Source organism: Podarcis pityusensis (assembly GCF_964106645.2).
Source record: "Podarcis pityusensis genome assembly, chromosome: 3".
Classification (NCBI taxonomy): domain Eukaryota; kingdom Metazoa; phylum Chordata; class Lepidosauria; order Squamata; family Lacertidae; genus Podarcis; species Podarcis pityusensis.
Window position 1 is genome coordinate 40051773 of NC_138026.1, and position 126281 is coordinate 40178053.

At 40.9% G+C, this 126281-nt stretch overlaps 2 protein-coding genes and 1 long non-coding RNA gene across 5 annotated transcripts; 2 read left to right on the forward strand and 1 right to left on the reverse strand.

The window, feature by feature from the left end:
- The first annotated feature begins 7694 nt into the window (after positions 1-7694).
- Positions 7695-16017, forward strand: LOC308473402 (nuclear receptor subfamily 0 group B member 1-like). Its single transcript, XM_080998878.1, has 3 exons — positions 7695-7804; positions 13897-14191; positions 15330-16017. The coding sequence occupies exons 1-3, from the start codon at positions 7799-7801 to the stop codon at positions 15581-15583; spliced, it is 555 nt and encodes a 184-aa protein (XP_080855004.1). The 5' UTR covers positions 7695-7798; the 3' UTR covers positions 15584-16017.
- Positions 16018-21526: 5509 nt separating this feature from the next.
- On the forward strand, positions 21527-61602 carry BCKDHB (branched chain keto acid dehydrogenase E1 subunit beta). 3 transcript variants are annotated; one of them, XM_080998867.1, is made up of 11 exons: positions 21527-21685; positions 24293-24370; positions 24822-24890; positions 27186-27319; positions 28089-28244; positions 29644-29752; positions 34833-34930; positions 35763-35873; positions 40986-41072; positions 57761-57909; positions 60071-61602. In XM_080998867.1, the coding sequence occupies exons 1-10, from the start codon at positions 21541-21543 to the stop codon at positions 57899-57901; spliced, it is 1128 nt and encodes a 375-aa protein (XP_080854993.1). In that variant the 5' UTR covers positions 21527-21540; the 3' UTR covers positions 57902-57909; positions 60071-61602. The 3 variants fall into 3 exon arrangements, with proteins under 3 accessions (XP_080854993.1, XP_080854995.1, XP_080854994.1); XM_080998868.1 differs by lacking the exon at positions 21527-21685 and adding an exon at positions 22049-22070; XM_080998869.1 differs by lacking the exons at positions 57761-57909; positions 60071-61602 and adding an exon at positions 45020-46159.
- Positions 61603-113043: 51441 nt separating this feature from the next.
- On the reverse strand, positions 113044-118134 carry LOC308474789. Its single transcript, XR_013984964.1, has 3 exons — positions 118089-118134; positions 114031-114128; positions 113044-113484 (listed from the first exon to the last, which is right to left on the reverse strand). It is a non-coding gene; the product is annotated as an uncharacterized lncRNA (long non-coding RNA).
- Positions 118135-126281: the final 8147 nt, after the last annotated feature.

The following is a 126281-nucleotide window of genomic DNA, read 5'->3' on the forward strand; positions in this document are numbered from 1 at the left end:
ATGTCTAACTCTGTTCAGTTGTGAAAGAGAGTACAGTCTGGATCCCACTGCTACTTTGTTGATGTACAGCTGGGATGGGGAAACTTTTCTCTCTCTCAAGAGCTGTACAGCCGTACCTTGATTGTTGAATGGAATCCGTTCCGGAAGTACGTTCGACTTCCAAAAACGTTCAACAACCAAGGCATGGCTTCCGATTGGCTGCAGGAGCTTCCTGCACGCAATCGGAAACTACAGAAGTCGCGTCGGACGTTTGGGTTCCAAAGAACGTTCGCAAACCAGAACACTTCCAGGTTTGCGGCGTTCGGGAACCAAAACGTTCGAGTTGCAAGGGGTCTGGGATCCAAGGAACAACTATATTGCTTTGAGAGTAAGGCTGGAATAATGATGATGATGATGATACTAGGCAGGGCATTCCTTTTCTTTTTGTCACCTCCTCTCTCTCTCTCTCTCTCTCTCTCCTCTGTTCCCTGCCCCTTGTCACTAACCCATGATTTTTATCCTGCAAACAGCCATCAGCATAAATACTATTAGTTCTTTCTTGTTTAGTTCCTCCCAAATAGTTAAAAAAGCTAACGCTGTTGTGAAAAGAGCTAACAGCACGGTTTGCTGTTTGACATCTGCTATTTCTACAAATACCTAATTCCAAAACTGTAGTGTAACAGGACACGACCAGCCCATAGGTATATATCAGGAGTGGGGATCCTTTGACCTTCCAGATGCAACTCTCATCAGCCACAGCAGGTATAGCCGATGGTCAGAGATGATGGGAGATGTAGTTCAGTAGCACCTGGAGGGCCAAAGATTCCCCACACCTGGTATACAGGTATCTTGCTGGCTGCAATTTCTCCAAGGTTTCTTGACTCCCAATTGTTTAAGAATAGCAGCAATAAAATAACACTTCAGCCCTGTCTTCCTGAATTGTGCTGTGGAAATGAAGCAACAATAATGAGTGGATTTTTGTGAGTTCTGTTCAGTTAAGGTATCCAAAACAAATCCCTGGATTCCTGGATTCAGAATTATTTCATTCTAAGTACATGTCTTTTGTCCCAGGCAAGATTCCCCACATCTCCCCATCCTTGTTAACAGAACACTGAAAAAAGAAAAAGCTTTGGTGACAGGAAGGCTGCAGCTTTTCTTCCCAGAGAGCACATAATTGTGGCAGCAACAGCCTTTCCACCCTCTTCAGCCAGCAAAGGTGTGTTTCTGCAACTTGCTCACTTACAAGAGGGTAATTAAAAATAGAGAAGCAGGGGAAGGATTGAGCAATTTAGCATTCTGCATCCAGCTGAGGGCAGCCTCATGCCGCTTGGGACACTGTTAAGGCCCAGAAATCTATCAGTAAGCAAAGTATCACTCTTTGCAGAGTCAGGGGACTGCCCTTGTCGCCTGTAATTTCTGGGACTGCCTCAGCTGCTCAACTGGTTTATTTAATCACCAGCTCATTAGCATCACCCCTCTCAGTTACAAAACCACTATCTTTATAAGCTTGACACCTTAGATGGTCTTTGGCAGCGGTGTAGCCAGCCGCTTGGGTGCCGGGTGTGGCGCTCATGTCCTGTAGCTGGACGCAGGGTGAGCCACCCATGGGGACTGGGTGCACTGCGTGGAGCTTCTCCGCCGCCTCCCCCTCAGCTGTAGGGAGAGGCGGAGGGCAGGCGCAAGTCCCACACTGCCGTTTCAGGCAGCGCCGAGCCTGCAGGCGCTCAAGTCACCATGTCACTCCCAGGAGAGACGCGTGGTACGGGCACACTGCAGGCCCTGCGGTGACTGCCGGCCCCCGCAGTGTGGCGCCCGGTGCCAGCCATGTTTCGTTGCATTTGTTGACTGAACTAAAAAGTTTCATGAGCCCATTTTTTTTTAAAAAAAACCCTTAGCTTTTGTCATTTTGTCACACCCCCCTCAGGGGTGACACCTGGGGTGGCCGGCACCCACTGCACCCCCCTTCCTCTGCCACTGTTCTCTGATCATTGTTTGTGATTTTTATCCCTGAGATATGCTTGGAGATGCTGACTTCACTCTGCCTCTGCTTTGATCCAAAGTGAGTTCTGCTCTGTTCTGAAGTTTTCATTCATAAGGGGCTCATCCTATATGAATTTGAGTGGTTCAGGACAGACAAAAGAAAGTACTTCTGTGCCTAGTGTGATAGGAATTTTATGGTTTTAGATATATGGCAACGTTCATAATCACACGTACATAGATCAACACAGGAAGACCAATCTGGAACCATTTTGATTCCTAAACTGACCAAATCCTGGAAAAGCCTCCCCATTGTCTCTTTCCTCACAAATCCTGTCTCAAGGATATGTCTGTTTGAATAAGGTGTGAGCCTGTGACCTGGCCCAGGAAATAAGTATTTTACCACTACAAAAGAATGGCCAGGCTCCCCAGGAAATCCAATCAAGTAACCTGCTAGACAGGAGATAAACAACAACAGGAGAAAAACAATATTTAAATTTCTGTGATGTAGGGGGATGTATCTGAGGGGTGGTCTTAGGTTACACCCCTTCTGTGATGTATGCATAATGTTTCTGGGGGTGGTCCTGATCTAGAGAATGGGAATTTCAAAAGTCTTTATAAGCCCTTGCACAGCATTTTTGTGGGTCCTCTTCCTCTCCTGTGTGTGAGGGGAGCACCCTGTTGCAACAGATTAATAAAGATCAAGCTTACTAGCTGCTTTGCTTCTCAATATTCTCTGGTTGGCCTCTGTTATTTTCTCCTACCAATAGGGAACCTATGTAAGGACTCTATATGGGCTCTTGGATACCCCATAAGGGAAAAGGGCATATTTTTATTTACAACACTAGCCAGGGCTGGGTCCAGGTTTCTGGGGGCCCTTGGCTCCTCCCCTTTCTCCTGAGGCCACACTCCTCCCTCTTAGCCTCAGCCTTTTAAACTAAAACAATTTTTTGACTAAAGAAAAAATTGTCAAAGACAAACACAACGTTTAGTATTTCACTAGTTGCCTTTTATTTTGTTTTATTTGTCTCCACAGTATAACTTGGAGATAACTCAACCTGCTATCTTAGACACACTTACCTGGGAGTAAGCCCCACTGAACTCATTGGGGCTTCCTTCTGAATAGACACGTGTATCGTACTGCACTGACAGAGGCAAAGCTGAAGACAGGCACACAATTTAGAGGTAAACAGAAAATGTAAAACCACCAGAATAATTTTCACCTCCTCTCTTGCAATTAGGAAGGGTTGCAGCAAAGTTTTGTTGCAACAAAGAATAAAAGTTACTTGTGACACCTCAGATACAATCAGATTAGATTAATGCAGTACTCTGTCACCCCCTTCAGTGTTTCAACATGTCTGTAACATTACACAGTTTATAGATTCTATGTCTGAGTGAATTCCTGTCAGTGACAAAATTCAATCTGCAATATACCTATTTAATCTCATGAAGTTTAATTCTGGGTGGACTTGTGTTAGGACTGTGCTCTACCAGAGTACATTTCTGCATTTTAGGGGCTGCGCTCCTGACCATTGAGGTTACATCAACTACAACTACCAATGACAACACATCTCATACCCTGCAACATTTCTCCGATGAAAATAAGGGTATCCTATTCAACAGCAACAACAACACCTCACCCATCTGACTGGGTTACTCCATCCACTCTGGGCAGCTTCCAACATATAAATAATAATATTAAAACATTAAACATGAAAGAAAAACTTCCCTATACAAGGCTGCCTTCAGATGTCTTCTGATGGTTGTATAGTTACTTATCTCCTTGGCTTTGGAGTTGTATAACGCCATACCCTCCAACATTTATCTGATGAAAACAGAGATGTCCTAAGGAAAAGTCAGACATTCTGGGATCAAATCAGAAGCCGGGATCATTTCTGTGAATCCCTGGAAAATAGGGATACTTGGAGGGTCTGACATCTATCATGACAGCATCTTAGATTGGTAGGCAGGGACGTGGGTGGTGCTGTGGTCTAAACCACTGAGCCTCTGGGGCTTGCCAATCAGAAGGTCAGCGGTCTGAATCCCCGCAATGGGGTGAGCTCCCCTTGCTCTGTCCCAACTCCTGCCAATCTAGCATTTTGAAAGCATACCAGTGAGAGTAGATAAATAGGCACTGCTGCGGTGGGAAGGTAAATGGCGTTTCAGTGCACTCTGGTTTCTGTTCTGTTGCGCAAGAAGCAGTTTAGTCATGCTGGTCACATGATCCAGAAAGCTGTCTGTGGACAAATGCCGGCTCCCTTGAACTGAAGCAAGATGAGCACCGCAACCCCATAGTTGAATTACCATCCAGGAATTCTTTACTTTTTTGTAATGCTTCAATAATTCTATTCCCACATATGTCTACTCAGAGGTAGGCCTCACTGAACTCCACAGGGCTTGTTCCCTGATCCTGGTATGAGTGTATAGGATTGCAGACTAAACTAGTTAGTCTTAAAGGAGCTACACAGAACTGTTAGCAAGAGACCTAGTAGGAAACAATATGCGTCTGAATACTAGTTGCTGCAAATTACAGAAGGCAAAACATTCTTGCACTCAGTGGTTGCCTGCAGGCTTCCCATAGACATCTGGTTGTTCCATGTGAGAGAAGTATGCTGGACTAGATGGGGCGTTGGTCTGATGATCCAGGAGGGCTCTTCCTATGCTCTTATATATCCTCATAGTGAAGTCTGTCTCCAAAGGGGCACCCTCTGTACACAGAAGGGAACTATCAGGAGCTTGAGAGAATCCCAAGGTTGTTGGGAACACAGCTCAATGAGGACTGAATATGCTAAGTGGAGATGCAATGCAGACTTACAGTTGCATGGGGGATGGGAACCAAACCTGGGAGCATATAACAGAGAGTCCTCAGAGAACCTTTCACCCTGTAACATTTTGTTCCAGCTGTCAACTGTCTATCATAATTAGGGAGATTCTCACAACCAGTTAGGAGGCTGAGCAATGGTTCAATGGAAGGCTTTCCCACCATCTGGCCATCCGGGGAATTAACTCTCTGTGCACTTAGATGCATATGTGTAGAGCATCTCCAGTTATTGCTATAATCCAGGGATGGCAAATGTGTGGTCCTCCAGATGCTGCAATTCATCAGCCACAGTCAGCGAGGAAATGATCTGGAACCATGTGATTTGCTGTCTGCTGGTGAAGTCAGCATCAGAAAGTTAGGAATTAATTATTAGGAATTAAAGCTGTCTGGAGATTGTACAACTGTCTGCAGCAAAACCTCTCCCTCTCTCAATTCTCTGCTACGCTCCTGTCTCATTCGTGCTTTGCTTCTGCTACCTGCTGGCCAGTTTTACAACTGTGGTTGGTGAGCTCCTGCTGTAAAACTGGATTTCCTAGAAAATAATTTGCATCGCCTAGAGCTGCTTTTGGAGAAATCAATGATGTTTTTTCCTTACCTGCATTGGCAAGTGCTGCAGCCTACCATTCAACTATTTGTTCCTTGGGTGAAATATGCTGATATATAGACTAATTTCCCTAGTAAGCATTGCCAAGTGGATCATAGCACCACTACAACTGGAAGGACTTGATATAATAAGAGACCTCCCACCATGAACTGTGTTGACCCTGGGCTCCCTCAGAAGATGGTGGACTCTCCTTCATTGAAGGTTTTTAAGCAGAAGTTGGACGGCCATCTGTCATTGATGCTTTAGCTGAGATTCCTGCATTGCAGGGGATTGGACTAGATAACCCTCTGGGTCAAACTGGGCAAGGTAAACAAAATAACGAACAGACAGGAAGTTGTAAGAAATAAATGGAGAATGGTGCTAGGACATGCACTCATCCAAGAACACCCTTCCCCTCTCCATAAGGCTACATTAGTCCAAAGGTAAAGGTAAAGGTAAAGGTAAAGGTAAAGGGACCCCTGACCATTAAGTCCAGTCGTGGCTGACTCTAGGGTTTTGGCACTCATCTCGCTTTATTGGCCGGGTCTTGTGGCTTCCGGGTCATGTGGCCAGCATGACTAAGCCTCTTCTGGCGAACCAGAGCAGCGCACAGAAATGCCGTTCACCTTCCCGCCTATTTATCTACCTGCACTCTGACATGCTTTTGAACTGCTAGGTTGGCAAGAGCAGGGACCAAGCAATGGGAGCTCACCCCGTTGAGGGGATTCAAACCGCCAACCTTCTGATCAGCAAGTCCTAGGCTCTGTGGTTTAACCCACAGTGCCACCCGCGTCCCACATTAGTCCAAAGCAGCATTTAAACCCCAGATTTTCAATCATGGGATAACTAACAAGCGCCAACGGAACCCCATTTCCACCCTATGCTCTCAGGAACCAGATTCACACTTTGCTGAACCCATGGAGCAAGGAATGGCTGAGAGGGATGCTGTAGCCTTGCTCGTAAAGGATAGTAACAGGGAGACTTCAATCCTCACGCAGAAGGCACAGAACTCTGGTCCCTGATGGGTTCCACTTACTTCCGCAAAGGTACACCTTTCTCTTCCCTCCTTCTCTTCATTCTTAGCATGTGTCTGTGGCAGATCACTATGCCTACTCTCCAGGCTTTGGGTAGTTAGGGATCCTTTGAGAACAAGCTGTGCATGTAATGTATGATCTGATGCCCGCTGATTGCTGTCTGAAGCAGCACCCATATCTGTCATCTCCTTTATTTCATGTTTTGTTTCAATCTTTCTTGATTCCTGCGGTGTGTAAACTTCTTAATTGGGCATAAAGTTAAGGGTGGAAAGACTTATTCATAACAGAGGCATGTTTTGACTCCCGTAAAAGATCCCCAATCCCTCTCAGAAGTATATGGAAGGTAATGGGCAGGTCGGTTCAGACACACACCTGGTAGCAATTGCCTCAGCGTGAAACAATGGAAGCAATGGGCCTGAGGGAAACTGAGCCATTGGGAGCCACTGAGAGAGGAAGCAGGTGTTTTGCAGCTCTCATGAGCCTGAAGTGCAGAGGGTTTGTTTAGAGCTTCCTTTTATGTTTGGGGTTTCTCAATAACAGTATCACAGAATATATCCAAGGTGTGTGGTGGAAATGGCTTCAGGTAGGCCATATCAATGGGACGCGGGAGGCACTGTGAGTTAAACCACAGAGCCTAGGACTTGCCGATCAGAAGGTCGGTGGTTCGAATCCCCGCGACAGGGTGAGCTCCCGTTGCTCGGTCCCTGCTCCTGCCAACCTAGCAGTTTGAAAGCACCTCAAAGTGCAAGTAGATAAATAGGTACCGCTCCGGCGGGAAGGTAAACGGCGTTTACGTGCGCTACTCTGGTTCGCCAGAAGCGGCTTAGTCTTGCTGGCCACATGACCCAGAAACTGTACGCCAGCTCCCTCGGCCAATAAAGCGAGATGAGCGCCGCAACCCCAGAGTCGGCCACGACTGGACCTAATGGTCAGGGGTCCCTTTACCTTTACCTAGGCCATATCAATGCTGTTGGTAATGCAAATAAACTTCAGCAGCTTTGATTAACAGAAGACCCCCTGGCTTCTCATATGTACTTCCAACAATTATGTGACGCTTAGGGCTTACCAACATCACAATGATGGTTTTTAAAGCTCAGCAAGTGTTGCATTTGCCATTTTCTCTCTACCACCAGCAATGCCTGTCTGCTTGCACTCCAGTTAAATATTAAACATTCCACACTCAGGTTATCTGCATCCCTTATCACTTGTTTCCTAGCTGATAATGTTTAATCACTCAAGTGTTGTAGTAAATCCATAAAGTTTATAGATAACATGGTTTTGTGTCCTTGGATTGTTTTACAGTTTTCTACAGGTCACTGGATTCAACCTTGAGGCTTGTCAGCTGACCAGAAGGATGGTTCATAGCCATTTGTACTTAGAAGATGGCAGATTGAGACTTACTCAATGGGAGTAAGTACTATACTCCCATGTACTATAGACCTGAGGTGTCTGTCATATTCTAACCTGCAAATATACAGCAATATAACAAACTACCTTTCCTTAACCCCAAGATGGGTGTGTGTGACTGCAACTTTTTATAATGTTGATTTATAGGTGGGCTTTGTTTGTTTATTTAAGCCCATTAGCACAACATTTTGGATACTTAGGGGTTTGGGTCTCATTTGATTCCCTGGGTCTAAGGTTTGAACCATACTTGTGGACACCATGGTGCTTTCAGACACCCTCCTGGCAAATGTTCCTAATGCTTTTTTCTAAAAAAAAATGTTTAAGGTCACTCTCATTTCCCTACTCATATTGAAATACTGCCCCCCAATGAGGCCAAACTTAGATTCACACACATTTTTTTTTAAAATTGGGAGCTTCCAGTGCTTTTTTTCAGGGGGGGGGGCGCAGGGGGAAACATTCCCATGCGTCCCCCCAGGAAAACAGCACTGGATGCTCCCTTTTTGAAAAACAAAACAAAACAACAACCTTGAGGGTTCTTTGCTTTTTCTTTGGTTGGAAAGATTGTCTGGGTTATGAGGGGGGAAGTTGGCCTGCTTTTCTTTCCTGTGTTTTATTTGTTTTGGGGAGCATAGACATTTTGCCTTCTTTGAGGGAGGGGAGTTCTGAACATTACTAGCCTTTCTTCTGTGAAACTTGATTCACAAGTGTGCCCCCAGCCTAAAAAAAAAAAAAGGTTCAACGACCCTGGTCTCAGTTCTCCACAGGTGACATGGCAAGTTGCCTAGAAGGAAGAGTTCCAGAAGTCATATGCTGATGCCTTATCATGACCAATAAAAACTTAGCCTTTCCTGGAGTTTTTGACTCTCTGCCACACTGTAGCAACAAGGTCCCAGAGTTTAAACCTTTACTGTGGAGTTTTTAAACAACAGAATAGTAGTAGTAGTAGTAGTAGTAGTAGTAGTAGTAGTAGTAATAATAATAATAATATAATTTATTTATACCCCACCCATATGGCTGGGTTTCCCCAGCCAGAATAGGATTCTTATGCTACCTGGGGCAGAAAGCAGAGCCGTAGCTTTTTCCCCTGAACACCTGAAATATGTGTATCTTATGCTCAATATTTTAGAAGCGGGACCTAAGAACTGCCATGCTATTTTAAGCAGACATACATACTTCTATGCTCCACTGAGACTAATTCCCAGGTAACAGGACACAGGATTGATGCCTTAATAGTCCTGCTTGTGTGAGCTGGGGACCGGCTTGTCAGTCCATCAGTTCATCTAAGACTGAGTACCATTCCCTCCCATGGATGGATCAGTGGCAGAAACACAGACATATCGCTTTCATCGTTAGATGTCCTTTGTCACTCCTGCTGAGCTCTCCATTTACCTTTTCGTGGTTACTTAGTGGCTTGTAAATCCAAGTGTTAAATTAATGTGATGAGAAAAGCTTTACATGTAGCAAGATCCAGAAGACATTGTAATTTATGGCTGCAGTCTTGAAGTTGAAATGCCGTTGTTTGTTGGCTAATCATTCTAATCTCAAACGCTACAAAAACCAGGGTGTATCCCTGATTCACCAGTTCAGTGCATTAACCACTAGGCTGAGGGCAAAAACATTGCTAATCCCACTTTCAGAGGATCTAAAACGTAGCCTGCGATTTCAACATGTGTTTAATTTGAGGCTCATAGGGACTTAGAACCTATTAAAGCAGGTGTGTTTCTTCTCCTTATTTGGAGAGCAGCAAACTATCATCCCAGATCTGTTCTCACCCCAGCATTTGCAACTTGGTTGGAGAGCAGAGCATGTGCACTCCAAGTATAGCTGGAGACTGTCTCTGCACATTGTTAATATTGTACATCTTAGGACAAGGACAAAAATGTGAATTGCAAAAGGGAATGAATAATGAAAACAGGAGTCTGGTGTTCTGCGTGCTGGCTGAGTCTCTCTCTCTACAAAATCTATCACCAGCTGCATCCCTTTCATTGCAACAACAAACAAATGCTGTAGGTAGGGGCACACAGACATCTGTGGTCGAGCATTATTGCCTCCTGTGGCTCAGGGGGCTTCCTGCTGAGGTTCGGTCAGACAAGCAAAGGGCTTGGGCAGCTCCTTGAACCAAAGCTCCTGGGTTTCTGTGGTTTTCCCAGAGTTCCTTGAAGCCTTAACAAAACAGTGCGGGTGGGTTGCTTTGTGCTGTGTGAGCTATCCATATCCAGAACTTGACCCAAGAGAGAGATGGCATTGTGAGGAGGAGTTGAAAATGAGGCAGCAATATGATGCAGTGGCATCAATGTCACAAGCAGGTAGGGATTAGGTGAGGTGATAAAGCTCACCAATTGTGATTCAGTTCCAAAACAGGGACAGTGTGTCTAGCCCTAATCCTATGGCGACAGAAGGATGCTATGAAATGCTAGATGGGGCTAATATGTTAATCGGGATTAATAAGAATTCCCACGGCCTAGACAAAGCAAAAATTGGGTATCGGCATTAGCCACAACCATCTCTCTCTCTTTTTAAATAATATTTATTACTTTTATAGATTACAAAAAGAGAAAGAAAAAAGAAAAAAGAAAAAACAGAATAAAAAAAACAGAGGAGAAAAACAAAAAGAAAAAAACAATACAATACAATATATAAACAATACAAAACACAACCTAAACTTAAAACTAAACACATTAAACTAAACTAAACAAACCCCACTCCCTAACCTTAACCCTGAATGGAACAAAACAAAAACAATTTAAAAACATACCTCATCTCTTTTCCATACTCTATCTTTCATTCCCTTATTTCCTCGACCTCCTCTCACCTCCCTTTTTGTTTTCCACTTCTATTAATTGTTTCAGCAAATCCTTTCCATCTTTCTCCATTTTCTGTGATATTGTAAATAACGTATTTTTTAACCTTATTTTCCATTAAAACTAAAATACTTAGGTGTGCTTAACTCCTTATAACATTTCTGTTAAGCCCATAAAAAATAAAAAATCATTCCACCATTTTTCTATCACTCATTAATTTTACCATAAGTCTATATATAAACTTTAGATTTTTCAATCTTCTTCCACCATCTCCTGTCCCAGGTTTCGGATTCTGCCAGTCCTTTCCGTCAATTCCATAAAGTCCATCAACCTGGTGATCTTATGTCCGAGGCTCTTAACTCTTTTCCAAGTCCCTTCTGCAGGTCTTCTTCATTTTCTTTAATGCTAAAGAGCAAATCTCGGGGAAACTCCAACCTGTCAATCCTTTTCTTCCTTCTGAACAGATCAACTAAATTTCCATAGTTAAAGCTACAGTCCATAAAGTATTTCCGGGTATATTTCAAAATTCCTCCAATTCCAAAGGTCCCCAAAACTTCAATCTCCTCCAGGCCCGAGTCCATGTCCCAAAAATCAGTTAATCCCTGCATAGAGGGCTCTTTCCAACTTTGCTTCTTTAGTCCAAGCCGGGATTCATTCCTCGGAGTCTGACTTTTCCTAGATTCAATCATAGAAGGCCTCAACTTATAATCCTCAATTTGCTTCTGTAAAACCACAGATCTCACTTGTATTATTTTATGTTCAGCAACAGCAGCATTCTCCTTCTCCTCCTTCTCCTCCACCATTTGTCCTGCCAAAGTGGGTTCCTGAACCAAGTCCTGAATTATTTCTGTATTGGTGTTCGCTTTTTGACTCAAGTTGGTCACTTTCTGTTCCAAATTATCAACTTTGAAAGTCATGTCATCCATCTTCTTGTGAAGCTGTCCCAGCGAACAGCTTATCTTACATAAAACAGTCACAATGGCCTCTCCTGTCAACATTTTTAAATATTCCAAGGTCGCTCTCTGGTTCTCAGAATCCTTATCTGCAACTGGAAATCCCCCAGTTATACTCCTGTAACAGTTTCAAAAGCTCCCTCTAGAGGGAAACAGTCTCCACTTGTATCAGTTCTTTCAGGCACAACTCAAGCATTGAAGAGACATTTTCAGTTACTTTTCCTCTTTTTTAAACGCAGAAAAGGACAATGGAAACAGTATCTTACTCTTATTTAGTTAGCTGTCAAATCCGTTCTGTCAAAAGCACTCTCTCCAAACATCATCTGGCAGCCCGTTCCCAGGTTCAGAGCAGTGGTAATTTGATCTTTTCACTCTCTCCTGCAGGCTCACTGGATCCAAAATTTTCCCCTCTTCTCCTGCTTCCAAGGGGGGTTTTGTATTTTAAACCGGTAGAAATTTGATCCTTTGCCAAAAGCTTTCAAAGGCTTTAACTTGTAACGTCTTTGCTTCAGTCTATTTACAAAAACGGGAGGCGGACTTCCTGTTTATAACCTTCCCGTTTCAGTGCCGAATTAAAGTATTTAAAAATCCAATTTTCCATTTTACTCACGAGTAGTTGTTTAAAATCCAATTGTCCACAGGAAAAAGTCAGCACTCTCCGGCAACAGCAATGCGGCTTCACTCCATGAAAGAAGCAGTCGATTCAAAGCACCGCGCCACTCACCCCACGTCGCTCCGGATCCCCAAAACAGGGTTTCCCCGCGAGTAGGGGAGGCGCAAAAGGTGCCAGCCGAATCCCAGGTTCACAAGCTTCTCCCGCTTGTGATTTCAATGGGTCTCCACCTTCGCCGTGGCGGTCAGACCCTGTTTTTCACGGAGCAAGTTCCTCCCGATCGGAGGAATTCAGCCATTGCTGGAGGCGCCTCCCCGGAAGTCTAGCCACAACCATCTCAGGCTGATTTTTGCCTGTGCGTTATAGAGAGAAGTGAGAGAGCTGTGTTGATGGCTTTCACTGAGCAGATCTCATCTGTGGATGAGTGCATTTTCCTGAAAGATTAATTCCAGACAAAAGGCCTTAAGAGAACAGTTTCTGCTTGCCTATACATCTCACCTACCACACTTCTGATGTGCTGCTATGGGGAGTAGGGAAAACCGCCCACTTCCATGCAGCAGAACCAGGTGTAGAAATGGCGAGACGCTCAACTTAAAATTCTCCCATTGCAGTAACTAGCGTGTTCCCACTGCTGTGTTCATGGAATCTTCCGGAGCATGCATTGACACTGCTTCTTCTTCCCAGTGTCCATCTGTTCAGGGAATGAGAAGAGGAGCTGTAGTAAGATGAACTGATTTTCTGTGCATGTGGGATCATTGCAGGACATGTTGGTTCCAGAAAACAACAAGACAGTTTATTTTTATTAATTATTCGTTTGCAATTATATCCCACTTTTTGTCCAAGGAGCTTAAATGGCAGTTTCCCAGCCATCCCTGTTTTATCTGCACCACAACCCAGTGAGATAGGTTAAACTAAAAGGCCCAGGGTCGCCCAGTGAGTTCTGTGGAGGAGCGGGAATAGAACCTACTGCCCAAATTTCTTACTATAATGGCAGACTGCAAGCCAGCAGGCTCACTCTTAAGACAGGGCCATGGCTGTGACCTTATAATACAAAGTGACTGCAATAATAGCCATTGTTTTCACATATGAAGTGCATGGTGTTGGGGCATGGAGACAATTGCCCTTATGCTGAGGTGATTCGTGATCATAAACATCACGCTCGCTTCCCCCTCCCCCCCTTGCTCATTCATTCAGACCATTTCTGCCCTGTCAGGGTTTGTTTAGCCACACCTTGGTTGGCTGTGGATGAAAACAGTCAGGAGCAAATAAAGTTCAAGGCAACTGCTGCTGGGGTCACTATTTACTGTTTGGCTTCCTGTGTATAAAAACCATGCCATGCCTACCTTGTTGTCAGGAATACTCGTTTCTGTTTTCTCATTGTATTTCCGCATTGATCAGTTCTCCAAACGGCAGAAGATCCCAGGCTGAGCACTCTCTTAGGAAGCTGTTATGGCTGCTCGAGGGCCGTTTGAGATGGGTGGCAAATGTTGCAGCGGCTCAGTTTCTCCCCAGAGCATCCTCTACCAAATCCTTAACAATGAAGAGCGATGGAAGACTGAAGGGAACCCCCCGTGTTTCCCCCTTCCCTTTCCGTTTCCAAATATTGGCTGCCCCTGTGAGGTAAACCGAAGAGTCATCCTGAAAATACCGGGCATCACCTGCAACAGAGCATCGGAAGTGCTTCTGAAAACTATCATGTTCATAAGAAAGCTGCCTTCTTTTTTCCAGTTGCCCCTGGAGGACCAGATCCTCTTGATACGACAGGGCTGGGCACCCCTCTTCCTACTGGGTCTGGCTCAAGAACGGGTGGATTTTGAACTCTTAGAGACCTCAGTCCCCAGCCTCTTGAAAGCAGTCCTCCTTAATCAGTCTCCGGCAGGTGAATACAAACTGGAGAACTCTCCTTTGGGAGCATCACTAGCAGAAGTTCAGAAGATTAAGGATTTCCTGGGAAAGGTCTGGAACGCAGACATTTGTGCAAAAGAATATGCCTATCTTAAAGGAATTGTTCTATTTAATCCTGGTAAGTCTCGTCCAGGTATTTTCAAAGGCTGCAGTCCTGCCCTCAGTTCCTTGAGCATTGCTCCTATTAATACCCAAGGGACTTAACAGCTTGACTTGACTTACTTAATGACAGGATTGCACCCTAAAACTGCACAGTTCAGGGTGCAGAAATAAATTTAAAAGTTGCTTAAGAGGAAGGAATTTTTAATTGGGTTTTTACATGTTTTCAAAAATCCATTTTTAAACCTTTCTGACTTTCAAACTACAATATACTGGAATTTTATTTTTTTTAAAAGTATGTATTATATATAATACACATGCAGGTGTTGTGGGTGTATGGGAGCTAAAATATCCAAGTTTACTTTACCGCTTAAAACTTTAGGCTCTAGTCTAATGTGAGGGAGATGTATGCAGGGGCAATACTGGACAATGCACAATGTAAATGTGATATTACATTACTATAAGTCAGGGGTGGGGAATCTGTGGTCTTCCTGATGTGGATTGCAACTCACATCAGCCCCATCCAATTTAGACAATTGTAAGGGACGATGGGAGCTGTAGTCCAACAATTTATGAAGGGACACAGGTTCCTGTTTCCAGCTGGAAGCGCTGCTGCAATGTAGGGAGCCAATTACTACAAAAATGTGGAATGAGTAACAGACCCTTCAAAAGAGATCTTAAGAGGATGGAGTCATTAGTGACAAGAGGATGGGGCACTAAATATAATTAAAGGTTCATTCATGAAACATTACCGTGGGCTTTTGAGTAAACGCCTAACTGCAGTGGTAACCAGTTGAAAAACTTTATGGCATTCTGTATTTAGAAAGAAGTTGTCATCTGCTCGATTTCGTTCACCTTATTTATTTTTAAGCCAGCTTTTTGGAGTCAATCCCTCACAAGGCTGTTTTCAATACTGTGTATCAAAACATGAGTTATAGAAATCAAAATATCTAACCTATAAAACAAACAGCAGGAATCCAAAATGAGGGACTAAAAAAGAAAAACACTGAACCCAGCATAAGATAAAAATGGACCACACTCCCAGCGAACATGCAATAAATTGCATTGCCATAGCTCTTCACACTTTCCTGCTCTCAGAACCAACACAACGAGAAGATGCATTTATTTCCCTTATTCCCTTATTTCTAATTTTACAGACCTCCACGACTTAAAATGCCACCATTATGTCCAGGCCCTTCAACAGGAAGCTCAGCATACTCTGATAGAGTTTGTCTCAATGACTCATAGCAGAAGCAGGAGGAGATATGCTTGGATGATGGAATCGCTTGGTTTTCTGAGGACCTTCAGTCCAGATACCATTGGAGAACTCTTCTTCAAACCCATCTTGGGTGATGTTGACTTAAACACCTTACTTCTGGAAACACTTTACACCAAACAGGACCTTATTTGACATCTGATGAGACATTACAGAAGACCAGGACTATCATCAAAAGGGGCAAGTTCCCCAGAACAATAGGAAACCTTGCTTTCTGTGCACTGGAATCTGTCTCCACCCCTGTGGAGAACCCCACCACACTGTAGGACTCTCCTCTGTTTTGCCTATTTCCTGTTTCTTTGGTGATCTGCATTAATATATATATTTCACCAGTCATCCATATGCTATGGAGGCCAGCATTCTATTGCCCTTTTACCGATAATCTCCACTAGATAATGACTTTCCTCCCTCTTATTGTTGCATTACACTTGTTTTTATTAACGCTTTGCCACCCATGTATTTCCAGACATTTAATGGTTCAGCACAGGACAAAACAGCCCAGACGTCACTATGATGTAAAATAAAGTATGTTTTATTTAAGTTTGTTCTTAATATAAGCAGTGATGCTTGCATTTGCTGTTAATTTTGAAATTAGGTGGCTCAGTTAATTTTGTTACCAATACTTTTGATACTATGACAGTTATGGTCAAACTTGGCCTTCCAGCTGTTTTGGGACTACAAGTCACATCATCTCTGACCACTGGTCCTGTTACCTAGGGATGATGGGAGTTGTAGTCCCAAAAGAGCTGGAGGGCCAAGTTTGGCCATGCCTGCTAAATGGTATATCCTGTGCAATGTATGGATTTTTGTCACTTTACAAATGTGGCTGTGTGAGCTTTGAGTCCCCCCTCCCACCCAAGCCTAAGCCAATTACTCTATAAAGCACCTTTCTCCAGTTAACACATAATAGATGGCTCACAGGTCAACACATGCATTCTTTAGACAAGTCTAGGGCCTCCATCTTCTGAAGTATCTCAGGCTTCCCCCAGAACCACTGCCACAGTCTCTCACCTGGTGCCACAACTGGTGTTGGCTCAGGTTCCCAGCGACCCTGCCCTCACTTAGCTGTAGCTCTCTCTTAAAGGCTGTTTCCAGAGTCTTTTCCTTGCATTCTTTTTTCCAGCTCTCAACCTGTGACCTCTATGTTTGTGAGCATGGGTATGCAAGTCCTTGCTGAACATCATTAGGTTTTAAGTTGTTTCTACATGCCGGTTTGTCTTTTAATTGCTAATTAAGTAGGCTTTATGACAGTACATTCAGGTCTTCGATGTCTTGAAAGGGATGTTGCTGCAACTTTACAATGCATTTAGTATAACCTGAGCTTTATGTGTGCACTTTGAATTCCACCTCTATATAATTTGCCCTTTATTTTTCACATACCAACACCGGTATGCAAGTTTTTGGTTAACGCTACCTTGTCTTTGTTCACACATTTAAAAAATGCAGCTTGATGGTTGCAAAATTGCTGGCTGTTTTCTTTTAATGCATTCTAATCGAGATAAGACTGGATTTAAATATTCAGGAAAGCTAAATGCATATTGAAACAAATGGTCAGTGTATACTACTCCACCAAAAACAGGGAGGACTTGTCCACTCCACTAGTAACAACACAAAAGCATGTAGTAGTCGTAGTAGCAACAGCAACAACAACAACAACAACAACAACAACAATAACAATAATAATTTTATTATTCGTACTCTGCCCATCTGACTGAGGTGCCCCAACCACTCTGAGCAGCTTCCAACAATATAAAAGCATAATAAAACATCAAACACCTAAAACTTCCCTATATAGGGCTGCCTTCAGACGTCTTCTAAAAGTTGTAGTTACAGTGGTACCTCAGGTTAAGTACTTAATTCGTTCCGGAGGTCCATTCTTAACCTGAAACTGTTCTTAACCTGAAGCACCACTTTAGCTAATGGGGCCTCCTGCTGCCGCCATGCCGCTAGAGCACGATTTCTGTTCTCACCCTGAAGCAAAGTTCTTAACCCGAGGTACTATTTCTGGGTTAGCGGAGTCTGTAACCTGAAGCGTATGTAACCCGAGGTACCACTGTATTTACCTTCTTGAAATCTGATGGGAAGGAGGGTGCCACTACTGAGAAGGCCCTCTGTCTGGTTCCCTGTAACTTTACTTCTTGCAGTGAAGTTTACTATTCCACTCGTAATAGTTAGATGTATAACACACTCCTATGTATGTTTATGTGGAAGTAAGACCCAATGAATTTGTCTGAAGGATTGCAACCTGGATGCATCATTTTCAGGATGGCTCAGTACGGAATATCATTATGCCGGAATACCAATCAGTAAAGGAAGCAAGCGGGAATCCTTCAATGCATAAGCAGCTGGGGAATGGTTAGAGCAGAAGGGAGGGAGTCCAACAGCAGATGGAGCCAAAACCAATGACAGGAAGAGCCAAGTACTTGTAGTTTTGCCTCCTTTGTCCCCACCAGGTATGTGGGGTTAGGACGGCAGTCTTAGAAAGCAACCTTGCAGCTTTTACTTCCTCTCACACACTCTCTTCTTATGAAAATTAACATAATTTGATTCTCATTCCGCAAGGATGAAGAACAAGTGGAACCAGGCTTTCCAAGGGTGGAGAAACAAGCAACTAAATAGTGGTGCTCAATTTGACCTTTCTGTGAAGAGAACAGGAGTTGTTTGCTGCAAATTTCAACCAGAAATCCATTCAGTAGAGAAAACGTAGAATACACATGGGTTGGGAAGTTTGGAAGAAAAGCAGGGTGGGCTTAAAGCTTTAGAAGGAACTGTCAAGTATTTCCTAGAAATTCTTCAGGGGATGGAAAGCAATGGTACAAAATCAAATGCAAGCTTTGGTCTGCTGCTGCAGGGTTACAATTAAATCCAAGGTAATGAACCTATTAAGGAACATTTATTTAAAAACTATTCAAGATCTTGAACTTAAACATAAAAAACTGGTTCAGCTAGAATATATGCCAAGCTAGAGCAGCATAGATGGGAACTGGACGCTGTGGAATCTCATTATGTGGCCAAGTCACTCCACTTTGTGAAACCAAAGTTCAGTGCTCTAAACTCTTAGCAAATGCATTAAAGAGGGAAGAAAAAGAAGCAATCACATGTGTTCTGTTTGAGATAAACTAACGGCTCAGAAACCTAGGATGGTAAAAATAATAAACAAATGATTCTGATGCTATTACTTGAACCTATATCAGTCAAAGTAACTGTTACATAGGGCTTTTTTCCAGGGGGAACTCAATTCCGGCACCTCTCAGGTTGGTGCCATTGGCATTCTAAGAGAAAAGGGGAGGCATTCATGGTGAGTTCTGGCGCCTCTTTTTCTAGAAAAATAGCACTGCTGTTACAGAACAATATGAATCAATATTTGGATAATCTGCATTTGAAACCACTTAAAGAAGAACACACAAAGTTATCAAATACAGCATTTATACTGAAGAAGAAATCAGTTATCAACATTGGCAAGCTAAAGCATGGCAACACACCAGGCCCAGACTGCTTTGGCAGTCTTTTTTATAACAGGGTTGCCATATTTCAAAAAGTGAAAATCTGGACACAAAAGTTGAGGATTTTCCTGGACATTAAACCCTTTCCCACCTGGATGCTGTTTACAAATTCAAGAGTGCCTAATACCTTATTTGAATATTTTGTTTAATACTATCCGGAATGGGGGAAGAATCTCAGATACTTGGAATATCCCATGTGCGATCTGAAGGAAGTGGGATCCTATCACCTGATCAAGATTTCCTTTTTTCACTCATGCTCTTCACCAGAGTTCCTCAAACACGACCCTCCAGATGTTTTTGGCTTACAACTCCCATGATCCTTAGCTATCAGGACCAGTGGTCAAGGATGATGGGAATTGTAGTCTCAAAACATCTGGAGGGCTGAGTTTGAGGAAGTCTGCTCTTCACAATCCCCCTGGAGCCCTGGGCTGTAGCATTAAGATATAATTCCTTCATTAAAGGATAGCAGGGAGAGGGCAAACAACATATGTGGACAATATTATTTGTATGACACGTAATCCCAAAGGGACAATCCCTGCATTGAGGACTGAATTATCAGTTTTTGAGAAAGTATAGCTGGACTATGTTCTAACTGGGATAAATCGTTTTTGTATTGTAATGTGAATTCAAATACACAACTGGAACTTTAAAAAGTTAACATCTTGATACGTTGTAAAGATTTCCATTACTTAAGGATGCAGATCCCTTGAAATTTAAATACATCACATTATTTGAATTTTATTCCTTTAGTCAAAAAGATTATGTGTAATTTGGGCAGATGGAGGTAGCTTAATATATCTATTTTGGGCTGAATTGCATCAGTAAATATGATGATAGTTCCTACATTCCTACATCTGTTCCAAGTGCTTCCTCTCTCTCTCTCCATCCTACCTCTCTTAAGAATTGGCGAAGAATGATTAAAAATTTTGTATTTCAGATGAAGAGAACAAGATTAGCTCTGAAAAATTGTTGTAGGAGGCCAGATGAAGGAGGATGGGGACGTCCACATTTGATGCTATATTGCAAAGCATTTCAAATAAGATAACACTGTTTTATTATTGACAAAGTTGACAAAAATGGATTTTACATGGACAGAAGTGATGGGTATTGCCATTTTACAAATGGACTCCTACAGTGCTGCATTAAATTCATAATCCATATACTCTGCCCTATCCTATTCCTACAGCTGCTTCTATCATCCCTGATCATTGGTAATTGAAGCTGAGGGGGGCTTAGAGTTCAGCCACACCTGGAGGCCTACAGGCTCCCCATCCTTGCTTTAGTGTGCCCTAGTACATCGCTAGATAACTAAAGCAAGGTTTCTACTTATTGCTGTTCCTTATTTTTCTGTGCCATCTTGTGGGTTGTCAGAGAATTGCAACATGAACGATGCACTTTACAGACCACATTGCAATGGGCATTCAAGCGAAACTCAGAAGATGTAAATAAGATGCTGTAACGTTAGTGGCTGGTGCCCATCGAGACTGGTAGGGTGGAAGGCAGGGAGACCAACTGTAGGTAGAACCAGAGACAACGAATTCTAATTTTGTCCCCCTCCTCTTCCTTGCTGAGTTCTACATATGCAACCCTGGAACTAAGAAGGGGGAAGCTGACAGGCAGCGCCACCCTATGAACTGGTTGCGAGGCAGGCAAGTGGAGGATGGCAGAGGGCAGACTACGGTTGAGGGAAATTGTTTGGTCCTGTTCATGGCGGTGTGGCTGTGGATTGAAGGAGTACAGAGTGCATCATGGGCCACCCCTGTGCTGCTCTTGTCCGACACCCACCTTGTTTCAGCAGACACAATGATTCCATGGATGGAATGTTCTGCAGGTGTCCCTCTCATGGTGGTGCCATATTTGGTGTTCTAAGGATATATCAGGGCTTCCATCAACTCACCTTGACATATGGAAAATATTTGCATTTTTCATTAATTCAAATAAGCATGCTTAAGAAACGATTAAGGTGAGTCTCGATTCAGGTGCTGCAATTTGATGACAGCATCGTTTTGTATGCAACGCATATGCTCTATCACTCACCCTTCCACCTTGCCCTAGCAGGTGATTTCTAACGTGTTTGACAACTAGCAAATAAATGAATGAATGCAATCTCCCTCAAGAAATAAGACCTGACCTGAGAAAGTTTATAAACTTTGCTTCTATCTTTATTTGGGTGTGTGTGTCCTGAATGTGTCCATGGTTGTTGTTGTTTTTATCCTTGCAGGTGAGGGAGAGCACAAAATGGCAGGAAGTGCCGTTTCCGTACAACTCTGCAGTTTCAAAAGTCAAATCGCTGCCGAGATTCCCTTTATATCACACGCGAACCTCCCAATTTCCTCTTAGCACCTAATCCACACCAATACTTTGCGCATGCGTCTTACAACGCCAATTCCCCCCACCTTCCAGAGCAGTGTCTCGCTCGGTATTTTTAAACACAACCCCACCGCCCCAGCAGGGAGGGTTCTGATTGGCCCGTCCCCCGCTCGCAAAGCTGCCAATGAGAATGTCCGGTGCGGTCCCCGCCTGCGCTTCTCAGGGTCGGCGTAGCGAGACCACGGGCGCGCGCGCGCGCGTTCCTCGTCAGCAGCCGACATGGCGCTCGCTGGGCTCGCGCTGCGCGGCGCTGCTGCGGCGGCGTCGAGACCTCGGCCGCGGCTACGTTTCGCGACGGGGCCTCTGAGCCGCAGGCACGCGGCGCATTTCACTTTCCAGCCGGACCCAGAGCCCACCCAGTATGGTGAGAGCTTCCGTCCTCCTCACTCGCTCCTGAGTAGAAGCGAGCCGCCCTCGCTTTCCCGTCCACGCGCCCGGCGGACTGAGGCGGCGCAAAGCTGAGGCGGTAGAATGGACTGCACCATTTAAGGAGGGGGGAAAAGAAAAAAAGATATTTTCACACACCCCACCGGATGCCGTTACTCAAAAACCGCGCACCAGGCGCTAGGCCCTTTTTCTAAGTCCCGCGCCTTTTATTTCTGAAGAATCTTTTACGTGCAGCCGAATTTTAAAAAGGCACCTTCCACCCCCCCTCGTCCCCTTAAAGTGGTGCAGTCCGTTCTCCCTTCTCATTCCCGCTTGGTTCCGCTGTCCTATGGAGACTCAGCCTCATGTTGCTGCTGGGGAGGGTGAAGGCTTGGAGCTAGAGGGCGATCGCTTTGTGAATGGGGGGCAGAAATAAATCAAACTTGTTTACTCTCTCCCCCCCCCCTTGGGTGGTGGTGCTCGCGTTATTAAAATTCAGGTTGCCCACCTCATTGTGGTACTGCAGAGCAGCAAGGCAGCCAGGTGCCAAAGAGGACAGAAGGACACTGGCAGTTTTTTTAGCAGTTATGGCAGAAATTGAGAGGCTTGCACCCAGCTGGTAGTTTGCTGTAGTTCTTTGCATCTGGTCACATTCACCTAATGTTGGAGTAGGGTTTTTCTCCTTCATCCCCTTGAACGTGGAACTCCCAAAACAAGGCGTCCTGTAAATATTGATTCTAGGGAGTGAGAGATGTTACTGACAAACACACACTCCTGTGGGTAGGAGTGACAGTAAAAATCATGAAAACCGCCTGCCATACACACAGGCGTACAGTGGTACCTCAGTTTACGAACAGTCCTGTTTACAAACTATTAGGTTTACGAACTCCACAAAAGCGGAAGTAGTGTCCTAGTTTGCAAATTTTATCTTGGACTACGAATGGAAGCCGAACAGTGAAAGGGCACCGGTGGAGGGAGGCCTCATTAGGGAAAGCGCACCTCAGTTTAAGAACGGTTTTGGTTTAAGAACAGACTTCCGGAACGGATTAAGTTCGTAAACCGAGGTACCACTGTATATGTGAACGATGGTACTACTAGAACTCTGTGACACCAGCCTTGCCATGATTTATCTGTACAGAAGATTTTTAAAACTCAAAAGTTTACATACGCTGAAATGAATTCTTGGAGATGTGACCTGTGCTACTTTATAGTTCGTACATGAGGTCACTTCGTGAAGAGAAATTGCGTCAGTCAGACTTCAGAACTATAATGATTTTGTACTTTAGGGTGCAGAGATAGACAGTTACACCTGTTAAGTAATTCCACTTCCTTGCTTCCTAAATACCATTGAACAGCTGGTGGTGGAAGAATGCTAAAAGGATAGCCTATTATGAGTGCATCCAAAAAAGTGTGTGTGTGTGTGTTTGTGTGTATATATATATATATATATATATATGTTACATAATGTCTACATTCACATGAACAAAGGCAAACAATTGGGTACTAGAAGAGCTGTTGTAGGGCATGGTATCTACATATAGTACTTCAGTGCAGAAAAATGACCCCAGTGATTTCTGCTATAAATTATGCTGATGGCCTATTATCTTCATTGGTTTGCTAGTTTATTGTAAGTCTCGGTACTGACCCCTATGTGATATAACTATGCTGTGCACAAGGCTTGACTACTTCTGTGTATGGCTAGGTGAGAACATTAGGGGTGGAGACATTTCATTATTCCAAATACCTGCTTTATCTGTTTCTTATATTTCAATAAGAAACAGGAATAGCTCATTTCAATTCTGTACAATATTTTCCCCAGTATTTTTTCTAGTTGATAATAATAGGATTTACAATTCGGTTTTCCATAAGGTCCCAGAGTGGAGTATATACATTTTAATGTTACAATTAAAATAATTAGATAAAATTTCAATTGAAATAGTGCAAAACCAGTTCAAACCAGCAACATCCAAATATTACAGTACCGCAGAGGGGAATTAGCACTATGTATTATTCAGTCATCCTCCATTCCCCATCTTAAGCTGTTACTGAAAAGTACAATGATTAAAAAACATAATCCTATCCATGTTTACTCAGATTTAATTTTACCTATTTAATTAATTGTAGCTTACTCCAATGTAAGTGGGGTTAGGATTGCAACCTTAGTATGTAGGCAAAGGTATTCAACAAAACTGAGCCCCCCAAAGATTATTCATGGTGAATGTGTCTTAAAATTTCATTATTCAGCTTTTGGATTAAATAGCAAAAGCAGAATAGCAGAAGCTATTTAATGTACAAGAAAGACAATTAACTATTGATGAGTGGTGAACATTTCATACTTGATGTGTTTCATTTGACCTTATGAAGTGCTCAACTACAATCAATAGCACAGAAAGTGATAGCTAACAAGAAATCTTAACCCTTATTGCATGGACCCTTTATGAAGTTATAGGTAGTGAAATGAACTGTGAATAGCTGAAGGCACTGGGGTCATGGAAAATCTTGTAGATTGGAAATATATCATGCTGTCTCTGTGGATTGGAACCCAATATTTCAGGTATTTGTATTTAACCATTGTCTTGTCTAACTTATTGGTCTCTTTGCACAGGCCAGACACAGAAAATGAACCTTTTCCAGTCCATTACAAGTGCCTTGGATAATGCCTTGTCGAAAGATCCAACAGCAGGTATAGTTTTATATCTAAAATTATGTCTATGGAGATTCTTTTGTTAGAACCCCTTTTTATTGAATACACACTCTTAAACTAAATCTGAATTAAGGTAAAACTTGTATGTAAATACGAATTAATTTGAGATTTATGTAGCACAAGAGCATAGTAGAATTCTAAAAAAATTAAGCAGTGACTTTGATCTGTTAGAAACTATTCAGAACCACGATATGGTAATAAGTTTGATAGGACCAGCCATAATCTCACAAAGTGAGCAATAGGCCTGGTGGTAGCTATACATCCTGCTACTGTGCAGCCAGAGTTTTGATTATATTGAATAATATAATGCAAAATATGCAAAGGGTCAGGTTGAACTTGAGATTCCTTTTAATTACTAATCATTATTAACTAAGAATCATTTTGTATTCTTGAGCAATTATTTACTTAATTCCTTGTTGTACACTTGCAGTAATATTTGGTGAAGATGTATCCTTTGGGGGAGTCTTTAGGTGCACTCTTGGCTTGAGAGACAAATATGGTGAGTTTACAACTTATATGATTCATTTGCCAGATCGTTGTTTCTCTTCCTGTTCACATTAACTATTATATCAACTATATATACCGTATTTTTCGCTCTATAAGACGCACTTTTCCCCTCCTAAAAAGTAAGGGGAAATGTGTGTGCGTCTTATGGAGCGAATGCAGGCTGCGCAGCTATCCCTGAAGCCAGGAGAGCGAGAGGGATTGGTGCGCACTAATCCTTCTCGCTCTCCTGGCTTCAGGGATAGCCACGAAAAGCCTACTGAGTGCAGCGCCCCTTCCATTTCTCCTCCCGCTTCGCTTGAGAGGCGCTGCACAGAGAGGGAGAGAATTTTTTTTTTCTTGTTCTCCTCCTCTAAAACTAGGTGCGTCTTATGGTCGGGTGCGTCTTATAGAGCGAAAAATACGGTGTGTGTGTGTGTGTGTGTGTATATATATATATATATATATATAATATATATAGAGAGAGAGAGAGAGGTTATATGTTTGATTCCACTTGAGAAATTGTTATTTCCTTCTTGTAAAGGTGATCAGAGCAGCCAATGCAGGCAGCTATTTCCAAAGTTTAAAAATGGGCTAACAGCACAGTCCTATAATGTCTATTTAGAAATAAGCCTGGTGGAGGTAAGAAGGATTTACTTCTAGGAAAGTGGGTCCTGTATAGAATTACAGCCTAGTTCACCTTGGTTTTGAAGGTTAATAAAACTGAATGATTTTTAGGCTCTTTGACAGTTATGCAGGATGTGCAGAACTATTAATATTCTGCACCAAGGAATCCCATATTTAGCATTTTAAAACATAGCAAATTTTCATTTAATGTCAAGCTTTGTTAGAACAGTGCATTCATTTGTGCTAGATTGTGCTTCTGACACGAGATGGTTTTATTTGGGGTCTGTGGTATTTGCTGATAGAGCTCAGCAATTCAATTTGCCCAACAAGGGGCAAAGACTGCAGTTGCAAGAAGCAACATTTTACATGTTGATGTATCAAGAACTACTATAACATTTTGCAAATGAAACAAGTAGGTTAAGATTTGTTATTAATGACGTCTGACGTGGGGTGGTTTTTTATGTTGTGGTATGTGGGGAAATAGAGATCTGCACACTTCTATTTTAAACTGGCTTTAGATCTACCAGTGAAATGCACTGTGTGGGAAACTTACTCTGGTTGCTGCTAGTGAGAACATGGCTAGTAGTGTGCATTCCACTCCACTTTTGGCAGGGGCTTCTGGGACAGCACATCTCCTTTCACACTGTTAGAGCCCAGTGGAACCTCTCCCAATCCTAACCCCTGCCAGCAACATGGATTAGTGGTTAGGGTTGCTCTGATCACAAATATATTGCAACTGCAACATTAATAAACAGTTACTAGTGTAGGTGTTACTTTCCTTACCCTTACACAAGTTTCTTTGTCTGCATATTAGTAGTATATATTGTAACAATGGCCCCTTTTAACAGTAGGTATATTTGTAGCTATGCTTGCATAAAGCAAAAGTGATTCATATGGTAACATTTCATAAATATATTGAACTATGTTTTTAGGTGTCCACTTACACATGATACATTAAATGTTTATAGATGAGTAAATTTAGCTTGGGTTTGATAAGAAACCACACCAAATAAAATATTGAACATATTTCAAAACAAACAAAAGTTACTGGAGAAAAGCTCTGTGACTTCAGACTTTCCCATCATTGTTCTCTGACATCACTACTTCTGACAGTACAGTGGTGCACCGCAAGACGAATGCCTCGCAAGACGGAAAACCCGCTAGACGAAAGGGTTTTCCGTTTTGGAGGTGCTTCGCAAAACGAATTTCCTATGGGCTTGCTTCGCAAGACGAAAATGTCTTGCGAGTTCCTGCGGGATTTTTTCCCTCCCCCCCTTTTCCCCAAGCCGCTAAGCCACTTATCAGCTGATCCTAAGCCGCTAAGCCGCTTAACAGCTGATCCGCTAAGCCGCTTATCAGCTGATCCGCTAATCCGCTAATCCGCTAAACCGCTTATCAGCTGATCCGCTAAACCCGCTAAGCCGCTAATAGCGCTAATCCGCTAAGCCGCTAATGGGCTTGCTTCGCAAGATGAAAAAACCGCAAGACGAAGAGACTCGCGGAACGGATTCTTTTCGTCTTGCGAGGCACCACTGTAGCTTTTAGTAAAAAAAGTTATTGTCACTTTGTAGGCTCCTGAATTCCACTAAGTAGCTTGTACTCTGAGAAGTATCTTTTGCATCTGCGCATCTACCCTATATTCTTATTTTAAAAGGTTTATTAAGAGAAACTCTTATTTTTGTAGGTAAAGACAGAGTGTTCAATACTCCTTTATGCGAACAAGGAATTGTAGGATTTGGCATTGGAGTTGCAGTAACTGGTGCTACAGCCATTGCAGAAATTCAGTTTGCTGACTATATCTACCCTGCCTTTGATCAGGTTGGTGCATAATCTAAGATGCTGAAAATAAGAATAACAGTTTATTGTTATTTTTCCTTAAAGTAATGAAAAGCTGAACAGAAATGGGATTGGACATGAGGGAGGCTGAAGCAGAATGTCAATATGACTGCACTAGGTGGGGATGCTGATAAGGTTTTGGCACTTTGCATGTTACATGAAGCACCAAAATTGTATGTGTGAATGCAGTGGTGCCTGTGCTTGCTCTTCATCCTTCTAACATGCAAGAAGAAGAAGAAAATTTACAGCTCTCCTGTGGGCAGATAGTACGCTTGTATCTCCTTAGAGGGGAAATGTATGAGTCCCCTTGCAGACATTTCAAAAAGTGGTGGAAATTAGAGGTGTGAATGCAATTTTGGTGCTACTTCTTGCTGCTGCTTGTAATGTGAGGCAGCCCTCAGTGAAAAAGTATTGGAGCTAGGCTAAAAACTGAACATTTGTATTTAGCTTTGACTTTGGCTGTTGCATACTTGATAAAATGTACTTTGTTACAGAAATAATAAAGAGCAACACATAAGAGTAATTTGTAGGAATCAGATACTAGAAATCTGTGTTACATCTGTAGCTGGCTCAAGGAAGTGTGTTGCAAAGCAAAGAAAATGATGTAAAAATTTATTAGCATTTGGTTTTAAGATTTGGGGTGTCTGTTCCTGCTTAATATTGTACAATGGAACATGAACGATCAAAATGCATAGTATGTGTGTGCCTGCGTACATTCAAGATTAATTAAATAAATGTATCTTCCCCTCAGATTGTTAATGAGGCGGCAAAGTATCGGTATCGCTCTGGAAATCTCTTTGATTGTGGAAGCCTCACTATAAGAGCCCCTTGGGGTTGTGTGGGTCATGGTGCATTATATCACTCTCAAAGCCCTGAAGCATTTTTTGCTCATTGTCCAGGACTAAAGGTATGGTAATTGGATAAATGGATTTTATTATAATTGGTGTGGATTTACCATTATGGTTAACTATTCCTCATGGGAGGCTCTCTGTGACTTAAGCAATTGTCATGTTACCTTGTGAATGAATCTGGTGATGTTTGCAGATGGACTCTGTAGATTCCCTTTTCTGTTAACATGTTTTGACATGTTAACTAATTTTTCACATGGTTCCTTTATGTATAAGGATCACTACTAATGTGGTAGCAGAGTACTGTGAGGACTTCACCACCCCAAAATTAAATGCTAAAATTAAATTAAAACCAAACATTTGAATTGAGCTTGAGTCTTCATTGAAGAACGAAGTGCTACGCTATCAAATATGCATTAAAAAGTTGCAGCTCACAGTCAGTGGACTTGTGTATTGCAGTTATTGCTGGAATGTATCACTTCAGTCTGAAAGTAGGGGATCACTTCTTTGTATGATTAAGCTGTTTATACTTCACACAAAAACGAGCATGGTTTAGAGAAGAACTTACGAAATCTCTTGGGAAATCTTTAGGAACTATCAGCTGGGAACCTTTTGCCAGCATGGCTACTTGAGTAGAGTCCCTTTATTACTCTCAGGTTTGAAGAGTGATGATTAGAGCTGCCTTTAATAAACTCGTAACAGATCAAATACCAGTGTACTTGAATCAAACAGAATTGTCAGAAGACAATAATACTGTCAGTTGAATGGTATTTCTTTTGAACAAGTGCCACAATCAGAATTTCAGTTGATATTTAGGTCAGACTGCATTGGCCTGAGTTTAGCTTCTGATGTGCCTTAGTGTTTTGCCCTCAATTTATTGGGGCAAGTAGCAGATAAAGTGTATAGGTACAGCAGTGTCACTGGATAATATTTTGAGGATTATATTCAAGCCTGTTCTAAAAGCAATGCAAGATAGGCATACAGTGATGTTTCAGTACTGTGCTTCTGAGGCTCTTTTTGTAAGTTTGTTCAATCTTGGTTTGTTCCACTGTAGTTTGTGCCACACCAGTTTTAATTGCTACTGAAGCAAGCCAGTTTAAAATGTAGCTTGAGCCATTAGTCTTCTTTGAAGAAAACCACAGAGAGACTGTTTGTGTTGTTGATTTGTATATACCTGATAACTACTCTGAACTCTGACCAGATGTAGATTTTTTTATTCTATAATGTGCTCATATTTCAGAAAAAAATGCACTGGATGCAGTGGTCACAGTAGAGAGCTGTAGGCTCTTTCAGGTATTTCTGAGCTAGTTTTGATGATTGAATAATGGTAGTTATTAAACTTTGAATAGAAATAGTAGTATAAGAAGGTGATAGGTATGCTACGTTGCTTCTGTAATTAGCCTCTTAATAAGCAAAGTATTTTGTTTTGTAGATTTTCTTATTCTATCTTTTTTCCAGGTTGTTGTTCCAAGAGGTCCTGTAGAAGCCAAAGGACTATTGCTATCATGCATAGAAGATAAAAACCCTTGTATATTCTTTGAACCTAAAATACTGTACAGAGCAGCAGGTAAAGGCTTTTATGCACAACATAAAAATAAGTGAATGAAGATGATGTTCTGTATAGGCATATAAGGAAGCATGGTCTATTTGAGCAGCCAGCTTAAATTACTCATTTCCTTATTTCGTTTATCGAACATTTGCTTGGATATGAAGAAATAGATTATTTAAAGCATACTCCTGTGTGTTTATTCATATGAAAGAATACTACTAATAATGTCCCACTGTGTTGAGTCCTGTTGGTGGTGGTGCACAGATAGTTTGCTATTGTTTGTTTAAGATCTTTGAAAGAAAGATTTCCTGCCTGACAACTATGGATTTGCCTCCCTTATCTTATTAATAGGCTGAAGGTTGCCTGATCAGCTGGAAGGTAGCCTTTTATTAATGACTGAAGAATGAAATAGGACTATTTCACTGTTAAGGGTATTTTGCTATAATAATGGCCCAGGGTATCTGTTTAAAGAGGTTTAAGTTGGCCATAGTAGTTTGAGCTTGTTTCAAACTTTATGAAATAGGATTATTTTCACTAATCATATTTAAGATTAGATTTCTCATTCAGCTATATCTGCAATTAATGGAAACATTCAATTTCTTTATCACAGCTGTCTTAGAAGAAGTGAGGTGAACAGTGAGCATAAGCTGCAACTTGCTGCGGCTCATCCTTATAACTCTAAACTATGGCTTAGTATTATATGTGAACTGGGCCTGTACCTGTTAAAGCGTTTGCTCGAGTGCTGAATCAATGTTCTCTTATTTATCAAAGGAACAATTCATTTAGTACAAACAGTCAAGAAAGAACTTGGGTCTTAATATATGTATCATGTGGGGGGAGGCTCTCAATTTTCAGTTAGGCTAGAAATGGAGGTTTTGGGCTATTTTCAAGGCAGACTATTCAGGTGTGATCCAGCTTCTTGCCCTGCATACATACACCTGTGGCTTTAGGTAGTCTTCCTGCTAGCATTTTTTTTAATGTTTGTTTTTACTCTAGTTTAATGCACCATCAAATCTAATGCTCCATCGAATCTAATGTGCACCTCAATTTTCAGAACCTTGAAACCCCAAAAAGTATTTGCTAGCAAATGTAAATGTGCCATCAAATCTATTTCGTGCCTTAATTTTCACACTGTAATTTGGCCAAGAAAGGTGAGCATTAGATTTGAGTAAATACAGTAATATACAAAAGAGTCGAATTTTTCATGTTTTCATGATGAAAGGGTAAAATAGTACATATTTCCTGTTGTTGAAAATATTGATGTGCCAAAAATAAGAGAGAGAAGGAAATAAGCTGTTTGTCTTTTTATTAGGTGCATAATTTATAATATTGGTGAAAAAATACACTTTTGTACCTTTGAACAAGGTTTTTAGTTTAATTTTTAGCAAGACTTGTCAGTGTGCATTGTCTTGTAAAGATATTGATGCAGGAGGAAGCAATACAAAGTACTATGGTGAATACAGAAGTCAGTTATTTTAATAATAGCAACATTTTAAAACTGCTTTATTCAAAATATAAGAATTGTTTTAAACAAAACATAAATTTTACATAGAGGTGTTTGGTTTGTTTATTTTTAAACTATATTTGCTAGTGAATCAAGAGCACATAGTGGTAATTCATAGGAAACAATGAGTCACCTTGACATTATCAGGTTTAAGTATCTTGTGGAGAGAGTATTCTTATGGCTTATGACCTTTTCAGTTTCATTTAATTCTATCATATATGACATGAGTGGTGCAGAAATGATTTGCATCAGTGGTTGTTATAGTGACATGGCAGGTAAGATGGGAAAAACTAGCTTGTTTTTAATCAGCGTTTAAAATGCCCTGTCACAAAGACGTGTTTTTCTATTGCAATTAATTGTAAATAAAATCAAACACTAGCACTGCCAAATGCATGACTTCGGATTTATGAATATTCATAGAATGTTAGTTGGAGGAAGCTTTGCAGGTGAGAAATAATCATGCTAATAACAATTGACAATAATAAAAAGGAGCCCAGGGCAGTAAAGAACAAAGCTGCAAAACAATACAATTAAAAATAAAATAAAAACATAATCTAAAGCACCTGAAAACCTTTTTTTTATAAAGCAGTCTTGTATCCTCACAGCTAATAATTACAAGTTTGATGTGGACAACATCTTTCAGTTATAAAATGCTTGAGTGAACAGGAACATTTTGAACTTTCTCTTGAATGTTAATAATGAGGAAGATAGGCACACATCACCGAGGAGGGCATTCTGCAACCGGAAGCTGCCATTAGTTCTGTGCAAAGGGTGATTAACTTAACAGTGCTGGGTTGAAAGGGACATTAAATGCTAATTAACTTGTCATTTCTGATATATCAACACAAGTTACTCACTCCATAGCTGCAGGATGTTCGTAAGGGGTTTCTGACCAAACATGACATAGAGCCAGGCGACTAAGCTGTCACTAGCGGGGAAAGGGGGCAATGTTTCCCAGGAAATGCAAATTTAGACTTAATCCAGTTACTGGTGGAAGATGTTTGCCAGAGGATGTCCTCCGAGCCAAACAAGAGCATATGCTTGCATTAGATATGGCAAAGGTTCTGAGGGCTAATGAGGCTTGTGGTCTATTAAAATAAGCCATTCCTTGCACAGGTACTGTACAGTTATTTCCGTGGGAGAAGATTTGGCTTAAACCACAGTTTTTTCTGATTCCTTTGCCATGGCACTGCACTCATACCTCAGAGTAAAGCTAACATAGTCACATCATTCCAGGGCATGTGCAAAGTTCCAGCTGAGCCAAGCATTTTGGTAATGCTAGATAACTGGTTCCATTGATTTTTATTGTTAATAAAGTTCTAATTTCCAGCTGAAATTAGACCTCATGTTACAATATCTATTTAAAAATCACAGGATTGTCATTATGCAAACTTTGGCCTTTGCAGTGGGAGACTTGGGTTCCAACAATTATAGCTACATGAAATTAATTGGATGGCTTTTGGTGAATCATACACTCTCAACCTAGCTTACCTAAGACCAGAGATTCTCAAAATTTCTAGCTCCAGGGTCGTCTTGAGATGGCTGAAAGTAACTGAAGCCCACAAGTCACAGTATGGTGGCAGATGGAGGCAGAGTGTTGCATAAACCCGAAATTACTGATATCATTTTCTATACGCTTCTGTCTAACCCATATTTGAAAACTATTATATCCTGTACCACAATGTTTTTCTTATGACAACGAGCACCACAGCCCAGCTCTCCTCAAGCTAAGTAATGAATATTTGCTTTGGAGGTATTGTGACCAGTGGTGGAGCTTCAGGCTCCAGCATCAGGGAACGGAGAGCAGGCGGGGGCGGGGCGCCCAGCGCAGGTGGGGGGGCCCAGCCGTGATGGCACCCTGCCAATTTCCCCATTTTTACCCTGAGTGCTTCTTACATTTAGGCATTTCCTGTAAATCCTTCTCCCATTCTCCTTTCATACTTGTACCATTCTGCTCCCCACCTTCAAATTGCCGGTTTCTGGAAGTAAGCATAGATTATGCTGTATTGAACTTGTTTGTAGATCTTGAAATCACAACAACAATTTGTGGTCATGGGGAAGGGGACGTACGCAGGCCTGGGACTTGCTGTGGCTTGTTCACGTGATGTCTGAATGTGGCAACTATCTACAAACTTATTAACTTATCTCTGCAGTCATGTGGCTTAGAAATTTGCTTCTTCTGTTGTTAAATGAAAGTACAGATACTTAGGAAACTGAATTCTGTGGTCATTCTGGAATTTTCTGAAATCCCACGAAGGTAGAGCCTACATGTTGGTAACAGAATTTATGATTTAATCAGTGTACTTATCCCTTCAAGGAAAAGAAGCTGGTACAGCCAATTTAGAGCAGGTGATAACTTGTGGTTGCAGGACTATAGCATTTCAGAGTTGCTGCCAAATATGAGGTTTTGAAGAAGCAGTGTGTAAAAGGGCCTCATTGTCCAAAGGGGAAAATACTTCTGCAGCTTTAATAGAAGCATACAAGGAAAGATTGACAATTATTTTCAGAATAATTTACTATATAGCTGTGTGTTATTCTGTGGGTTGCTAGAGTGACTAAAATTACACCTGGAAACTATAATTGAAAATGCCCAGGCTGGAATAATTACTTCACCAGTATTATATAACTAAGAGCAGATGTCATTGTTAGTGGGAAAATGGTGTGAAAGAGCATTTACATCTAAAATTACCAGCATTCACATATGAGCACTGATATATTTAGGCTCTCTTTTGATTTCTTTGGTCTTTCACTGTATTGAGTTAAGCTAATGAGGTAAATGGGAATCATTTAAAGCTAGAGAAAGTAGCTTATTTTATTTTAGCAGAAGGTTTGGCTGAGAATGGTCAATAATATCGAATGACGCAACATATTTCAATGAAAATGTGAACGTCACAGACTCCTGTCTGTTCTTTGCAGCAATAGAAAGCCGCTGCTGAGGACTGGGGGGCCCTTGGGAATGGATGTGATTTGGCAGGAGGCTGCAGACGGGGAGTTGGGCATTGGGAGAAATAGCCATTTGGATCCAAGCCTGTATCTTTCAGTGCAATTCCCAATCCATAGCTGTTCCTTAGAAATCACAGGTTTGCTATTGTGGAATTAACCTGTAAATAAACTACAAATGAAAACATACAACAATGTGTTGTTTTTGCTTTTGCTTCTGATAATTGTTTCAAATTGTTAAAAGAATGGATACTGGTACTGGAAATATACCATGTACAGTATCAGGCAAGCAGAGACCTCCCTTTGCTATTGGGGGTGCCTTGCCACTGTGCAGCCTGTATCTCCTGGAACTTCTTGCAGCCTCAGCCTCACCTGTTCAGTTTACATTCTTGGGTGCTTTGTCATATGCACCTGCTATTAATTAATTTCAAAAGATTTATATATTGCTTGATTGTAATAAAACCTCAAAGTGGTTATGTAACTCGGGTCATTGAATCTTGACTATGGGAAAACAGTTTTCTTTCATACTCCCAAGGTATGTTCAACTAACACAAAACCATGAGTAACACAATGCAAATTTTAAATCATTAGCGTTTAGCATCTAACTGTTTAGCAGCTGGAGAATCTAACCTACATTGCTTTGCATTTATTCAGTGGAGCAAGTCCCTGTGGAGCCATACTACATTCCACTCTCTCAAGCAGAAGTCCTTCAGAATGGAAGTGATGTTACACTGGTGGCCTGGGGTACGCAGGCAAGTAAGACTCTGATGGATTTTTAAAGAGAAATTATGCTATATTATCTCCTGGAAAAATGTTCTTTGAAATGCCCTCCAGATGAAGTGGACTACAACTCCCATGATCCCTGGCCATTGGCTATGCAGACTAGGGATCACAGTAGTCTAGTACATGTCATCCAGACTTAATGGCACATTCCTAACTCCCACCCCTTGCCAGTGGGGCTTGGTGAAGCCCCTGCCACATCCGCAGCCCTGCTGCTCATTTGACGGACAGCAGAAATTGGGAGTAGGGAGAAGGAAGACAGGATGATTGGGCCCAATGCTGTTGTGTGATGGCTGTGGGACCAGCCTTGAATGCCCTGTTTTAGGCCTTTTCGTTGGCTCCTGTCCATGTGTTCAGTGACTGGTAGGTTGAGCCAGGAGAGCTGGGTAGTGCAATGCCTCCACCTAATCCAACTCCTCCCTTTTCCCAGCATAAGGTGGGTTTGGATTACTCTGTGTGGAGGTTCCAATGGAAGCAGTGCGAAAAGTTCATCATGACTTAAGTCCCATTTATTTCAGTGGGATCTTAGGGCAGCTAACTATGGCTCCAATCCACAGTCTTTATCTAACAAGTGAAACTTAAATACTTCAGTGCATTGTGGAAACCTTTAAATTAAACACATATAGCATCAATTCTGTTTTTATTTTTGAAAAAATATATATTTCTGATTGAGGCTGTCGTGCTAAGATAAGTGCAGTATGCATGTTGTGAAATATTCAAAAGCACTCTCTAAGTGTTGCTGAAATGAAATTTCAGTAGCCTGCATATCTAATATACTATTGCATGTTTTCACCCAATATTTAGGTTCATGTTATTAAAGAGGTAGCAGTTATGGCTCAAGAAAAGCTTGGTGTGTCCTGTGAAGTAATTGATCTGAAGACTATTCTGCCTTGGGATGCAGAGACTATATGCAAGGTAGGTACATATGGCACATTAGCGCATTCAAGCATTTCAGTTATTTTCTCATATCATAGGTCTTTGTGGAATGACCACCACTAGAGGCCTCTATTAGTTCAAGCTAAAACTGAGTTTTGGCGCTGTTTTACTGACTACTATACTGTGAAGACAGAATTTCAGCTTGTTCCAAAATAATTTTGAAAGTCTAATCTAGACTGTTCAGTCATATGAGATTGTGTAAAATATTGTGGTACGTTAGCTTCTTAGGTAGAGATGGGTAGTCAGAAGGCTACCTGGAAAACATGATGGTTATAATCAGAGGAGTGGTACCTGTATTCACAGTACTGACTTGAAGAGAAATCTGTAATCTATTTTCTGAAATATATTATGTGTATTTTTTTCTTTATAATTTTAAAAAGAGCTTTTTTCTTCTTTTAGAAGAAACTTTTAGAAGAACTTTTAGAATAACTGGCTAATAATGGGGCGTGTTGGGGGAGGGGTACTGCCTCTGGTGGGGGACATGTTATGCTCCTTCTGGGGTAGTTTGTCCACTTTTGGTCCCCACCCTGCACTTGTGCTTCCTAGAAGTGGCAGCATGCGACAGTGTGCACACCCTGGGGAAAAACTTTGATTGGCCTGCTAGACCAGGTAAAGGTAGGTGATGGGCTTAGTTTGAAAATGCATCCTTATCTTGTCATTCATTTTTTCTGAATCTCTGAACATTTGGAGAATGAGTGTGACCTTGTCAAATGTGGGACACCCTCTCCCTCATTCCTGTGATGAGTAAAGTTTCATTTATTGATTATATTTTACTTTAAAATGTGTGTGTTGCCTCTCCAAATGCTTGAGATCGCATAAAAAGAAAATATTTAATAAAAATTATTTCAAGATACAACAATGAAATGCAGTATCGGGAGCTTTGGGTTGGTGCAGCATAGAAGCAGAGAAGGATAGCTTTGTCTCTTTTTTAAAAAAAATAATATTTATTATTTTTCCAAAAACTTAAACACTAAAAAGACAATACAATACAATACAATACAATACAATACAATACATTAAACTAACAAAACAAAACAAAACAAAAACAATAAAATAAATCAAACAATTTCATTATCCCATCTTTCATTCACTTATTTCCATGACCTCCTCATATCTCCTTTTTCGTATTCCACTTCTGTTTATTATTTCAGCAATTCCTTTCCATCTTCCTCTGTTTTCTATCCTATAATTATCTTAACTCATTCTAACCTTATTTTTTCCTTTAATGCTCTATTAATCTATCTGTACTTAATTCCTTATAACATTTCTACTAAAGCCATATAACTTCATTCCAACATTTTTCTAACATTCATTAATTTTACAGTATTTCTGTAAATAGTCTTTAAATTTTTTCCAATCTTCTTTCACCGACTCTTCTCCCTGGTCTCGGATTCTGCCAGTCATTTCCGCCAGTTCCATATAGTCCATCAACTTCATCTGCCATTCTTCCCGGGTGGGTAAATCTTGTGTCTTCCAATATTTTGCGATGAGTATTCTTGCTGCTGTTGTTGCATACATAAAGAAAGTTCTATCCTTCTTTAACACCAATTGGCCGACCATGCCCAGGAGAAAAGCCTCTGGTTTCTTCAAAAAGGTATATTTAAATACCTTTTTCATTTCGTTATAAATCATCTCCCAGAATGTCTTAATCCTTGGGCATGTCCACCAAAGTTGAAAGAATGTGTCTTCAGTCTCGTTACATTTCCAACATTTATTTTCGGGCAAATGGTAAATTTTTGCAAGCTTGACTGGTGTCATGTACCACCTATAAATCATTTTCATTAAGTTTTCTCTTAGGGCATTACATGCCGTAAATTTCATACCTGTGGTCCATAACTGTTCCCAGTCAGCCATCATTATGTTATGTCCAACAACTTGTGCCCATTTAATCATAACTGATTTCACCGTTTCATCCTGAGTATTCCATTTCAACAGCAAGTTATACATTTTTGACAAATTCTTAATTTTTGAATCTAACAATTCTGTTTCCAATTTTGATTTTTCCACCTGGAAACCAACTTTTTTGTCCAAATTGTATGCCTCCATTATTTGATAATAATGGAGCCAATCTCGCACTTTATTTTTCAATTTTTCAAAGCTCTGCAATTTTATTCTGTCTCCATCTTGATCCAGAATTTCCCAATATTTCGGCCATTTGGCCTCCATATTGAGTTTTTTCTGTGCCTTCGCTTCCAGAAGGATAGCTTTGTCTCCTTCACTTCCAGCCTTTCTGTCTTGTTTGCCCAAGTACAGGACTGTTTATTTCTGCTACTAATTGCCGGACCCTTCTCCAGCTGCTGCTATGCACTTCTAAAGAGTAATTAAACATGTGGTGTTTTTTCTTTTTAAAATACTTTTGTACTGCACACATATTACACATTTCTCAAGTGAGGAATGTTGACAACAGCAGCTGCATGTGCCCTAGTTGTCAGTAAATAATTAAATTCTCATCATTAATTTTGCTAATTCAGATAGTTTTTCATGCATTTTTTTTTGTTATTTTCCCCATTTAAAGCTTCCTCTTTCCACATTGGTAGATTCCTCTTTTTGTAAATGTTCTTGAGTTCCTGTAACAAGTAAAATCAGGACCACCTGCTTTAATGGCACCACAATTAAACTCAAGATTCCTAATGACATTTTGGGAAATTTGAAGCTGCATGATATCCTGCAGCAACATACAAGAAGGACTACAAAGCAATGAAAATGGAGCACAAAGAATGCAATTTTAAAATAAAATGTCAGCCGTTGCTAATCAGGGTCTCTTCAGATATTTTGGGCCATAACTCCAATGTTAACTGCAAGATTGCACCAGATTTAATTACTTGAAAAGACTGCCCACCATGCCTTGCAAGCGCTTGACAGCCCTGTGCTGTGCGGAATTGGAGAACAGTCAGTGGTGGAAATCTAACACGCAACGTTATTTGAACTCTTATTATTTCCATAAACTAGAGGAGATTATATCCACAGACAAACGCCAATTAAGGGATTGGTGCCAAGTGATCAAATCCTCTAAATCAGGCATTTCCAACTCAGAAGAGATTGTGACCTGCTCCCAGTATAAAAAAACTGGCAGTGATCTACCCATTGTGATTGGAGGGAGGAGGAGCGTGGGTGGGGTGGGTGGATTGCCCAGAGTTGTTGAGCTTTTTGGGGGAAGGAATGCACAGAGTATTTTAGCTTCCCCCCATAATTTTGTACACAATAACAATCCTGTGATCTACCAGGATCAGCCAGGGATTAGACATTCCTGCTCTAAATGCTCTCCTTGTTTCCTCCTAAAAACAGTCCATTTTAGAGCCAGTTACCTGTCAAATCTCTGGCCAGCCTCGCTTAGATTCACTTTTACTGAGCTACGTTTTCAAGCCATACACTCGGCTGTCCTAAACGGACAATATAACAGGGTACTATTCGAAGACAGACTCTGTATATGTGGGCAACCGCAGATGGAAGACGTCTTGCAATATTTTCTATATTGCCCACTATACATTGGACTGAGGAGGCGATTTATCACCTTACCATCTGTACAGGAAAAACGTCTCTTCCCAGCAGAGAAGATCCTATGACTTCTTAGCGATGTAAACACTTCAGTGACTCATAAAATTTGCTTTGGCGGCCAAAAAGATCACAATGAAGACCCTGGACAATATAGCAGTGAACTGTAAGGGAGATGCAAATATCTAAATAGAGACATTTATTTGTGGTGCGACACCTCTTTTGCTTGTATTTATTTTTGATTCAGATTTGTCCTGGCCAATGGCTAGTACAATAAAGTTATTTGGATTGGATTGGACTACAACTCCCATCAATCTAGGTAACATAGCCAATGATTGGGGGTGATGGAAGGCTGATATATGTGATAGGAAGTGCCAGAAAGCAGTAGATTTCTGCCATGTGTGCACAGCAGAATTAATGTGTATGTCTCACATTAGATATCATGCTGCAATCTATACCAAGTTTCCAGGCAGTAAGGCCCACTGAATTAATAGGATTGAACTGTTAATGCAGGGCATATTGTCTTGATGAATGCCCCTCATAGAGCCAAGCAATTCTCTAGAAATCACTTGGGTTTGAATGTAAGACTGTTAAGGGTTATCTTTTTGTATTCAGCATCTAAAGAATTTTGGCTTGCATTTAAACTAATGATATCACGTCAGTGCTTTGTATTTGGAGACAGTCCTTTTAGTTTATGTATAGCTGTGCCATACATCCCCTCCTCCCTAACTAATTCTTGATACAGGGTAGATTTATCTTGTAGCTTCCTCTGTAGCTTTTAGCAAATGGAAAGGAATCCAGGAACCTTTGGTTTTCCTGACTGTCTTTTTGTCTAATGACAGTAAAAGCCAATGTTTGCCATTGAAACGGTCTCCCTTGGGAGGTTGTGGACTCTCCTTCATTGGAGGTTTTTAAGCAGAGGTTGGATGGCCATCTGTCATGGATGCTTTCGTTGAGATTCCTGCATCACAGGGGGCTGCGCAAAATGAACATCAGGGTCCCTTCCAACTCGACAATTCTATCATTCTATCACTGAGCTGGAACACAGCATGCAGTTAATAGATACAGCTTTTATGGTAGTTTGATAAACCCAGCAAAATCTGTGGAGTTTCTGTGAAAACTTTTCTGGCTTTCTGAGGAAATCCGAGCCCTATACCTGCTGCTATCATGTTCCTTAATCACGAACGAATAAGGCAACAAGAATGTCAGTTCTTGGCTGCAAAGAGATCATTTGCTTCTGAACTAGTAAAATGTTGGACACTCGTAACTGTGATAACTGCAGTCTTTTAAAAAAGTAATTTGGAACTTTTAACTTGTTCATTGATTTACTGGTGTTAATAGAAAATTAAGACTGATCCATTGCATGGATGAATCTGCAGGGTTTTTCACTCTGTATTGCATTAAATTCTTGTAGCAATTACTGTTGTTACATTTCTTATAGAATTTTAACTGTTGCTCGATAAACTTTGGATATTTTAGAGCAACAATTTAGCTTTTAGGAATATTTCTGCAAGTATGCTTATTAAAACATGAAATTGCATGTTCTATTTATACTATGCATCTGAAAGATCATTGTTTTAAATTATTTTATCTTTGCAGTCGGTGGCAAAGACTGGACGGTTGCTGATTAGCCATGAAGCCCCTATTACAGGAGGTTTTGCGTCAGAAATTAGTTCAACGGTTCAGGTAATCCGTTTTTAAGTACCAGAAGATTATTTTCTAGAAGGATATTTATAGTGTTAAGAATGACATACTCAAAAATATAATTAAGATGTTACAGTTCTCTTGTGCATGTTAATTTTCCATCATTTTGGGAGTTGAGTGCTGCCTTGTGGTTGAAGGGAGAATTGTTGTACAAACAGGGAAATTCAGTGTTCCAAGCCATCAGTCTCGTTGTGGTTGCATCTCAGTACTATGCTTCTTTGTTGGCTTTCAGGCTTGTGTTTTCTGCTTTACTTCATTTGTGTCTACTGTAGTGCCCATGTATCTCCTTGAGTCCTCTAGTTTTCCTTTGTCTTTATCAAAGACAAATTTTTATGGAATTTTGCTTGAGGATTAATTTTGTAGTGGTTGTAGCGAAACAGTAACATAGGTACACTTACAACTAAGTGGTGATGAGTAAATCTCTAGAACTGTCATGTATAGTACAGCTAAACATTTGGAAGAAATGGGCACTGATGTGTGAAAATGGGGTTCTCTTGAGTCTTGACTTGTTATGGGTATACAGGGAAGTTTAGAAGTTTCAGAAAGCAGAAGAAAGACTGTGCCACACACTGTGTTTTTCACAGCTGATTTTATTTTACAGTGGTGATTATGTTGTTACTTAAGTTTATCCTTTTCAAAACTCAAGATAAAACTTGCCTATCCTGAAAAATTCTGATTTTGTTCATATTTGAAAATAGAGTATATTATTTAAACAGAGCAATTTATGACAGCTTGTTTTGAAAATATTGGTTTCATTATTCTTTTCATATAAACTGGAAACCCATTGTTTACATAGCCATTTTCATTTGGTACAGAGTTTAATGCCCTTGAATTTCTACTCTCTATTACTTTATTCATCCCCCCCTTTCAGTAATTTTTATATATGCATTTTATTTAAAAATGACAACTGCAAAAGTGGGCAAAAGCTTTATAATTGGATATAAAAGCCTTTCTCCCCCTTCCTTTGTTGTCATTGTCATTTTTCATAAATTCCATATGTAAAATCAGATTTTCTGTCATGTGATTTATGAAATATATTGTAGGAGAACGTTAGTTTAGGCACACAAAATATTCAGCTTTATTATCAATTTCTAACACATATTCACTTCACAGTGAATGTATTTTTTAAAGTGTTTGACACATCTGTATCATGAAAAGAAAGCAAAAATCCAACACCCCCCAATCAATATTTTGCTGGATGAAATGCATAGTAGGAATGCCAAAAATCTCAGGATTGGAGTTGGCTTTTACTTTTGCACATGGAAGTAATAAAACTTAAATAAAGGGAGTCCAATTGCAGTAGAAAAATTCTATTTTCATATCATTCATCCTAACTGTGTGGCTAGAAGAAACTGAGTAACAATATGCAGGTTACCATAAGAGTATTAGCATGCATCACTTGGGGGGTACTTCTGGATCTGTTACTGTCGCTTGAGGCTCAAGTGTCCTTGATTCCACAGACTTCCTTCTATAATTTGCACCCCTGTCTGGACAGGAACAGCCTAACTTCTGTTGTCTACACTCTGGCAACTCTAGGCTAAATTACTGCAATTCATTAACACATGTGGCTGGGTGCCTTTGAAGACTGTTCAGAAACTACAGCTGGTCCTGAATTCAGTGGCCAGATTGTTGACTGGTGCAAGGTGGTCTGACAATATAAACCCAATTCTGGCATAACTGCACTGGCCACCGGTTGGTTTTCAGTCTTAATTCAAAGTGCTGGTTTTGACCTCTGCTGTTCAGGATCCTAATAACTCAAGACTGTCTCTCCCCACATGAACCAACCCAAAACTTGCGCTCATCATCCAAGGCCCTTCATCCTGTGCCTCCTGTGAGGGAGGTTCAGAGGATGTCAGCATACCTTTACAGTGGTGGCTCCCTGCTTCTGAAACTCTTTCTCAAGGGAGGCAATCCTGGCATCATCATTTCTTACTTTTAGGCACCAGACCTTTGTTTTTTAATTTATCTGATGTCTCCCTCAGTAGGCGAGATACTTTAGTTCTGCCTTTTAATTTTTCCTCTGTTTTTAATATATGTAAGTTAAATAATAATCATTACTATTAATAATTTTGCATCTTATGGCAGTGTACACACACAACTGCATGGTGTCAGCATGGATCTTAAATAAAAGAGAGAGTCACATTGCAATCCCGGGCATGTTAACTTTAAGTCATGCTGATTTCAGCAGAGCTTGCTCCTAGAAAAGTAGGTATAGATTGAAGCCTGAGTTATCAAACTTATCTTTTGCATTGATGTAATCTTGAAGGAAGATTTAAAATCTTTTAATGCATATCCTCGCGTTTAATGAAGATGGTGTATGGATTGCCTGCTAGTGGTGACTTACTCCTGGAACTATAAATGTAGTTTTATTTAAATAGACTTTGTTCTGTTAAAATGAAAATGGAACAGAGATGAATTACCTGCCACACTGATGCTCATCTTTAATTTTGAGAGCCGTAAGTTCTGTGTATAGTGAATTGAGCTCCAGGAATTTCCAGCAGGGACCAATAGTATGATTTGTGAAAAACTATTGAGCCTACCTTTTACTTTTCTTGCCCACCAGAGTCAATTCATGTGGGTATTGCCTGGAAAGTGTGGCTTTTAGATAATGAGCCTTCTGTCACTACACAGGTTGCAACAAAAGTAGAAATAAACATTTTTAAAAAGTTTGCTTTCCCTATCCAAAGCTTTATCTAAGTGGATGCAGGGAAACAATTTGTTTGCACAATTATCTGGTATGTTGCATCACAGAAACATCCGTAAACTGTTAGAGCTTCAAATGCAAAAGCTAAGAGCTAATCCACATTGTGTCTTTTTTGTCTATGTGAACAGCCCTAGTCTTTCCTTTTATACACTCACATGGTGAAAAATAATGTCTGAACTAGTGGAATGCAATTAGTAATGAGACATACTTCCTGCTTTCCTGGTTATCTTTCCTGGTGTATTGGCACATGTAGCACATGTAGCACAAAGTTTACTTGGGGTGGAAGGATGTTGCCTGGGCATAATATTTTATATCAAGACTTTGCTGATCATGATGTTGCTTTTAACAAATTATGAAAGCGTTTGATAACCTCTCACCCTAAAAGTGTTTCTAAAAGAGTGGCTGTTGGTGGTATCTACCTGTCACAGAGTTGGACATATGTTTTATGCTAGCATGATAAGGAGATAGTTATTGCTAATCATCAGAGGTTCCCAGCTCCTTTTATTTAGTATTATTTATATAGCGCATTTGTACCACATTCTTCAACCAAAAAGGCTCCCAGAGTGGCTTACATGAAATCAGAACAAGACCCTCCCTAGCTGCAGGCTTAGATTGAAACAAACAAACAAATAACATACAGAGGAAAAGGGACAAGGAGGGAAGATGAAAACCCAGGCACCAAATTATAGACAGCTGCTCGTATATTGACCAGCTTCTTGCATACTGTAGGGTTGCCATATTTCAAAAAAAGTTGTTGAGCATTTTGTTTAGACCCCAAAATTGTTGGGCTTTTTGGTGGAAACCTTTCCCTAAAATAGTCATTTTAAGCTTTTTGACCTGTTTCTGCTGCTTTTTCCAGTGCATTGCCATACACCCAGGTTTTCCCTGTCATTTTGTCAATTTGGCAAAATTTCATCAGATTCCATTTTTACACCTAAAGGCCAGAATATGCTAGGAATTTTCCTGGCGTATGCCAAGCCTAGCATACTTCAGAGGCTGGAGGTGCCTGATGAAATGACTGCCTCTAGATGAGACATGAGGGAAAAGAGGCCCGATGGAGCTGGCTTGCCACAGCAGAGTCAATGGATTGAGCTCTGCTACTCAGCAGACCTGGAGCCACTTGAAACACATTAAATTTCCTAAAATCTCATTCTGTAAAACAGGGCCAGATACTCGGGATTTGCCATACAGCTAATTTTCTGTTTTGCTCTTTAATCTTCTGCAGTTCAGCTGGCAATAATCACAACTTCTAAAAGATTGTCACAGTTCCATAGATCACAGTATAAGATAGTGTCCTTGGGTTGTTGGACAAAATTAATGAACTGTAAAGCAATAAAAGAAGCCTGCGGAATGGAATAGAAGCCAAATGGAAAAGAAAAGGAAGAAAGGTGAAAAGGGTGGCCTGGGGGATGATGATAAGCAAGAAGAATTGAGCTATATAAAAAGAAAGCATTGATAACATGGGCTCTGATTCAGATGACTACAAAAAGGCGTTTCGTTAAGAAAAGCATTTTGTTAAAATTCCCTTGTGTCGAACTACAGTTAGCGTGGCAAGATGCATCTATTTAAAAAAAATAAAATTCTGACAGCTACCTTTCCTGAGATTTACTTTCTATGTTTTGATTATGCATGGAGTAAGACAGTCTTTGTGGGGCCACATGAGGGTTTTTTGTGTGTCATGTTAGCATAAAGTCTGCATAATGATGTGAACCACCCACCCACCTCTCTTCTACCATTAGTATTGGGATACAGATTGTTACTGGCTATTGAATAGATCAATAGAGTGTAACTTGTGAAATGTGGGCCATTTTTACTGAAAATTTATTTCCATTTTGGGATGTTCAGTTTGCCGTAGATATTTATCTGCTTGAGGCAAAATGATTGTCATAGTAGTACATTTATATTTACTGACTGTGATTTATAACTCAATATATGCCTGCCAAAGCAGAACTGGAATAAATATGGAACTTTTGTTTTAATGAGTTTCTTTCCTTTAGTGGGTTTAGCACATGCCTCTGTTCAACTGTTAATGTTCACTCTCCTAAAATGTGTTTTGGGTTATACTTGTTATTTAGTATATAGTTGCAGCTGCAAAAATATATTTGTAATTCAAACCAATATGGTTGGAAATACGGACCTAAACTTAAATTTAACCTAGATAAATTATAACATGCTTGCTTGAAATACCATTAATTCAAAGCATAATGGGAAAAGGACCAGGATAACTCTTAAATAATGAGGGATTCTCATGCACAAAGTGAACCTTTGGAAAGTTTTTGTAGAATTTTTCTGAAACTTAGAAAGATTTTTTCAATATTATATTTTGTTAGAATTTAACCAATAAAAGGAACTTCATTGAAAAAGCGTATCAGACTATGCAACTTATGTTTTATGAACTGGTGTAGTTTCCTTTTTTGTTCCAAAGATACATTAAAGTTTGGATGCATCAGCATTTTCAACAAGTTTATAAACTGAATGATAATTTGGGATCAGAGAGACATATGGATTCTTTAGTATACATTCACATCCTATTTAGTTAGAAAAGATTTTATAAAGTACAGTGCATTGCATCAATAATCTGTAGTTCAGTTCTAGTGTTCTTTTTAATCACTTACTTGGCTTCTGACTGGTTACATGTATGACTTTTATTTAATACAGATTGAATGTGACAGGACATAGCTGTGAAAATGTTCAATAAAATGCCTAAAGTCTTGCACATTCAACATGTCCCAGTTCCAAAAATTAAGGCTTGAAAGCATTTTATTTTGTTTGGCATTGTAAATAAAAACCCACATAAATGGCTTTAAATATGAAATTGTAGGAGTTACTGTTAAATCTGCCAGTTTTAAAAGGTACCATCTCATACTATATACTCATCCTATAAAGAAAAACGAGAACTCTCAGTTTACAATATGCCAGTTGTTTTGTAGAGAATCCATTCATAGATAGCTTCTGAGTAGGGCATTCTTATCTACACATAAATGCTGCATAGTAATGCTATATGGACTTCTTTCCCAGTTTTGGCAAATTCATTGATGACAGATTCTACCAAAACAGCAAATGCTGTTCATTGTTCCTCTTAAAGAGTTCCTTTAGAGGGCAAAAAGATCCAAAAAATACTATATTTAAGTGTATACCTTCCGGACATTAAACATATATGTAGAAATAGACTGCAGTCTTTTTTTGTGAGGTTGAAAATAAATCACTGCATTTATCTTACCAGAATAAAAGTTGATGGAGGATTAATTTTAGAAAGGGTTGGCTTACAGGAAAGTCTTTATTCCAAAGTAGTTGCCAAATTTTAATGTTTCAAACACACACTTGCACAATATGAAAGTAGTTAATGCTTTTATTAATTTTTATAACTATGTAAGGGCATCCTAGAGTATGGAAGTGTTACTTGGTATAATTTCAGTAATTTGCAGTTCACAGAAAAGATGCATTTCATTGACAAAGATTTATTTCATTTGCTCATAAGGGGGAATGACCAAATGTGAATAATGATCTTTCTCTTCAATTAATCACCTAGAGCATCAATCCACACACACACACACACACACACACACACACACACAATTTGTAAGTACCTGGAAACATAGACTACCACATGCAAAACATAACACTGAATTATTAGGAAGCTTTAGTTAACTCTGAAGACATTAATAGGAGCTATTCCATTTTTTTAAAAGTGATACTATGTAATAACACATTATAGCAGGGTTAGCCTATCTGACACTCTAGAGTTGTTGCTAGACTGCAGCTCCCATAGTCCCTGACCATTGATCATATTGCCTCAGGCTTATAGGAGTTGTAGTCCAACAACAGCTGAAGAACACCACATTGACTACCCCTGCATTACAACAATAGTAGCACCATCAACCAATGGTCTGGTTTGCATGTCACTAACCATAGTTAAGCTTAATGTTTAAGTTTAACAGTGAATATGCGGCATGCATAAGGTGATAATCACAGTTGCATTGTTTCTCCCCTACTGGGCAGTTTGGGACCTAGGCTTAGTGTTATATCCAAACCTAGGCTCATGATTTGTTGGGTGGTAAGCAAAGATGTGGGTGGTGCTGTGGGTAAAACCTCAGCACCTAGACTTGCCGATCGTCAGGTCGGCGGTTCGAATCCCCGCGGCGGGGTGCGCTCCCGTTGCTCGGTCCCAGCGCCTGTCAACCTAGCAGTTCGAAAGCACCCCCAGGTGCAAGTAGATAAATAGGGACCGCTTACTAGCGGGAAGGTAAACGGCGTTTCCGTGTGCTGCACTGGCTCGCCGTGACCCAGAAGTGTCTCCGGACAGCGCTGGCCCCCGGCCTCTTAAGTGAGATGGACGCACAACCCTAGAGTCAGACACGATTGGCCCGTACGGGCAGGGGTACCTTTACCTTTACCTTTAAGCAAAGACCAAACCTTACAGCTATAGCTCATGATTTATTTGGGGAAAACAAGCCATGAAGCCAGACTGGCTTAGCATTAAGTTCAAATCTATGACAGTGTGGCAGCTTCAGGAATCGGGGACGAATGAAGTGGCCACAACTATCGCTCTGTTCACCATTCACTTTGTGTTCACCATTAAACCAAAGTTAATCTTAACCATGGTTTAAAGTGACACACAAGCACTGCCGGTAACACAGATTTAAACTTGGCTGTTTTTGGCAAGTTCACCTCAGTGGATTCCATGAGCTGGTTTAATATTATCGAATATTCTCAGAGAGACGAGGCATCCTCATCCAGTGTGGACAAGCAATACAAGTTCTTTGAGGTCAGAGGTCAAGTGACTGAAGCAGTAGCCTGGTTTGCACCACTAGCTTAGTGCGAACGAGGAAACATACAGCTTTCCAGAAAGGAAGTCGCAGCTACTTTGCTCTTCCTCTGGTCATTCTGCTGTGCTGAGCTAAACTATGGTTTGGCTTAGTGTGCCATCTAAACTAGGGCTGTGGTTTAACTCCTAACAAGCCATGAGTTGTAACCACAAGCTGGCAAGGGGAGACATCGTGATCATAAACACTTATTTGAGAGTTTGCATGTTTGCTTGTTTGTACTAAGCCAGGGGTTGGCTTAGCGTGGGTTGGCTTAGCGTGGGTTGGCTTAGCGTGGTGTGTGAACCAGGTCAATGCTTTGTTCAAGTGTTCTGATAAAGTGTTTCTGAGATGCTTCTGTCAATATCAAACAGCAAATATGTCTTCATCATTAGGCTGCAGTTTTGTTTTTAGAAACCATGTCCTTACCTCCTCATACAACTTGGTCAACAACCTCAGTGATAAGTGAATTGTAAAATAATCATATCTGCTGCTGGTAATACTTGCTACCTAATGGTTTATTTACTTTATATAGCAATGCATAATTCTGTGAGTAGTTTTATGGGTACTTAAACTAATTACAGCTTTTGATTAGCTTTTTGTACTTGAAGAGGAGAAAGTTTGAGCAGCAATGGTAATTTCAGTGGTAATAAAATTAGCATTGATTAAGGTTTGACAGGCTGCATTTGTCCAGGTGCTATACACTTGGAATTCCTGGCAAATGAATGCAGAGAGGCTAGTTTATCATGGGAAAAGAAAAGTATTTCAGACTTCTGTTTTCAAGTACAAACAATTCTAAATTTATTTAGAATGCAGCGAGGAAATTGAAGATAAATCTGGACCTGTATACTTCAGTTTGTACACCTGAAATGATACAGTGCTGTGATGTTGGTCTAAAACAGCACAAGATAAATTTCTCAGCTACGGTATTATTTCCTAGGACATTATAGCAGATAAAAGAGTTTTTTCATAGACTGAAGAAAATTATGATAAATGTTCTTAAATCTAATTTATGTGAGCTAGGTCTATTGAAAAAGGAAAATTGCGGAATGTGCAGTTTTTACAAAGGTGTGTATATGATAGAAGGTGAGAGACCACATACAAAGTGTTTAAAAATGCACAAATAACTTCTTAACACATTATAAACATGCAGTTATCGTGCATCTGAAAATGTTTTTTATAGAGTTGGGGAACCTCTAGATCTGCATGAGAGGTGGTGAGAGGGGCTGCAATGGGGAGGGGGAATTGAACTCTGCAACCTTCTACTGTGGAAATATCCACTTGATATGAGTTTTGTTGTACAACAGGTCTGTGTCAAACTCATTGGATTTATTAGACTCGGGAATGATATTCCTGCTGACTTTATTTGAATTGTTAGTTTGCTGTACGCTGAGGGATTGTGGGATAACATACTTTCAATGAATGTGTGGGGATATTAAATTAATGATCAGAATAAAACAAAAAATATTGAAAGTTTACGTTCCAGCTTTGCTCTAGGTGTCAGAAATCAGTTCAGATTAAGAACAAATTTATCCATTACTACTTAAATAAATTTCCCCGTTTTGATAAAGGGGGAATCACTAAGAAAAACCTCTGTAGATTCATAGAACTGCAGAGCTGGAAGGGATCCCAACAATAATCTATTCCAACCTGCTGCGTTGCAGGATTCTAAGCCAAATTCATACACGAGAGATTTCCATGTAGCATGATTCCCACATATAGATAGCAAACTCAATATGATATATTTTGATTAGCCTGGTGCTTCAGGAAGCTTGTTGATGTACTTATCATCAAGCAAATTTGTCACCAATAGGCACCTTAATTAATTAACTATTCCCTGTTGCTTTTTGTTTGTATACACATTTTTCTCTTAGGAATTGAATGTCTCCTAAATAATTGCATATTTAGATACACTTATGAGATTAAAAATGTGCTGTGTGTTGAACTGAACTGGCTGAGACAAACAACACCAGTTTTGCTTGTGTGCATGCTATACTAAGCATTTAGATACTCTATGTCATGTTACACTTTCGGAGTATAAAACCTATAGCCTGTGTTAAGGACAAAGTAGCAATATTTAGGTTAACTTGCAGTGAGCTAAAGGAAATATTTAATGAAAATATTTATCGTGTCAGAATCTACATTACAGGGACCGAGATTAAACTACTTTTTGTGAGAATAGTAGATTAAAGTAAATATTATGTACAATAAGAGTAAAACTGCTTAATTTGTTCTTTTACAAATAAAGGCCCCTGACCTTCTAGCATAGTTTATTTCAAGCATTTAACAAGGTTTATTTAAGACACATGTGCAACGATTCTTACATAGCTAGGGTTTTAACATGAATAGTTTTTTCCTTAGTCCTCAAGATTGTGGTTTTGCCTGACAGTTTCTATTTAATCTTGAATGATGAATTTTATAGTTTGCTGAAGTATGTATGCAACTTTCCTTTAAAAATATTAGTTGATTTAATTAGATTTGTTTGCTTTTTGCAGCACTTTGAATCTTCCTTAAAATGTATTCTTAAACTCTTAGTTTTTAAGTACTTCCTACATTACTTGCAATCAGTTTCAATCTAGTAGTGAATATTAGATGATCACATCCTTGTGTCAGTTTCTCTGTGCATAGCGTTAAGGAATTGTTTTATTTGATTTTCTAATGCTGTTTCACATCCTCTTCACTTCAACATGGATTGTGCATGAAGAGTTGATCACAGTTCAGAATTGTAAAGCCTTTTGAAAATCAGAACATTGAGTTAGATTCACTGTGCTCTCATCTCAGCATGACTAAGTCTGAATCCAACCTGTCAGGTCTTGGTCAGTCCAAAACATGTTATGTTAATGCTCAGGTCTGCCAATACAGGGCTCTAGCACCACTCAAACTGGGATATATACTTTAGGGTAATATTAAACAAGTTCAGTGAAGCAGAGAAGAATGTTCTGTGTGCTTAGTATAGAAAACTTATTAGAGGCAATATAAATCAAGTTAAGTAAACATTTTTTTACGATCACCTCTGTGCTAATATTCAGGTACGTTTTAAAGAGATGTTTCAGCTGCGCAAGTGTTATTTTTGTACTTTGTTTCATACTGAAACCTTTTGGCGGACATGAATTTCTAGGTCTTATATATGACAGGGTTTTGGCTCTGAAATGTTTAGCTCCTAAGTAGGCCACTTTGATCTAGATCATGCCACATTAATATGACATTGCTTATTGATTTACTGCACTGTCATAAATTTAGGATTGTGGGTGCCAATAGATCAACAATTTATAGTTGTTTAACAATTTGAATAATTTCACTATCGATTTCCTCCCCAATAAAATTTTTCTGTTAGCGAGTTCAGTCTTCCTTCCTTTCTCTTGTTGCTTTCTGAAACATCTGCAGTGATTGCATCCTTCCTGTAGAAAAGTGGTCAAAACTAAATAAATGCATATGTTGCTGCATATCTTTAAAATATTTGAGCAAAAGGTTCAGATCACTTAGAAGCTGTCAGGAACTGACTGTACTTGCCAATGTATTTGCTTTTGACCTAAATATCCACTTAATTTCCAAAGGTTTGGAAACTGTACCTAAAGCTTTGTTTAAGCGTTTCAAAAAGTATTTTGCTCCAGAAGTCGGCTATTTGAGACTGAATTCAGATGTTCACCTCCATGTGTTTAGTCAGATTGATTTTAACTGTAATGAAATGTATATAACGGGGCAGCAGATTCCCGCCTGGGATTTTATTTTTTGTCATAAATTAAAGAAAAAGAGAACCCCAGATTTCAGCTCTGAACAAAACTGCAACTCAGCGCTAACAGGTTTTCCTCATTGCTAGAGGTTCCTGTTCATTGCATTCTTCTAAAATAGTATAATAGCTAAGGGTACATCGGCATTTCATTTGGTGGGATATGCAAAACTTAATTTATTGTGCACGTAGCTAACTATTTTCACATGTTCAAGTTAATACTATAAAATCATACCACAATTTCTTTTAGAATTTAAAAGCTTTTACATTTTAAATAATCATGTGTAACGTGTTAGACATCTTGAAGTCAAATCCCATGTAACATATATACTATTGGTATAAATAGCACCTACTGAGTTGATAGAGTGATCCCTTATTTTCTTAACAATAATTTTCTTCTATATCTGAAACTAAAAAATAATAATAAATGATCAAAGCTTAACAATTATATTTTCCTGCATTGTAGAACAGATGTGTTTGGATGGAAAGTAACTTGATAAACAATCATGACATTGACATTGACATTAGAAGCTCTTGTTTTCAGAGATTGAAAATTTGATGAAGCATTGAAGCTAATAATAGGAGCAAAAATCTGTTTTTCATGAATAAATGCTTATAGTAAGAATACAGGATTCCCCAGGAAAAATAATAATTAAAACAAAGAAAAACAAAGACAGATTTAAATAACTCCCAAAGTAGCTTCGTTTTTTCCATTTCTACTTGCCATATCATTTAAAAGTACAGCTATATTTTATAAATAAATACAATTTGGTATGAAATATATAAAGATGCAAGCTTTCAGAAATATATCCTTCATTATATGCAGTGCATCTTACACAAATGTAAAGAAAAGTTAAACAATAGATCAAAGAAATGCATACAAGTAACTTCAGTGAGATCTGTTTTAAAATGTTACTGCAGGCATTCAGATGTACCTGAAAGTTAATCTTTTTGAACTTTTAGTTTTACTTTAAATAATCACCTTAATTCAAGTCGGAAATTTTATAATTTATTGCAGCAGGACAGCTGAAGTATAGCATCAGTACAATCCAAAAGGAATACAAGAAACAGCTTGTGTGTATGAGAATCCAAGGACAACTCAGATGGTGATCTTAAAAAAAGAAAATAATTTGAAAGTTCCATGCTTTTATTGGAAAGCTGAAATGTATGAATCCTAAAGTATTTGAAGATTGGCCACTCATCCAAACACAGCCCAACTTTTACTGTTCAGTATTATCACACAAAGGAGCGATCTACAAGCCCAAGTTTCTGCAATTAATTCCTGGAAGGCCCCTTGGGTGGCTAGCACTGAATGGTGTATTGTTTAAAAAAGGCTAGTATCAGATTTCATTTAAGAAATGTGTGTGTCTGAATGCCATAAGTCTGCTTGTGTAAAAAGATAGATCTCGCTACAAACACACTTGGTTTTAAAATGCATTTAAACATAGATAAAATCTTTATGCCACTGTCTGTAGGGTGGTATTAAATTGGTTGTTCTCTTATAACATGTTTGTAAACTGTCAGGATTAAATATGATCTCTTCATCCTAAGATTTTTCATATTGAATAGATTATCTACACACATAGAGCATGGGAAGTTGATAGTTTGGGATACTTTTTCTTGGGGATTTTTTTTCAGCTGCAACTCATCAGAACTCAATTCTGGCATCTCTCCGGTGGGCGCCATTGCCATTATACGAGGAAAAGGCAGGCGTTCTTAGTGAGTTGTGCCACCTCTTTTTCTAGAAAAACAGCACTGCCTTTTTTCTTTTGCGTATTTAAAACAGGTGGCTGAGTGGCACTCGCAAATCATACCACATCAGCTAATACAGTGGAAGTCTTTTCCTTCCATGATAAATTATAATAATAATAAATTTTTATTTGTACCCTGCCCTGCCCTGCCCTGCCCGGCCGGAGTTGGGCTCAGAGTGGCTAACATCATATAAATAATACAATATACATAAAAGCAAACAATCAATTAAAATGCATCCCAAAATTAATTTAAATAATGTACCTGTCCTCCCAAACTCCTGTGTTTCAGCAGCAGTAGTCTGACATGCAGGTGTTCTAAATTACTGAGGAAATGGGAACAGGAAGATATGTGTTATAGGACATAGGAGGATAGGATGTAGGAGGGAGGGAGGGAGTGCTGCTGCGTTTGCGTTTGCAGCAACCAGCTTTGTTGCAGTCAATAATAACATGTCACTTGAGGTTGCCTAAGTGATGGTAAGTTGCATGAGACTACCCAGTGATCTTATGGTAGAAGCAATAATTCCTGGATCTTTGGGATTTTCTGGATCACAGCTCAATTTCTTAGATAGCAATCCTTAATCCCACTTAATTAATGGATAACCCCATTAATTCGCTGGGACTTGATACTATATAGACATGGTTGGGATTGTGCTATTAGCTACTAATCTTCATCAGTGATCCAACTGTCATTGTTAGTGTGGAGTCTCAATTTTAAAAACATCATTAGCAGAACAAATCGTGAAGCATTGGATCCCAAGTTATATTGGAAAGAACTGACTCAGAGTGTTAACATATGGTGGTGCTGCATTCTATCAGCAAATATTAATACTTCAGATTTTAATACATTCTGTTTTCATCATAACATTTAAAATTACAAGTAGCAATTTTCTTTCTAATTTCATTTCACTTTGTCAGCAGAACTGCGGCTTTACCAAGGGTTTCACACTGAGGATTTTACAGTACAAGAAAATGAAAAGCTAAAACAAGCTTTTCCACTCTCATCCAAAAACCCTTATTGAATAGATTTATTGTCTGAAGGGTGAAAGTAATTAGTTAAAGAAAATCTACAACACAGTACATAATGTTAGAAGCTCTTTTTTTTATAGGAAAAAAGTGTTGGTAAAAATATCTAGGAAAAATGTAACCCAGAAGTCATCTGTAGAGTGGTTGGATTAATGCTAAGCAGGGATGGCAATAACTTAAATAGATTAAGAAAAACGCTAACGTGGAAATGCAAGAAAGATAGAAAGAAAGAAAGAGAAGAAGGAAGGAAGGGGGAAAGTAAGAGGAAGAGGAAAAGGAAAAGGAAAGATTTATTCTGTATAAAGTTCAAAGGAAGTGCTCACCTTGTGTGATTTATCGTAAGGCCATGTTTCACATGAAGGCTGGAAATATGATGCGCTGATCCTTACAAGTCAATTGTGCTGACCTTCAAAGGGATCGGAGTATATGGTGCAACCCACACCAAAGAAATGGTGCCGTTTACAAACCCATGTACCATGGTACTTCCATTTCCCCAGTATTACTTTAAGTCAGGGGTCAGCAAACGTTTTCAGCAGGGGGCCAGGCCACTGTCCGTCAGACCTTGTGTGGGGCTGGACTATATTTTGAAAAAATAAATAAATGAACGAATTCCTATGCCCCACAAATATCCCAGAGATGCATTTTAAATAAAAGGACGCATTCTACTCCTGTAAAAAGATGCTGATTCCCGTACTGTCTGCAAGCCGGATTTAGAAGGCGATTGGGCCGGATCCGGCCCCTGGGCCTTAGTTTGCCTACCCATGCTTTAAGTGATGTGCTGATAGAATAAATCTTTTGTGTAAACAACCCCCGAGAGCATATCGTACAAGAGAGGCCCTAGCACCTTAGCTACGTCTACTGGTGTGGATGCATGCTTGTGCCCCTCACAGCAGGCACCTACAGTACAGCATGGAAAATTTTAAGTCATGGCTTCCAGCTTCACAGTTGCTGCTGCCAGAGAAGTCTGCCTGAGGGACGTTATCATAGGAAGGCCCTCAACTCTAGAACTGGCCCTGGTGCTATAGCAATGAAAAAGGGCACATTTGGTGTTAGGAATTTAATGGTTTGGGATTTAGATACGCTGTGCTAAAGAAAAGATACAAAGCAGAGATCTTTGTGAGTTTGGTTTTCATTTGCCATTTTCTTCTTTAATATGCTTGTTGTGCATTATGCTACTTAGAGAACTTGACTGCTACACCCAGTACATTGAACAATGTTGTTCACAGCTAGATGTTTGTGTTTCTAGTTTTATTACTTCTAGGCAATAAAATGCTTTGCGATTATTTTTCAGTCAGTTGTAATCAACTGTATCCCCAAACCCAGCTCATTCAAATGTTCACTTAGTAACATGGTCATCTCATGGGACTCTTCCACCTCAGAATGCATATGGCAATTGCTTTTTTTGAAAGCATTTATGTGTGAAAATCTTCCTGTAAGTGGAAAATGGAAAGCTTATTGGCCAGGAAGAAAGCTCAGCTAGCAGTTTAGTTTATTCATGTATTTGAATTATTTACTTAAATAATGTAATGTATTATTTTTTTTACCTATTTTGTTCATTCCTCCATAAAATCTTGAGGACTTATGGTTTCTTAGATAATGGGAGCAGCATGGGTTTGAATAGCTGACACATTTAAAGCTAATACTAAACATGTCAATGGTAACTGATGAATTTTGATAAGTTTTTTTTAACTATTAGATTCAAAGTGCTGGTGTTGACCTATAAAACCTAACATTTTCATTTCCTTTTTTAACTTTTTCTTTCTTTTGTCTGTGTCCTATTGGTTCTTCCCTGAACAGAACATTGAAGTTTAAGACATCACTGAGACAGTAAATTTATTTTGGGCAAGAGACTTCTTCCTTGCCTTGGCCTTGTTTCCTTTTGGATTTAAAAAACCAAATATTCCTTTTTAACTTGAGAGTTTTAAAACATAGCTGATATTCAGTAGTGACAGCTGGGAGATGCAAACAAGTATTGCCAGTGGGGTTGACGAAAGCGATGTCTTGCTTTCTACTATTTTTCAAGGCACAGAGATTATTCTGCTCTTCTGGTACATAAATTGGAAGTGAAAGGAGAAAGTGGGAAGGCCAAATCTCTTCCATTGACTGATAATAGCTGGTTTTTAGACTGCTATATACCTGAGTGTCCCTTAGACATTTTCATACCTGTTAATCACTGAGAAGTTGTTGTGTATCTGGGAAACATTTAAATGATCCAGCCATGTGTGCAGGGGGAAATCACATGAGTCTTTTTCAGTAACATGAATCCTTGAGGGGAGTTGAGCTTTGAGAAGGACTCTCATGGCCTGGCTATAAAAGTCTTGCAGTTTCTTCATGCTGGTACTGGTACTGAGTTAACTTGCCTCTTTTCTTAGTGCAAGATCAGGAGTCATAGTCCTGAACTCTTGCCAAAAACTCTGGGCTAGTACTTTCAGAACTGTCCAGGGTCCTGAACCTGCCTTCTCCAGAACATTACTGGCTTGTGACCTGTCACCTAAGCTGTCACCTTGGGATAATGGAATTCTTAGAGGATCAGGACGACCCTTAATTGTGTTCTTTAAATTCCAAGACTCTCATCCAAGCATAGTTTAATGAGTGTTAAAATGTCAAGAATATCCTTTAAAGCTATTGGCATTATTCACTTTCTTCTATCTTTTCATTAACAGGAGGAATGTTTCTTGAACCTAGAAGCGCCTATTTCAAGAGTGTGTGGTTATGACACTCCATTTCCTCACATATTTGAGCCATTCTATATCCCAGACAAATGGAAATGCTATGATGCACTTCGGAAAATGATTAATTATTGATCATGCAGGTAAGTGGGGGGTGGAGAAGATATATTTAGATAGTTTGGAATTAGTTTTAAAATGTTCAGATAAAATTCTAAGATTTTTTTAAAAAACTACATAAGCCCTTGCCTGCAATCCCAAACATGTGTTCTAGGGAGCAAATATAATTGAATTCTGCAGGATGAATTCTTATTAAACATATATATGATTGTGCTACCGTTGAGCAAAGTCACCATATAAATCTGAGTGGCATGGCAGCAGATATTTTTACTTGTTCAGGGTTGCTACAGTTTGGCAAGGGATTAGACAACCATTCATTGATGCTTAAAACACGTATTTCGCTATAAGATGTGGATAGAAACAATTTATTTTCAAAAATAACCTTTTTTTGGGTAGTTTTCCTGATGTAAGACTAAGTGGTTGTTTGGATCTGCACAGAGAGAAAACTAAAACAAGCACTGCAAGCCAGACTGTCCTACAGTTTTCATGGTCTGACTGCTCACTTTAGAGCTATTTTTTAAGGTTGTTGGTATCAGTCTGTCTCGAGAGACAATGGAGGTGACGACTTCTGGGGTGAAGACAAACCTCTGCATTAGCAGCACCCAAATAACCTCCCTAGGGCACAAGCCTGGGTGGTGTATATGGAGGTTCTGGATGACAAGATACCCCCCCTTCAGCCTCATTGATGTATTCCAAAGGAAATCAGAGCAATACATTTGAAGGGTTGTGGGGCTCTATCAAGTGGCATAAGAAAGAGCACAGAGCACTGCAGTGGAAAGGTTAAATTAACGAAAATCTTGCCCTGCTCTCTTACTCCTGTGGGAACCTCTGCTGGATCTTGGTTCCCTCTGCAAAGGGAAGAAGACTTTCCCATTCATAGAGGGCTAGTTAGGATCCAAGCCACAGTTTTGTATACTTGCAAAATCTGATTGATATCTTTAACATTTCAGTTAGTACTAAGTACCTAACTGCCTGATATAATACATTCCTATTTAGTTAATTGGTGCAGTGATTTTTATCTTAATTACCTATTTGTTTGACCTTTACTGCTGCTAGAGCTTTGGGGAGTGGGAAGTAAGTTTAAAAATATGCAGACCAAACTGGCAACTTCTCCGCCTCCCCAATTCCCATTAAAAGCTTTTTCTTTCATTCCAAGTGCCAGTACAAATAAAAAGGGGTTTATAATGTTTTGCAAGTATGCTCATAACACAGGAAATTCAGTACTTGTGGGAGGCTACTAATAATTACTCTTTCTTTGTCTTTTCTATATCCAAATTGAGTAAAATGACCAAGAGCTTACTGAATATATGAGACTTCAGGGCCACTTCAGACATGAAATTTCATACATGAAGGTTGCCTGTGTAAATAGAAGCAAACATTTCTAGATCATGTGCTTTATTTGCATTCTAACCGCAGTATTTCCCTTTGCAATCATAACAGGACACTAAAGTGAGGTTATGTGATGATGTTATGTCTTGCCAGAAAAAAATATCATTAAACATGGTATAACAATCAAGGCAACCGAATTATAAGACTAGGGTTATGTTTATGCCATTTCCACATGCACGCTGTGTTCCATAGTAGTAGCAATTAATAATGGGCCATGCAAGCCTAGCACCGTACAAATTATTATTTTTAAATTTATCTGACAAGAAGCTTACAATTCAGTGAAAATTGCAACATTAGTGTGTGTGTGTGTGTGTGTGAGAGAGAGAGAAGTAAAAGAGGGATGAAAGTAACAGAAAGGACTGACTGCCAAAGCGCATACATGCTTTCTGAAAGAGGTCTTTTTAATGTATTTCTTTAAAGTCTAAATTGAATTAGAGTATATTTCAACAAACGGAACATTCCAAATGGAATGATGAAAGGAAATGCATGAAATGCATGAACGTAAGAAGAGTTTTGCAGGATCAGACCAAAGTCCCATCTAGTCCACTGATGATCCAGATGCCCATAGGAAGGCTATGAGTAGGATATGAGCACAACAGCATTCTCCAGCTCCTTATTCCAGCCTGTTGCTGTTCTGCTGGATCAAACATATTAACTAGTAGCCATTGATAGCTTTACCATCCATGAATCTCTAAAAAGTGCATAGGATTGTAACCTTCAATGCCTAAAAGTGTGCATATTGAAATTCTGCATAAACATTTTCTACTTGTTTGTAATACGTTCTCTTTTTCCCCCCAGAAACAACCTCTGTTAGACATTCTCTGCTTCTACAAAGGTGAGAAGAACGAGAAGAAAAAGCAGTTGCTGTTGGTGGAACTATTAACATAAAATTGAGATCTTTCAAAAATTGTAGAGGAGAACTAAGTGAGATTATTTTCTCAAATGCATTGATTTGGATACTCATCTTGGCTATTCATCAAAAGCTCAACATTTCTGCCAGCTGTGCATTCAAGAATGGGCAGGTGATTGCCGTGAAACATTGGCTGTGATTTGCTTTCCCCGCTCCCCATTCTGAATGTGACAAAACTTCTAAAATGTTTTACCCTATAAATGATGTATTGGGTTCCACACAATGAAGATAGAGGGTTGTATCCAATATTGCTGTTCCACTAGCACAAAAGACTTCTGTTTGTGCAATAGAATTTACTCCTCCTCTCCCCTTTAGCTCCTTGTGCACCCTCAAAATCTCCAGAGGGTTGGGGGTCCTTTGGCGCAGATTTGCAGGAAGATGAGAGGAAGTGGGATTCTCATAGCGGACCATTGCCCACACATCATTAGATACAGCCCACTAATCAGGAAGCATTTGATATGCTTTTTTGTGTGCCTTACTAGATAGATCTTTTTACTTTGATTTCACAACAGACTTATTTGTGTTTCAACTAAAACTGGCAGTGGTTTTACACTTGGACATTTTCTTTTATTTATTTTTAGATCTCATTATATCAGTGGCATAAACTGTCAGTTCTTTGAAAAAGCCAGGTGTCCTAAAGTTAGAATCAAAAGCTACTCTTTAATCCAAAATTAAAAACAAACATAATTCTCAAATCAGTTTGCTTGCTCAAGGCTTTTGTTAAAAAACGTGGGTTGGCAGAACTGATGAAGAAGCATCTGCTGCCATGGAGTTATGAAAATATATAATTAATACCAGTAATTTCACAGAAACACTCCTGTGAGTCTGAGACTCATTAGGTATTTCTACACTTGAGTATGAAAGTTAGATATTGCATTATGATTCTATTTTGAATGCAAAGCAAAAATGTTAACCTTGAATATAATAACTGTATCATTAGAGAAAAATGTGCATTTTTCTAAATGGGTTTATCTCAGCACCCCAAAGCATTGCATTTACTTACTAACACATTGTGTAGACTAAGATAACCTTTTACATTTTTAATGCATTTTAAAACAGGATTAGATTCATAACATGGATGGTTGGAATTCTTCAGTTTCTGTGCTGCTCTCACAGCCTTGTCTAGATGGCAGTGTGCACCTATTCAACCTGGATAAATGCCTTTAAAAGTGTTTACCATACAAAAACAGATACTTGTAAATGTGAAAATTGTACATGCTTTTTGCCAAAATGCAGCACATGACAATGAAATCCTCAGTTAAAAAGTCACAAATGAAATGTATCTTCATTAGTATCGGGCATATGATACCCTGGACCTCTAAGCATTTTGAAAGGTAACATTTTTATGTAAGTTAACATAAGGAATGTTTATGTTAACTATGTTTAAACATTAGCTTTTAAAATAAAATGTAAGATTGTTTGTGCTAGTTTGTGCTTTTTCATTTACAAATTGTATTACAGGCCTACAGTTTGAAAGATAAAAACATAGTTTGCTGCAAGTAATAATCTATTCTGATTCCTGAATGCAGGCCAGCATAGAAAGAAGTATGCAACTGTACGAATGCATATATTTATTCTGAAATTAGAATTGGTTTGGCTATGCCTGCTTACCTAATCAAATTTAGTTACTGATAGAAATGCAGTTTCTTGAGACATCTGTTGCTTTTTGCTTTTGTAAGGGTCTGAACTAAGTTGTTCATAAAGTAATAATGAGTTCAAAATGAGCAAATACTTCTCCCATTCTGCCTGTATATATCTTTAGGAAAGGCTAATGAGAAGATGTTCCATTGCTTGATGGAAGCTTTAAAGTACCCAATAGCCTTGTGAATAACATTAATATGTGAGTACATCCTCTAACAAGCTGAAGTGCTCATGTTTAAAAAGACAACTGGATGTCTCTGTATGATTTCATCGCTCCATGAAAGCTAGCTGTGGGATGCTACGAAAGACATCCAAAATTCATGTTCTTTTAAAAAGAAAACCTGTTAAAAATACTGCCTCTCTTTTTACCACAGTCAAGTACCACAAGCGTGCAAAACTCATTCTGTGTATTGGCAGGTGTGTTTTTTTAATAGAAAAAATGTTGTTTACAAATCCATCACAATTTGTACAAACAGATTTTACGAAACAAATGTTTAAGGAGAAAGAACGAAAAGGCTAACACATATATATTCATGTTCCTTATAGCTTATCAAGTCTGCAACTGGAAAGCTGCATATCAAAGAAAAAAAGTCAGAAATACTCCATTTCAAAATAAATTTCTTGGCATTTAGTGACTGCGCAAGTTATTCCCTTACAAGCAGGTTATTGGCTTTGTCGCTTAAAGCCTTGGCTACAAACAGATATTTTGAATAAATCTCCACCTCCATTGTAGTTTCCATATGGTTTCTATAAGTCATGGCATGGATCCAAAGACCAGTTTAACTTTTCGTGAGCCTAAGGTTTAGGGTTAGTCCTTTTCTTTTTAAATAGCAGTTCTTCATGTTGTGTGGCATTTGAAACTGAAGGGGATTTTAAAAATACTGCTGAATTAGGGAGGGAGGAATCAGATATTTAAAGCAAAAAAGTAAAAGATAAATGAAACTTAAGGCCAGGATCCAAGCAACAGGTTTTGTCCTTGGTTTGAATCTCAGTTACCCCTATTTATCAGGCAGCAACACTTTGGTTTTCTGTTCGTGATCTTCCAGCAGAACACCCACCTGTTCTACTATGAAGCACTTTTGGTGCTAGTGTGAATGAATATGGATAGTATGACAAAGTATTACATTTATTGAGATGATTAAGCTAAGATTTGATATTGTTCCCACCCACCTGTTTATTTTTTTGAGAAGTATCAAGATCTTCTGTCTTCTAAACTTGCCAAGAGAATTATTGATTTTTACAAGCCACCTGAGGAATCTAATCTTGCTGCTAAATATTGCATGCATTGATTTACTGTTAATGCTGCTAGATGAGCATAGGTAGCACTTGATTCTTTTTGTCACGGTCGCACCATTCCTGTGTGATACTTAGGTCTGATGCTAATTTTGAAAACGGAATCACACATAACCTTTGTTCTGTGTGGGTGGTGTAGTGTCTCTCCAACACAATAGAACTGTCTTGAATATTTCTTTTGAGTTTTAAAATATTTTTTAAAGGTGCTACCTTTAAGCTAAGTGATGAATTGGGATGTAGGATGGAGAGCAAAGGGGACTTAAATGCTAAAAACAGTAATACTAAAAAACGGGTGGCTCATGAAACCTGCCCCCTGCTTAGCCTATAGATGCCTGGCATAATTTATCTGATTTATAATTCAGAGGGGAATGAATGTTTGTGAAGAAGAAAAATGCAGCCAGAGTTGTTTCAAAAGATGGTTGGATGGCTGTTATGGAATCTTGATTGCTATCACAGCCAACTTCTACACATGTTTGTTCTTATGCTATCCCTAGAAAAGTCTCTATGGACTTTCTCACTTTTAACGACTATCAATAAATGCAAGTTTACTTAGTTCTTGTATGCCTTTTATGATTAAAGTTATAGAAGGTACCAGTTTCAATTATTTGCTAGATGACTTAAAAGCTTAATTAGAACAAAAACTTTGTTTTTTCTTTATCAGGGCTCTGGAGAATGTGTGTTTTGCATTTCCTTGTTAATGTCTAACATTTAAAAGCACAACAGACGAGTCTGCCATGAAACTGAAAACTTCAGTCAACAACTGCTATAATTATGTTTGTGCATTTCTATATGGATTCTGAGTGGTTCATATTAAGTGACACAATTCTGGCACCTACTCATGACTAACTGATTTGAGGAAGTTTTAGGTCTTTCTTTTGCCTGTGCTATGTGATTTGGACCATATCTGTGAACATAAGATAACAAAGACATGTTGTGCTTTACCCAAGCCTCCCTTAAATGTACTCTTAGATGCACTGAGTGAATGATTTAGGATTCATGGGTTAAGCCTAATGCAGGAGTTTTTGGATTTTTATGGTGATATTTCCTGAGATCTTTTAAAAGTGACTGATGAAATTTTGTGTTTTCTGCTTCTCTTGTATCCCTTACCTGGACTCCCTTGGGTTATTAATGAGAATATTAGTGTATCATCTAGTTTTCATTCCATTAACTTCCCATGTCAATATTTAAATCTATTTCCCCACCCACATTAATTTCATTAACTTTTTCTCCCACAAATTTATCCCCTTGCCTTCTAGTGTATTCATTTTTATCTTCTGCGTTCCAATTTCCCCTCCCCGCAATAAACCAAAATCAGCAGACAATTTGCTCACCAATGCTTGTATTGTTCAAAAGTGGTGCTGCTTGCTGCTTTTATTATTAAGTGCTGAAGTACTGTTCCTGGCTGTGGTGCTTGTTCTACCATGAGGCTTGTGTCAGCACTTGGGACAGGTCACTGAAGACTGCCAGTCTGGCTGCTGATAGCATCACTATATAATAGCCCTGCCAGAAATTTACACTTCAGTACCATTCACTCAAACAATGTGAACTGAAGAAAAGAGTCATGGGGGGGGGGGGCATTTATGGTGGAAGTTACTTGTAGGAAGTCCAGGGACTATAAAAACCCAAGAAAAAGAACCAGATTTTTTTTTGAAAAGTCACTATTTTGCAGCAGTAAAAGGTGGGTGTGGGGACATAGAATTCTGCAGGCCATAAAATATCTCTTGGTGCATGTTTATTTTGAAGTGAATGTGATTAACTACTTGCATTTGATATGTCAGAAGTTGAAAATCAATTGTACTTGGCTATAAATGGCAATGAGAAATCCTCAAAGTGATTGGATAATTAATTGAATATGCATCGATTGTACAATTGGCTCTTCAATAATATGTGCAAATACAATTTTAAAAGAAATTGCAATGGATACTGATTAAAGATTCATAATCTTTGCCCATTTTTCAAAGCAAAATGCAGATTCACATTCCTAGATGTAAAAACCTTGAACCAATCCATAATTTCTCTCTGGGAAGTCTTTGAAGGCTTGAATTTCTGCACCAGTGGGTGACTTGTCTTTATGCCTTAAGGAGCTCTGAGGATGAAGTCTTGCTGCCAGCAAATTCCATCATTTCTGGGCTTCCTCTTTATATTTCAAGGGTCTGTTTGTTTCAGAGTTTTACCTATAACATAAGGATCCCAAAATCATGAGGGGACCCAAGCCTTTCCGCAAAATTCTAGGTCTGGTTCAACCCCTGGTTCATTAGAAGCTTGGGGCTGCCATCCCTGCTTCTGTTTGCATTGAGGGTTATGGGCTTTGTCTTCCTACTTCTCCAGAATACTCCGTGAAGGTGGTGTGAGTGGCAGGGAGGTAATAAGGAAGAATTCAGGCAGAACTTAGGTTTTTGGAAGAACTGCAAGCCCTGTGATGCTTAGCTAGCCCATGTTTGGGAGCATTCAAGATCTCCCTGTGCCTCCATCTGCCTCTCCAATTTACAGTAAGATGCTATTCTTAAAAAATTTCCAGAGCCCTGCTAGATAACCTATTTATTAATTCATGGGATTGCCAGTGGGTGTATCTTAATGTCTTAATTCATTTTTAAAGCAAAACATGAACTATTTCAATAAGTACAAAACAATTTACCAAATATAAATCCGCACCCCATTCCCCCTCCTGTTTTTCTTGTAGATTCATTTGAGATCAGTTCATTGATTTAAATGCTTTTGTGTGCTAATCCAGGTAGATGGGCATGGCTCCTTCCACACCTCCGGCTATAGACCAGAACAGCAGCCTACTTGAACTTGCAATCCATATCAAGGTGCACTTGATACACAAAGACATGACTAACGGATGGCTGCTTGCTTGTACCAGCTTCTGTGATCCTCTCTATTCCACTTCTCCTTGCCAATCTAGCCTGGAGGGAAGAGGACAGGGATGAAAACGGAATAAAAATGGTGCCTTGATGTCTACTTAACTTTTGGCAGGCCAATAAATGCATTTCTATCTCGACCATGTGTGTGTAATACACAAAGACAGCAAAAATGCTTTCATATATTCCATTATTTAATGCTCCTCGATGGCCCTTTTCCTAGTTAAGATTTTGTACAGTAACTCAGCCTTAAAAGGCGCTTCTGTTGCTCCGCAACAAGGAAGCAGCAAAATACAGACAGATTTGTGAGTCATTTTCAAGTTCCAAATTATCAAATAGAGGTCTGATCAGTACCATGACTTTCAGCAGACAATGTTTTTATTCAGAAAAGGAAGTGAAGTTAGGCGTAACTTTAAATAACCCATATCGGAGGTAACCTCTCAAATTATATAGAATTTGACATAATTAAACAGTTATTTTGTCATACTACAATTTACTGCATTGCCTTTTATGTCTACAACTTTGATGTTCATCATGGATTTGAATGGTTTATTTCAGTGAAAGTTGGCCTGCGTTTTCAACATGCAGAGTGCAATTACCTTTTTCCAGAAACTATGCAAAATGTTCTTGGTTCTCAATTTGATTACTCTTGGAGAAATATCTGTGGCACTTAATCTGGGCACTGGCATGGTTAAGCAGCAGAGAAGAACCCACAGTATTGCTACCTGTATCAAGAAAATGTGATTTTTTTAATGCTACCGGTATACCCAAAAGCAGGCAATAAAAATAAACGCAAAGTTAGTTGTGCTGCCACAATATGTAATCTTCAGTGAAAGAAAACAACTTAAGTTTCTTCAGACCACCCATAAAACATAAATAAACCTAGACTTATTCCATGTGTATTTCAACTGCTTTATATAAGAAAAGGAATAATATAGACATCATTAAAAAAAAATTAAAGGAGGAATACGCATTTGCTGAAATTTGATCTGGTGAGATTTTACAATGCACACGTTAAATTAAGTTGTGCTCAGGAGAGAAAAGATCCCTATTGGACCAATTATTAAAACCAATAAATTTGGGTAGCAATCTTAACCCCACTTTCTTCGGAATAAACCCCATTGAAATCAAAAAGACTTGACTAGAGATGGTTATGACTGCTCTGTTATATAACCCATTTTAAGGAAACCATTGTATGCTACAAGTTCAAAATGATATCCTTGCACCCATTTTCAACGGGCTCCAGAAAAATGCAATGGAAATGCAAATATGCAAATATAATATTTGAGATTAAAATCATTAAAAATGTAAGTGCTCTGCTGGATTTGATCCCAACCCTATCTAGCACAGCATCCAGTTTCTCATAGGAAGCCCACCAGCACAATATAAAAGCAGAAACTTTCTGCCATTGTTGCTCTCCAGCAACTGATACCTTCTAGCACACCATGCATTTAGGGCACATAATTTCCCCCAAAGAATCCTGGGAAATAGTTTGCTCAGATTGCTGGGAATTGTAGCTCTGTGATGAGTAAACAACAGCTTCCAGGATAGTGATTCTATAGTGATGTGATTCTAATGTATAGTTTGTGTGCATGAGAGCGGGCCTTTTCTGCAATGGCTCCCCCCCCCTTATGGAATGCTTTCCCCAGGGAGGCTTGCCTGGCGCCTTCATTACATATCTTTAGACACCAGGCAAAACCATGCCTCATGGAGACAGTGCCTATCATATGTAGCAGGAGAAAATTCCAAAGGGTAGGTGCCAAGTTCCAATATCGTACCGAATGGCTCTCCTGATAGGCTAGTATCTGCAGGAGGTCCTCTTCTGTAGAGTCCAGTGATCAATTGGGTGTATATGGTAGCTGGTTCCAGTACTAGCACCTGGAATTTAGCCAAGTAACAGGCATTACGAATACCTAGTACCCAGATCTCCCATTGATGATTATTTGTGAGAAACAGGTAGTACCGTATTTTTCTGTTTATAAGATGCCCCCTATTTTTGGAGACTCCGATTTAAGAAAATGGGGGGAGATCCTATCCGTGTACAAGATGAGCCCAGATTTTGAACATTATTTCAGAGTAAAAAACATAGTCTTGTACACAGAAATGTACTGTACTTATATCACTCATCCCACCCATACATCACAGAGGACACTTGCTCCATTTGGCTCTCAGGCATTGTCAGCCCCCTTTACAGAGGTAAGAAAATGGTTTCTCCTGTATTTCCCACTGCTCTATTTTTCTATTTGGTGATACCAAGGGTATTTTCTTGATGTTTTGTTTCAAGGAGAGCATTGTGTTGGTGGTTCTTTAAATTAGCTGTGATCCTCATTGCTTTACAACAAAAAAATGATAGTTCACTAACAGAAGATAATATGTAAAGAGAAATAAAACATAGATAATTGATCACAGAAGTAGATAAATGATACTAAAAATAAAATTAAACATAGTTAAGAACAATGTAATTAAAATAGAACAAGGTTGGATAATCTCCCTAGATAATGGAACAAAAATAGCTGGTGACTCTCCAGCTTGAGTATTGTTTCTTTGTTTATAAAATAAAACAGCCAGTGGAGATTTTTTGGGGGAGAGAGAGAAATAGTATACTGCTGCTAGACTACTTAGCACAAAAGCGTTCTCCAGGTGGGGGTAAGGATCTACATCAATGTTTCAACGTTGGGTGCTGGGTGTCATTTTGAATCAAGATGGTGGCCTGAAGCATGACTTTGGCATGACTTTGCCTGTTTTATGGCATAGGTTCTACTGCATTTGAGATATGGCTGCCGAACTCAGCACGGGGGTTCTTGAGGTAAGACGGGGTCTTTGTTGGCATTTGGATGCCAGACACAATTTTGAATCAAGATAGTGGACTGGAATGTGACTTCACCCAGTTTGGGGTGTGACAGGTCCAATCTCACAAATTGCATTATCCATTTAAGAAACATAATTTTTTGGTTTCTAAAAATCCCCAGGCAATGACAGTCACTCCCCACAAATATCTTAATAAACGAAATCCAAAAGGCCTACGGAAAAGAAACATTTTTGCAATCAATGTTGGTGGCAGCCTAATTTTTTTATATACTTTATCTGAGACTATGCCATTGGAAATTTTACTTGAAAAGATGGACATCGCAGAAACAGGTAAGTGAGTAAATTTGCCAAGTAAAGTAGTCTGTCTGGCTTCCTCCAAGTGTAGCCAGTTAAGAAAGATTGATTTCCTAAGCACCAAACTGGCTACATTTTCTACATTTAGCTGTAAATCTTCTGCAACCATCATTTCCAGTAGCATATTTTCTCCATGGCTGCTCTGCTGAAACAATTGCACACCAATTTCTTTGAAAGACACAACTAATGATTAATGGTCTTCAAAGCAGGCAAACCAGAGAAATGCAGTCTAACCTACTACTACTACTACTACTACTACTACTACTATTAATTTCATTTCTATACCACTTTACATTTTAAAGAATCTTAAAGCAGTTTAGAACCTACATTAAAACATCAAATAAAACAACCCAGAATAAAACATTACTGGAGAAAGCCAAGTATACGTTCAAAACATGATTAACAGGGAACTAAAATATTATCTTGAAGATTTCAGAATAAAACATTCCTAAAGGAAGTCAAATATAAAACACACATTTAAAACAACGAAAAGCAATGACAAACCTAGACGGCATCTTAAAAAGCAGAGACATCACCTTGCCAACAAAGGTCCGTATAGTTAAAGCTATGGTTTTCTCAGTACAGTGGTGCCTTGCAAGACGAAATTAATCCGTTCCGCGAGTGTCTTCCTCTAGCGGTTTTTTCGTCTTGCGAAGCAACCCTATTAGCGGCTTAGCGGATTAGCGCTATTAGAGGTTTAGCGGCTATTAAAGGCTTAGCGGCTTAGCGTCTTAGCTGCTAAAAGGCTATTAGCGGCTTAGCGGCTTAGAAAAAGGGGGGGGAAAGCGGAAAAAAATCTCGACTCGCAAGACATTTTCGTCTTGCGAAGCAAGCCCATAGGGAAATTCGTCCTGCGAAGCGCATCGAAAAACGGAAAACCCTTTCGTCTAGCGGGTTTTCCGTCTTGCGAGGCATTCGTCTTGCGGGGCACCACTGTAGTGATGTATGGAAGTGAGAGCTGGACCATAAAGAAGGCTGATCGCCGAAGAATTGATGCTTTTGAATTATGGTGCTGGAGGAGAATCTTGAGAGTCCCATGGACTGCAAGAAGATCAAACCTCTCCATCCTTAAGGAAATCAGCCCTGAGTGCTCACTGGAAGGACAGATCCTGAAGCTGTCCAATACTTTGGCCACCTCATGAGAAGAGAATACTCCCTGGAAAAGACCCTGATGTTGGGAAAGATTGAGGGCACAAGGAGAAGGGGACGACAGAGGACGAGATGGTTGGACAGTGTTCTCGAAGCTGCCAACATGAGTCTGACCAAACTGTGGGAGGCAGTGGAAGACAGAAGTGCCTGGCATGCTCTGGTCCATGGGGTCACGAAAAGTCGGACACGACTAAACGACTAAACAACAACAACAAAGGAAGTCAAATATAAAATGCACATTTAAAACAACGTAATTAGCAAACAAAATATTATAAGCATAGAACATATCTGCTGCTGCCAATCCTACCAATGATGGTTCATGGCAGGTAGAAGCTGTGGAAGCTCAGGCTCGATTACCTGGGTCTGCACTAAGAGAGCTCAGTGTAGTTATTTTATTTTGGGCTACATCCTAAGACTATGCTTTGTGGCTGGTATGGCAACCTTCTGAAGAAGGGAATTTCTCTGGCCATGGTGATAGGTACTGGAATTCTATGTTTTTATCCTATAGGGACATCAGGTGCTCACTGTGCTTATTTCTTAAGCTGTGTAGATGAACTCAGTCCCTCACCTCTGCTGCACACATACATGCAGTGAAGATTGCAACCACTAGTCAACCCTGAAGTGCTGGAAATTTCAACAGCTTCTGCCATGTTAGTGAGAAAGGACCACATTTGTTTATAGATCTTTCATGCGAACAGGAACTCTGGAATGATCAAGCTTCCTAGCAGTAACAGAATCCTGTGAACATACAGCTGTACATGCATCAAATCCATCCTCACTACAGTGGTACCTCGGGTTACAGATGCTTCAGGTTACAGATGCTTCAGGTTACAGTCTCCGCCAGAAATAGTACCTCGGGTTAAGAACTTTGCTTCAGGATGAGAACAGAAATTGCACGGCAGTGGCATGGTGGCAGCAACGGGAGGCCCCATTAGCTAAAGTGGTGTTTCAGGTTAAGAATAGTTTCAGGTTAAGAACAGACCTCCAGAACGAATTAAGTTCTTAACCCAAGGTACCACTGTAATTTCTGTCAGAGGCAATTGTGAAGTGGCCGATTCAGAAGTGCAGGGTCCTTTCATGATGGTTACAGCCACAGACGCTTCTAAGATTATACAGCCTTTAAGATCATCCAGTTTTATAATTCTACAATAATTATAATCAGGGTGATTTGCATTGATTCAAATTAAAATGGCAATTCGCTTTTCAGCTAGATCTACTTTTTTTCTGTGCATGGGCACAGTGTTCCAGTGTCCTCTTTCAGAGTGATTTAAGGTGTGTTTTCCTTGAAGCTCCATTGTACATGAGAGAACTTGTACACCATTCTCTTGAAACAGAAGCACCTTGTGTTCCCAGTGTTCCTAAATGCTCAGCTTTGGAGAACGCAGAACAACAACTCACTATTTTCCCCATCCGCTGCTCCTCAGTGTCTGACTCTCCTTCCTTCGTTCTGATTGGCTCCAGTCAGCACAAAGGGTGGGAAGACTTCTCAGTGGATCCCACACCTCTACATTCCCCGCCCCCAGTCTTCATCTTTGAAGAAAGTCATACAGCCAAATTTGATGTAAAGTGACTGTGGCAGTGTTACAGGATTTAGTATTTCAGTCATGTATTGTGGTGTTCCCTCTCTTTTTGGAGGGGATACTATTTTTATTCCCTTTCTGAACCGTATAATTAGGACTGGGAACGAACAGGCCATACTGTGCAAAGGAAATTTTAGCAGAGCTTCTCACATCAGAAAAAATAGCTATGAAGCTTTGTCTGCCAAACATTTCTGAGGCGCGGATTCCAGAATGCGTATGAAGCAGACAAGGCACAGATGGTGGTGCTTGGGGGGGGGGGAGGGGAAGGCATGTTCAGGACTCCTTGCTATGGAAAAACCTTGTTTCCATCTGTAAACAACAGCAGCAAAGATTTCTGGTTCCACAAAATGACCAGATGTCTATATGTATGGTGAGATGCAGGTGGGGAACAGAAGGTGCTTAAAAATGTGCTATTAAAAATAATCCACTATTAAAAGAAGCTGCTTCCATTTTAATGCTGACTGTGTCAAGCAAAGGAAGGAACACTAGAATTATTCTCTTTTTTTTAATAAGATATTTATTGAGATTTTCCAAATGTTGCAATATAAAAATGAAAAAAAAGAAAAAAAAAGAAAAAATACAAAATACAAAATAAAAATGATTAAAAACCACTCAATTTTTCCATTACTTATTTTTCCTTAGCTTGTTTCCCGGACCTCCTCATACCTCCCTTTTTTGTATTCCAGTTCAATTTGTTGGTTCAGCAAATCCTTACCCTCTTTGTTTATCCTAATCTTTGGTCTTAAAATAGTAGCATTAGATTTTTACCTATTAACAACCCATTTTTCATATTCCCTTAAAGCATTACAGCTGGAAACCACTTAATTTCTATCCAACATCATTCTAACATTCATTAATTTTACAATATTTCTGTAGATAGTCTTTGAATTTCTTCCAATCTTCTTCCACCGACTCTTCTCCCTGGTCTCGGATTCTGCCAGTCATTTCTGCCAGTTCCATATAGTCCATCAGCTTCATCTGCCATTCTTCCAGAGTGGGTAGATCTTGTGTCTTCCAATACTTTGCAATGAGTATTCTTGCTGCTGTTGTGGCATACATAAAAAAAGTTCTGTCCTTCTTTGGCACCAATTGGCCGACTATGCCCAGAAGAAGGGCCTCTGGTTTCTTCAAGAAGGTATATTTAAATACCTTTTTCAATTCATTATATATCATCTCCCAGAAAGCCTTAATCCTTGGGCACGTCCACCAAAGGTGAAAGAATGTACCTTCAGTTTCTTTACATTTCCAGCATTTATTATCGGGCAAATGATAAATTTTTGCAAGCTTGACTGGGGTCATGTACCACCTGTATATCATTTTCATAATATTCTCTCTTAAGGCATTACATGCCGTAAACTTCATACCTGTGGTCCATAACTGTTCCCAGTCAGCCATCATTATGTTATGTCCAACATCTTGTGCCCATTTAATCATAGCAGATTTCTCCGTTTCATCCTGAGTATTCCATTTCAACAGCAAGTTATACATCTTTGACAAAATCTTGGTTTTGGGTTCTAAGAGTTCTGTTTCCAATTTTGATTTTTCCACCTGGAAGCCAATTTTCTTGTCCAAATTGTATGCCTCCATTATCTGATAATAATGAAGCCAATCTCGCACTTTGTTTTTTAATTTCTCAAAACTGCAGTTTCAGTCTATCTCCATCTTGTTCCAGAATTTCCCAATATTTCGGCCATTTGGCCTCCATATTGAGCTTTTTCAGAGCTTTTGCTTCCATCGGTGACAACCACCTTGGGGTTTTATTTTCCAGTAAGTCCTTGTATCTTATCCAGACATTAAACAATGCTTTCCTGACAATATGGTTTTTAAATGCTTTATGTGCTTTGACCTTATCATACCACAGATATGCATGCCATCCAAATACATTGTTAAAACCTTCTAGATCCAAAAAGTCAATGTTTTCAAGAAGCAACCATTCTTTCAACCAGCAAAAAGCTGCTGATTCATAGTAAAGTTTAAAGTCTGGCAGGGCGAATCCACCTCTTTCCTTTGCATCTGTTAATATTTTAAATTTTATTCTAGGCTTCTTGCCCTGCCAGACAAATCTAGAGATCTCTCTCTGCCACCTCTTGAAACAGTCCATTTTGTCCACAATTTGCAATGTTTGAAACAAAAACAACATTCTAGGCAATACATTCATTTTTACCGCAGCAATACGGCCCAGCAGTGAAAGCTTCAAATTTGACCAAATTTCTAAATCTTTTTTCACTTCAGCCCAGCATTTTTCATAATTGTCTTTAAATAAATTCCCATTTTTTGCTGTCATGTTAATCCCCAAGTATTTAACTTTCTTAACCACTGTTAAACCTGTCTCATTCTGAAACCTCTCTCTCTCCATTGGTGTTAAATTTTTCTCTAGAACCTTGGTCTTTAACTTATTCAATTTAAATCCTGCAACTTGACCAAATTCTTGAATCAGTTCTAAAACTCTTTAAGTACTAGATTCTGGCTCCTGTAACGTCAATACTAAGTCATCTGCAAATGCTCTCAATTTGTACTGTTTGGCTCCGACCTGTATACCTTTAACCAATCTAATCATATTCAGCAGAACCTCCAGGACTGATATAAAAAGCAATGGGGAAATTGGGCAACCTTGTCTTGTCCCTTTTTCTATCCTAAATTCTTCCGTCACCACATTATTTACTATTAGTTTAGCCTTTTGTTCTGAATAAATTGCACTTATACCGTTTTCAAAACCTTGGCCTACCCCCATCCCCTGTAGGTTCTTCTTCATAAAATTCCAAGAGATATTATCAAAAGCTTTCTCCGCGTCCACAAATATCAAAACTGCTTTAGTATTTATGTTCACTTCTAGTTTTTCCAAAATATCAATTATATTCCTCAAATTATCGGACAAGTGTCTTCCCGGGAGAAAGCCCGCTTGGTCTTTATGAATCTCTTCCATCAATACTTTTTTCAATCTCTTGGCCAAAATGTCTGCAAAAATTTTGTAATCCACATTAAGTAACGATATGGGGCGGTAGTTCTTAAGCTGAGTCTTTTCAGTCTCTGTCTTCGGTATAAGTGTAATGTACGCCTCTTTCCATGACTCTGGTGCCCTTTTCCCTTCCAATATTTCATTACAGACTTCCTTTAAAGGTTGTAATAACCACTCTTTCAAAGATCTATAATATCTAGAAGTCAGCCCATCCGGTCCTGGAGATTTGCCTAATTGCATATTTTGAACACTAGAATTATTCTCCGGTCTCTTTAAGACCCTTTAAGTTCTGTGTGTGATGATTGAAGTTGTGTCCTTCCATTTATGGAAGAGCTTCTGACAATCTGTCTCTACTAATGAAAGAGAAAGGGAGAGGATTTTTGCCAATTCCACTGTTCCCTTGCAGCCTAAAAAACTGCTCTAGAGAAGAGGGTTCATTGTCCTATATGGGACAATGACAATAAAAATATTGTATCGTATCGAGCAAAGCTGAAGATGATGCAAAGAGGTTTCAGGGCAGGAGGGAATCAGTGAAAATGGCCTTCCGTTCTCTTCCTTTAGCTGGCACTTCCTGTGTCACTGGAGGCTTCTGCTAGATCGAAGACTCTTCCATGTATGGAAGAGCATCATTGGATACAACCTACTATTGGATCATTGACATAGAAAATTAGACCAGTGTCCATCTGTAAAAATTATCTCTGTATTTAGTCATGGTATCATGGGATAACAGATATTATAAAACTGTCTCCCACTCTCCCCTATCTTGCATTACATCAACACCCTACATTTAAGGCCCTCTTACACCACTTTAATGGTCCTGGAGAATCCTGGGAGCTGAAGTTTGTTACAGGATGCTGAGACTTGTAGGTCTGTGAGGTCAGCACCCTTAACAAGTTTCTGTTCCCAAGATTCTTTGGAGGAAGCCATATGGGATCAATCCATCAACCTCTGATGGATGATTTAGAAGGTTGATGGTTGATGGATTGCTCTAACAAGCCATGATTGTTAAAGTAGTATAAGAGTGCTTTAAATGTATGGTGGGGTTGTGACCATACCTGATGATGTGGTTTTGTTAGATGTTGTTGGGCTACAATACCCAACAGCCCCAGCTGCTTAGGATGATGGGAGTTGTGGTCCAACAATATCTGGAAGATACCACATTGGTTACCCCTGTACTAAGCATTACAAATGTTGATGCCTCTTACCATCTGAACCATCCTTCAGACCATAAACAAGACACTTCTAACACCATCAATGTTTACCTCCTCATCTTTCTGAACACAGCGTTGTTTGACTACTAAAAGGAAAGACTCAAATGTCATTTGAGTTATTATCTGTCAGGGAACTGCCATCGGAGCAAGAGGCAGAGGGAAGGCTCCAGAGCGATGCCGGAGAGGGTCCCAGTAGGGAGAGAGGCAGCCCGTCCGCTGGGGAAGGAAATCAGCGTAACACCAGTAGAGAAGGGGGGCAGATGGGGGAATCGGAGAGGAGGCTCCAAGACTCCTCGCCGGAGACCAGCGGAGAGAGTACGGGTCCTCCGCTGCCCACACCCTCCCTGCGCAGAAGGCTTCCGCGCAGGGAGACTAGGCGGAGACTAGGCGTCAAATAACTTTTGTGCTGGAAGAAGTTTAAGAAACGCCCACTGACGGATTCTGCCAGCGACTGAGACAGCCACGGAGCTAGAGGCTGTCCGGTCAGAAAGGGTTCAACCAGGTAACCTAGCCAGGAGTGGCGGCAACTTACGCATGAGCAACCCCTAAACCCATTACATTATCCTTCCAAGGGGAAGGATCATAAAAATTCTTTTCCCGATGAACCTAGTCTTTTCTCTCTTGTTCAGATCAAATAGATATTTCAGCATTAGAAGTTCTGCACTTTAAAGGCAGTTTTGTGGCATGCATCAAACAGCTTTAAATTTCCTATATTCAGCTGTGATATTCTCAGGTGTTTGTTTTTTGTTTTAAATCAAGATGAGAAGGAAAAAATCTACAGTAAGTAGATTAAATAGTACAGTAAGCACCTAAGCGCCCTCTGCAACCCCGCAGAAACCGGGCTCCCTGGTTTACCGAGGAGCTCCGGAAAATGAAGCGGGACTTCAGACGGCTAGAGCGAGTATGGTGGGGTGCCCGTGACGGAGCCTCAAGAACATCTTATAGGGCTTTTATGAAAACCTACGAGATGGCGGTGAAGGCTGCTAAGAAGTCTTACTTCTCGGCCTCCGTTGCATCCGCTAGCTCTCGCCCGGTGCAATTATTTAGTATAATCAGGTCTTTAACGTCCCTTGAGGGACAGCCAAATTTAAATAACAATTTGACACACAGCTGTGAGGCATTTGCGAGCTTTTTTGCGGAGAAGGTCTTGTTGCTCCGCCATGACCTCCCTGCCAATTTGGATACAATAAAGGAACTGGAGGCCCCTCGACTGTCCTCGGGTCCAGTATTGGACCACTTCAACCGGATATCCCCAGCCGATGTGGACAGACTCCTCCGAGCTGGAAAGCCCACCACCTGTCCTCTCGACCCGTGCCCGTCTTGGCTGATTAGAGCGTGTCCAGACGAGGTGCAGGCCCTCCTGGGGGATATCATCAATTTGTCCCTTGGCACGGGGACATTCCCAGGGGAACTGAAGGAGGCAGTGGTGTGCCCACTCTTAAAGAAAACATCATTAGATCCTTTAGATCTATCCAATTACCGCCCGGTTTCGAATCTTCCGTTCCTGGGTAAGGTGATTGAGAGCGGTTGCCGAACAGCTTGGTGGGTTTCTGGATGAAACATCGGCTCTGGATCCATTCCAGTCCGGCTTCCGCGCTGGTCATGGGACCGAGACGGCTCTGGTTGCCCTAACAGATGATCTTCGTAGACAGCTGGATCGAGGTGGGTTGGGGCTGCTGATTCTTCTAGATCTGTCAGCAGCTTTCGACATGGTCGATCATGAACTTCTGGACCACCGCCTTGCCGACGTGGGGATCCAGGGCACAGTCCTTCAATGGCTGCGCTCGTTTCTCTCTGGTCGGGGACAGAGGGTGGCGCTTGGGGGGGAATTGTCATCGCGCCACTCCTTGGTGTGTGGAGTACCTCAGGGTGCGATACTCTCCCCGATGCTTTTCAACATCTTTATGCGCCCCCTCGCCCAGCTTGTCCGGAGTTTTGGGCTGGGTTGCCATCAGTATGCTGATGACACCCAACTCTATCTGTTGATGGATGGCCATCCTGACTCGGCCCCAGACACACTGACCAGATGTTTGGAAGCTGTGGCTGGATGGTTACGTGGGAGCCGGTTGAAGCTAAATCCTTTGAAGACAGAGGTCCTGTGGCTGGGACGGGACGATATGGGATTGGGGGGGCAACTCCTATCTCTTGCGGGGGCGCAATTAGTGCCAGACCGTCCATTAAGAGTTTGGGTGTAATCTTCGACACCTCCCTTTCCATGGAGGCGCAGATTGCAGCTACAACAAAGGCGGCATTTTTCCATCTCCGCCAAGCTAAGCAGTTGGCTCCTTACCTCTCTCGCCCTGACCTAGCCACTGTGATCCACGCGACAGTCACCTCCAGACTGGATTATTGTAACTCTCTCTACGTGGGGCTGCCCTTGAGACTGACCCAGAAACTCTAGCGGGTGCAGAATGCTGCAGCGAGACTCCTTACGGGGCCTTCGCTGCGAGATCACATTCACCCGGTGCTATACCAGCTGCACTGGCTCCCGGTGGAGTACAGGATCAGGTTTAAGGTGCTGGTTTTAACCTTTAAAGCCCTATACGGCCTAGGACCCTCGTACCTACGGGACCGCCTCTCCTGGTATGCCCCACAGAGAAACTGTCTTCAAATAAAAACATCTTGAAGGTCCCAGGCCACAGAGAAGTTAGGCTGGCCTCAACTAGAGCCAGGGCTTTTTCGGCCGTGGCTGCGATCTGGGGGAACACTTTGTCACAAGAGACCAGGGCCCTGCGGGACTTGACATCTTTCCACAGGGCCTGCAAGACAGAGCTGTTCCACCAGGCCTTTGGCCAGGGCACAGCCTGACTCCCTCCCTCGGCAATCTTCGCGGAGCTCTGGCCCAATGGTTGCCAGTGGCTTGAATTAATTAATTTTATAATGAATGATTTTAGTGTTGTTTGTGCTGTACTTTTGTACTGTTTTATTGTTGTTAGCCGCCCTGAGCCCGGCTTCGGCTGAGGAGGGCAAGATATAAATAAAATTTATTATTATTATTATTATTATTATTATTATTATTAAGTTTGAAGCATATTGAGCCCATTGATATTAATTCACACAAGTGTACATAAGGACAATAAAAATACATTTCTCAAGCTGGAGTATCTGTATCTAACAATATAATTTATTATGGATCCAGACTTGTTTTTTTAAGCCTGGGGTGGCAAGTCTCTGGGATATATATGTCCCCTGAAGACATTTTTCAGTGTCCCATGGGGCAACATCTAGAGGGCCACACCAGTGTACCTGCAGGACGTATGCTTTCTGCATAAAGTGGAGAAGTGTTAAGTCTTTATCCTATGTATTCAATTAATTCTGACAGTGTTTCACTGCTTGTATAATTTATGGCCATTTCAGTGCCTGTGATACACCCTTCCTTTTTCAGGCAAGTTACTGAAAAGGGGATTATTTTTTAATTTATTTTTAGACTGTTCTCATCACTACTGCATCCAAGGTAACATGATCCTTGAAAATTATTGTTGCTGAGACAATCCCTCTGCTTGAAGGTAAGCGAGACAATAAACAAGTTTATCTGTCCAAATGCATACCTTGCAGTAAACAGGAAGGACAAGTGAGACGCTGTATTTATCCCTCGGACATTGTTGTCCGTAGGCTGCTTCAAATGAAGAACCACAGACAGACAGTTGTAGGAAGAAAATTGAATGGCTTATTCAGGCTCCTGATATACTTAAGGATTGTGGCACAAAGGTTTATAATAACCTGTGTTTCCTATCACCAAGTACCACTGGGAAGCACCAGAAAGGGAATAAGGTGGAGGCAATATTATAAAAGGGAAAACTTGCAGCAGCCACAAGAGTGCCTCCTGATGAGTGAATTTTCAGCAGTGCTGTGGAATGAGACAAATATGTTTAACTAGTTACAATGAAGGTGAAGATGCAGGACGCATTGCCTTGACTCTTAATCAGCTTCATAATATTGTCATGGAGCCAGATCTGATTGACTACAATAAGTCATTATGCTCCCTGTGTACTCCTAATTCAGCTTTATCTTTTCCAAGAAGAAAAACCAGATACAGAACAAGGAACAGCTTATATCCAGAATAAGTGGCAAAGTAAATAACTGAGTAAAGGAAAGGGTGGGTAGGAATCATCATCATCATCATCATCATCATCATAATTTATTATTTATACCCCGCCCATCTGGCTGGGTTTCCCCAGCCATTTTGAGCGGCTTCCAAGAAAAGATTAAAAAAACAGTCATTAAAAACTTCCCTAAACAGGGCTGCCTTCAGATGTCTTCTAAACATCAGATAGTTGTTTATTTCTTTGACATCCGATGGGAGGGCGTTCCACAGGGCGGGCGCCACTACCAAGAAGGCCCACTGCCTGGTTCCCTGCCTCTCCTGCAAAATGTTCATTTTAGTCTTAATAGAAATGCAGAGAAAACCTGAATAAATTATTATTCTTATTTATTAAATTTGTATACCGACCTTCATCTGTAGATCTCAGGTGGTTCACGACATAAAATTACAATATAAAAACCACAAAATAATAAAAATAAGAACAATGTATCTCTCTGCTAGTTATAATACCACATCAAGCAAACATAACATGCTCTACACGGGGCTGCCTTTGGAAGACTGTACAGAAACTGCAAATGGTTCCAAATATGGTAGCAGCCTGTTGATAGCAAGAGGATGCTCATAACGCCTGTGCTGAAAGATGTACATTGGCTGATGTTTAGTTTTGTGGCACATTAAATCAATCAGGTCCAGGATATCTCAGATGAGGCTACCAGACCTGAGAGTGAACAATGACAGATGCTAGGTTGGCTGGCATTATAGCAGTGACATCTGTGCTGTGTATCAACTTGGTTTGCCTGGATGGGGGACCTTTATTGGGAGGAGGAGGAGCGAGTGCAACCCTGCTGCTCCTGCTCAATATCTCACCAGCATTTGATACCATTCACAGGAGGCAGATATAGCGCACATTGCTCCAGTGGTTCTAGAAGATAGCACTGAAAGAGTATTTATTGGGCCTCTAGTTCTTGAGCTATGGGATACCACGGAGCACAGCAAGCCTTCAGTGCTGTTTAGCATCTATAAGAAGTAATTGGGAGTGGCCATTTGGGGTGAGGTGTCATCAGTTCTCCGATGAAATCAATTCTATTTCCTTGTAACATATGAATTGGGAATAGCTGAGCAGGCCCTGAATGGTGTTTGGATGCAGTGGTGGGCTGGATAAGAGGTAATAAACGGATTCTGAACCCTGGTGGATGAGTGATGCCCAGGTATGTGAAGTTCGTTCATTGTCTCCTTTGGATGGGGTTGCACTCTCCCTGAAGGAGCAGGTGTGTAGGACTCCTAGATCCAGCTCTGTCGCTGGAGATGCAGGTGTCCTTGGTAGCTTACAGTGTCTTTTACCAGCTTAGACTTGTCATTCTTGGATCCAGGATAGTTTGACCACAGTTGCCCATGCATTGGTAAACTCAGGGTGGACTCACTGCAAAGCGCTCTATGAGGAGCTGCCCTTGAGGTTCATCTGGAGGCTGCAGTTCACAGTGGATGGGTTGCTTATGGATGAAAACTACCACCAGAATGTAACACTTTGCTTGTTTGTAGGATCTGCACCGGCTGCCACTCTGCTTCTGGGCCAATTCATGCTTTTGGCCCTAATGTATGAGGTGCTTTACAGCTCAGGACCAGGTTACTTGAGAGATTGCCTTATCCCTTATATCCCTAGTATGTCATTGTGTTATGAAGGGGAGTTTTTCTTTAGATCAGGGGTAGGCAACCTAAGGCCCGTGCGCTGGATGCAGCCCAATCGCCTTCTCAATCCTGCCCACGGACGGTCCAAGAATCAGTGTGTTTTTACATGAGTAGAATGTGCTTTTATTTAAAATGCATCTCTGGGTTATTTGTGGGGCATAGGAATTTGTTCATTTTTTCTCTCCAAAATATAGTCCGGCACACCACATGGTCTGAGGGACAGTGGACTGGCCCACGGCTGAAAAAGGTTGCTGACCCCTGCTTTAGATTCTCCAAAATATTGGAAGCAAGAAGTGTCAGAGCAGGGCCTTTAGTGGGGTTGCCCCATTCTGTTCAACAACATCCCCATTGAGCCCAGGCACCTACTGTTTTTACTTTTCTGCAAATAGCTGAAGACATTTTTATTTCTGTAAGCACCTGCAGGCAGATAAAAAGGTGTTCATTTTGTATTGTTTTTAAAGCTTTCTTTGGATTTTCCCCCTACTGCTTTAAAAGCTATTTTTAGCTGTTTCTATGAACAGCTGTTTGTAAATCACCTTAATTCATACATTAAACATCAACAGCTCTCTCCTTAGAGGGGTTCAGCCAATCCACAAGGCTTTGGTTTTAAGGTCAATCATCTGGGGCTGTATTAGTTTAACAAGCACTTGGGGGGAGCATTTTATTGGAACCTGCTGATATAAATGGACTTGTAATTAATGTTTATACTGGTTTTTAATTTTAAAGATTTTCCGTTTTTGTTAGGTGCTTTTAAGAGCTTGAGGTGGAACATCATTAACTTGCCTGTTCACTTTTCATGTTTATGGTAAAAGAGTTATTGCAAAAGTGAATTACATTTCCTCCTAATTCTTTAGAGCTTTCTACTTCTTTACCTAGTGTTCGGTGCTCCACTCTTTACAAAGTGTCTCTTTGACTAAGGAATGTTTATTGTTTTTGTTCCTCTTCATGGTTTCACTGGTTTCTAGGGCATTGACATGTTCAAGAATAGGTTCTTAAGTACATTTCAGCCTTCCTCACAGAGTTACAATTCACGGGAACCTTAAGAAACAACAGTTCTGGGTCCCTCTAGGGATGGTTTGAAAGGGTATGGGATGTTGTCTTGTCTGAGTATTTAACCCATCACAGGAGAGTTCTAAGAGGCTATGAAATGAGACCATTTTGATGTTGCACGGTCTCCATTTACAGTGGAAGCTCGGGTTGCGAACGTGATCCGTGCGGGAGGCACGTTCGCAACCCACAGCACTCGCAACCTGCAGCGCTGTGTCTGCGTACGAATGGGTTGCAATTCAGTGCTTCTGTGCATGTGCAAAGTGCAATTTAGCACTTCTGTGCATGCGCGACCACCGAAACCTGGAAGTAACCCATTCCAGTACTTCCGGGTTTTGGCGCGTCCGTAACCCAAAAAAACGCAAACTGAAGCGTCTGTAACCTGAGGTATGACTGTATATGCAGATTGTGCTATTGGAAAACCCAGAAGGGGATTGTCAAAGAAAAACACCAGACAGCTTGCGCAGGGCCAATTCCTTTATTAACAGATAAAAAGGTAAAGGGGCCCCTGACTGTTAAGTCCAGTTGTGGACGACTCTGGGGTTGCAGCACTCATCTTGCTTTACTGGCCGAGGGAGCCGGCGTTTGTCCGCAGACAGCTACCAGGTCATGTGGCCAGCATGACTAAGCCGCTTCTGGCGAACCAGAGCAGCACACAGAAATGCCGTTTACCTCCCTGCTGGAGCGGTACCTATTTATCTACTTGCACTTTGACGTGCTTTCAAACTGCTAGGTTGGCAGGAGCAGGGACCGAGCAACGGGAGCTCACCCCGTCAGTCCAAAGTATAATGCAGTTCCTCTCAACTTAGCAGTTACATACAGGAGCAGCATAAAGTAATACTGTCCCAACAGAGAGCTTATAACAAAATGTCTTCCTTTCCAGCGACATGTCTTTCTTGCAGCGTTCCAACACAGATTAGGTTCTAGCCAAGGGGTGGGAGGCCTAGGCAAACTTGCTACAAACACAAGGGTATTTATATATTAGATTGTGCTGAGTCACTCTCTGACTTCCTCTCACAAGTTTGCTGACTCCCACTTAACCAGCTGCAGGTCCAGGACAAGCACACCTCAATTAACCATTTATTGTCCTTTCCCCATGCATGCACTAACAGCTCTGTCTACACAATGTTTCATAGGGCAGCTTTCACATACAGTGGTACCTCAGGTTACATACGCTTCAGGGTACATACGCTTCAGGTTACATAAGCTTCAGGTTACAGACTCCGCTAACCCAGAAATAGTGCTTCAGGTTAAGAACTTTGCTTCAGGATGAGAACAGAAATCGTGCTCCGGCAGCGCGGCAGCAGCAGGAGGCCCCATTAGTTAAAGTGGTGCTTCAGGTTAAGAACAGTTTCAGGTTAAGAACGGACCTCCAGAACGAATTAAGTACTTAACCTGAGGTACCACTGTATAGGCTCTGCCTGCAGTCAGGAACCTTTTCAGATGTGCCGATGTGTAGGTGCAGTGCTAAGACGGAATAACACAGTAGTGCTGGGAACGGTGTTTCTCTCTATGCGTTCCCCGAACATGTGGGTGGAGAATAAGTGACAGGGGCTGCATGGATGCATGGGGTGAGGATTTCAACCTGTGTCTTCTCATTATACATTGTGTACCTTTCACCAAAAGGTGCACACTCCTTTTCCCTTCATTGCAAAATGCCCAGTTATTAATGTTCATTTGAACAGACCAAACTAGAATCACAACTGCATTGCCCTCGTTTCGTAGAAGTAATTGTCTCTCCTGTCCTGTTTCTGCCCACGTGGTAAACCCTATGTTTTCTTTGTGTGTGTGTATGAGGCAAATTATTTTTGCATAAGGCATGCATGCGACAGTGGCTTATTCAAATTGCCTTTGGACATGGATGGTCTAATGAGGAGATGCTGATGGGTCTCCCTGTTATACAATTAGTGTGTCTCATTCAACAAAGCTCTGTAGGCCGTTGAAAGGAAATGTCTAATTACCTGCTAAGCATTCAACAGGCACCCACATCCAACATTTATACTAATGAGCACATTCTCAACATTTATCCATTACACTGTTTGCTCCAATTAAAGGTTAAAGATCCTCCTGAGTGCTATTAGCAAAAGAGAGAGATGACTGATGAAAAACTGCTTTCTTCACACCAAGATATATAATGAGAATTATAGAGCTGTCTTACACTAAGTTGTGCTTGTTTCCTATTTCTTCTTTTGCTGCCGCTTCCTCCTCATTTCTAGGATGCACATGTCAGCTAGGTGCTGAAATGAAATCAAAATAAGATGCAAGACTTGCTTTTAGGCTAACTATCTAAAATACATGAAAAGAAAGTGGAATGGAAAGACAGGAGAGATTGGTTTGGCAGAACACTGAGAGGCGAGTTGGTGAAGAGAGGAGCTAGTTTTTCCCGTTTGGGGAAGGTGTGGGGCTACAACACCCCCAGGTCTTTGATTCTCCACTTGATTCTCCCTACTCTGCCATGGAGCCACAGGGACCCTCCCTGACATCTGCCACAGAACAAGTTATTGCGTGGTAGCCAACTAACTTCTGCTCTGACTAGACTCACTGAAATTAGTCATTTCCATGAGCATCATTGGATCAACTCTGAGGAAAACTTAGGCCTCATCTGATCTATTCATTTAAAGCAGTATCAGTCATGATTTCCCAGAAAGACTCCTGGAAACTGTAGCTTGTTAAGGGTGCAGAGGGTTTTTAGGTGACCCCTGTTACCCTCACAGACCTATAATTCCCAGAATTCCCTAGGAAAGAGAAACCACTCTGAAAACTGTAGCTCTGTGCAGAAATGTATTTATGGGAGGGCAAATGGTGCAATTATTATTATTATTATTTATTAAAAGGTAAAGGTAAAGGACCCCTGGAAAGCTAAGTCCAGTCAAAGGCGACTATGGGGTTGCGGGGCTCATCTCACTTTCAGGCCGAGGGAGCCAGCATTTGTCCACAGACAGCTTCTGGGTCATATGGCCAGCATGACTCAACCGCTTCTGGCGCAAAGGGACACTGTGACGGAAGCCAGAGCACACAGAAACACTGCTTACCTTCCTGCCACAGTGGTACTTATTTATCTACTTGCACTGGCGTGCTTTCAAACTGCTAGGTTGGCAGGAGCTGGGACAGAACATGTTTCATGGCTGAGCAGGCCTGTGTGCCTCATGCCAAGTGGTGATCACCCAAAAATTTCAGTATGCATCTGGTAGGCTGAAAGACAAACACTCCAATCGTTAGAAAATTGCACTTCAGCATAGGGAATTGGATTCAATGACTCACCCGTCATTCAATATCATTACTTCTCTCTCTGTTTGTTTAATTCTTTACACCCAAAGGCCTCATTGTGGGTTTGCAATGAGTGAATAAAGGTGGTCAGGACCTTTAATGAATCCCATTTATCCCACTGAGTGGCCTTGCATTTGTGACACCGCAGGGAAGGAACGCCCAGTTCTTTCCCATTGAAGCTGTATGTGTGTGGCAAAGCAGCTTTTCAAAGGGCCCTGCCTGGGTACCATTGAGAAGTGACTTTGGAAAATTCAGCCCTGTCGAATGAGGAAAACCGTCTGTTTTGGCTGTTCCAGTGGGCAGGATGATGTCATCAGGAAAGAAGGTTACATTTGAAACCTAGATGTGACAGCAGTAAAATGCCTATAAATATATTTAAGGTTTTACTGGGCTGGCTGGTTTTGAAATCTCGCCTGAGGAATTTTGCAAACACTTGCCATTGTTTTATATACATTCTGCACAGTAGTTTTGAGGCTCGAGCACAAAAGTAGGCTACCGTCAAGTAAGTTCACAGGCCTGGCACAAAGGGCTCTGTTTTCATGTGACCTCATAAACAGTAATCAGTGGAATGCATTTATGAGCAGAGGAATACGTAAAAGGTAATAAAGTGACTAAATGTTTATATAAAGCTGGGGAAAATGAAGCAGGTTACTATTAAATAAACCAGATGGCGTCATAAAAAATACATTCAGAATAATAACTGGTATAGTTTATTTCTTATTTTTAAAAAACGAGGCAAGCAAATACGAGTGGTACAATACTTTGCATTTGATCATATCAGCATTTAAAATGAGGTATTATTTATTTACCACCTTGGGAACCCCTCATTTTATAAAAACCTTTAGTTTCATGCATACTTATCTTGCGGTTTTTAAGTTTGACTTAATAGGCTTCCTTTTCTCCTCTCCTCTCAGATGCAACCATTTATTATGACACGGGAGGGGATGTGATCTCAGCCATGCAGGAGGGATGGAAGCTGGTTGGTGTGGGGAGGATGTGTAGTGGATGAGCCACTGGCAGGAAAAGGATTAAGCAACACTTGCCTACTGCTTCTGTGCTCCGGATTCCCCTCATCCCAAACATGTCTGTCCTTAAAAAGGTGGGGAGCAGCGTTCTAATATGTGCGTAACACACAGGTAGTCCCACGAGGAAATATCTATTATTTCTCTTCCTTTGTCTTGCCATATGGAAGAAGCCTTGGCTGAGCAAGATGTACTAAACCACACAAGAACTTTGTATCTGGGAGTATTCATTTACATGTTTATCTAATCATCATCTATCCCAACACTAATAATTTAGCTTGGTCCCAACAAACAATAACAATGATTGCTATTGTTATTAATGATAATTATAGTGTTAATTTTTTTCAAGCTCGTCTCTTGTGCGTACTTATTTATGTGACAGATATAGAAGGGTTTCTGAAGAGAATGACACCATTTCCCCAATCCCTGCACTTCCTTTTGCATCTATGCTTGGATTTCAAATAGCAACCGCCACTTTAGCACAGTATAAATGTATCTGAATGTTGTGCTATTGACTCACCAGCCAGTTGTTAAGCTGCCTGATGATGATCAGAGCATCACAAATGCAGCCCTTTGTGGAAAGCCACCAGGAAGGAGGGCTTTCCACAAAGGAAACTGCATAGAGCAGCACTACAACTATGCAATCTCTCCTGCAGAAAAGTCGTGGCCCTTGGGCAGGAGAAGTATGATCCATGGCAAAACAGGACAAGTGTCTTTACTATTACAATATGGGACTCCAGCGCAGTCATAGAACTGGAAGGGACCCCATGCAGAAATCACAGGTAAAAAAAAATCCCTGGCAGAGGGCAACACAACCCCTGGTTAAAAGCCTCCGGTGAAGGAGGTATCTGTCTGTGCCCCATCCCCTTTTAATGACAATAAGTTGAAGAGAACAATTCATATTACAAAGCTTTAGACTTTGTATGAAGTCTCTTCTCTTGGCACATTCCACAAGGCTTGGTCAGGATCTGAACTGTTTTTCCAGATGTGATGCTTGCCTAGCAGGGCTTTATCTTGAATCTGTAGAGCATGTATTGAATCATAGGTCATTATTCATGACAGGTCAATGCATTTGTTCTTCAAGTCATGTGACAACATAGGAACCTGCCTTACATCAGGTCAGATTGTGTGTCCGTCTAGCTCAGGGTTCTTTGCTCTGATTGGCAGCATGCCAAGCATGTGCTCATCAATCAGCAATTGTCCTCCTCACGTCCTTGGCTATGTGGTGGGCCTGCAATAATCTTTGGCTGTGATTCTGTTTACACCGTTAGCAACTGCTTCCAAGGGTATGCTGCGTGTTCGGCAAAGGCTGCTCTGTGCTTCCTCACTCATGCCAACTGGAATTGGGAATGAGAAGTGTGGCTTCCTGTGTGGTCCATCGATGCCTGGGAGTGAAAATCCAAATATCTGCTGCTGATCTTGATCTCATCTTGGAACAGGAGGCTGTTGGCCCTGCTCTGAGCATGGATGTCTCTCAGCAACTCAAGAGGCAACATGTTGCTATGGGTTTTGGGGGGAGGGTAACTGAAGAAAAGGGTTTCCCCCCTCTTGTATCAGACAGGTGCTATTAGGTTGATGGGAACCACTGAGGGGAATTTTTCTGGGTGGTCCTGATGGCTGGATATTTTGTTTATCTGCATCACACTGCTGTGGTGCTGGGGACAATATCAAGGTTTAAGGGATTATGTAACATAGGTTCCATACTCAAAATATCCCCATGTTTAGGAGTACCGTAGTTTTCGCTCCGTAAGGCGCACCTGACCATAAGACGCATCTAGTTTTTAGAGGAGGAATGCAAGGGGGGAAAAAATTATTTAAAGGGAGCGCTGGGCAGAGCCTGTATGCATCCCAGGCTCTGCTCAGCGCTCCCTTTCATGAGCTGCGTGGAGCGTGTGTGCGGTGCTTGCAGGTTTCCCCCGAGAAAATGAAGGCTCCCCATGCCCTGCGGAGGCTTTGCGTGGCTAAGCCAGAAGCCAGAACAGCAAGAGGGAACGCTGCACAGCACTCCCTCTTGCTGTTCTGTCTTCTGTCTTAACTGCACAGCCTGCATTCGCCCCATAAGACGCACACACATTTCCCCTTACTTTTTAGGAGGGAAAAAATGCGTCTTATAGAGCGAAAAATACGGTACTTTGTGCACTATCACAGGGCCAAGGAACTCTTTTCAGCCTAACTCCTGCATTCCCTCACGGACACATGTCTGCGGGCTGCATCCCGGTGGTGGTGGTGGGGTCAAAAGCAAAACTAGTGTGCAGCAACAAATGTGACTCTTATCTATGCACAATAGCCATACGAAAGCTAGAAGTTTATACTGCCTCCGCTGCGACAACATTTGTACACCCAGGCAAGAGGCATCATCACAATTCAAGAACACTTTCAGATAGGAAAAAACACTTAAGAGGTGTGCAAAACGGAGCCAGTAAAGGGTATGGCCTGGGGAATGAGGACATGGTCTGGTGAAGCATCTCAAGGCCCAGACTGAGAGCCCCAGAAGGAGGAAGAGGGGGTTGTAGTCAGCTTCCAGGTCTGAAGTTTCCCACCTCTGCAACACAGCATGAGAAGCCTTTTCTCTTTCGATTTCTTAGTCTTCCTATTCATCACACCGACAGCCCCCACCTCCACCCCGGCTGTCTTCGAGAAAATGTGCTTTCCCTCCTTTCTCATTTCTGCTAATGCTGTGTGAAGTTCAGCTGCCAGGTGGGCCTGTCATAAGTAGCTATCTAGAAAGGATCTTTTTCTCTGTTGTGTTTTCCATCCATTTAATTCCTTATTTAAGAAAGGAAAGAGCAACCATATGTTCTCTAGGCTCCAAGGACAATAAATCTATCTAGTTAGTTCCAGGTGTTGCTGAGAGAATGCTCCTATTTATTAGGATGTGGCAAAAGTCAAGAGATGGTTTTCTTTCTTTCTTTACACTTGTGGTTGGTAGTTGCTTGTCTTTATGGCGCATGATGGTGGCAAGCATGAAACTGAAGCGCATCTAGTAGTGCCACGACGACAGTAAAACATGTTCTAGAAGTTTTAGAAACAGATCTTAAGTATGCACGCATTTTAAAAAAAAAGCTTTGTACTTTGTCAGAAGGAGTCTGCTTTCATTAGAAAACATTAAGGGAAACATTTGTGATAAAGTTTGGATTGCTGTTTTATTTTTATCCTCATGGCAATCTGTGAGGGAAGTTAGGATGACAGAAGCAGTATGAGCAGCCAAGGGCCACCCAGGGTGTTTCAGGGCTAGTGGAGACCTGAATGGATCTGCCCCTAAGCCAAGACTAACACTTATCCACACCACACTGGCTCTCGCTGTCAATATAAAAATGATAAAATAATATTGGCATGGCTAGAAATATGGGGGGCTTGCTCAGAGCTGTGGTGATATGTTGCCTTCAGTGAAACAGTTCTGAGCATGCTCAGAACAGATATATGGATCTGATAGGCTGCGAGAAGCTTTTGGGTCTGCCATATCAGCAGATCATCTACTGTTCTAACCCCTGACTGGATTGCCCTCAAAGTTCAAACTGAAGCCCATGGCTTCTCTCTGCAACCTGAGCTCACCAAAGCTCAGCTCCGGCACCTCTCAGGTGGTCACCATTGCCATTCTAAGAGAATGAGGGAGGTGTTCATGGAGGGTTCTGGCACCTCTTTTTCTAGAAAAATTGCACTGGTGCTGCCACAGAGAAAGCCCTCTTCCGAGCCACCATTCCCTGCAATTCTGAAGGTAGTGGGATTTCCAAGACCCCCCTCTGCAGATCTTAACACGTGAGAGGGTCTGTAGGAATGGAAATAGCCTTTCAGATATTTGCGGCCTAAATCATTTAGACACTGAACTTAGTTGTGTCTGAGTGGATTCACGAGTTTCTTGTTCTATTCATGTGGAAAGGGACAATAAAGTTCTTGTCAAGCTTCCTGACTGGTGAGTCCTATAAGCCATCCACGACAGTAGCTGATATATACCCACATAAAAACACATATATATTCAGATTTTTTTTTACGGCTTGTTTTCCTTGAGAATAATGAGTTTATACCAGTTATTTTTGGTGATATTTCAGACCAAAATACTGCTCACACTAGCAACAAAAGTTCTTGTGGTCAACACCACAGTGAGCTTTAAATCTTATGGAGTCACTGGTACAGTCTTCTCTTGAAAAAACAAAGTAAAATGAAGTGTTTTCTAGGTTTGTTATTTCCAAAAACCCCACTCTGGGTGTGGGCAGTGCTTAAAGGAGTCTGTTCAGGCTATACTTTTATGAGTAGCTTGGAATTAAAATCCCTTCTATAAACATCTACTTAACTCATAACATTTCCATGTCATAATTACACATGCCACTACTTCTATTCATTCCATTTTGTTTTGCTTTTGTGATGGTACTGTAGAAGCATGCTCTAATATGAATATTAAACCCAGAGGAACTTAACAAAGCATTTCCTAACAAGCTTATCCAGCTTTATTCTACAAAAACACTGAGTCTTAAGGGAACAGCCATTGTGCTTTTGGAATTGCTGCAAGAATCACTTGCCTAGGGCAAAAGCTCCCAAACTGTGGTCATGAGCTTCATTCAGGGCGTCCGTGACATGTCTGCAGTAAATATTCACATTGATTTTTAATTGTGTTTTTATGGCTTATTTTATTTCTTATACTGTATTTTATCGTATTAATATATTCTGGATTCTATGGAATGCATATTGTAATACAACATCCAACATAAGAAATAAAAGAAGCAATAAAAATACAGTGAAAAACCATGCAGCAGCTAATGCAGCACATTACAATTGCTACATGAGAGAGAAAAACCATTAATTGATCCACCAAGATCTTCAGCATTTTTCAAGTGTTCCATGGGTGGGGGGGTGGGGAGTTTGGAAACCACTGTACTGTCAGATTATGAATGGACACCATTGTTTCAGTTGGCATTTTGTGTGGTGAGAGAGTTATGGTATAGAGTATTCCAGTACTATAGCTGCCATTTTAAATGATACAACAGTTGCTAATTGGTGAAATATGTGACAATGTTTTCCCAATGCTTCCTTTACCTTTCCTCTCACCTCTTCCATTCCATACCAATTTGCAGCACCATAATTCAGTTTGTGTACTTTCATGTGTTGGATAGAACCTTTACTCAAACATTCTTGTTTGCTAGGGATTAGAAGGCTGAAGAACGCAGTTGCTTACAACCCTGAGATAACTGTTTTAATATTTAATTTTTTTTTTTTTTACAGAATTGTTTTATTATTAGTATTGATGTGCATGCCTCATTGGGTTCCTTTGGGAGGAAGTTCAGGATATAAGTTGACAAATAAGAAGTAATAAAAACAAAATTTTCCTGATTTATGGCTTGCTCTGTCCCAAGTCATTATTTATTTTATTTTAAGCTAATGGTGGCAGCCCTCCAAGCAATTTTCCCCCCACCCTGGTTCCCCACTGAATTTGGCAGTTGCAGTCAAGAACAAATTTGTAAAAATAGACTTAGTGCTGCAGCAGGCAAAGAGGTTTAAAGCTTAGTAGCTTGAAGGGGATGCAAACCACCCCTCTCCCATCATCAGATCGATCACTTAAAGAGCAAGGGAGGGCAACAACTCCCCCCCAGCTGTTTTGCATGCACATTTTGTGTTCATGGGAAAGTATAGGGAGACCACACTCACCAAACAGCCCCTGGAGGGTTGGTAAATAGTGAATTGTGGCCCTTGAGCCAAAAGCTTATTGGCCACCACAGTTTTAAGCAAAGGGACATGTAAGACTGTGAGCCAGTTTTGCTCATAAATGGTTCACAATCTGACTGAGGCAAAATTTTCGATGAGAACAAGGAGAGCTGAACAAAAATACATGCGGAATTAAAATACAGATAAAGATGAGGGAGGCCCAGTTCTTTTATACTAGCAGTGAAATCCCTACTTAGGGCACATGCTTAGGGCATCAAGAGAAGGAGGGCACCACCGAAATTTCCCATTGCCAGATTTACCATGGACTTTGCAATTTGAAAAAGTAGGAGGGAAAAAAATCAAATATAAATAAAGTGGAAGCATATAAAAATAGAACTATTTTCCACCTTCCTGAAGGATTTGTTTCATTTTGAAAAATAATTTTTTATTTCACGGTTTATTATTGCCTATTTTTTGAATTAGATATATATGGGGGCACCCGAATCTTTTAAGTGCTTAGGGCCTCTAAAGGTCTTAATCCGGCCCTGCTTAAGATCTGTTTTATGTTGCTGTATATTATGTTGCTGTAAGGCAAAACTTTACAACTGATTGTCAGAAGAACAATACTGAGAGCTAGACAGGTGTCCAGTGACGTGAGTAAAAGCCATCCCAAGAGCAAGCTTTTAAAAGATAGTTTAATGCTTAGAGTAGGGATGCTGAACCTCTGGCCCTCCATAGCTTGTTGGACTCCAGCTCCCATCAGCCCCAGAGAGCCTGGCCAATGGCCAGGAATCCCATAACACAAAAATGGGATCATGGGAGTTGTGGTCCAACAACCGCTGGAGGGCCATAGTTCCCCACTCATGGTATATGGGACTTTGTTGTTGTTTAGGGAAGCTGATGTCATGAGCAGGGTCTGGCTACAATTTATATATTTTTTCAGATCTCAAACCCAAGAAGCCTTTACTTTCCTTCCTTGGTTTAAGCTTTGGGGCTTTTCTATTTTCCACATCTGTATTTTCTGTGAAACCCTTTCCCATAATCAGTTCGCATTTGTTTCCATGCACTCAGCCTACTTTTGTTCTGGTGTTTGAAACTCCCGCATCCTTTTCATCACGCTAATCCAACATAAACAGTTCCCTTTCAGAGCACACAGTACCCTGCTATTTGTTTTAAGGCTGAGACAAGGCAATGAAGTTCTTGTTTCTCATCCACTTTTCAGTGTGCATCATGATCCTGAAGCTGATTGGTCGTCAGAGAAAGGACTCAAGGTTGGGCACAAGGTTTAATCTCACATATCAAATTGGTCCAAGCTGGCTGACCTTTCAAGAATAGGGAGCAGCAGGATAGATAAAGGAATCTTGACCACAGTCACAGAACAACCTAGACCATGTTCCAATAAAGTATTTTTAAATGTCTTTTTATTTAGCCCGAGTTTACTGTTCTTGGAAAAGAGCTTTTTCTCCACTCAAGGAAGAAACCAGGTCCAGCAGGCTTGCGGGGGAAAGTAGACAGAAACATTAGCCTTTTGCTAGAATTTGCGATGATGCTCTTAAGGCCCTGGTTGATAGCAGTTACCTCACATGTAATTCAAAATTAATTTAGTAGGACCAGAGCTGCTTTCTTCAACAAGGTGTCATGCATATGTTTTGGGGCTGCCAACCCCCATCAGCCCCCTAGCCATTCATCAGAGATAGCAGGAGCTGTAGTCTAGCAACATCTGAAGGGCACATGGTTGGGGAAGGAGTAAGAGAAAAGGGACAGAAATACTGCTCATTCACTAAAGTGCATGTGCTCAGTTTCCAAATCCAAAGTTTGACCTTCAGCTTATCTGCACTACCGATTGATACAACAGAAGGGCATTTTCACAAGTCAATCATGCAGTTCTCTGGATTGCAGCCACTGGCTTAAAGGACTGAAATGGTTTCAGGTGTTTAATTCTGTTTTTTAAAATGAAGCTTAGATCAGGCATTTATTTAACGAAATAAGTAGAGAAGTCACACATGCATGGGGTACACATGCATGTAATAATTTGAATTCTCCTTACTGGAACACTTAATATTCACGGCTGAAAATAGGAGCCGACACAATTGAGCAGCTTCGTTCCATGAGGTGATGTGGATGTCGGCTCCATAATGGAGCTCATATACACAAGTCCACTGACACTTAAGGCTGATCATCAAATGTTGGCCTTGCAGATCTATTGTTTGTGAATGTGAGGGGTGGCTCACACATTCATTATTCATTACTCTTTGTTGCATTAGTGATAACTTGAATTTGTTAATCTATTGTCATTACAGAGTGAATTATGACATCAGCTAATATTAAGCACCATACTTTTCAGTGGTTGGGACGCGGGTGGCGCTGTGGGTAAAACCTCAGCGCCTAGGACTTGCCGATCGCATGGTCGGCGGTTCGAATCCCCGCGGCGGGGTGAGCTCCTGTCTTCGGTCCCAGCTCCTGCCCACCTAGCAGTTCGAAAGCACCCCTAAGTGCAAGTAGATAAATAGGTACCGCTTTATAGCGGGAAGGTAAATGGCGTTTCCGTGTGCTGCTCTGGTGCTGGTTCACTTTTCAGTGAAGATGGTTCATACATTCAGCTCTCTCTCTCTCTCTCTCTCTCTCTCACACACACACACACACACACACACAACTCTTATCTAAGCAGTGCACATAATAAAATCAACACACCATAAAATTAGATTTATTGACATTAGAAATGAGATAAACATCTAACTGGGTCACATATCTGGAAAAGCTTGCAGAAACAAAAGTGTTTTAAGCTGATGTCTAAAATTTGGCACAGATGGGGCCTGCCTGATATGCATATGTAATGAATTCTGCAATGTTGGTGTGATCTCACTAAATGCTCCATTCCTAGTCACTGTCAACTGAACATCATGAGGCATAGTTAGAAATGCCCCTCCAGCTGATTTCAATGGCATATGGAGAGAGGTGGTCCCTTAGAGAGTCGGGACCCAAGTTGTTTAGGACTTTATATATAACTACAGCACTTTAAATTTGGCCTGCTCATATTTCACAGCTCACAAAGTAGATAATATATCTCTGGCCAATGCAGCTGATAGAGTACAATCTCCCTGAATAATCTATTTACTCTTAAAAATCCAAATTCATTTACTAATCATCCACTTTGAGCAAGCGGAGAGCAGTGAAGAGTGTATTTGTGGTCCAATAATGTTATAATTAATGGTAACTATTTGTCAAGCACAGTTTGATCTGGCTGAGTTGCTATTAATCACAAATGCCCAAGCTTTTTCTTCCATGCTCACGGGAACAAGCTATGTCTAGTCAACACCAGCCACTCTGAGGGAACCGCAAAGGTACAAGCAGTGTGAGGGCCACGGACTGTTAGAGATGCTACAAGCATTCTGCTGCTGTGGTGACCAAACCACAGACTGGGTGCAAGACACAACATGATTAGGCATGACTTATCCAGCACATTGAACATTTCTGTAATGCTTCTGGCTCTTAAGGAAGTGTGGGACCTTTGACACTGCACTCAGGTCCTGCTCGTGGGCTTCCCTTAGGCACCTGGCTGGCCACTGTGAGAGCAGGATTCTGGAGGAGATGGGTCTTTGGGGTGACTGGGGATTGTGCTTTATTCTTTAGGTAAAGCTACTCTTTTCCTGCTTCCAAGAAGATAAGAACCAATTAACTTACAGTTTTAAGTTTTCTACTGCATAGAAGGCTTACTTGATGTTACAGGAGAAGCGTAGTTATGAACCACCTCACCTCTCCATCTTTTCTCTCCTTTGGTAGCATCATGTCATACAAATCCTGAGAAATGACACTTTGTTGTTTAGTCGTGTCCGACTCTTCGTGACCCCATGGACCAGAGCACGCCAGGCACCCCTGTCCTCCACTGCCTCCCACAGCTTGGTCAAACTTACGTTCGTAGCTTCAAGAACACTGTCCAACCATTTCATCTTCTGTCATCCCCTTCTCCTTGTACCCTCCATCTTTCCCAACGTCAGGGTCTTTTCCAGGGAGTCTTCTCTTCTCATGAGGTGGCCAAAGTATTGGACAGCTTCAGGATCTGTCCTTCCAGTGAGCACTCAGGGCTGATTTCCTTAAGGATGGAGAGGTTTGATCTTCTTGCAGTCCATGGGACTCTCAAGAGTCTCCTCCAGCACCATAATTCAAAAGCATCAATTCTTCGGTGATCAGCCTTCTTTATGGTCCGGCTCTCACTTCCATACATCACTACTGGGGAAAACATAGCTTTAACTATATGGACCTTTGTTGGCTAGGTGATGTCTCAGCTTTTCAAGATGCTGTCTAGGTTTGTCATTGCTTTTCTCCCAAGAAGCAGGTGTCTTTTAATTTCGTGACTGCTGTCACCATCTGTGGTGATCGTGGAGCCCAAGAAAGTAAAAAGTGACATGACACTACCATGCTGCAAATTCCTACAAATGGCAGCCCATGAAGGGAATGGGGAATAGGGAAATGTAGTGTGTTGCTATCACAGTCCACATTTTGCATCATTAGAGGTCACTGGAGGAAGGAATGGAAGGAGATGTGTGACAACTCTTTGAGAGCCACAGGTTCCCCATCGCTGCTATAGGCCTAAGTCCTCTCCTCTAGGGGTTCTCTTGTTAGATCCATTGCAACCACCACTATCACTGGAGCTCTAGAATCCACACTTAAAAAAAAAAAAAAAATTCTGTAAAGTTCATCTTGTTTTGTTTTTATGGTTTGAGGTTGTTTTACCACAAATTGATGGAGGCATAATACTGTATGCAAAGTTCAATATTTCCACATCTGTTTCTGTATCAAAGTCAGATGTCTCCAAGTTGGTATAGTACCACAGAAATTTCATCTGCTGACAGCATGATTATGCTGTGCCATCATATTAGAACCAGTCTTGCTCTGACATAACATAATATGCCATTCCTCTGAGCCAGTGTTTTCAAATCTTCTTATTTACACAGTAATTTGGAACGTATTTTGGTAATGATGTAGATTTATGAAGACCATAACATGGATGATTCATGCGAAACATAATTTTATTTTTTCATTTTGGGAAAATGCATGGCACAATTTCCAAAACTCCAGCCACTAATATAACGTAATTGACATGGGGAAACTTTCCTATTTCAAGAGGTAACTCTATTTTAAATGGTATGTGCATGAGGAGGGGGAGTAGAAGAGGGTAGAGTGGCCAAATCATGTTTCATTTCTTTGTAATTTTACATATTTTTATCATTACTTCAAGACAGCTTTGACCTTTTATGTATTTATGATAATGCGCAGTGTAAATGACCTTCGGGGGAAAAAACCTTCCATATCTATACGATAAGAGGTTCTGGGGCAAGGGAGGAGGAGAGACAAGTCCTCTTTTAATAGCACTCTCTCAGAGATCAGGAAGACTTGGCAAATGAAAGAAAAAGAATAATAATCTCCTCTGCATGCCATATAAATGTCAAATCCACACTGGTAATTGCCTTGTGTACCTTCTTCCTGGTGCACCAGAGCAACCCTTCAAAATGAAGTTCATTTTTCTCAGAAATCACAAATGTGCATAATGCAAAGTTAATACTAAATAGAGATGGAAATGCTGTACTTTGCCAGAAACAAACAAGCAACAATGAAAGAAACCCAGCCCCCCCCCAAAAGGTCATGTCTCCACAAATACGGAAGGGGGAGAAAACTGCAAAAATATTTATACAATAAACACATGATCTTATGAGAAAAGGAATGAATATGAATGTGATATGAACAGAGTTCTCATCTTCAGGGAGGCAGCCAGCCATCCAGCCACAGCATCTCTCAGGACATCCCATTCCATTTCCCCTTCTCTCTCCCCACCAACTTTCCTTCCCTGATCAGTCAACTTCCTGTGGTTAGAAGACTGATTGCCATAATACTACTACTTGTGTACCTTTCTTGGGCCATCATGTTTTACCTTCTAAAATCATTGCTATTTTTAAAAACCTTTTGACCTACTCAGCTATTTTCAGGAAAGCTGGCATAAATTCATTGCTGATGACAAGGGGAGAGAGTTTAGTACAGTGGTACCTCGGGTTACAGACGCTTCAGGTTATGTGTTTCTGGGTTGCGTACCGCGCCGAACCTGGAAGTAGCGGAACGGGTTACTTCTGGGTTTCGGCACTCGCGCATGTGCAGAAGCACTAAATTGCGCTTTGCACATAAGCGCCGAATCACGACCCACGCATGCACAGACGCGGCGCTGCAGGTTGTGAACATGCCTCCTGCACAGACCACGTTCGTAACCTGAGGTTCCACTGTAAAGGTAAAGGTAAAGGACCCCTGGACGGTTAAGTCCAGTCAAACACAACTATGGGGTTGCAGCGCTCATCTCGCTTTCAGCCTGAGGGAGCTGGTGTTTGTCCACAGACAGCTTTCTGGGTCATGTGGTCAGCATGAATAAACCGTTTCTGGTGCAACAGAACACGATGATGGAATCCAGAGGGCATGGAAACGCCATTTACCTTCCTGTCGCAGTGGTACCTATTTATCTACTTGCATTGGCATGCTTTCGAACTGCTAGGTTGGCAGGAGCTGGGACAGAGCAATGGGAGCTCACCCCGTCACAGGGATTCAAACCGCCAACCTTCCAATCGGCAAGCCCAAGAGGCTCAGTGGTTTAGACCACAGCACCACCCGTGTCCCAGAGGGTTTAGTAATTGTAGGTGACACACAACATGGTGCAAATGGGCTTCTCTTTCCTGTCCTGCCCCTTGCAGGCCCTGCTCTGGAGAATCCCACAACTGCCTTGAGTAGATTTTGGGAGTATGTGTGGAAGGTTACAGGGCTGAGCAAGCAAAAGTCCATTCCACAGGTGGCTAGAAACCATTGGACTGCACCCTTTGATTTCAACCCCCCCCAAATGACTCAATGACCTCTCCTGTAATTTTAACACAAGTGCACAGAACACAGGAGCATTCACAATGCCTGTTTATGTATGACTAAGAAAAATTGGGGCAATGCCTTGCTAACGTTACAATTAGAATGATGTATGAAAGATATTATGTGGATAGTCAAGCAGAAAATAGCCTTTTAACCTCCGTGTAATTTTCTCAAAACTTACGGTCATAATCCACTGGAGAAAATAAAAGCAACCTTAATGGTAGTTATCATAGTGTTATTTTAGGCCTCATTTAGAGCTCTATCACACTACTTTAAACAAGCATGGCTTCCCCCAAAGAATCCTGGGAACTGTGGTTTGTTAAGGGTGCTGAGACCTGTTAGGTGAGCCCTTATTCTCCTCACAGAGTTACAATTCCCAGAGTTCTCCGGGAAAAGGGGCTGACTATAAAATCACTCTTGAGAAATGTACATTGCAGATGGAACCTTAGTGGGAATCAGCCTGCAACGTAATCTTGCAGCGTGTCCCTGATCCCTAACAGTGCTTCAGTTTAGGACTCCAGTTGGTATGGAAGGGGAACCTTGGAATCTGATTGGCTCTAGATCAGAAGGAGGAAAACATGGAACGTTATCCTGATGTACTGTGCTCTGGAACGCTAAACGCTAATGGTGTGGAATTGGCTGCCAGACTCAGAAAACTTTTTGTGCTATAGCATGTGCATAGGATGGTGGAACAGGGGCAGTGTTGCCCATTTCTCTTTCCACATCTCTTTGTATGGGAATTTTTAGCACCATGGCATGCATCTCTACCAGCCTTCTACCCCAGAATACAGACAAGGCCACTTGCCCCAAGCTGGTGCCTTTCAAACATTTTGGACCACCAGCCATGCAGGTCGTACAATTCCAATTTGTGGAGTTGTAATCCATATCATCTGGAGAAGACAAGTTTGGGGAAGGCTGCATTAAAAGTTACCATCTTGAAAAGTCTAATTCCCCCAAAAGGGGGATTCTCATGCGGCCTTGAGATTTCACAGTGAAGCATGATTCCTTCTCATGAAGCTGCTGTGGGTAAGAATGTGAAAACAAATTAGGCTGCTGCTGTAAAACTTGAGTAAATTTGATGTTCAAATTGAGCTTGTGAGTTTGATCACCTTGATAATTGATGAGAACGGTGTGAGAAAAAAGTTGCACCCCCAGAATAGCTTATTATTCATTGAAGAGGTGCTGGGATAATTATAGAATCGATGTCTCATTCTGTAAGAAAACTACAAAGAACCCTGAAAGGCAAACAATTTGATTATGGCGTCATCTTTCATAGCTCAGTCAATATTCTCTTTGGTTTTGAATGTAGTGGTGCAAATTATATTTTACATATATTCAATTTTTGCAGATGGAATGCAAAATATATGGTTTGAGGTACAGGATTGTGTTGGGTGGTAGTTTTCCACTCCCTCTTCTTCCCATGCACAGGAACGTGTGCAAAATTCTCAAAGCAGGAGAGGAAGGCTTTCACAGCTTCAAATGCAGTTCTAGTGTTTTCATTTTGGTGCTCTGTATCAACCAACTATTTCGCAAATATTCCCTTTTGTTTAAAACCTCCAGATTCATTCTGTGCTTGCAATAAGTTAAGTGATGAAATGGGGGGGGGGAATCAATTTAAAATAAGGGGGCCCATCAAAATGCACAATTAGATAAACTAGATGAACTTTGATTAGTCTAAAATACCTCCTTACCTTCTTCATCATTAACTTCTTGTGCCATATTTGAAATTGGCGCATGAGGCTCTTTGCGGCAAAAAGCCATATCTGATATTTTTATGTTGTTGGGTAAGGTTCCCACTCAGAGATTATGAGCTGTTGTTAACATTCTCCAGGAACAATGAATTATTTCTTGCCCACAGTTTTATGTTAAGCAGAAATAGAGATAAGAGCAAAAATGGGGTGCAATATTTTTTATAACACAAGCATTACTTGCGTTGGGTGGTTTATCTTCAGGAAGCCCAGGAAATATCATGATGCTTATGAATCTCGACTGCATGTGTTTACAACATTAGTTACAAATCAGAGTTTCACATCTCAAATTGATTAACACTTTTGCATTCCTCTTAACTGACTTAATGGCCTTTTTGTCCAAGTGATTACAGCTGAAATGGTAAGATTAATAACTGTACGCAGGCTAGCAATATGGCAAATAATTCCTGAAATCAGGATAAACAATACTGTATGAAGAATGTCTTTTTTTTTAATGACAGCGAAAAATATGATGACTCAGATTTCAAATTAATGCTTTTGATGATGATTTCAATCTACTTAAGATCTCCTATAAATGAAAGGTGTAGGAGAACAGAAGGAACAAGTTGCAGACTGCTATAAATATGATGTAAAATTAATATAGGATGAAAATAATTAAAAAGCATACAAATCTTAGAACTGTTTTACATACATACAAATCTTCATTAATTAGTTGACATTTAATGCCTTTTGGGCAAGTCTGCTAGCTGTTCTCCACTGAGAAGCATTGTGAGTCAGCATCTGGTGATATTAAAATTCTGCTGGTGGTGATCAGTAGTTGGTGAAGTTATTTTAGACCAGGGGAAGGGAACCTACAGAGTCCCAACTGTTGGACTACAACTCCCATTATCCTTGGAGCTGATGAGAGTCCAAGAACATCTGAAGAGCCAAAGGTTCTCCACCCTGTTTTAGACTCTTGACTTAATGGCTTTGCTTCATGTACTTCAAAGTGCAGTAAGCCAACCCTACTGTGTTTCAGAGTGGGTCTTGGATGGCTGCCCCAAAGTCTTGTTCTGATGTCACCACTGATGGCTCTATGACACATGCAAATAGTCATTTGCATGCTACAGTACATGCATGTGGCCAACTTCCAACCTACATTTTCATATCTAGTGGGACTTGTACAAGAGGAGCTTCTGGTAGAATGTGCATGCCATAATAATACTTAGCATTATTAATATCTTAGCTTAGTTAGCATTGCTCAATATTTACCTACCATTGTTCAGTATCATTATTTGACTATGTTACACCAGGGGTAGAGAATCTGTGGCTCTCAAGATGTTGCTGGACTACAACTCCCATCATCCTTTATCATTAGCTATGCTGGCTGGCACTAATGGAAATTGAAGTGCAACAGTGTCTAGAAGGCCACTGGATTCGCAACCCTAATTTGTAGCTCAGTCTCATAGTTTCATGCAAGGGTCAGCAAACTTTTTCAGCAGGGGGCCGGTCCACTGTCCCTCAAGACCTTGTGGGGGGCTGGACTATATTTTGAAGAAAAAAAAAATGAACGAATTCCTATGCCCCACAAATAACCCAGAGGTGCATTTTAAATAAAGGGACACATTCTACTCATGTAAAAACACCAGTCAGGCCCCCCAAATAACCCAGAGATGCATTTTAAATAAAGAGACACATTCTACTCATGTAAAAACACCAGGCAGGTCCCACAAATAACCCAGAGATGCATTTTAAATAAAAGGGCACATTCTACTCATGTAAAAACATGCTGATTCCCGTACCATCCGTGGGCAGGATTTAGAAGGCGATTGGGCTGGATTCGGGGCCCAGGCCTTAGTTTGCCTACCCTGGTCTCATGCATCTAGAAGTAAGCCTCATTGATAGAAAAAATAGAGGAACCAGGCATTTTAAGTAGTATCTTGAGACCTGTGGCATTGGGCACCTTCCATATTTCTGCACCAACTATTGTGCCAAGGTTGCTACCAAGCTGAGCAACCTTACCCTAAAAGTGTCTCAAGAAGCAGGTGTCTGGGGGCTCCAAGACAACTTTCTCAGGGGCCATTAACCTCCAAGGCTAGTGTGCTTTCCAAAGTGAAGTATAAGTTGATTGCTATGGGGTATATTTGACTGCATCATTCCTTAATCAACTATTGTGTTTTGCCAGTCAAATGAGTCAAACATCACTTCTACTTGTCTAATCCAGAATCCGCAAAATGCAGGAAAATAATAAATATGTGTACAAACTAACCACTGATTCTGCATCTACAAACCTCACCAGAAAGTCTTCCCAAAGCAACAATATTAGGGATCTTGTCTGAGGCAGAATTTTGGACGAGCACTAAGCAACTTTTCATCAGCATGCTTCCCTGAAAAGAAACAGGTTTTTCCCCAGAACATTTCCTTGCACAGATGTTTCCTGGCACCCACACAACTGGACTGGTGGTTTAGACACAGAGTGCATTAACAAGTGATGGTGTTTGTGAGAGATCCTGCAGACAGTCCTCTGCCCCGCCCCAAGGCAATGGTGAGTTCAATTTTAAAAGTAAAAAAAGCAAAACTCCAGAATTCCATTTGAAGCCTCTGAGGTTTCTGTCATCTTTTGGCATTGCAAGGCATGAACAGTAGAGTGAAAGAGACAACTGTGTCTTCAGTGCTATGGAAGGAACTGTCTTCTGGCAGGGCCAGAAAACATGGATGGAAAAATGAATGTCAATGTTCTCTTTGTACAGTAGGCTTGTTTCTATGCATCCTCAAACATCCCTCCCTAGGCTTGATCCAGACCAGCAAGACAGATTCCAAAGACACATTCCAGTCAGGCAAAAATATGCAAGACGGGTGCAAAGGAGTGGCCGGCAAGAGGTATGGCTAGTGAGAGGGTGTGACCTGGCTAGGGTCCTGAGGAGCAGACAGAGAGGCCACAAGGGATGTACTTAGCCCCCAGGCCTGAAGTTACCTCTGCTCTAAAGGAAGCAAAGTAGAAGTGATTGATTATGCACCCATTAAAACTGCATGCAGGGAACTAAAAACAGTTTCACAGGGGATATTATTATTCACAGTGGTATTGAAATGTGCAGCACAACAGAGGCACCATCCGTATTCATGTTGTCCAGGGAGTGAAGCTGGCTTTGTCTCTTACTGGCATGTTAAAAAAGGGGTCTAGCATTTTGCAACATTTTTTTAAAAACAGGCTGATTTTATTTGTATTATTAGGATATAATTACTCTGTTGTCAGCTCCTATGCAATTAGTTCATTCTATACAAGTCTTCCTTCTGTTTAGATTTTGATTACGACATCTGATTATGACATTTGACCTAAAAATTCAATCTTTGAATCCTGAAAAGGAAATCTGGCAACAAAATTGTGAAATTGGCCAACATTATTTAACAAATGGAGTTAATGTAACGATTACTAAAGTCATTTTAAAATCTTGTATTAGATTGTGCCATAGTCTGAATGTTGCTGCCTGCTGGTTGTCGGATAATGCCAATGGTGGATTCCTGCTATCAAAAGTGAATATGAAATATTTACGAAGTATTCACTAAGTACTTGCACAGAGAGCCAGCATGGTGAAGCGGTTAAGAGCGGTGGACTCGTAATCTGGTGAACCAGGTTCGCTTCCCTGCTCCTCCACATGCAGCTACTGGGTGACCTTGGGCTAGTCACACTTCTCTGAAGTCTCTCAGCCTCACTCACCTCACAGAGTGTGTGTTGTGGGGGAGGAAGGGAAAAGAGATTGTTAGCTGTTTTGAGACTCCTTAAGGGGAGTGAAAGGTGGGATATCAAATCCAAGCTCCTCCTCCTCCTCCTCCTCCTCCTCCTCTTCATCTGGAGAATATTCATAACCAGATCACAGAGAAAACTATTTTGGGAGAAAATTTGCGTCACCGTTTGATAATCTTGGTTACACAGTATTTTTTCCATCATATTTCCATGTCATTGTGGCTCTGTGTAAATGACATTCTCATTTCTCCAAATCTTTGTTGAAACGGAAATCTAGTATCTCCCATAGGTGTCTCTTTTTATCTTCTGGACTCTAAAATGTCGGTGGATTACTGCTGAAATTACACAGTCCAATACAAGCAAAGCAAGCAGCTGAGGAACATCACAGGTGAGCAGGAGTTTGATAAGAGATGACAGAAGAGTTTTAAAAATTGAAGCCCAACGTGTGATATTCCTCATCTTCTCATGCCTTCAACTGCAAATTAGAAAATAGGCTGCTGCTTTTTGAAACTCTGGCCTTAACAAACAGAGTTTAAGTTCTCTAGTATATTATCACAACAACAACCCCCCCCCACTCCTGCTTTACAAGAAATGCCACTTATTAAGAATGCCCTTGGACTATGTAGATTTGACGCATTGCACCAAACGGAAATCGAATTTTGTATTTGCATCATCCAAATTGACTAGAGCATTGGGGGATTTGCTCTGAGTCACTTGTAAAGGGGCTTTATTTTGTTTTTTTCCACAAAACAATGAACACAATGAGCAAGTTTTGTATCATGCGCCTTCTGAGTGCTTGTGACTCACCCTGCCCACAGCTATGTGGGCTTTTTGCAACAGTTATTGGAATCGACAGCAGTATGCACCCACTGAAGATGAGGGCATTCAGAGAATTACTTGCTGGTTGATTTTCTGCTATTGATACTTGAGGATGTAAGAAGAACCCTGGTTGAATCATGCCAAAGGCTCGTCTTGTCCAGCATCCTGTTCTCACAGTGGCCAACCAGATGCCTGTGGGCAACCCGCAAGCAGGACCTTCCTAAGAAACAGGAGTCCTGTTCACATTGCCAAGAGTCTTCTCCAAAGGCCTGGAGCCAACCCTGTTTGTTGCAGGACTCTACATCATTTATAATCATTACACATTCCCCACTTGCCTTATGTGGTAAGACTTTCCAGCCGCTGTGTTGCCCAGCTGGAAAGTCTTCTTACTTGGGTAAGCAAGCTCAGTACTTTTTTTTTTGGTAATGATTTGCTTAATTTTTCAAATATGCAAGGAGAACATCAATGGACACCCTCTCTCTCAGCAGACAGCAGTTGTTGAAGAACACCAACTCACTTCAAATACTTTCTCCTAGTTTCAGCTTGACTTAGACACTGGTTCCCAATCCCTCTCTCTTCTCTGTTGGTTGTTCAAATAGCGACTAACAAATATAATCATCACCACGATATTTCATCATTGTCACCCACACATTGTCTTCGGGGCCAAACATATCATGATGACATATTGCTATTGTTATTATTGCAATTTATTTTCTCCTCTTCCTTCCAATGGAATCCACGGCAGCAAACATCAGAGTGATAGAACCATACAATTACAGATAAACTAAAAGCATAAATGAAGCATTTGAAAGCAAGCAAACCATTTTTTGAATTAAACAACTTTTTAAAAAAATTCAGGAGCATCTAAAAACATGTAAAACAGTCACATACTTTCACGGCTAATAATTTCAAGGTTGTCAGAAACGGAGGGTGGTGCCCAGCATTCATGTTCTGCTACTGCAAGAGACTTCTGCATGTAGAACATATTTTTTCTCTCCTGTCCCCTGCAGTCCCCTGTACACCCTCAAATTTAACTCCAGAAAGTTGGGGGACCCTCTGGCACAGATTTTGAGGCATGTGGGGGAGAGGAGAGGATGGGGAAGTCCCAGAATTTTTCAGCCATCACATACTCAAGCAAGTAGCAATTTTAAAATTTAAAAATGTTTTAGTTACTCCTAAAAGTTGATAATGAGGGAGGCCAGCATGTTTCACCAGGGAGGGCATTCCACAAATGGGGAAACACCACTAAGAGGGCCGTGTCATGGACCAACCAGCAGCACCCAACAGGAGTCCCTCTACTTATCATAGGGTCCGAGGTGGTTGATATTGAGGGAGGCACTCTTTTAGATGCTTGGGGGCCAAGATATTTAGGGCTTTGTGTGCTAGTTAACCCTTTCCCTGTCACCACATTGTTGATTAAGACCCCCCCACTCCCCCAAAGAAGATGCTGTTATGGCCTATGGGACATTCCTTTATCGGGCTAGTATCTTGTTTGTATTTCCTTGTGTTTGATTCTCACCATCACAGAACCCTAGGCAGCAGATGTGTGACTCCCAGTTAGTCTCCCATTCAGACCCAGACCAGACCTAGACCAGCTTAGCTTCAGTAAGATGGTGACTTCATGCGTCTTCAGACCATGCCCCGCGAGCAAGTTCTGTCAAGAGCTTTGAGGATGCCTATGTGATTTTGGTGAAAATGCTAATGCTCTATACTCAGCGGGCCTGTACCTGCTTCCCAACTCACTCTCATGGTGGCTCTTTACAGTGAATGGCCTTCGTTTGTGTACAATTAATGTCAAAGTAATTAATTAGTTTGAACAGTTGACTTTACCCACATAAGCATGCACATTGACAAGCCAGGATAATGCCAGCCACCACCACCACCACTGGCCATATTATTGAACTGGTGGAAAGCATTCTTATAGGGTTTCCAACTTTTGGACCACCCTTATGTTTGTCTCTATGCTGTGAAAAGAGCCGATTGCTACAGAAAATAATTCTAAAGACCAAGGTAGTGCCATTTCCTCTTCCTTCTTAAACAACTATTTGCAAAATAGATCTTCACTTCAGGTACATCTTGCTAGGAAATATTGGAGGAGCAGAAGCCATTGCCATATGTATTTTGCTTTTGTCACATCTTTTAAAGGAGACAAATGATACTGCGCCTTCTGACTGTATGCTTTGAGGAAATACAGTAATTGTGACTCTTATTTCAGTCCTTGGATCTTATTATTGATCCAGGACTGCATGTCGTACATGGTGTGTTACAAGCCAATGTTGGACAAAACTCATATCCCAACTGTTGAGATGAATTGGATCTCAGTGAACTGAGAAGAGTTATAGCAAGGAAGATTAAGTTTTTGTCCAACACAATCCAACATAAGGAGGACAGAAATGAGTCAGAAGAGATTACTATGGAGGGAGACTGAGTTTTAGGAAATGTTTATCTTGGTACCAATCCACAGCAACTGATTCATATGATTTATAACTGTATTGTCCACTGTCATTTTTCTGGCAAGCTTCTCATGAATGTTACAGCTGCCTGACAAGCAGAACTTTAGTAGGTGAAGCTTTCCCCAACCTACAGATGAATTGGGTCAAAATCTTCACTTATTGAATGCCTGTTTGCCATGTTGCTGAAATTGGCAAGGCAGGTTGTGCCCAATGAAATATTGCCAACAGTAGTATTGGCATTTGGTCAGTGAAGTATTAGCACCGGAACATCTTGTTTCTCACCATTCATGGTGTTGAAGTGCCGTGTATCTTTCAGTCTTCCTCCCAAGAGACCAAGGCGCAGACAGAGTCTTTGCAGATAATTTTTTAAAATTCTCTTTTCATGTCAAGGAAGGTGTAGCCCTGAGCTCTTTAGAGGAAGGGTGCGACAAAACCTGACAAGATTGATGTTTTTTTTAAATTCCTGATCTCCATTGTGAGTTTTATTCCTTACGTCAGTATAATGGTAGAATAGTTCAGAAGAGGACTCCTTTGAATTCAATGTCACAATGACATTTCACTTCTATTATTCAGAACCAAGAGCTGTCACAAGCTGATATCAACTCAAACAAGAATATATATATAAAGTGGTACCTCAGGTTACAGATGCTTCAGGTTACAGACTCCGCTAACCCAGAAATAGTACCTTGGGTTAAGAACTTTGCTTCAGGATGAGAACAGAAATCGTGTGGCGACGGCGTAGCGGCAGAAGGAGGCCCCATTAGCTAAAGTGGTGCTTCAGGTTAAGAACGGCTTCAGGTTAAGAATGGACCTCCAGAATTAAGTTCTTAACCCAAGGTACCACTGTATATATATGTGTGTGTGGATGAAAATCACATGTCTGTTTGCCCTGTACTGGTCTATGTATGCTACATTGCTCTCTTTTATGTTTCCAGGTTGATCAAGGAGCTTTTTAGCCTGATCCCACTGTTGAAGCTTCCTGCTGCTACAACCATTGTGCATGGCTGTTTGTGGAGAAATTCAACAGCTCCAGCGCTTACTCACAGGTCATGGCTCTGCACAGTCAGGTCACCTGATGGTTGCATCCATCCATCTCTATATCATCTACAGTATATCTATATCTGTATCTGTCTTAAAAGAATAATCACAAAAGAGGCCAAAGACATGGCTAGTTACCCTCCCGGTTAAGGGCCAAAGGCCTGTGCGATGTACTGTTTAAAACCAAAGGTTATCACAAAGGATTAAAACAGAGGAAAGGAACTACCACAATCTTAACGCTGTAAAGTTAGTGGTCTCCATAACACAATATGACATGCTATTGCACATATGTCTATGTCTGATTTTTTTTTTAAAGGCTGAAGGTAGGGTTGAACATCAACTAACATTGAAAGACTGTTGAAATCCTTTGTCGGGGACAGAATGTTATATCACATAAATAATTGTCCAAAATTGACTTGCATTTTAGGGAATAGTCCCACTGTGAAAATTATCTACTAAAAACACAGGCCTTCTTTGATTGGATGCCAACCTCTTTTAACCTATTCCTGATTTGTTTCTTGGCCTTATCATAATTTATGCTTCTCAAGTCATCTGAAATCAACCCACAGTTTGACAGTCACAGTTCTTGCTCCAATTATTTACTGCAATAGAAACATTTTAAGTTCACAAATTAAAAGTAAATAATTGTTTTCTTGCACGAAGGCTCAAATTTTAATTTACACCATATGAGCCCATGCATTTGTTAAATTCCATGGGCATTGTAAATATCGGTTTCCTCACTGCTCAAAATAGCCTTTCATTTGGTTCACAGGCCATGATGATTGGTGCACATGAGATGAGCGGAACATAAGAGAGTGATTTCTTTTTCTTTTAAAACATTGAAAGGCAAAGGTAAAGGGACCCCTGACCGTTAGGTCCAGTCGCGAACGACTCTGGGGTTGCGGTGCTCATTTCACTTTACTGGCCAAGGGAGCTGGCGTACAGCTTCCGGGTCATGTGGCCAGCATGACTAAGCTGCTTCTGGAGAACCAGAGCAGTGCACGGAAACACTGTTTACCTTCCCGCTGGTGTGGTGCCTTTTTAACTACTTGCACTTTGATGTGCTTTCGAACTGCTAGGTTGGCAGGAGCTGGGACTGAGCAACGGGAGCTGACCCCATTGCGGGGATTTGAACCGCCGACCTTCCGATCGGCAAGCCCTGGGCTCTGTGGTTTAGACCACAGCGCCACCCACGTCCCTTTTAAATCATCATCATCATCATCATTTCATGCTGCCACAGGAAGATAAGAAACCAGAAAGAAACCAGAACATAAACTTGGTTCTATTGAAGGTAAGTGTTAATATCATGTAGAGAATATTTAAAACTGCTTCACCAAAATCTTTTGTTTCCATTCAGGTATATTCAGACCAGCATTACACAGCCACCTGCGTAGTTTTTCTTCTATACTGTTTCAAAGTAGAATCCCATGCATGCTGAGGGAATGTGTACTATACAGCAAACAATAAAGTGTATTAGATTGTCCCTTTATCAATCGTAAATTAAACATCTTTTCTTTTTCAGCCACAGCAATTAACCAGAGGTGCTTTAGACAAGAGACTATAAGAACAGCCCTCCTGGATCAGGCCAGTGTCACATCTTGTCCAACATCCTGTTCTCACAGTGGCCAACCAGACGCCCATGCAAAGTCTGAAGCAGAGCCTGAGGCATTCTTCCCACTTGTAACTGACATGTATTTAAGTAGTTATTATTATTTTGTTATTTTTAGGATAGTTCTGTTTTGAATAAAAAAAATTATATTCTGCAAGCTATTCTGTGTTGCACGGGTTGATCTAATTCCAATTCTACCCAGTTCTTCTCTTTTACATTGTATATAATTCTAATGAGGTTGTGTATATGGGCTGCCTCATTGTATCTTTGCAAATGTGCTAGACTCATGCCCCACTTCTGGGAATGTCGATAAAATACGGTTAGCTGCAGGGTAGGTTTCCTGCCCTGATGAATAAAGTTGACAATCATTTGTTGCCATTTCTTGAGGATCTTTGCTGAAATACATAGAGGTAGAATCTGGAACAAAAATTATTTTTTGGGTAACATCACCGGCGCTACTATACTCATCCGAGAGAGAGGTGTCTTTGACCGTTTTTCAATAAAGTTTGTAATACTTTTTACCATGGTAACTTTAAATAATTGTTTCCATGATTTTGTGGTGTTGATTCCCAAATATTTAATATATTGTGGGCAAAATTTAAAACTTGTTTGGTTTGTGTTTTTGCTTGCAGTTCTGAAGGAACATTCAAAGTTCCAATGTTGTTTTATTGATGGACAGTCCATCTATTTCCCCAAATGCTTTGATTTCCCTGATAGCCTCCGACAGGGACATATCTGGGTCCAAGACCATCAGGGAAATATCATCAGCAAAGAGGTTCAATTGTATTCTATATTCATTTCTTAATATTCCTTTTATCTTCTGATTACTTTGGATAGTATTAGCCTATGATTCCATTGATAGTGCAAATAATAGATGTTATAAAATTATTTTATTTTTGCCTTAATTTTATCTAATGTATCTCTCCATTGTATGGTATTGTGTGAACATTTCTAAGATCCTTTGGGATGAAGCGTGGTCTTGGAAATCAAATAATAAAGAAATTAATAAAAGCAACATTTGGTCCTTTTTTGAGATGGAGTATGCAGAAAATAGTAAGCTGCCTTATACCAGATCAAATGATTTACTGTCTATTCTGATTGGCAGAAGCTCTCCAGGAGCCAAGGCACAGATCGCTCACATCATTTGCTATGACATCCTTTTAATCGAAGATCCCAAGGTTTGAGCCTGGCATCTTCTGTGTGCAAAACATGTGCCTTATACAATATTCCAGCTTCAACGCACCATCAATCAAGTCACTTCATTGTGTTTCTGTTTTATTTTCAACACCTTTACAATAATTCTCCTTAAAAAACAATTAATTTACAACCTCTTTACAACCATTTATTTCAATCCCTTTACAATAATGTAATATTGTAATTCAATAAATAAACAAATAAAATGGTCGCATCACATCGATTTCATGACTTGATTGAGGTTTTTTTTTAACTACAAACCTCGGAGTTCCTTTATTGCATAATTCCAACAGCCAATTTAGACTCCGTCAGTTCATTTGTGGTTGGAATGATTTTATCCAAATGTGCATAAGTTTATATGTGCATTTTTAAAACAAATTTTTAAAAAATCTGTGTGCATTAAAAACAAAAATGCATTGAAACACACACACTCCCTGTAAAGATAGGAATACTTTGAATGCATCACACATACATGCCATAAAAATACAAAGCACAGCAAAATGGAAAAGCAAACAAAAGCTTAAAACTTAAGAATATCCCCATGAATTAACAAACATCAAAAATGTCATTAGCTTAAAGCCTTAAGTAGCAATCGTTGGCTCCCTAAGAGGATGCTCAGTGGTCCACAAGATGCTACAGAGCTCTCTCTCCACCAGTGGTGAGGGAATTCTGCTGCTGACTGTCTCCCTAAAACGATGGCAGAAAGCATGGAGGCATGTTGGAGGAAGTTGTGGACCTGTGGATCATATGCTCCCCTCACACCCTCAAGTAAGGACCTAAAACTAATCCAGCCCTGGTATTGACATAGCTAATACACTCCCTTTGGCTACGAAAGGAGAGAGAAATCCATTGGCTTGCTCCCACCCTGGCTGCTCTGAGTGGGCAGGGTGCTCGATATGGTGGCAGCTTCACCATGAAGATCTCTCCTCTCAGGAGAGATCAGGACCCAGGTATTTTCCACATCAATTGGTTTACCGTACTGCTGCCCAGCATGCCTGTCTGGTAAGATGGTTTTGTAAACCAGCCTTCCAGTTGCTCTTTACCTGCCCAATGTAAGTTTAAAGAGGTGGGTCAAAAATGACTTTTTAAATTACCAGACTTTAATGTATTGAGAAGGGTTTCATGGAGCCAGAAGCAAAGAATTCCTGTGCTTTCTTGCTGCATACTTCATAACTCTTAAATGCACGAATCACACAGCACAGTCATTTGCTCATAGTATTGTCATAGTGAAATAACTTTGAGAATCAGCCTTCAGTATAAACTGTTGCATGTTTTCAGCATAGCTCTGAAACCTTGAAACCTCCAACAATGTCAGATCTGCAAGGGAACAGTAACGTTATTCACAGCATGGTGATGGCTTTCAGTTTCTGCAGGCATACTTTTAAATTGTTAAATACACTTACAGTTTTCCTATTCATCAAGAGGCCTGTAAGCTCTCTGGCCTTAAACTCCCTGTTATAGCTGCCATGTTAAATTTAGTCAGGAGCTCTGTAAAGGGAGCAGATTGTCTGCCACAGCCAGGTAAACACGGGAAACAGAAATATTGACACAGGACTTTTACAGGACAATTAAACAAGCAATGAAGGAACTGCAGTTCCTGAAGCAACAGTGAACAGGAAAGTCGGGCTGAGTACCTCATTTTGGCTCATGCCTCATTCCAGCTTCTGTGATTGGCACTTCAGTGCTCTCAGTTCTACAGTAACTGATCTTAAGGATCTTGTACTGAAGGTATTGCCTTCCCTGCACATTGCAACAGCATCAGACCAGCACTTGATGTCGTGGCTCAAATCCGACCCAAGACAATACTCTCAGATAGGGGTGGGGGAAGAAATTCAGTTCAGTTCATATTTAAAGTGAGCTTACATAATTCACACTTCCTCAAACATCACATGAATTGAAACGCAGCCATCCTTCAAAATTTGCACTTCTCCAAAGTTTGCAATGTAGATCCAGCCCAAGCCCTGTGTAAAAAAAAGAAGCAGCACTTATTAGGGGAAAGTGTGCATAAAAATGCATATATTGGTTTTAAAAAAATACAAACTACATTATATTAGGGAGAGTTGCTTGAAAACAACAACAAACCATACATATGAGGTAAAACTGTGCAAATTAATTAAAGAAGTGCTCACCCCAAGCCCTTTTCTGCATGCATTGGACACTTCACTCTTTGCTGTCTGCATGAAGTCAAATGCATGTGCACAACCCTTGGTCCTGCCATGCTTGGAGCTTGGGGCTTCTTCCCTGTACCCTGTTGTGTCTCTTGGGTTTCTCTACCTTTCCACCCTGGCCTGGACCTACTTCTGTTCTCTCACATCTCCCACTTTGGCCCCACTTGGATCATTTTACTAATAGGGGTAGCAAGACAGCTTGCAGTCATGACTCTGAGCTCTTTGACTGGCAACATTAAAAATAGCCCTTCCAGTCTTTGAACTCTTGGCTGCTCAGAGGTGTGGCCTGAGCAAAGGGCAACCAGGGATACTGACCCTCAAGAAAGCATCTCTCACACCTTGAAGCATTCAGCAGATATTTCTTGAATTCTTTACAGGAAAGGAGGTGGAATATCTTCCCTACTATGGATTCAGAATCCTTCTCCAAGATTTTTCCTCACATGTATTTTGAGTAGCTTTTCCTATCCCTGCTGGTTTTATGCAAGGAGGCAAACTGTGTTTTGTCTTCTGCTTTTATGGTTTTGTAGTTTCCAGCTTGGAATGGGCTGCCAAAGTACACAGGAGCAAAAGCTGGTGTTGGCTTAAGAATCGATCCAAACCCTTTTTGCCTGGCATTATAAGACTTACAATTCCCAAAAAAGGGTTTGAGCATGTATGATATCCAGTTTTATTTCTAGGTAATATGGTGTGTCCCGGCAGTTTGGCTCAAGTCATCTAGACAGGGTATTTTTAGCTAGGCTACGTTCTTTGTCCATGTTGTTATTTGATTCACATCCATGGGTATGTCTGCACGCCACTTATTTTGGGGCTTGGTGATGCTCACCCCGTTCGTCTCCCTGTTCACATGAGCAACCATGCAAGGATTGCTGTGATTCTGCCACCTAGAAGAACTGCTGTTGGGATTGCAGAAATCACTTCTAGGCAGCTCTCTGTGTGTACATGTGTGCAGTCATATGATCATTGAAATCTGTCCCATATTTTCACAGTATTCTTTCATCTGATCAAAACCATCTTTCCAACATTGCTCTTTCTTACCCCCTGCTATCTTTTATTTAAAACCACAACAGCTGGGGTTGCCAGGGATTGAATCTGATACTTTCTGTGTGCAAAGTATGGGCCAGTGAGCTATGGTGCTGCTCCAGTCCACATTTATTTGTGAAACTGGAGGCATATCTGTAGCCAAGGAAGGTTCAGCGGTCTCGCCTGTGCAAAGAGAAGATCAGCCAAGGCTGGTTGCCACCCATCTGCGTAGCTAATGGGAACAACTGAGCTCCCATCATGAATTCGGCAGCACCCCATCTAGGCTCCCTGTAGCACGTGCAAGAATTTCCTCAAAAGGAAAAAAAAAAGTTCCTGCTTTCCCAGGGACACACCCTGTCCTAGTTGTGCTCAGCCAATATTGTGGCCAGCTATGGTGTGATTCTCCTTGAAAGATTAGCTGCATCAATTTTCTCCTTGCATTTTCTACAGCTTCTTTCTGCAGTCCTCAGTGCCTCAAGTGCTTTGCCCTGACAATTGCCTTCCACTCAGAAGAAGGAATCATTATGGTCTCGGAAAGAGACAGCTTATGATCCGAACACAACACATGTTGAAGGCAAAGCAAGCAAGCAAGCAAGCGAGCAAGCAAGCAAGCAAGCAAGCAAGCAGCATGGGCTTTTATTGAGGGGAAGGGATGGCATATCACCAGATGTTCATAGGAAGGTTGAGTATCACGAATATTGCAAAAATATTCGTGATACTTATCACGAATATTGCAAAATATAAATAATTCATTCACTGACAGCCCAATTCTAACAACTTGGAAGTAAGCCTGATTGATTGAAATGCAACTTGGGATGTAGGAAGACATCGTTTTCTGTTCCACTCTGCATTCATCACTTGCAGCACTGTTTCTGTTCCACTGCAGAAAGCTACACTATTTGTCTTACTGTCCACAGTAGCAAAATTACCTTCCTTAGATTAATTATGTGAATTACATTGGCATTAGGTTATTCCACTCCATTCATTCAATTGCCAAGGAAACACAATGCAAATGGGATAAAAAGTAATCAATTACGTCTCATTTGGGAACCAAAAGCAGCAACAACAGCAAGTGCTGATTGTATTCGTTGAATTGATTTCCTTTCTGGACATGGGTTGATTTCTCCAGCATTGCTAAATTGCTAAATGCCAGCACACCAAAACTGAATTGTGTTGGGATGAAACATTTAACAGATTTATGAATTAAAACTAACACCTTGACTTATATCATTGTCTCTCATTAGTGCATCCATGGATGGGGGCAGTGTAGATGATATTCTGCACTGGCTGAAACTTCTGAACTGTTATCAAGTGCAGCCCCACACAGGATAAATGACTCAAAATTAGAAATGCTAATCTAAGAACTCTTTGCTGGTCAATCTGATCTTATGGTAGCTTATGAAAAGGCATACAGCTTGTCACTACATTCCTAACTTTGTGGCAATGCATCACAGAGAACTATTTCTCCCACCCAAACTAATAATCACTTTGTGAAACTAGATGGATTATTTCAAATTTATCCTCCCTAGTGGAATGGAAGATGCCGTTCCTTCAAGGTGTTTTATCCCACACTTGCTTGTTGAGAATGAGAAAAAGAAAAGCTTCCAATCTTTAAGTAAAAAGGTAAAGGGACCCCTGACCATTAGGTTCAGTTGCGGATGACTCTGGGGTTGTGGCGCTTGTCTCACTTTACTGGCTGAGGGAGCTGGCGTACAGCTTCCAGGTCATGTGGCCAGCATGACTAAGCTGCTTCTGGCGAACCAGACAGCACATGGAAACGCTGTTTACTTCCCACTGGAGTGGTACCTATTTATCTACTTGCACTGGCGTGCATTCGAACTGCTAGGTTGGCAGGAGCAGGGACCGAGCAACAGGAGCTCACCCCGTCGTGGGGATTCGAATCGCCGACCTTCTGATCGGCAAGTGCTAGGCTCTGTGGTTTAACAGTGCCACCCGCGTCCCGCTAATCTTTAAGTAGGAACTATGAATTAGAGGCACTGATCTTCAGATAACAAATAGTATTTGAGCATGTAAACTAGTTGTTTACTAGGGAACACAATCTGGGTATGGAATATCCATTTGGAGTTGACTATAGCTTGTTTTAGACATTTACCCATTCAGGATTCCAATCATGTGAGGGGGGGAAGAGGCAGGGAATGCCTCCTGGCCCCACCTCCTCTGCAGCATCATAGTCACTGGATTCCTTGTCCTCCTGCCCCCTGAACTCCTGCAGTGGTTCCTCATAGCATTGAGGAACTTGGGGCAAATGTCTGACCTGGGGCTGAAGAACTGAAGAAACCCGAACATTTGCAATTAACTTGCTTGATGGCACATGAGTAATTGTTAGGAGATTGTCCTTCCCAGCTGAAATCAGGAGGAACAATATTTGTTTTCTCTCTCCCTACTTTACTTTCCAGCTTTTTTTTGGAGGTGAAAGAATAGGCACATTATCCATTATGACATGTACTATTCTCAGTGGAAAAGAAAGTCTGAATGGCTAATAATGAAATAAAAGATACTGAAACCTTATAGGCAGAACACCTCCTCTCACCCGCTCACTTTTGTACCTGTTCCAAGATGAAGCAGAAGATTTTTGTGGTGTTTTAATGTGATCTTTCCTCAGACAGATAGAAAGCCTTCATATATCATTCAGTGCGAGTGTGGATTTTTATTCAGCACAGTGTCACGTCCCTCCTTCCCTTCATTTTTCACAGAGCTTTATGGATGACTCACCCAATTCATATAGCTGGTGATGGTGGAGGAGGGAGGGAGCTATACCACTGCTACTGCTTGGAGAAAATGTTCTATAGAAATGAAAACAGAAAATAACATTGGGTGACAAAGAAATGAACCGAATGCATTGCCACTGCAGCAATGAGATAAATATCAAACCCCAAATGGGATCTGGATACCATAAGGACCACCTTCCAGTGGCATAGCAGGTGGGAGGGAGGGGTGGTGGCCCCAGGCACAAAATCCTTAGGGGGATGCAATCAGGCACACCCATGAAAGGCCTCCTGCTGAGTTCCTGCCACCTTCCAGAGCTGTGGGGAGGCAAGTTTGGCCTGGGCTGGGCCTTCATCCTTCTCCTCATGGTCGCCCATGCAGTGGCCGAGAGGCGAGGGCTCGCCAATCCAGGTTATTAAGATGTGATAAGTTCCTGTGGTCTTGAAGTACCACTTGCTCCCAAGAAAATGTCTATTGGAGTGCAATCTTACTTTTTCTACTGGTCCCACTTCTGAACCTTTAACAGCAACCTGACATTCAGAAATTAAAATGGTGAAGCTCTTGATGGCACTGAAAGGACATGTTTTTGCAGGCAATTTCCCAAATGCAATGCATTCTAATGTTATTCCCACCAATATATTCATTTATAAGCACACTTTATCTCAGTATATGCATTTGTGTGCACATTTCTTCACTGAAATACTACACTGCAAAATGTGGTAACATGTGTTTCAGATTGTGTGTTGTTTTGGAAAGTACAAATTATTATTATCTTCTTATTTATTAGATTTATATACCACCCTTCATCATAAGATCCCAGTGCCATTCACAGAATAAAATACAAGACAATAACAAGTAAATGATTAAAACGAAACAGCAAAAAAATAACCTTCCCTTCCCACAGACACATTTAAAAGGCTGTAGAATATTAATCAGCCAAAGGTAGGATCTCCTTTAAATGACAACTGAATCAAATTTCTTTCCCATCCTTATTTGTAAGGGATTCAGGACTTGCTTTTCTATTATTTAAATATAACCCTGCATTTCTATTATTTTTTATTTTTTACCCTTTAAGTGATAAAATGTTTAATTCTAAATTAAAAAATGAGCTGGTCTGCGAAATGCCAAATACAGCAAAAGAAATGTTTTCACTGTCTTTTCCACTAATATCTTCTTCTTCTTCTTCTTCTTCTTCTTCTTCTTCTTCTTCGGCGATCACTCATAGCCAAGTAAGATTGTCTTCCATAAACACGGTCTTAACAGTGAGTTTGTAAGTGACTGTGGAGGCCAATTCTGGATCCACATGTCCTTCCACAGTAGGGACATAGGATTCCGGGCGTGAGTTGATCACGGTGAGGGTTTGCCAAGCGTGCCTTCCTCTTAACACATTTCTCCCTTTTGTCTAGAGTTCGAGCGTCTTCAAAGTCCACGACACCTTTGGTAAAGACTGTTCTCCAATTGGAGCACTCACAGGCCAGTGTTTCCCAATTGCCGGTGTTTATTCTACTTTTTAAAGACTTGGCTTGAGACAGTCTTTAAACCTCTTCTGTTGACCACCAGCATTACGCTTCCCATTTTTAAGTTCGGAATAGAGTAGTTGCTTTGAAAGATGATCATCAGGCATCTGAACAACATGACCAGTTCAATGAAGTTGATGTTGAAGAATCATTGCTTTGGCACTGGTAATCTTTGCTTCTTCCAGTACACTGGCATTAGTTTGCCTCTCTTCATACCCACGCTGAAAGGTAAGGTATGCCAGATATGCCCTGTAGACTCTTGTGTTTTTCTTTAATGAAAAAAAAAATCCTAATATTGTTTAAACCAATGCAGGTTTTCCATGGAGAAGTGCTGGGCAGAGTGTGGGTAAATGGACCCTTCGATGTTTGCATTGGTACAGGTTTAATTCAAACACACTATAATATAGCACAACCAATGTGGCAGTAGCTAAATGGGAAGGCAGCGGAAAGGAGAGTACACAGGGGAGGTTTCCTAAAACAATCTAGGCTGTAAAAATAGCCGTCATAAAAATCAGCCTTCAGCTAATGCAAATGTGCTTTCCCAGTGTGGCATGCAGATATATATGCAAAATCAAAGGCATTTCAGGAGCCTCAGCCCTATAAAACGTCTTACCCTAATATATATAATCTCCTGCTATTAAACCTCTCAGCAGACTCTCACGGTGGCTTATAGGTTGTAAAAGATCTGTTCGCAAGAACGGCTCCATCACTAAGCATTCAAATCCTCAAAGCCTGTGCAAATAAACTGCAGGCATTTGAAGTGTATGAACTGATTCAGCGAGACTTGCCTGGCAAACGCACCCACAAAGCGGGTGTTACCGTAGAGAAGACCCTGCTCCACAAAGCCATCCACCTAACCTTTGAGTTTCTCTTTTTTTTATAAGATATTTATTAAGGTTTTTTGAAATATTACAGTGAAAATGAAAAAGAAAAAAGAAAAATACAAAATAAAAACAGTTAAAAACACACATATTTTCTATTACTTATTTTCCTTTAGCTTGTTTCCCGGACCTCCTCATACCTCCCTTTTTTGTATTCCACTTCACTTTATTGGTTCAGCAAATCCTTACAATTAGATTTTAACCCATTTATAACCCTTTTTTCATATTCTCTTAGAACATTACAGCTGGAAACCGCTTAATTACTATCCAACATCATTCTATCATTCATTAATTTTACAATATTTCTGTAGATAGTCTTTAAATTTCTTCCAATCTTCTTCCACCGACTCTTCTCCCTGGTCTCGGATTCTGCCAGTCATTTCTGCCAATTCCATATAGTCCATCACCTTCATCTGCCATTCTTCCAAAGTGGGTAGATCTTGTGTCTTCCAATACTTTGCAATGAGTATTCTTGCTGCTGTTGTAGCATACATAAAAAAAGTTCTGTCCTTCTTTGGCACCAGTTGGCCGACAATGCCCAGAAGAAGGGCCTCTGGTTTCTTCAAGAAGGTATATTTAAATACCTTTTTCAGTTCATTATATATCATTTCCCAGAAAGCCTTAATCCTTGGGCACGTCCACCAAAGATGAAAGAATGTACCTTCAGTTTCTTTACATTTACAGCATTTATTGTCGGGCAAATGATAGATTTTTGCAAGCTTGACTGGGGTCATGTACCACCTGTATATCATTTTCATAATATTCTCTCTTAGGGCATTACATGCCGTAAACTTCATACCTGTGGTCCATAACTGTTCCCAGTCAGCAAACATAATATTATGTCCAACATCTTGTGCCCATTTAATCATAGCAGATTTCACCGTTTCATCCTGAGTATTCCATTTCAACAGCAAGTTATACATTCTTGACAAATTCTTAGTTTTGGGTTCTAACAGTTCTGTTTCTAGTTTTGATTTTTCCACCTGGAAGCCAATTTTCTTATCCAAATTATATGCCTCCATTATCTGATAATAATGAAGCCAATCTCTCACTTTGTTTTTTAGTTTCTCGAAACTCTGCAATTTCAATTTGTCTCCCTCTTGTTCCAAAATTTCCCAATATTTCGGCCATTTGGCCTCCATATTGAGCCTTTTCAGAGCATTCGCTTCCTTCGGTGCTAACCTTTGAGTTTCTGGGTTCCACACAAGCTGCCCACCAGGTCTGGCAGTGGGCGGCATTTGTCTCCCGGTGGGCAGCTTCCCCATCCTCCTGAAGCCACGCTGTTTCACCGGCCGTTGCTCTGCTCCCCTGGCCACCGCAGTGCCTGCTGGGTTCCCACCAAACCCAGATTCAAATTTTGGCCTATCCACGGTGGCCTGGGGGGCGGGGCAACCAGAGTGGACCGAGTGGGAGCAGGCTTCACTCCGTTTTGCTCCAGAAGCTTAAAAGGGAGTCGTAGCTGACGCCGGCAGTGCAGTTGGTCACACAGTATCACTCTTACGGCTTACAACACATTCCCAAACTCCAGATAACCCCACTTAGCAGCTTCGTATATATACTAAACAACATGGGAGATAAAACTGAACCCTGAAGGTCCCCACACTGAAGGCCTTAAGGTGCCAAATAATGCTCCGCAAGCATCACCCATTGAAGATGGCCATCCAAGTAGGGCCAGATCCACTGCAAAGCAGTGCCACCCATCCCCAAGGCAGATTGCCTCTCCAGGAGGACGTTGTGATTGATGGTATCAAAGGCTGCTGAGAGATCCAGGAGAATTAACAGGGACACATTGCCTCTGTTTCTGCCTGATAGAGGTCATCAAATGAGGCAACCAGGGCAGTTTCTGTGCCGAAACCTGAAAAAAGACTATTTCTGAATAATAATCATAATCATAATTTATTATTTATACCCCGCCCATCTGGCTGGGTTTCCCCAGCCACTCTGCTCGGCTTCCAGCAGAATATTAAAATACAGCCTATTCTCAAGTAAATAGGTTTAGGATTGCTTCCCTAATATTTCAAATTTTTATTATTACTAAGAACCATTTTAAGGTACTGCAACAGAGTTTTCTGTGGATTGTGCTATCAGCGCTGTTCATTATTTCAGTCTGGTTATCTGATTGGCTGTTTTAAGCACTTGTGTTGTTGCCCTTGTTATTAAACTTCATTTTCATGGGAGTTTTGAAATAGACAGGGCAATTATCTTGCAATTGTGTTAAGATAGCTATCCTTTACCATGAATGGCACATGCAACAGAAATGTGTGTCACTTCTAGGCAGGTGCAAGAAGCCCTCACGGTCCTGTCTTTTGCAGAATATTAGGTCAACTGCTTAATACAATGTACAATAAAATAAGGATTCCTATAAGCATATTCACCTCCAATTAAGCGTGCACACCACTGTTTGTACAGAACATTAATTTCTATATTGGCACCATTCACTTCAGCCCTTTTCAGTCGTTTATCAGTTGATGCAGGTCAATGAGCTACCTGAATGTTCCCTGTAACTGGAAGAGACTAAGTGATAAATCTTCAAAGCTTGTTAAGATTCTATTCCCTACCTACATTCTGAAGTGGCAGAGTCCCAGGAAGATTGTACCATGTGCTTTTGCTGAACATTTGAATTGGCTCACAAGGGCGTGAGATGAAGAATGTGGATAGCAGGAGAAATAGCTTGCTTGTAAATTTGGCGTGGTGCTCGGGCCAGAGAAAACATAAGAAGGAGAGTGGAAGGAAGTAGAAAATTGAAATAGGAGACATTTTCACAGATATTTTCACAAGTTCACTCAATTCAGGAGGCTCTGGATTTTGCCAGGATAACTGATTGTTTTTGAAGGCTTAGAGACAAAATAAAGAGAAAGGCTACAGAGGAGCTGCCATTACTTATACAAGGAAATTATTAAAAGTGTGAAGGGTCAATTGGAGAAATAGTTGAAAATTGACTAATTTAATGAGGGAATGGCATGAGGTTGTTGGGCACACCTCGTTAGTTCTGTTCCATTAAGCTGTCAAAAATGCCTTTGGAGGGAGAAATTCGTACAGCAGAAAGGACGGGAGTGGATCACATCATGTCCCAGATATGGTGTAGCTGTTCTCTGTTTACTTCACAAGGATCTGAGTTATGAACCCTTAGCATGGTTTTAAAACATGCAGAAATACATTCTTGCAGAAATGCTAAGTGCCAAATGAATGAGATTCTGCCTTGGAATTACTGGGTTTCTTCCAGTAGGTGGTTAATTTATGTCACCAGTCACCAGAGGCTATCCCTATAAATGCTAGCATTGGGTTCTAGTTCCAAGGACATAGCTGTCATTGCTATTTTTTAGCAGTGTCTTCTGAGATTCAAGAAGGACCCAGCTGCATATTATTCTTCATTGGTTCTTAGCATTCAAGCAGGTTCCAAGGAGGAAGTGGCACTGGTGGAGGAAGAGGGGGCTGGGGGAAAGTGCACCGCCCCCGGGAGTGCGATCCCAGTGGGGTTCCATCGTGGCTGCCCCTCCCACCCCGGAATACTGTGTGCACCCCAACCACCACTCCCTTTCCTTGCCCCCAAGGAAGATCACCTGCCGTTGGTCAGTGGAATGCAGAACTATGAACAAACTACTATTTGCATACAGTGGTACCTCAGGTTACAGACGCTTCAGGTTACAGACTCTGCTAACCCAGAAATAGTACCTCGGGTTAAGAACTTTGCTTCAGGATGGGAACAGAAGTCGTGCGGCAGCAGCGGGAGGCGCCATTAGCTAAAGTGGTTAAGAACAGTTTCAGGTTAAGAAAGAACCTCCAGAACGAATTAAGTTCTTAACCAGAGGTACCACTGTACTGGGGATTCTGAAATGTGTAGTCCCAATCCCATCCCTGATAGGAAAATAAGATGTTCTGCAGAATGATTGTTTCTGCCTTCCTCTGTGCTTGTGGCGAAGGAGGAGGCAAGTAGCAAAGACAGGTCTTTTTGTGAGTGTTCCCCACTTTCCCCACTAACCTGCCTGCCTCACTTTTTCCTAAAGCACCTGGCCCTTGCAGTTAGCATAACTACTAGACGTTTTGCGCTCTGTTGGCTTTGCCTGACCTGTTCTCCGAAAACAGTCGATGCTTAGGAAGTTCTGATTTTCAATGACAAAATGAACCCTGCATGCTGATTGACAGCATATGTCTGGAAACAAAGTTGCATTTATTGCCAAGAGAAAGAGACTGGGAAAGAGAGAGGTTTCTTCTTCTAACAATGGAAAATATGCGTGAGATATACATTTTGTGGGGCCATACAAAATATTCTTTGTCAATGAGAGTTAATCGTATATGCTCCTGGCCATGCCAAGCCACTTTCCTTCTTCAAATATCTAATTACTGCCAGTCCCTTTCCATTACTAATATTCCTACCTAGCCTCCATTTAAGAAACCCACTTCCATTATGTCAAAGTGTCAAAGAGAGAATTCTAAGCAGGCTAGAGGGAAAAAATGCAATAACCTTTTGTTTTTCTATTAGTTTTCTTTTAATTGAGATTTATAATATTAACAGTAGAATATCTTTAATCTTTTACTCCTCCAAGACTTCTTTTGAAATCTGGGTTATTGTTTAATCGGGCTCTGTAGGAACACAAAAGACATGGCTGAGAATCTGACCTATGGGGTTATTTCCATTATTTCAGACCTAGCTTACTAGTTACTTGGCTGCTGCATCTTCCTCCTACACTCACCCAACTTTCCTCTGGGTTTGGTTTCTTAAATGAACAGTTTGACCCAGGGAAGTATTAAAGCAATCATTTTGTTATGCCCTGGGGCTTTTCAGTCATAATGAGTGCGGCTGAAACAGGCACCACAGAGGAGGCTGAAACTTAAATGATCTTAACGTATAAGCCTATACATCTATAATGCAGGAAAATCAAGGAAGACCTGACTGCTAAAACGTGAGAGAAGGAAGGATCGCTGATCCCTTTGGGGTAAGAAAAATGCTGTGAAAAGGGATTGAAAATCTACTCATGTGGAAAGCTTTGTTTCGTAGCCAGAGGTGACTGAGATAAATGATCACTGAGGGTTAATGCTGTCCATTGAATAAACTTTCTGGGAGGAAACTTTATTTATTACATTAATATCCCACCTTCCTACCACACAGAGTTCTCCGGGAGAGTAAAACCCCACCCAAAGCAGACCCATCCAGTCTAGGCAACCACCCACTAACAGTGAATTAAGCTTCAGTTTATTGACTCTCATCCAGCCTATTATCAAGGTCAGACATTGGTCTAACACACTCTTATCTACAGGCACAAAAAACATTGGTGCACAGGTACCCTACCCCTCATCATGGAACGCCTAGACCTGACCCTTTGCAAGTTTCTAGCTGCAGCTGTTGACCAAGCATTACTCTTCCATCTTAACAGCAAGAATGAAGGAAAAGGTGGAGGAACCATGCTAGCCCTTGTTTGGGAGTGAAAGCCTGAAGCTAAGATTTAGGAATGACTTCCCATTTAGTATAATTGTGATGGCCAATGACATTGGACCTGTCAGCACATTTGCAAACTGGAGACACTGTTGTGATGCCACATACATGCTGCAATGCTCTACTGGTACGCATGTGGTATCATGCATGCTCTCCTAGCTGAAACTGCCCTATAACCCCCCAATGCTTTTAAAATGCTTTGTGTTAGCTACTGGAAAGTGGGGAGGCAGAGAGATGAAACCTTGTGGGTGCTGAGGGTGTGTTCATAGATACCCTAATGATGCCTGTTGTCGTAGAGGGCGGTTTCTGTTTTTGCCTCTATGTTTAGAAGATAAGTAATACTAAAAAACCAGCAACACAATATAATGGG

What these genes read in the sequence shown, in the direction of transcription:
- LOC308473402 (XM_080998878.1), top strand. An exon ending in AATTGTTCTATTTAATCCTG is followed by an intron (nt 14,192 to 15,329) that starts GTAAGTCTCGTC and finishes CTAATTTTACAG; the next exon opens with ACCTCCACGACTTAAAATGC.
- BCKDHB (XM_080998867.1), top strand. Translation starts at nt 21,541, where the DNA reads ATGGCGCTCGCTGGGCTCGCGCTGCGCGGCGCTGCTGCGGCGGCGTCG. An exon ending in CCCAGAGCCCACCCAGTATG is followed by an intron (nt 21,686 to 24,292) that starts GTGAGAGCTTCC and finishes CTCTTTGCACAG; the next exon opens with GCCAGACACAGAAAATGAAC. An exon ending in TCTACCCTGCCTTTGATCAG is followed by an intron (nt 27,320 to 28,088) that starts GTTGGTGCATAA and finishes TCTTCCCCTCAG; the next exon opens with ATTGTTAATGAGGCGGCAAA.